Below are 144,179 nucleotides of genomic sequence, written 5' to 3'. Positions count from 1 at the left end.
GTATATGAGCAGAAAGAAAAAAGAGCTCTAAAAGATGTCTATGTCAAGAGTTAGTGCAAACTGTGAGGTGCTAAACACACCTTAAGGTATGAAAACCACAGCTGAGGCTGACGATGCTCACAGGACTTGAGAGAGAGGGCTCAGCAGACACAGGAAGGGTCTTCGAAACCCTTATGCTTCTTGTCATCAAAGAAATAATTCTGCTTGGCTTCACTGGGTGCTGAATTGCTGGTTTGCACTTTGACATGATTTTCTCCAGGAAAATAAAATTCATTTTTTGCCAGTAAGACACATATTGTGACAGTGAGATAAGGCATAGGAGGATGCCTCTGTGCAGGTGATTCAGCACACATTGAACACACCTCTTAGCAACTAAGATGATGTTGTTTAGCTGTATCATACCCTTCTACATCTTCACAGATTGATTAGCATCGGGTATATTTAAAATATGTCTAAAGTCAGTTAACTTTCAGGCAGCAAGGCATCCTCACCTGCTCATTTCACAGGGAAAAAAAAAGCAACACCAAATTATGGAAATCTCCATGTGAGTGTTGACATCCTGCTTGTGAACCAATATTGTCACAAGCAATAGGCTTAGAGAGAACAGGCCAATCAATGAATATGAACTGACACAAAGCTGAAATTAGATCCAATATCCTGATTGGAGTTACTACAATTAACTAAACAAACACACCTTCTCAGTTAATTATTTCTGTAATACCGTTGTGCCTAGAGGCCACATCTGAGACTGAGAGACATCTATACTAAGCACTGCAAATACATCCACCAAGATACAACCCTGATGCTGAACAGCTTGCTGTTCCTATAGACAAAAGAAACAAAGGGCTGGGGACAGAAATCATTCTTTATTGCCTCCATGTCAGAGAAGCTGGCCCAGAAAAACTGAATTGTTTTGCCCAACACTGTATAAGAATTATTTGGCAGGACTGAGAAGCAAATGGGGAACATCAGTATCCACTTCACAAATCTGCCCATCCTTTCTCTAGCACAAACTCCTTTTTTTTTTTTTTTTTTACCAGAAGACTTCTCAGTCACAGGACAGCTCTGGACTCTTGTTTTATTACATCACATTCCTTCTTTTTCAAACACAGCATGGAACACACCAGGGAGAGCTTTTGGTTTCTCATGTCTTTGATGAGCCTGTGTCCTGTCCATCTCACCAGTGTGACACACACCACTACTCTGTACTAACAAATTATGTTTCACCAGAAAAATTTGAGGCCTCAAATGCACAGATCCACGAGCATCCACATTTCTGTTGGCTGTTCTCACTTCCTATAAGAGCTCCTACACATTCTTCCTCAAGTCTGGAGTCAAGCTTTGCCTCCTTTGTGTACATTTGGAAATCAGCTACTACATAGAGAAAAGTTTACAATTCTCATTGCAAAGGGAGCAAACGTGTCTTGTAAATCTAGAAATAACCCATTCTTCTAGGTCAAAGTAACTGGCAGTAATGAGCCTCAAAAACAAAGTTACATAACAAATACTTCGGCTAAATACTTTTGCCACCGTTAGCCTTTCCTGATTAGTTTCTTCTTCGTTATGAACCTGCACCTATAGAAACATAAAGTCACTGAAGCAGAAATTGTGCTGCTTGCTGACTTCTTTTGTCTCCTGGGAAAAAAAAAATAAAATACAGAGTATTCACTGTGTGTTGACTCTGTTTTTGAGAGAGACCCTGTAGTGGCAACTCCAAGAGTTATAGACCCAAACTCAAGACGCTTGCTTTGACCTTTCTCTGCTGTCTGTCAACCTTGGTTCTCTCAAAATCAGTGATAAAGTGGTGCTGGCTTCACCTTCATCTAGAATTTCATCTTCCCCTCCAGACAAGCAGTGCAGTGATGTAACTAGTGCACGGTTCTCAAAGTTCCTTTCCCCCTTTTTCTGCAGGAAATGAACCTCAGAAGAAAGCTCAAAATTGTGAGGTTTCAAAAGTGCTATCCCTGTGTCTTTGCCAAACGACCTCAAATTCGTGTTCCAGGCTTTGATAGATTCATTTTGCAGTCAATCAGCTGTCGTTTGGGTTTGAGGGGGCTTGAAAAGCTGGCTCAAAATAAATAGTCTGCTCTTCTTGTAATCTTAAGTAGGGAGTTACTTGTAATGATTCGGTAATGAAGATTTCTTCTTCCAGCAGTTTAGCTGGAAGATATGACTTTATGTGAATCATTGAGTCCATCTGGAACTCCAACTGTGTCTGTGCCATCTTCCCAGCCATAAAATTATTTTCTGCTTCTTTGCCAGACTGAAAGTTCTAGGAAAGGCCTAATTGACAAATTACAAAACAGTGCATCAAACAATAATTTGTTTCCCAGATAGCCATATGTCTTAATTTTTCTTTTAAATAGCATGGATATATAATTCGAATACATGCTTATTTTCTTGTTCTGGAATATTTATTTACCTGAAATCCTGCAGCTTTAAGAACCATATTGTGAACTGAAGGAAAAGACTAGCAGTGTAATAGATGGCCTAGACATCTCCCTTTTTGATGTCTCCTGGCTGAGAAAGTAAAAAAAAAAAAAAAAAAATATAGTCCTCTGTGTTTGCTGAATGTAAGAACCAGGTTTCCAACCACGGAAAAAAGCCTTTAGGAACACAAGTGAGGTTTTTGATCCCTGGTCCCAGTGTCATCCATCTCGGAGAGCTTTCTGTTTTTATTATTTTAAACAGGTCAGCAAGAGCGAGATGGGAAGCTGTAGTTTCAAAACAGGCACCACTACAGTGTTTCAGCAAAATATTGCATGATTTCAAATGGAAGTCTAAGCCTGGTCCTGGATCCCTTGCAAATTGCCCAGCCTTTTGCCAGTGGGAGCCCCGGGTCTCTGAGCAGCAGCACCTCCTGATTTCCAGTGGTGAGAGCACCAAGCAGGGAGGAGACCAGAGCTCTGGCTCCCAGGGGATCTTTCTGGCTCTCAGGCCTTGGAATTAGGGGCATTCACTTGGCTGCTCCCCTCCCGTGTTCCCCGAGCTCCTGCTCGAAGGCGGCTTCAGGTCCCAACACCTCTGCCCGTCCCAGCTCCCCTCTGGATGTTTGGTGCTCAGCCCTGGAGCACACAGCTGCCTCATGGGCTGCACATGGCCATGGAGACCCTAAATCCAGATGGCCACCATGAAGAGAAGTCCTGAGCAACGAATGAAAAATATTTTCCATTTTCAGCTCCGTGTCACCTTAGTGGAAATCACGCGGCTTGCTCAGGCTGACACGGCCAGGACTGGGCATTTGCTGGTGAGAAAACAGGAACACGGTGGCTGTTTTCTGTTTCCTGCATTTTGAACACGGTGCAAACGCGACCCGGGCCTTCTGTGGTGCTGTTTGCTGAGACACCCTTTCTTTAGGAAAGTAATTCGGGAAGAACAACAAAGGATTCTCCGGCGAACTTCCTCGCAGAGGAGGGCTGTGGTTGTCTTGCCAGCTCTCAAAATTAAAACTATGCTCCAGTCAAAAGTGCCTATTCAGGCTGACATCAAAGGGGAAAATGGGAGCAGGTCAAGGAGTTTAATTTCCATGGCACTTGCATTTGTGATTCACATGTCGGGAGCAGCAATGACTTACATGCCCATTGGCAATAATGGAATAGAGGGCCAGTGTGGATACAAAGGGAAAGGATCCCGAGGTAACAGCGACCGGGCCAAATCCTGTGTTAAAGTGGGATGAGTGGAGCTCATTGAAGCGGGGTGGTGTCACATGGAGCATGATCTGGTGGTCTTTCCCAGTTTTTTTTTTTTTTTTTAAATTTTTTTTTTTATTTTCATGAATACGAACCTTGTGGAGCCCCCTCACAGTTGAGGCTGAGGCTTTCAGAAACGAGCAGTGGAGCTGCTGCTTGGGGATATCAATCCAAGGTGCTCACGTGGGGGGCCTGGTGCCAGAGGGCTCCTTTTCACTCTCTAGAGACCAGGCCCTTTCAAATGTACCTCAGGCTGAACATGGGAGGGGACTCCCGAAAAATCTGGGTCTCAGGGCATGTTTCCCGAATCCTTTGAGGTGTGTTTTCATGCTAACTTTTAAACTTCTCAAAATCTCTGGTTAAGGTGAAGGGCTATATCTTGAGATGTGAAAGCAGGAGGTATGTAAACCTTCTAGCAGTGTCTGTATATTCTCCTACTGCTCCTTATTTGCTTTTCTCATGGGACGATCCAAGTAGGCATTACAGGCTGTTGATAAATAGATTTTCAGCCCATTTCATTTAACCATTACTGCATTTCCATATCAAAGATTTTACACTTGGCATGCCCGAGCCTATTTCATTTGTAATCTTTTCTCAAAAGAGAAGTTTGGAATGTCTCTTCATTATGTGTTTCATCTGCAATGTACTGCCTTCATGTTATTCCTTAAGATGAGATCTTATACTCTACCTCAAGTCATTCTGCAGCTCACTGGCTCTTATTTATTCTGGCCTCCTAATCTAACACAATTTCTGTGTTCAAACTTGTTGCTATTTTTTTTTCCAAGGATACACCATATGATGTTAAGCATGTGCTGTATATCAAAGTGCAAATATAAACTAGTTGATAGTCTCTAGTCACACCCTGGATAGGTGTGGCATTTGGGAATTTTTTTGCTTGCTGGCTGGAGATCAGAATGTGCTTAACATAAGCTCCACGTACAGGATCTCGGTTGGGAGACAACTGGTTGGGGTTTTTTTGGGTTTTGGTTTTTGTTTTTGTTTTTAGGGTTGGATTTTTTTTTTCATATATGTTGTTTGAAGGGTTGGGAGCTAAATAGTTGTACTGTTTCCAGAAACAGATTTTTACTTGTTTGGCTATATTTAGAGCTGCAACTGGGAGATTTGAGGGTATGATAATCCAGTGCCTTACTGTCTTTCCTTTTCTCTTTCTCTCTCTATCACTTTGTGGATAAAAGGATGGACGAGCTTAACTCTAGTGTCAGCCTAAGGCATGGTTCAGAGCTGCACTACTCCAAGAGAAACTCCAAGGAGGAAGTATGACTCACAGAGCTGCAATTCCTTCCACAGTTCCTCCTTGTTCCAGCCAGGGATGTAAGTTACTTTGGTATTTGTGCTGCTAGACTAAGGCTTACTTCTCCCCTCGTGCTTGCAAGCCTCATCTTGCAGGACAGAAAGAAGAGGGATAAGTGTCTGTGCCAGAACCAGGGTGTCACTAACCTGGGAAAGGGCACTTTGCCCAAGTGAGACAGGGAGAACTCGAGCCCCAGGTGGGTTCCACTGTGAGCAGTCACCTCCCAGCCACTGACACTGGGTCTCCAGTCACTTTGCAGAGATGTCTGTCACTCAGGAATCCTTTGTGTTAATACCAAGAGAAATGCACAAAGTATTGGACAATTTTATGATTTGTTTTCTGTTATATCGTGCTGATTTTCTTCCTTTGTCTTCATAGTCTTTCATTCAATGGGATGTAGTCACTACCAAGCTCGTGCACAGCTCACTAGACAATTCTGAATTGCCTCTCAGTTTCCCTCTGACTTTTATTTTATACTTAGAGCCTGGCAAAGGATTTGCAGGCAATACTTTTCTTACCCAAACAGAAACACTAATTAGAGTATTCATAGTGAAATGTTCAAAATCACTATTCCTTCACTGGAAGGCCTGAGAACGTCAAGTGACGTATGATCTGTTTGCAAATGATGCACATGACCATTCACCTGCCTGACATTCTGCTCTGCACCAACATGCTTTGGGGAAAAAAAAAATTCACGGCCTTCTTTTGAATGTGCAAAGCAGAAGTACTGTGCTATGGAGGGATTTTCAACTGAGCACTATTTTAAAAGACTTTATAATATGACAGTAAAATACTGTGTTAACTGAGACAATGCCAAATGAGAGCACATACTAAGTACTTATGTGATGCACAAGTCTGAAAGACAAAAGGAGTCAGGAAAACAAGAGAGGAATTTATGCATATGCACATCAGCCGGATGATCCAGGTAGGAACAAGGCCTCAGTACTTGTTCCTAAACCCTTCACAACTACCAGGGAGAAGTTTTCAGGAAGTATTTTGCAGTTAAAAAAAAACAAAACAAAACAACCAACCAAAAAACAACAACAAAACAAAACCAAGAATGAGAATTGACTTCAGAAAACAGATCTGACCCTCATGTGGTGCTCAGCAGCACAGATACACACACACAGATACACACACTCTCACACTTCCTGCCTGAGTTATATCAGTCTCAAAAATAGCCTGTGAAAGGAGATTCAGGCTATTGGACCAACTTCTGCTTTCAGCAAAGTGAACTGAACACAGAGCTGGATTTGTACGTCTGTGTTTGTGATTTATACTGAGGTGTATAAAGCTCATCCTTACACTGTGAGCTTTGAATGGCATCAGAGCTAATTCACCTGGGTACCTGGCAGAGATCTACAGAGAGAGAGAGAGAGAGAGAGAGAGAGGAACACTTTTCATTTGAGCTGGTCTTTATTCCTACAGTGGGACTAAATGATGGAAAGGAAGGCTGCAGTTCAAACGTGCAAAAATTGCTTTTATTTTGCGTCAGTTTATTCAGGTATTTCAAACAGGCTTAGTTAAAATAATCGCCTGAGCCTTTTTGACAACTCTGTAAGAAAACCTTATGTGGCTAATTCTTAAATATCATCAGACAGCAGGCTAATTGTGTCCAAGTGCACATTGTTGCCCCAGATAGGAGATAACTTCCTGGGCTGAAACAATGATTTGAGAGTGATATACTTGTGGACAAGGAAATATCATCTTCCAGTCCTGCTGCATCTTAAAGTAGTGCATGAGAACTCCTTTTAGCTGCCTGCCCGTGCTTAGCCAAGTTATTAGACACATTCAGGATGTATTCAACTCATACACCTCCTAAATTACTCGATGGTTTTGAGTTCACATAGCTGCTGATTTAGTCAGATCTCCAGTGCTAACAAAAACTGAATATACTGACCTGCCAGGAATGTTGCTTGTATAGGTATGTAATAAATGTGCTTAGCTGTGTTTAATTGTACAGATATGCAATGGGCACCTTTAAGACCTTCTCAGTGTTTAGTGATATGGAACACAGCTTTTGAAATGGGATAATACTTTGGAAGAGCAAACATTCACATTTCATGTTTCAGCAGTTCTGGACACATCATCGGAAAAAAACGACAAAAGAACCTTTAGCGGATCAAATTATGTACCCCTTTGAATAGAAGTAGAGTCAAAATAATTCCATGAAGTCAAGCCAGAGAACTTATTCTCCCCGCTAAATAATATAAAAAAATTGGATGGATGTTTCACTGCGAACACGTCAGTGAAAATATTATCTGTGTTTTGTACAGCCTTCCTTTTTCTTTTCTCCATATTCCTCTTTTTCTTCCTCATCCTCTTTTTAAGCTTTGCTGCCTTCTGATGCTGTGCACGGAAGAGCTGAGAACCTAACTGGAAGCACACCTGAGAAACAGATGATAGAGTGAGTGGTTTGGAGTGGGTAAGAATATTGCTGGAAGTGCAGAAGATGGTAAAATACCAATAATCCCTACTGATATCTGACATGACTGACAAAGGAAGGGTTCATTCCTTGTATTGTTTCAGTTCCTGTGAGTGCCCCTTGCCTCCTACATTGTGTAATACAGCCTGGATAAAACACGGCTGCAAAAGGGAAAAGGTGACACTGATCCTACTGTCTAAATAGGATTTAATACTGTGCTCATCACTGCAGTGTCTGAAAGCAAGATATACTATTGCTGCTGCAGGACAAAGTTCATGGAATATCAAGTGTTGATAGTCTGTGCTCAGAGCCTGTAAATGTATGTACAAATGGATCAGATCCACAGCTGGCATCTGTCTGGCTCCAGATCTGGTCCAGTAAGTTTCTAAAGAGTAGTTCACGACAGACTATTGAAAACTTCCAAAGAAATTCCCAGGGCACATGACAGAAATGGCCAAGTGGGACAGCACAGTAGAAGAAAGAAATCCTGTGGGTTCATTTCTTTAAAGCATAGAAGTCATTAATCATTTCTATTCCTTTCCATTTGAAACAGCTGCCTGCCTGCATTTGCTAAGTAACTGCTTTCCTAACCACACAGCAACTAAGCTGTGGGCCCCAGAATGCTCATGCTTCCAGATATTAATAAACAATTTCCCTCTTTCACTGTGTCAATGAAAGCACGTTAACGTTCTTAGCATCTGGTTTTGGTAGGGAAATAAAACGCTGTGGGTTCCACACTTTATGAATTCCCTCCAAAAAAAATCTTTCTGGCTTCTCGAGCGGGGCTTCAAAAGTTCAAAAAGCTTGAAGTGGAAAAAAAAAAAATCTCGGTGGCCTTCTACCTGTCACCTGCGGTGTAGGACGTTGCTCTTCATCAAATCAGAAAATAACCTCTCCGGTCTTGCTTATTTGCTCATCTTCTTGTGAAGCTGTGCTACTGTTTCCCACGTAAGCTCGCGACTTCCCAAAAAAACCCCTCTGCCACCTCCGCGGGCGGCTGCAATTAGTGAAATGCCAGCCAGCAGGTGGAGACGCATGAAAGCAATCCCAATCCATGCTTTGACATCGCATTCCCAGAGCCCTGGCCAAGCGCTCCAGCGGGGGCCGGAGCCAGAAAAACGCAGCTATCGGTTTCGTGGAAAAGTTCAGGATTAAAAGTCTCGGATGGCCGGCGAACGCGGGACGGAGCGGCTCCTCCTGTCCCGCGCTGAGGAGCCGTCCGGGCAGCACCTTTCGTGTTCCCGGGAGCCGGGGAGGGACGGAGGGAGGGAAGGAGGGAGGGAGGGACGCTGCTGACTCTGCCCTGACCTTGATTCATTCAGTTTGTTCAACAGTTTAGAGCTGCCTGTCAGCGTCAGCTGTGCCGAGTGATGCAAGGAGCCACACACGCTCCGGGCTGCGCTCATTCCCTCCCGGCCCCGCGCTGGGATGGGGCTCGGATGGCTCACAGCGGCAGCGAACCTCACCCCAAGATGCGTTTCCACCTATTCGCTGTAAAAGTGCGGCTTGGGGCGGTGTGAAAACAGCTTTGCTTCCTCTCCGTTCCTTTCATAGCTCCTCCCACCCAGCGTTTCCTCTTTCGGAGTGGAAACACCATTGTAAGAGCTATTTCTGAAATATCCCCGCCAAGATCAGGAAGCGCGGAGGAATGCACAAGGATGGGGAGGGGGAAAGGTAGTTTGGGAGTTATTTTGGGAGTGGGGAAGTTGTTTACATGACTCTGGGAGAAAAGCTGAGGGTAATTCTGTGTTGTCTTCAAACCAGTTCAAGTTTCTAGCTCTAATCTCTCTAGAAATGATAAGACACTGCAGCACTGTGTCTGCAGAACACCTAATGTGTTTAATAATAATAATAATAAGCAGGCAACGAGAGCCAAGCCTAAATGCCATGCCACAGTATGCAGGCAAACTCCTCCCTTACACCCAAAATGATTGCTGAGACCGTGAAAGGCAAATTTTGACTGACAACGGTGACAGGATGTGTCAGCAGGCACGTGGAGACACGGGAAGAGGGAAGGAGACGGTGCAAGATTAGTGGAGCTTTGAAAATTACAAAAATCACCTGCAAATATTTTGAGAGATTTCAGTGTTTGAACACCTGATGCACTGGAAAATTATGTGCGTTGTGGAGATGCTGGGAAACACGGTGTCTTGTTTTACAACTCCAGACACCCTCAACACTTAATAATTTGTGATGAGTTTGGATGAATTACCCGAGTTTGTTAGTATCCCTTTAAATGAGAAAGGCTCTTAAAGTCTTGAAAATTCGGTGTCCCCAAAGAAATGCGTTTTGCAGCTTTTTCACCGTTTTGGATTCTTGTCCTCCCCCTCCACTACCTTGCCTCCTGCGCTCTTTGGAGAGCAGAGTTTAACGTGCCATTGAGGAGACAGCCTGCAGGCAAAGTCCCTCGAACATAAACACACTTAGAGAACAGATTGATCGCAGCGTGCTTCCAAACGTGGAAACCGCATTCCATCTGCACCCTTATCCGGTGGGGTCCTTAGCTTAGATGTCGGATGGACATTCCTCAAAGTGGAAATTACGAAAAGGCACACACTGCTCCGCAGAGATTCCTCGGCTTCCAAACTCTCCCTGCCCCAGAGAGCTCCGAGTGACTCCGGCTGGGGGCTTGGAGAATGCAGGAATTTGCTACACTGAGCTGCAAAACTGCCTGCAGGTGACTTCTCGGGGGGTTAAGAAGCCCCGTGTTCCACTCAGGTGCTTTTCCTGCATTTATAAGTTTGTTATATCTTAACTTGTAGGTTATGCACAACGACGAGAGGATTTTTGTTTTAAACCCTGCCCCTGATTTTCCGCTGGGGTTTGCAGCGCTGTAACATCAGTGATTTCTGTGCTGTCACCCCATCAGAAGGATCAGAGCCCACGTGAGGGTGCTTGTCAGTAGTTTACACCCCACGACGGTCTCACACACACAGTGCTTGATGATAAGGCAAGTTATCACCATTATTCTTTGACCTATTTTTTAGCTCGTAAATGACTGGGTCTAAATTCCCAGACAGAAACTGAAGATATTGTTTATGGATCTATTGTATAGGATTGCCTTGAAAGAGTTAGCATTTGTCTTAGGTGACTCACAGATTGCTCTGATGATGGATGTGTCCTTTAGTTTGCTCTGTGTGTCTCTCTCACTCTGTGTGTGTTTCTGTGTGCATATATCTATATATATAGACAGATATATAAGAAATGGTTTGCTTTCATGACGTGCCCTTTAGAGTCCTGATTTCTTTTGAGGGTTGTTTTGCAAAGAATCACTAAGCAAAAGTTACTGAGGCAGACAGAAAAAAAAGCTGGATTAGATAGGGAGCTACCAAAGATATTTGAAATAAAGGATAGTTTATCATTTAGGGCAATGGAATAAGGGTGCAGGAGAGTTGAATTCAAATGCTGAATTATGTGGACATGTACTTGGTAAATTGCTAAATCTATGTGGTGACTCAGTTACTCATTTATGACGTGAGGACAACGCTTAAAACCTTGTAAATAAAAAAAAAAATCTATGAATCTGTAGGAATGAATATGGACTGTGGACATGATGGTGATGTCAACTTAGAACTTATACAGATGATCCCTCTCAGCCAGACCTTGCTGTTGATATAATTCTGGATCCTGCCTTAAACAATAATCTGTTGCAGATCTCTTAAAATGCTGGTCTCTGTGGCACCTGTTCAGACTGAAATTAGGTCCTCATTGGATCGTGAGAGAAGACAGTGACATGAAACTATGGACATCAGCCCAAATGTACAATTTTTGGGGCAAAACACCAAAAGAGTTGCCCCAGGACAAAATAGGTCTCTAACAGAGATGTATTTGCACAAATCAAACGTATTAATGAAGTAATAAAATTTTTTTAAGTGTCAATTTGGAAGATATTTTAGAAGCATCTAAGCTGGCTGTACAAGTCCTGTTCAACTGCAGGCTGTGAATCTTTGGGATCTACTTCCACAGAGTATCAGGTAGGCGACACTGAATGCGAAATAAGGGTTTTCTTTCAGCCTGAAGTTCAACTGCCTGTATTTTCAGATCCCTCTATCCCATCACCAGTTTTATGAGCCACGTGGATGCTTCTTGTACCTGTGTGTCAGTGACACACATTTGGTCTGTGTTAGAAAACTTCCCTTCCCACAAGTACGTGGCGGCGGCGGCGTGTGGAAAACGCACATTCCCATTATCATTTCATATGTTTTCAGTCTTAAAAAATAAAGTTTATATAATGAAAATACAATGTAATTATACGCATGGGAGCTCTGGTTTGGAAGGGCTTCAGCAGAATTCTTTGATAAAACAAGCCCCCGACCACAAAAGCTGCGTACAGTGATTTGACAGTGGAACATGTATAATCACTTAGGCTTAAATTAAAGGCAGTGTCACCACGTTGAAAGCAGCACTCTGAAATCCCCTCTGTCACTTTTGGCCAGCAAGTGGCAAATGCTGCAAAGTCAACCAAATGCATCCTTGAATAACCTTTTGAGCAACTTTTTAAAAAGGTGCTTGGGGTGGTGAGTTGTAGAAGGAAGTGGGAGTGCAAAGGATATGTTTATATAGGGTTATTTCGTGATACTAATTGAGCTCTCATCAGCCTGGTCCTTTTATTTTTTATTTTTTTTTCAGTTTCTAGTAGCCAGAAATGGACAATATGAGGGTTGTCAGAGAAAAAAAAAATCCAAAACTATTTAATTAGGCAGAACAGAGATGTTAATATCTGTGAAGTTAAACACCTTATTGTTTAGGTGAGGTTTTCCATTTGCTGTTCCTGCTTGCATCTCTTCCCAAAACATGTGAAGCCTTTTTCACTCCACCAAAGCTGCCTCTTTGTGCAGAAAGTTCATGGGCAAGATCCTCCATGGATAGGAAATTTTGTGGCTCCACTGAGAGCAGCAGGATGATGCTGATTTACACCAGATACGGATCTGGTGCACAGCATGTTTCAGTCTGAATTCACAAAGCATGGAGTAATGTGAAACAAGGAAGTGACTTTTGTGAAAAGCATTTTGGAAAGGAAAACCAAAAATGATGGATGTACCACTGGGGCAGAGGGAGTGGAGCCCGCCTCAAAGAAGACCTTGTAGAGCTGCCAACCTTCCCACAAAATGTGCTGCTGCTCTCAGAGAGGAGGGGGAGGTTTCCCCAGGACAAATGCAGCCACACCAAGCACCCTAATAACTACTTTGTAGATATTTTTATGTACCATCACATCAAAACCAGACAGAACTTCCAAAACATTTGAATTCGACCCATCACTGATTAATGGAAGGAGGAGAAGGAGAATGGGTGGGAAGAATAGTCATTGTGAACTGCCATAACACTGGGCAGCAAGCCATGCTATTCAACAAATGAGACAATACATTAAAAAATAAAACTTTGTTTTCAGGGGCCTTCTATATATATCAAGAGCTTGATTCACAGACCACTAAAGTTAATGGGAATCTTTCCTTTGACTTTAACCAGCTACTGGCCCTGCTGTTACAAAAGAGGAGTTAACACAACTTTGCACTTACTCAGTGTCTCAGGAATTGAAAATTGCAAGGTTGAATACAACATCAACAGTTAGTTACTAACTGCAGCTAGTTAGTCAGAACACACACTCATTTTGCCCACCTGTATGTGCTGCATTTTACTATTCATCTGCGTGGACCAATAGTGGAGAAAAGATTTAATAAAAGACAGAAAATACACATGCTTACAAGAAAGAGCAGTTAATTTATGTTCCACCTGACATTTAAAGCTCTGCAAACAGTATTAGTTGTGGGGTGTGTGTGGAAATCTGATTTTCAAATATTGAATACCTTTTTATAGCTCCTTTCTGTTTCTTTCCCTCTGGAAACATTTAGCTCAATCATGTTATAAGTCTTACATCTTCAGCCATGCAACTGCCCATATTGCCATTCCAGTTAAATATGCAGCAGAATCACCAGTCCTTTTGTGAGGAAAGGGATTGTTCGTTTCAATAGGAGTTTGGGGTGGGGAACAGTAAATCATCCTCTTCCTCATCCAGATGTGCAGATGGGAGAGGTGACCCTCCTCCTTTCACCACGACACTGCTGGAGGTCCTGCCTCCACCCATCTGCCCACAGAGAGAAGGCAAGTAGGAGACTTGCCAAATTACACGGGACAAATTAGCCATGCTAAGTTAAATTCTCGATCTAATTAAGGCAATTAGTTTCTCCCGAGGCCCGCAATAAATTCTGCCGAGGTTAGCTCGTCAGGAAAGGCTGAGCTGTGAGGATGCCTGGGACAACCTGCTGCTTTCACAGGTGAGGAAGTGTGGCAGCTCCCTCCGAAACTCATGGGCAGCCAGGAATATGAGAGTTCTCAAAAAATGCGGGGAATGTGACACATTTGGGACCTTTAGAAGATGTAGTCATAATTTACCTGGGGGCTGCCGCTTAATGCAGCTGGGGTTAAAATTATCTGGTTTTGCCAAAAGCACAGAGGAAACCTTCACAGGTCAGCTGAAGGAGTAGCACGGGAGATGGGTGACAAAGAGGGGTCCAGAATAAAACCTCAATAACCTTAAATGTTAGTCACCAGGGAAATGGGAAACAATTCCTTGTTTGCTCTTGAAGGTATTTCCTCTGGGGTGTTTTTGACTAAAAATCACATAAGGCAGTGGTGAGATCCTTAGGCTTATTCAGCAAAGCTCTCTTTATCAGGCTTTAAGTGTACATAAAACTCGACAGTTTTCCAAATAATCTTAAGCATTATGCAAAGGGCTTCCCTGGCGTGGCTGAAACACATCCCACAGAACTTGCTCTCTGGGAATTTGAAGCTGCAGCTGTACTGATTCCACCGGGTCAGCGATATACCTGTGTTTTTATTCACTGGTCATTCTTTTCCCTCTTATGTTTGGGACTTCCTGAATAGAAGATTGATACTTAGTGTCATTAGGATCAGGACTAAAGACATTTGTGGAGCAGAACTTTTTGTGGAGCCAGTCACAGTTGAACTGCAACAATATTCAAGTGTTTCTACAGTACAGGAAGTGCTTGTATCACTTTTTCCCTTCCTCTTATATGTAAATGCAAGCATATTTAATATCCTGGACATTCCTATTTGGTGATGTTGGCAGAAAGTGATACTGCTGACCTGAAGTGATCGTTTGACACTGGAAAGTCAAATAGCAGCAGCAAATTAAGGTGACACAAAAGTTACTGAAGATATTTTCATTCTTTCAGTGGCAATAGGTGCCAGTAAAGAAAAAACTAATTCTCCTCATCATACTTAATGCAAATATCAGTAGGACTATGTCTGTTTTTCATCCAAGATTCAGCATTTTCACTGTAGAAAGAAGGAACCGTTCGCATCTCATTCAATTCTACACTTATCTTTACCTGAAATACCAGAGATGTAGATCTTGTCCCTTTTTACTCTTCATGGCCTAAAAGACTTTTCTTTTGTTCAGATTCACAGGTTTTCTTAAAAGACTTTCCCCCCCTCATTTTCTTATTGGAGAAGAAATGTTTAATCTGAAAGTTTGACCTGGTTTGGAGTCAGCAGTAGCTCCTCATCCAAAAACTAGTGCATGGGTGCTCACTGTATCCAACTGATCCATTTTCTTTGGCTCAGGCAAAGATCTCAGCATGCACTGAAGTTTAAATACAAACTTCAGCCTGAATTGGGGAAGCAATTCAGAAGCAAAATCCTAAATTATTCCTGTTAAACATTAAAAAAAAAAAGTAAGGACAGGCTGAGATAATACCTAGGAAAAGTAGATCACTGGAGAAAGGCAAACAACCTGGCTCCCTGTTGACTTTGCCTGGGTCAGAGGGAAAAGTTGAGTCACTGGCTTCTGCTTACATTTTTTCTTTCATCTTATTGATAGCAGGAATATGAATCCAGCTCTCCAAGACTTTCTGCCCAAGTCCCTCCCTTTGCTTGCCTGCCTGCCTTCCCAAGACCAGTCCCTTTCCTCTCTTTCATCTTACACTGCAATTTTCAGCTTGGCATTTTGAAAAGGCTTGAGTTGACTCTGTGCAGAGGTAATGGGTGGTTGAAGGAAGAGTGAAATGCTAATTTAAAAAGGCATTTTGGCATACCAGTAGGTAAAAGGGTTCCAAGCAGATTGCAGGAAAACAGGCTTTTTCATTCTTCCTGCTTTTCCATAAGTCCTTGAACTAAATGCTTTGAAATTCATGCACCTTGAGAGGTACCTCCATCTCTATTCCAAGAAATTGCCTGAATGGGAATGGGTGCTGCTGGTGAACTTCTCTGGAAGTATGGACAGCTGGAGTTTCATGATTGTCTTATATAAGGTCTTAAAATTGCTGGTAATGGTCAGGATTTCCACACAGGAAGGAACCTTCAGGAGCTGTGGTTGAACACCTGGTGACAAAGTCAGGGCCTCCAAAGCCAGCACAGCTCCACTGTGGTGTTCCAGCAGGACCTCGGTAACATTCCAGGGGCCTGGGAAACACGTGGGGCTGTTGGATCACTTTGTAAAGGTGAGACAGGCTGCTAATTCTGAGTAACCACACTCATGTTCACTGCATACCCAGCCAAACTGAGCTTCCAGTCTTCAGCCTTCTCCATCTGCTCTGCCCGTTTCTTTTGACTTATCTTTTTTTTTAAGGGCGATGATTATGCGCAAATCAAATGAGTCCATTTCTTTAGGTCCATTAATTATTACATTCCATTTACATTTTCTGTTTACTTTTTCCCTTCTCTATGGAAGCTATTGAAGGTCTGATGATTCAGAATGCTCTGGGAACACTATGTGGCTTTCCTTCTTGTTTGCCCATTGTAACGGAGCTCATTTTTCAGTGGAGGTTTCCCATTATTTCCAGGAAAAATGTGGTCAAACCCATGTACTCCCAAACCTTTTGATCTCCTGAATCCTCTTCATATACCAGATAAAAAAGTCAGTGATTAAGACAGAGTTCCTAAAAGGACACATAGTCAGGTTTCCCTTTGACCAAAATGGTTTCCCAGTGAATCAAACCTTTCTCAGCTCAGGGGGGGCTCGACAATAGGCCCTGAAAAGATGGATAGAGCAATTGTCCTGCTTAGTGATCCACGAAAGGAAAGGGGTCCTCGGTGAAGGGAGACCTACACTAAGTCTGACCTGACACTGCAGGAGTAAGACAATAAAAGGTCAAGGAGACTAACGAGAGGAAAAATGCAGACAATGGGTGCCACAGCCAGCACACAGCTCCTGCCACGCAGACTATGGGGCAGCAACGTTAACTGCCTCAGACATGTGAAGGGCAAGTGAAGCGGAAAGAACTTGAAGTTTCCTTCTTAAGAATTGTGGCCCAGCATCTTCAGGATTTACCCAGGCCTCACAGAGAGGTCAAAGTGATGCAGCTAGACCTGAGGCGAATGAAAAATAAAGATTATTTGACTGGGGGGGGGGGGGGGGGGGGGGGAGAAAAATATAGTTGTATTTTAGACCAAACAAAAAAAAAGAAAGGGCAGCTGCTTGACAGTTGGGATCTGCAGCGAGTTCCTGAGGTATTTTGTGGGAGGAACCAGAGAAAACTTTGGCCTAATTATTAAAAAAAAAACCTCCAACAACTTGATATTGATATATGTGGGACTCCCAACCATCATATTATTCTTCTGTATGCACAAAAGATTTGTAGTTTCCACCATCTGGGACTCAGCTGAACTTCCTTCAAGCACCCAGCAGTGGTTTCTCTCTGTGTATGAAAGAATCCCGGTCCTTGTGATCTGTCTGGAGACAAAAGGAGGAGTCTCTCTGGATTCTGCAGGCATCCCTTGTCCTCAATGGTATCCCCTTCATCACTTTGCAGCTGGGCCTTGCCCTCCTCAAACAACCCCTTCCTACTCAGGCCAGACAAATACTCTGAGTACTACCTTTGCAAATGTGCAACAACAGGCCACTCTCTAGTTAACAAATAATATTTAAAAAGCATCAGCAGAGGACTGAGGAAGAAAATCTCCCTTTGGTTGCGTTTGTCATTAAATAGCTGAACATTTTTTTCCATTCTAAACCACATTTTTCCTCTTTTCAGACGTGAGGTTTATCAGAGTATCATTTCTGTGATGGGAAGTGATGGCAGGTGGAATAGGTGTTTTCCTATCCATAGAAGCAAAATAATGAAGCATCTTAAAATTCGACAGGTTCAGGTAGGAACTTGCCTTTCTTTGGGACCTTGCACAAAAATAACACTTTCCCAACACTGCTAGAAATCAGATATAGCTGTAGAGAGAAGGAACTGGGATTGTAAGGTATTGGTTAGAGGATGGCATATGGAAATTAAACAGTACACCTGGATTTTATTCCCAGGTCAATTGCTGGCTTGTTTTGTGATCCCAGGCAAAGCCCTAAAGCTCCCTCTGCCTCCTCTTCCCTGTCTGGAAATTAAATCCAGTTTTTTAAGGAACAATTTGGGTCTTGGGTTAGAGGTACAGCAGATTATTATTTTCATCCACATATTCTATTATTTGTATATCAAAGGAAGTGAAAATTTGAGAAGCATATGTTGGTTGAGGAATGGTGTGAATTTCAACTGGCATTAGGCAACTAATGAAAATTACAATTTAAGTGTAAAATACTTCTCCTTATTCAGAAATGATGGCTGAATCAAAACCAAATCCTTTGAAAAGCCGCCTCAATTGGAAACTATTAGGTAATTTCTTTGGAAAGTGGAGAATGGGGTAGACAATATTCCTCCTACAATTACTGAGTCTTCTATAAATGAAATGATCTCTTTGCATTCCAGTGATGACCCCAGACACTGATGAAAGCTGTGTTTCTCATCCAATTTCTTGTTTTTTAAGTTTCCACCTGTGTAACTCTGCATTGCTGCCATTAACTCTGTAGAGCCTGTAGGTGAGCATAGCACAGAGAGAGAAAGATGGAGATTTCCCTTAAGGAACTTGCAGTTTAAGGAATGTCATTCCCAGAGTTAACCCCATTAGTGCCGGGAGAATTTCCCCTCAAGATCAAATCATAAAGTGGCAGCTGCTTATAAAACCTGTGGAGTTACAAAAAAAAAAAAGAAACTGGGAGGGAAATGGGAGGGAAATAAGTTATTATGCTGTGCTGAAGGGGAAAGAGAGGCGACTTTGCTGGACTTATGGGTCAGCCAAGCCAATCTGGTCTGCAGGTTCCCCAGGGATTCAGGCTGGAGAGAAACACCAGCTGAAGGCTTGATTTGAAGGCAGTACCTAACCCATGGAGCCAGGCAGATCCTTCACTAGCAGGCACTGGGTGCTGGATTATCTCCCCAGGAGCTCCACCCTGTGTCCTGAGGATCATTTCCCACCAGGTAGAACTGTTCCATCTGCCCCTTTTCCAGCTTGCTCAGAGCCAGGGCCACGGCCCAAATTTTCTTAACTGCCACACATAACTACGAATGTGATTCATGTCTCTAAACACAGGGTAGGTGTATAACTAAGATCAAATGAATCACCTTGCAGAAGTGCCTGTTTTTTTCCATTGCCTTCAGCTCAGAGAGAGTAGTGGAGACCAGCTAAAGCGTGGTGGAACTATCCCACAGCACACACCAGTTATCTCCATTTCTTCAGATTGTGTTTAAACACCTCACAAGATCTGGAACAGTCAGTAACTCTTCTAATCATTCTGCTGGCCAGGTTTTTACAGTGTGTGTTTTTGTATTGCGTTCAGGGACTAACAAAACAGAAAAAGAGACGTCACACACAACTGCAATTTGCCTGTAAAAAACTAAATCTGGGCTCCTTCTCTGTAGCTGATAAGGACCCCTGTGAAGCTCCTTTCTGATCATCATAGATTTTTAATTGAGCTTAATTAGCCATTGAAATAATTTCCCAAAGTTCATAGTGTGTTTTCCCTCACTGGAACATTTTAAATCAAGATGATATCTTTTTCCAAAAGATATGCTCCAATTCAAACAGGAATTAATTCCAGGGGACTCAGGAGGCTGATGCACTGCAGGACCTCACAGAGGCTCATCACAACCGTCTCTTGCAGCCTCCTCATTTCCATGTAGGTAATGGGAATCACTGTGGTTTTTTTTCCATGCAGGAAATGGCTTGAAGGAAAAGAGCAACACTGAAGATGAGTGCAATGAAAGGGGAGGCTCCACTGCCCCCAGACTGGCAGGATGACAATGTTCTTTACAGCCATGTCTCAAGGAATACTGTCAAACATTTGCCTGAAGCTCAGGAAACCTTAAACATAATGTACCAGAATTTTCTTTGTTTTTAATCCTGATTTCCAAATCCTCCCAAGGCAGATCATGGGCGAAACAAAGACCCATCAAATTGCTGTGCAGAGGTAGAGACATACAACCTTTAATACATTTTCAAAAACCTTGTTTCATTTCTCAGGAGGGAAGATTTTTTTTGTTGATCAACATGGATATTTGCTACACAGACCCCAAGTTGTAACATTTTATCCCAGTTGGATCTGAGGATAGTGAACATTTTGCTGTATGAAGTCATAAATTTGGGCCAGATACTGCAATCAGTCTGCTCTAGACTCCTAAATGATGTCAGTGTGAGTGCCATATCTAGGTCAGCTACAAAATTAGGTAATTTTTAAAAGGAGATATATTCTCTCAGAATATGTTATGATTTATAGGGCTCCCAGAAGGCTGTACCCCAAGCATTTAGTGAAGTGATGTGCGAGTCTGACTGGGTTTTATGCAAGAAAGAGAAAGCAATGGCAGCAACAGAATTGACTTCACGGTTCTGTTCTGGTGTACAAGGAAACAAAGAGGGCATGTTTCCCTATAACTGAACACAGCTGTATTAATTGCTTCAATAACACAATGTTCTCCACCAGCTTTTGGCCAATACCTGGCATTAATATCCCTGTCAGGATCACCCTGATTAATGAAGAATAATTCATGGTGCTCAGACAGACTGTGGGGTGGTCAGTGCCATATTAACCAGCTCAGTTCTTCTCAAATATCCCCTGACACTGTGGCCCTTTGTAAAGGGACAAGACCAAGCAGGACAGTAAAAATTGCAGGATAAAGGTTAATTACTCACATGCCTGCTCATTCTCACTGTTACCATTTGGTTCTCTTTCATCTCCCTGCCTGAATTTGCTGTTTTCTTTGCTCAGTTCTCAGTGGCCACGTTTGCCCCTTTACTTACTGTTTTACAACTGAGTACAGATCATTTATCATGTTTGTCACCGTGACTATATATAATGCCATTATTGATAACTTATACTCCTCCAGCACCTTCCACTTACTTGCTTCCATGTTTTTTCATGTGTCCTAACAAATGAAACGTCTCAATAACCCCACCAAGTAAGGATGGCTCTGTCTGCTTTGCATGTAGGTCAGCTACACTGAGCTGGGTTACAGTTCATGACTTGCCCAAGGTTACACAGGAAATGTGTGGCAGAACTCAGAATGGAAACCAGATTTCGCGCTCTCCTGCCTTAACAACAAGGTTATCCTTTCTCTTTGTGACGCTTTTGGGCAAGTTCATATGGACCTACACATATGTTTCAAATGAGCTAAATTTCCATGAACTTGGTGTTTCGAACAGGAGTGGATGTATGAATGACAAAGGGCTAAATTATGGAGAAAATGACAAAGGCTGCTCGGAGATTTGCATACCTGGTCACAGTAGTTGTACACATAAATAACTAATTGATTACATGCATAATCGTAGGGACTGGGCGTGCAATTTTCTGAAAATTTAGACCCAAATTCACAGAAGGGTAACTGGAGAAAAGAAATTAAAAGTTTAATGTGACACACATGGGCTTAAACCATAAAGGATGCTGTAACTGGGCTTGAGGTCTGGTGTGTGCAATTCACAGATCTTGCTGAGCACACACTCACCCTGATAAACCACCTTAAAGAATGTGTTACAGCTTAACTTTTCCTTCACTGACTGAATAGTGATTTGCCTCTCACTCCACTTAAGAAAACAGGTAGGTGTGTTGATCACTCTCTTTTGTGTAATTTATTCATCTTCTCTTTTTAAAACAAACACTGTTAGGAAGTCATGGGGTTTTTAAGACTATTTTCCATCTTCCAATGGCTTGTAATTGAATCTGATGATGGTTAGAACTCCATTAAATAGAGGTGCTAAGAGATGGGACGCTGAGCACCGTGGCACAAGGAGGCACAAAGAGACATCCTCAATGCAAATGTCCCCACTGAAGAATTACATACAGACCTCAATATGCTGCCTGCCAAACAGAAAAGGTGTGGAAAACTTGCATTTAGAAATAGTCATAGAAAACTCCATTGACTCCTCTTTGAGGGGCAGTTTCACAGGCAGCTGTGCCCTCACCTAGAGAGCAGGCAGAGTAAGTGCCAAATACTCAGCTGGTGTAAATCAGGACATCTTCCTTGTGTCCCAAAACAGAGCTGTGGTGCTTTACACCCGGGCAGGATCTGGACTTGAGCTTTCAAGGTGGCAAAAGATCATTTGCAGCGTGTCTGCAACAGATAGAAAGGTCTTTAAGCCTGAAGGTCCTCAGTGCCGGGTTTGTGTCTTTTGCTTCATTAAGCCCATTCCTCGCTGATTTGATAATGAGAGAAAAGTGTGCTGTTAGTGCCTTCAGAGCAACGTGCTGCAGATTTAGGAACACGGAAAATCTTTAACAAGAATTGAAAGGAAATCATTGATTTGTGGCAGGAGCTCCAGCTAACCGTGGAATAATTAAAAAACGATACGACGACGAGCACGGGGCGAGAAATGAGCAAAGATTGAATTTCGCCAGGAGCGGGACTGTGACTGGGCTCAGGCACGTGGGTGGAGTGATAACAACACCTGGCCATCTGCATGCAGGGCAAAAAAAAAATCCTGTTGGCAAATGCTGAAATGGTGCAAGTAAAATGCAGCTGGCAAAGTGCCAGCAGCTGCTCTGGAGATGCTGCTCAGAACGAAGCAGAGGCGCCTCGTTCTCTTACATCATCTCCCTAGGTGTGTTTTTGTCCTATTTATAGAGCTAAGGTAATCAGGCAATGCTGCACAGCCAACATATTTTAGGAGTTATAACAGATATCTCCTGGCACGTGGAAGTAAACACAGAGGCAGGGATCTGTCTTCAGCTGCAGCGATGGGAGTGACAAGGAACGGGCAGCTGATGGCAATCCTTGGGCACCCAAACCACTGCTGATTGGCAGGGCATGACAATCAGGGACAGCCTGGGTAGAAAAAAAGGAGAGCTGACAACAGAAAGGTGGTGGAAGGCTTGGAAGAGTGGAAGGGAGAAGGAATGTCCTCTCTCCTGCTCCCTTTCCCCTCTGTTCTGCTAGGACAGTACTTTATGTGCAGCCTGCCCAGCCACAGGGCTGTGTGAGTGCTCCTCAAACTCCACGGGGGTACAAATACTCACACACAGCCTCCTGCAAAAATGGGGAGTGGGAGCAGCACGTGCCATGATCTTTATCACATCCCCCCGTTATTTAAACTGCATTCCTGCTCTTTCCCTCCTTTCCCGAGGCAGCAGGAGGTGCTGCAGTGAGGAACTGTTGGGAACAGCCATTGCCATCGTAGCCTCCCTCTGTAACAACCTCTGTCCTAGTCCTGCAGCAAGACCTGCATGTCCATGTGCCACGAATTTGTTTGTTTTCCAGCCGGCTCCTGCTGTTAATCTGTAATTTTCTCTTTGTTGTTAGCAGTGAAGGGCCTTGCAGACAGGTAAGGAGACCAAGTCCCAGCCCTGGAGATTTCCTAATTGAGGTCTAACATTGTTGGCAGAGCATCTGGGGCTGTTAAGGAGAGCCAAGATGCTGCCCAGCTCCTACATTCCCAATGCACACAGCTTCAAAGTGGATAGAGAGCAAGGAGGTATGGATCATGCATTTCCATTCCAGGGAACGGGAATGCTCCCATTTTTTTAAAATGTGGGTTCATCCTCATGCTATAGTGGTGGTGGTTTCACTCTGTGGACTAAACATAGGCTTTCTTAATTATCCAATTCATTTAATTTGTAGAGGGGAGGATTTTGTGAAGTCAGAGGTTGTGGCCATGTTGGTGAGGCAGTAATAATTCAGAGCCACAGTTATGAAGTGCTATTTAGTAGTGGTGGGTTTAGACTCTTGGTTATTGTGTGCATTTATTATTCTTTATGGTTTTGTAATTATTTATATTGGTAGCAGTGAGTTTATGAACACAAGCTCAATCGTTGTGCTCATATTAAGGAACAATATCCTTTGCAGAACAATTATTTTGAGATATTTTTCTGTGCAAACTACTTTATCTTTCAAACATAAACACGCAGGCTGGTTGCAGTGGGAAAACAGGGAAATACATTTATTAACTAAGGACAAGAGACCTTATTTTACAGAGGAGAAAGAGAGTGTGTTCCAACTGTTCACCCAGATGTTCGAGCACTGCAACAGTGAATCTCCCAGGCAGCTCATATTAGGGCAAAGAAGAATTAACATAGGAGCCCAAAGGTACAATTTTATTTTGGGCAAGTGGTGGCAGAGCTGTTGGAAGGTCTGCTTTTGCTTCATTTCAACTCAGTCCTGTTGTGCTCATCACTCTGGTACCTAAAGTACCCCATCTGTCACTGCCTGAGCATACAGGGACTTGAGTTTTCCATCTGGAACTTCCAGTGGCAAGTCCTCTTGCTCCAGAGTCATGAATCCCTTTGGCCTTTTCTAATAAATAGTTCAGCTTGTGTTTTCTCACAGATTCACAGAAAGGAGGAGGCTGGAAGGGACCTCTCTGGAGGTCACTTTGTCCAACCTCTCTGCTCAAGCAGGGTCATCTAGAGCAGGTTGCCCAGACAACTTGTGAGTAACTCCAAGGACGAAGACTCCACAACCTCTCTGGGCACCCTGTGCCAATGCTCTGTCATCCTCCCTCCTTGAGTAGAAACATGTAATCCTAAATCCCTCTGCAAGTCCAGCAAAAAATTAATGTTTGTATTTTCAGCTCTTTGCACCCTATCAATTTTATCCCCCTGCCAATTCCCAGGAGTTCCTGGTAGCTGCTGGAGTGGCACAAACTTTACAGGGAAATGCCAGAATAAACAACTAGAGGCAAGAGATTAAAATCTTCTCCAAAGTGTAGAAGCTCAAGTCCTGGTGAAAATTACCATGATTCAAAACACCATTCATTAACTGCCATGGAGATATGCAACACTGGATCCCAAAACCCAGAACATTTTTATCCGCTGCTGGGTGGAAACAGTCCTGCTCTTTTGGCTCCACGGGTCCAATGAAAGTAAATTAATTTCCAGATATCTCAGGCTTCCTTGTGCCATGTGCATTGTCCTTGGTGTCCTTAAAAATATCTTATTTTAGTCACAAGTAATGAGTCTTCTGGAATGCTAAGGAATTGCAATAACACTTAAAACAACATCAAACTTCAGTGCTCTTCCTCTCCCACACACAGTGTATTGTAAAGAACTGGGATTAGGGTTCCCAGAGAACATTTTGGGGAGAATCATGATGGTGGGAATTGAGGAAAAAAAAAGAAAGGGGAAATTTGTTTGAAAAAAATTACTCACTGAACTCTACTTGAAAATTTTTTTCTTGAGTGGAGGATCCCAGCGGTGGAAAAAAAGGCACTTTTGGAAATGGTGGAGGGAAGTTTACACAGATGGTATGAGAGAGCTGGCATCGTGCTTGGAGATGTGGTGGGGCAGAGAAAAAGCTGCCCTAAATAGAAGGCACAGGATGCTGGGTTTAATTTAGAAATGCTATTGGCATTTTTGTTACTGGAATGAAGGGAGCCACGAGTCTGCAAATGAAACAACCCAAACCCTTCACCACAATCGTGGAGTGTAGCAATGGCTTGGCATTTCCAGGCTTTGGGTTTTTTTGTTTTTCTTTTTTTTTTTCCTTTGTCTTGCCAGCTTCTGGAGTGCTCTGTCACCTATTTAGTTGCTCAAAGATAGCTTTTAAAGTACAAAATGTCAGCCTGAGCCGAAGCTGTAAAGATTTTTCAAAAATTCCTGCCATTCCTTTGGTTTAGCAACCGTAAAGCTCTTGCAACTGTTATCATTTGTGGTGGTCACAAGGAAGTGACACTGTCCAATAAAAAACCCCACCACAAGTCAAGCCACTTAGCAAGGACATAATTTAGATGTTGGTTTGACAGCTTTTTTTTTTTTTCTACTCGATGTGAATTGACCAAGTTCAGTTGTTTGCAGGATGCATTTGGAGCTGTTTGGTTTTTTTTTTTTTAACAGTACGAGGGAAAGTGGTCCCCAATATACCATCCTTCTCCTTGCTTATGAAAATAAATTCTCATAAAACTACTGGAAAGACAGAGATATATGGTTAGTGACTCCTTGATAAAACTGGATTAAGATTTTGCTTTATTTATGTTAGCAATAATCGTTGTGGTTTAGTGGCATTTGAAACAGCTGGAACCTTCTGTTTTGGCTGGTGTTTTGATATGTCATTTTTTGCTTGGACTTTGGTCCTGATTTTCTGGTCTATGTGAAACAGGCAAAGCAATTATGTATCTCAGAGGAGTGCTTTTAATTTAGGAATTTAGAGAATTATCAAAGGTGGTTATTTTAATCTCTGCCACTCATTCTTAGTCACTAAGGGCTAGGTTAGAAAACAGATTTGAGGGACATAAATTGGTGCAGAAGTCAAATTGAAGTATTATTCCTGTAAAGTAAAACTAAAATCTGAAAACCTTTACTCAACTACTGCCTACCTCCAGAGGGACTAAAACGTCACATGACCTTTCCCCCCCTCCCCAGCTTTGAAGTATCCAAGTTTTTAAGCCCTGCATATGCCCAAAGGCACCTGAGGTTTGACAAAGCTCAGTGTTGAGATGCCACGTGTATGACCCAATCCCTGCCAGAGCTGTACCAGGAGCTCCCTTGCTGGAGGAATCCAGCTGGGAAAGGAATCCTCCATGCCACTGTCACCTGAGTTTGAGGGCTTGAGTGAACGTCTTCATGTGCAAAATTGAAAAAAAACAACCATGTAGATGGAGCATCTTTAGCTACAGGAAATTGGGGCTGTCGTAGAATACCAGGGAAAAGTGTTGGGAGGGATGCAGGGACTGGAGTGGTTGATTAGTTTAACTCTACTGGGTGTGTTACAAACCCAAGTGGTTGATTAGATGTCAAGTTTATTGTACAGTGGGATAAATTCCCAAACTTTTCGCGCTGCTCCTTATCTCCTGAAAGCACCTGCCCCGCTGGGCAGGGCTCTTCCAGGGTAATTTGAATGTGAAAGGAAAACAGCAGAAGCCGTGGCAAGAACCGGCAACTGCTCCTGAGCCAGACACAGCACTTAACTAATCCTCAGTCTTTGCTTCCAGCTTGCAGAGCCTGGAAAACTGCAGATTTTATAACAGAGGGTAAAATTGTCGAGGTTAAAACCTCCGGAGGGCTGCAGGGCAAAATGTCCCCTGAATATCCAGAGGACCTGAGAAACTCTGAAAAGAGAATTAGGAGAAAAGCATGTACTACCTTACCTGATGCTGTGTAACAAAACACTGGTCATAGTCTGTGATTCCAGGGTTAAATTATCAGGAAAATGGGCTCAAGGGGTGCAAGCACTAGTTGGAGATGTTATTCATGTTATATCACCATAAATTTTGAGTTAAATATCCATCATATTTTGTTTTCATTTTGTTCTGCATCTCTGTTATATGCACTTCCCCACACTTTTCAGTGTAAGGCCAGAATCTGTACTGTCAATAAAAACAAGAGGCTGAAATCTCATCTCTGTTGGTTTTGAAGGATGTGGGACCCTTAATCTTAGTCCTACAAGGAAGCTGGTCTGGATTAAAAAATATGAAGAGGTTTCCATTGAGAAATGTGGGTTGAAACATGGGTATGGGGTGAGACTACCTCTATTCCACACCAAAAAACCCACCCAGCTAGAATCCAAGAAAGCTCTAGAAAAACTAGAAATAAATAAATCTTTGCTTGCTTGATGTTCTCTGATTATTACATAGGATTTACATGAAATATTGATGGCATATTTTCCACCTGTGCTTGGTTTGAATGCCACTGCTGGGAAGTGCCTCTGCTCCCTTCTTTTAGAGAGATCCTAGGATGAAATGGTGAACATCTCTGTTCTGAGTCTGTCAGACCCCCTGCTTGGGAATATTTGGGAGAATAGAGAGGTGATATCCCAGGAATCACCCTGCCCCTGCCTTCGGGGGTTGGAATTTGAGTGGCCTTTTGGAAAGGCCAGGCCTGACCAGGCAGAGGTAACTGTTGGCATTCCAGGCAAGCAATCCAAAGGAAGTGCAGATAATATCTATCACCACTGATGCCTGTGTCTGTGTAAAAAGTTAATAGATAAGGTTTCTGGAGATAAGTTCTCTAAACCCAATAAAATTCTTGGGTTTTTTTTTGTGCCCTGCAAACGGTTTCCTTTGTTCAGTTCCTTACACCAGCCCTTGACAGCATCAGTCCTCTGCAGGATTTTGGGAGTCTTGGGTCCAATGGTAATTTATGCCTCTCCAGCCCCAAATGTAATGGCCAGTCTTCTCGAGCGAAGATTTGGGAAAGGTCATTAACCCTTCCAGCCTGCGCAGTGGATTTTTAGGTGAGACACAGCGTGCGCTGAACTGAGCCCACCCTTTAGTCCTGAGGTTCATCTGCCCCAAATGTAGATAATGAACATTTGCTGTGTGAATGCAGAGCTGTTAAAGAACAGCAGGCTGTAATAAAACTCTAGGAAAAGCCATATCCTGCTGTCATTTCATAATGGACATGAGGTTTGACCATACTACAATGTGTGGCAACTTTTGTCCAGGACTAGCTTGGAGGGACTTTTTGGATAATGCATTGAACATCTTCAGAAAGTGAAGCTAATGAAAAAAATGCTCTAACCAAAGCCCCGTGAGATCCAGATTTTTCCTTCTCAGGGAATGTCTTATGGTTGAGTTTTATTTCCACTCCTAATGAAAGCAATAAAGCAATCCAGAAAGCTATTACAAAGCATGATTATGAATACAATAATTGTTGGTCAATCAAGTGATTTGTTTGAATAAAAGCAAAATGCTTAATTTAGATGTCAACTTGAAATAGTATGGAAAAGAGGGGAAAAATATTTTGCAACGCAAAATTGAAAATGTCGTTTTTTAAAATGCAGTAATGTTTCATTTTCAGCAGGATGATTCTTTTGCTTTTCCTCTTCAATAGGGACATCAGTCAAGCTCATCACTGCCAGGCAGATGTTTTGTTTTCGTGAATTGGCAGTTTCTGAGAGTCTAAATGTAAGTAAGTGTAAAATTCCAAACGATATGTTAAATGGTGATATAATCTCAAGGAGTTTAAAGTTGTTGCTGAGAACCAACAGGATCGAAAAAAACCCCCGAAACAGCCCTGCAGATACGGGTTTGGATATTTTTTTTCCCTTGGTGAGCCAGAATTATAATAGGGATCAAAAAAAAAAGGATTAAGCAAGTTTTGTTCTCTTGATCTAGAACTTCTTTTCATCAGATGACATTTTTTTTACCGAAGGGGAACATGCTGCTCTGTAACTTTCAACATCCTGCTGGAGCTCACTTTTATTTTCACGTGCTAAGTGCAAGAAAACCTCTAAAACATTTCCTGGCCAGCTGAAATGGTATCCTAGAAGAGCATGGCTTTGTTGATGAGGTAAATATCGCTTTCTGGTCAACCCCAGCTGCAGCTGTTGGGATTTTTAGCCATTGATTTGCATCCCACTCTGGTGTAGCACTGCTCCCTACTGCTTGGCAGTCGGAGGGAAATCAGCCCCAATGACACCTGTGGGAAGCTGCTTTTCTTATGGCAGCAATTAAGCTTTTGGGAATCGATGGGAATTAAATGCAGATAACAGGCATTAATTGGACGTCTATTGGAAATAATTTAAATTATGTGTAGCGGCGACTTAGTTAATGGAAATTAATGACTGGGTGTTGTTTGGGTCTGGGCAGAACTGCTGGAATGCGACGAAAGTCAATACAGGCAGTTCCAAATGGCAGAGATAAGGAAGTGCTTATTGATATTAGTGATCTTCAATATTTTCCATTGGAACTATGATCTAATTCAGACCACACTGCTTGTTGGACTTCATCTAGAGCACGGGGAAAACGAATTGTTAATAATATTATAAATGCAAAGTGTCACTAATCTGGTAACTCACTGCGCTGGGTATTGGAATAATTAATGCAGTAGATCATTCTTAATTACAGTCTTTATTTACAGACAAACTGAAACTGAGGCTGTTATTGATTAAAAGAGGTGCCATATTGCAGACTTTTCTAACCCTGTAACTATATTGTTCTTGAATTTCATACGCTGTAGCTTAGATTTTTTACATCTGATTTGAATTACTTGAATGTCTTAAAGATCTGTGTTCCAACCAGATGTGAGAAATGGCTCTGGTTTGGAAAGTTTCAAAGAAGGACCACCAAATAATGAGGGGAAAAAAACAACTCTCTATTATTTTCCCCTACACCTACAGTGGAAAGTAAAAAAAAAAAGAAAAAAAAAAGTATCCCAATTTATTAATATAACTTGGGATCCTGTCAGGAAAATGTTCTCTACCTGCAAAGTTTCTTTATCATTTTTCCAGCACAAGATTATAAACTGGGCTTGATAAACCTCTGTAATTGAAAGAATTAAACATTTCTGCACATAGCATTACTATTTACCGTGCTTTATGCATGTTCTGTCACGGAGCCAACACTTTAACTGTGCACAATTTCTGCTAGTTAAGCACTGCTGGCTTAACTACAATAATTGGCTGTACTGATAGAACACATATAGTCCAGTTCACTGTACTAAAGCCACAACTTTCTTTTTTTTTTTTTTTTCTTTTTCTTTTTCTTGTCATTAAACTTTTGGATATTTTTAAAACTCTGTTGTTTAAAAAAAAGATAACAGTTCAAGTATTCAATTTATTATGAGGACATTACCTCTTTAAGAGGAAGGTTTGCATGTAATTTCTTGTGAGGAGTTAGATCATGTGCTACTTCTGTACCACATTTTGTTTTGTTGTCTCTATTTGATGGAAGTACTTTGTATCTCAGGATCAATTTTCTGTTGCAAAGTTATGTGGTAAAGATTAAAGATGCTCTGGTTTTTGAAATTTTCTGGGACATGTAGAGAAAACCCTCCATTCCTGTAAAATTCCCATCAGTGAACTGGGAATGACTGCTAGGAACCGACCACAAAAAGAGCACGAGAAAAGCAAAGTGAAATTATCTATAAAGGGTAAATAAAGGTTGGAAATTTCTCTGGAAATACTTCTAAAGCTCTGTGGAACATATCACTGAAAAACTGAAAGAATTACCTCGTTTGTTATGCCATATACAGTGTTTAATACTGGTATGTATTTCAAGCTAGTGGTAAAAACAAAGGGACTGTAATAAGCGGGTTACTATGAGCTCACAAAGATACCATCTGTACTTACCTGTGAGAAGTCCAAGGGGCGCAGAGACCACGTTTCAAGTACTAAAAAAACAACTGGAAAATATAGTTGGCATTATTCCTTTTCATTATGTCTGGTGATTTGTTCCAGGATTTACAGTCCTGACCTTGATATGCTATAAACAGAGCCTTCATTTAGAAGGGATTAAGGCTGGCCATGTGTGATAACCCACCTTCACAACAAACGCTGTCTTTAAGAAGATGCCAAGCTGTGGAACACCCTCCTGCCCATTCCACTGCCAGTGGCCACTGCATGGCTTTGGAGAACTCCTCCTGCTGCCAGGTGAAAACTGAGCATCCTATGGATGAGTCCTCTCAGGGCACAGAACACTGCCTTGTGGAAACCATCCGCACTAGAGTTATTTGGGATTGACGGGTGTGACAGGCACAAGCTCCATAAGCAGTGCTTTGTGGATTGCCGAGGGTTTTGTGGCAAAGCACCCCCCGGGGGTGATTCAACCATCCTGAATCCCACAGTCTCAGGAAGGCAGAGGTTTGCTAACACAGGTTGGCTTGTGAGTTGGACGAGGTCCAGCCTAGAGCACTCATTCACTGACCAAACTTCTGCCACACGTGGCCTCCCTGGCTCCCAAACTGGTGCTCAAATCAGGCCAGCTCAGAGCTGAAAAGCCTGTACATGTCTAGTCCACTGATGTCTAAGGGCATCAGCACCTCTGCTCCCAACAGAAACAGAAAAAAAATGCTGAGAATTAAACATTTTTCCTACACGTGGCTCTCAAAGGAACTGAGCTGCCTGAGCCCTGGTCCTGGTCGTTGCTCCTCTCCAGCTGGAAATTTGGGGAAAGATGACCATTTATCTGCAAATTCCTTTCCACATACCACACACACACACACACACACACACAAACACAAACTCACGGGGTTGTGAAATGGTTACACCTTTGCTGAGGATTTTGTTCTAGGCTGGGTTAAGCCTTGTTGAAAATGGAAGGCTTAACCACCGCCCTTCTCTTCGGAGCTGGAGGAGACAGTTCAGCACATGTTTCTGCCCAAAACAAAGGCATATGTAAGGTTGCCCAGGAATTTAAAAGATCTGGGTGGGGAGCCTTGTGGAGTTTGTTTTGGGCAGGGATGCATGTGGAAAAGAGACAAGAGCAGATTGAGAAGCAGAGACGGAGCTGGAAAAGCAGACTGGGAGGAAGGTGGGCAGTCTGCAGGGTCTGTGGTGCACAGCTCCGGGAGAGGCCTGGAGAGAGGGGTTTCAGTCCCAAGGTTTGCTGGAAAGACCCGGGGAACACGAGCAAGGAATCCTTCTCCCATTACAGGAGGCAGGAAATGTGATTTAGTGGTGGTTCGAAAGTGGGCAACTGTGTATTCAGTCCCATTTGAAGCTGTACACAACTGTAATCATCTCAAGTAACAAAAACTGGGATAAACAGACAAGAGAGAAAGTGGAATCAAGAAATTTGCTTGCCTGTATTCTTGAAAAGCGTGACCAGAATACCTTGCCACCACCTTTAACCATTAGGGAATTCTGAAAGGCTGGTTATTTTTTTAGGCCAAAACTGAGTCAACTTAAGGAAGCCCTCACAAGTCTATTTTTATATTAATTGAAAGCCACAGTCTGAACAAAACTATTTGAAAATTCCCAGATAATTCACTCTCTGCTGGCAGACTGTGAACAGAAAATTTTGTAGCTTCTGTATACAGCTGAAGCAAAGAGTCTGAGACCTCCTTTAGTTAGCAAATGCAAGTGAAATATTTGAACAATCCAATAACAAACACTGAAACAGGCCCCAGACTTCTTATTTAAGTCACAGTGGTAACGAGAGCCTGGGAAGATTTACCTGTGGTAGGACTGCAGGTGTGGTAGTTCAGAGATTTTTTTTGGTAGGATTTTTAAGCTCATATAACTGTACTTTATTTCTTTATATTTCAACTGGGGCCAGAGTCCTTATCATTGCAGAAACAGGGATTTATGGCCCTTTATTCCCTTTAGCATTCACCTAGAAGGCCATGGAGCCCTCGCTCCTAGGCTTGCTGATATAAAGATAATCTTTGAAGTGAACTTCCTAGGAACCAAGTCCTCCTCCAGCTGGAGGCAATGGAAATGCTGCTGCTGACTTCAGGGGTTGTAAATCTCAGTTCTAACATTTTTTATGACACCTCTTTTCGGAGCAGATGCATTCACTGGTGTATTTGTTACTAATTGCCTGAATTTTTTTGTTCATATTATCAAATATGGCCTGTAATGTATTTCTCATTTTTTAGCAAAAAAAAAAAAATCTTATGGAAAGGAAAAGTTATGTTAGAGCAAATCTTTTAAGTATTGAACTCATTTATCTTATTTGTCTTCCTTTTTACTATCCATCCATTTAAAAAGAAGGTGTTTATGGTGCGAGGTTTGGCAAATAGTTCATAAAATGTAAATTTGATTTTATTTTGTTGTGATGAAGAGAGAGTGGAGAGAGAAATCTCATAATTTCAGCAATTTATTTTTTTTTTCCCCCACCAAGTTACAAGTCAGCGTGAGTTGAAACGACAGATGCCAATCCCAAGAATTAAGATTATACAGTGGAAATGCCAACAGGCTCCTCAGCATACCCACTGTTAGTGGCACTGCTCTTTACTGTTACTGGAATGAATTCAGAGGGGCTGGGTTTTTGCTCTCAGATCAGGCATTATGTTACCACTTTTCCAGTCTCACATCATTCATTTTAAAGCAGTTGTTTCCTCGATTCACAGCCATCCAAACCTGTGTGATATGAGGCATCACGTGCCATGTTTTATCTCCCCCTGGGTGCGAGTCTCCAAGGTGTTGATGTCGATTCGAGATGAGGATGCTCAGCACTTCTCAAAACCAGGCCCGGAGAGAAAGGCAAGCGCGAGTAACAAATGGGCACGGTGAAGGTGGTGATTAAGGGCTGTTACTAAGACACTTTGGGGTTCTGATGTTGCAATTCATGTGTTGTTTTTGTGACTCAAACCGCTGATAATCTTGTCATCTGCTGTTAATGTTTCCATGGCGAATTTTACAATCTGTTTTTATTTAATAATTCTTGACCGAGGGAAGAGTTCTGCCTTCAGCAGAACAGGAAAAAGCACTGACCTCTGCAGTGCTGAACGTTTGTCCTTGTCTCTCTCTTTCATCCACCAAATTTTGCCTTGTGCAGGACACTCAGCAAGCACCGAGAACTCACCTAAGGTGGAGGTGGATACACTTTGAGCCACACATCAGCCGGTCACTCACATTCCCCGTGCAGATAATGGGAAGAAAGCAGATACCTGCAGGCTGTGGTTTATCTCACCTCTCAGACATCTGAGAGAATTTACACCCAGCAGTGCCTTGTACCATGGGGACAAGAGTTCAGACACTGCTGCTGACACTGCTCTGCTGAGCTGAATCTCCTGCCTCTTAATATTACTTTAAGTCCAATTTCAAACCTTTTCCCTGCTTGTTCTTGAAGGCATTTTGACAAATGGGTGCATCACAGGACTTTAAAAAATAACTGAAGTCACCTGATGAAAAGGCAACATTCACCACACACTTACAAAATATCCCTCTGGCCCCCAGTTACATTAATATTTTGGTATCAACAGGAAGGAGTGTTCCACAGTCAGGATCTGGTGAGGGGTTTGCAATCTTCTGCATGGACTCACTCATGATAGAAAAGGATTGTTTTGCAGATAAAAAGTTGTAACTCTACGAACAGAAATGAGGGAAGTTCTTTTGTAACATTTGAAGATGTTAAGTGACATATTTAGTACTTCTGCCTTAAATGGTCTGTGTGCCTTTAAAAATTAAAATGTGAAATTAGTTTTTATTTTTTATTTATTTACTGTCTGACCAGGAAGCCACAGAGCCTCTTATATTGAATCCTGTCCTTTGAATTGCTTCTTTAAAAAACCTTCTTTATCTATAATTTTGGTCAGTGATTTTAAAGCAAATTGCCCCACAGTTCTGAAAACTGACTGAGCAAGATGTCACTCAGCAGGGTTGGCATAATCTAGTCTCCCTTTAGCTATACACTGCTTAATTTTGCTGACTGGGCTGCCCAAAATCCTGGTGAGGATCCAAAATTCAAACTTTTATCAAATTGCAAATTCAAACTTTTATCACCAACCAAAAAAAATCCTCCATTTTGACTACAGAAAATCTGGCTTTCAGTCTGAATTTTGGAGTCTAGGTTTCCCTCTATTTCCTGCCTGAGAGCATCATTACAGCAACTCCTTGCACAAGTTCCTATCTAATTGAAACACATGCCTTCGTGCTAAACGAAGGAATGCCATAAAAAATTTATGAGTTAGCTACACTTTGAAGCAATAAAGTGTTAAAGATTTAAAAAAGAGCTTTTTTTTTTTAATTTATTATTATTTTATTTTTTTTTCTTTTTCCCCCCCCCCCCCCCGTCCTTCAGACCAGGGAATGTTTGCAATGCACGGAGCACATTTGGGGGCTGATCACTACTGTTATACCCTTTTGCAGTGTTCTGCACACGGATATTTTTTGATTTCCATAAATACGACGGAGATCTGTGCAGTGAAGTGTGAGGAAGCCATGTGAAACTCTCTCAGTGATTTTCAAAATATGCAGCCCATAAATCATTCACCTTAACCTGGGCCCAAATTTGCATGAAACTGGGGGTCGATTGTCTCAAAAACCAATCCACCAGAAGTCCAGCTAATCCCCCGCTGCGTGTGGAACACACAACGAAGTTCTGAAGGTAGGTTTTGGATGGCTCCAGGGTTTGTAATGGATGCTTTGCACAGCTGTAATGATGAGTGGGTGAGGAGAGTTGAGAATGAATCAAGTGTGGGTGGTGGAAATATTTGCCGGGCATGTCACAGCCAGGGGAGGAAGCACAGGGGCCTCCCAGCCCTCCCGTGGTGGGAAAGACGTCGAGGCTCCCTGGACATGGGCCCTGGTTATTTATTTATTTCAGCTCTGACATATTCCCATTAGGAAAGCAAAAAAAATGTGAAAGTGATACCGTGTCTTTTGAAAGCAGGGAGCTGATTGTGGCTGAGCAGCAGAGCTGCCTTGTAATCTGCATCCAAACGTGTGGGTGCCTCTTGGGTTTCCTCAGCTATTTTATGGCCCGTTTTCAAAGATTTCTGTCAAATCAGGCCAACAATGTCTGCATCCCCTACCACATCAGTGAGAAATTGGACTGTGTTTCAGAGCCACGTAAATTCCTTGTGTAAGAAACATTTACGTTTTACAAAGTGTAAATTTAGCAGACCACAGGGTGAATTCCTCCCCGGTTCACTCCACACTCGCCACAGGGATGGGTTGACTATTAGTTTACCATTAGTGAGCAGAAAAATGAGCGGCACGTGTAGCTGAACATTACAAAGGTTTCTCCCAGGATTGCCGTGACTTGTTCAGGCAGCTGATAAGACAGTTAATTCTCACTGATCCTGTATTTTCACGAGAACTTACCTATGAGCAAACAAAACCCCAAGCCTAGCTTGTGTTTCTTTATTGTTTTATTATATGGCACTGTAAGTGCAATAAAGCAGTCTCCTGACTTCTTGGCTTTTCATGGTCGTTGTTCCTAGACAGGTTTTCTTGCACACATGAAATAATATCCAACAACTTTCATGTCTAAGGTCCTGGTAGTTTAAACACAGTCCAATTCTTTATTGGCAACATATTTTTACAGTTAGGACTTGATTGGGCTGGGAAATATTAGAAATGTGTTGACTAACACATTGTTAAAAATACAAGACGTGTAATGTTTGAGTAATGCTGGATATTCGTGGTTCAGGTTGAATGGTTGTTCATGATCCAGAGTTGCAACAACAGCTGATAAAGCAGTTCTAAAACTGCTGCTCTCCAAAGATACCCCTGTTGCCCAATAACTAAGTTGCTCAAAATGGTGGCTGAAATGGTGGCTCCACTGAAGTCTGTGCCAAACTTCATCAGTTTTGTAGGAGTTGAGCATTTCTTTTCGCACAGAACAATGTACTCATTCAACGAGTAGGTTTTCCAGAGTGTTGGGGTTTGGGTTTTTTTTTTATTTTTTGGTTTTTTTTTTGGTGTTTTTTTTTTTTTTTTTTTTTTTTTTTTTGGCTTAATACAAGTGTCTTAAAGGACAAAAAAAAAAAATGTCTTTAAACCCGGGGCAAGAATTAGTGACATTGATAACTGTCATGTCTGAGGTTTTCAGGAAAACAGTGAAATCTCAAAGCCCACCAGTATTTCATTCCCTTACACTAAAAGACTCACCCAGCAAGAATCTGTAAGTGACACTCAACCAAGAAAGCCCTTTCTGAACAGCTGATGTGAGACTTGAAAAGAGGCAACGTAACAAATGTAATGCTGGGGGAAGTGCTTTCATTCCAGCTCAGGAACATCTGGTTTATTGCAACAATAACTACTGTAATTATATCACTGCTGGAAAAGCTGCTCTAGGTTAGGTTAAGTTTGTGGTTTCTATAATAAACACTGCTTTGGAGGAATGGGGGTTTCAGTATTTCAACCATGTCAGATCACGCTGAACCGAACTGTGATTTGAGGCAAAAATAACAAAATATAGAAAACATAAAAGCATTATTTCTAACCATATATTTCTTGACATAGACTTCCTTATTATAGCAAGTGGAGGGTATGCCAGAGAAGTAAATTGTTGGATGACTGACCATATTTCACTGATAAAAACTAAAGAAGTAATTTTTTTGTCAGTTGGAAGCAGGCTTGTTAATACTTATTGTAATATATAGTGCTGTAATAAATAAGCAAACATCCCACAGAGGACAATATTCTCACTTTACTTACAGGGAAAACTAAGGAACCTGCCTTAGGTTGGACAGCAGCTTAATGTTGGAGAGTCTCCTAGTAAGAATATAGTGGGTTTTTCCAGAGGAGTGCCTGTGTGATAGGATTTGCTACCCAGCCACTACGTTACTTCACTAATCATTAAAATTAAGTGTTTTAACAACAGTGCTTTAACTTCACTAATCATTAAAATTAAGTGTTTTAACAACAGTGCTTTTCTATCTGAGGGAAAGTCAGAATCTACATGAAGCTTAAAAGAGCAGAACCAACTGGGTTCTCTCAGTTGCCAAGTGTATTTCCTGAACATTATACAGCAGCAAAAAACAATTGTCTCTTTCCTTGGCAACAGAGTACATTTACTGCCCAGAGCATCAGTAGCATATTCACAGAGGGAGGTTGGATGCACTTGGATCTGCACTGGGCTACGTGTTGCACATGAAGTTTTCCTCAAAAACTGCAAAATATAAATAAGCCAGTTTGTATTCCACTCTTAGGGCATACTCAGTCTAGATTCTATGGTAAATATTCTCTATGCCCATACAATTTTACTGTGTTGCCAACATATGGAGCAGAATGGGTAAACATCTTGTGGATAAGGGGAGACAGGAATGTCATTCCATGTGGATGAATTCCCATTGAAATGCTTTGTTACTCTAGAAAGGTGTGCAATAGATCCAGGACTGCCTCAGACGTTTGAGAAGTTCAGAATGATGGACAAGGAGATATTTTATTGTGTAGTTTGCTTCTTTACCCCCTCCTCGTGATTTGGAGAGTTTGTTGCTGTGTGTTCAGATTGTACACAACAGATCAAATAGAATTTGCCACTTCTGTGCATGCAGCATTTTTTCAACTGCCCCAGAGCTCATGAATGTTCCCACTGGCAAAATGTGACCTGAGCAAGACTCAACATGCAAATGTGGGTTTGTGTGTGCAGAGGACTTCTGTTCAATAAATGCAGATTTAACACTATCTGTAGTTTTACCTCCTGCAGCTGAAATAATTCCTAGCAGCTCAGTGTTTGGAATTGAAATTATTCCTTTCCTTCAATACAGATAGAATGAAATAATGCCAGAACATCACACTCTCTTTTTCTGGATGTTATTCTTCCAGAAAAGTTCAAATTAATAGGGCCTAAATCACATCACATAAATGACCACTGAACCTTTTCGAAGGCAGACCAGTGAAAACATGCTGTAATTTTCAAAGGAATATAGAGAAAATAACAGAGTAATTTTAAAGTGCCAAGAAAAAGTAGATTTATTGTTATTTAGGATGAGCTCTGTCTGAATTCCCCCAGATATTGTGGGGTTTAGTGCTCATGGTCATTAGGCTTATCAGTCACACATGAAGTTTTTCTTCCACAATGTTCTTTCTTACATCTTTCATATTATTATGAAATAATAATAGTGAAATAGTGAAATAATAATAATGATATCTTATTATATCTTTCACATGTATAAATGAATATATATATATAAAATGATATCTTATTATATCTTTCATATATATATATATACACAACTCCTATATAAGTATGTACATCTATAAATAGACCTCTTTTTGGGGTGTGAATCAAGAGCAACCCAATTTTCTCTATTTTCACAGAAATCTTTTTAAAAATAAAATCACATGAAGTATAAGAAGGAAGTTACATCTGGCTTGAAAGTTTCTTATTTTCTCACCTGTCTGTCATCTCCTCACCAGTTTTAGAACCCTGACAAGTGGGCTGCTGAAATTTTTAATATATATATATATGTGATCATATCATGGATACTTTTATAAATGCTCCTGTTTTTACTTCATAGTCTTTGACTACAGTCATTGCCACAAACTGAACTGGTCCTTCAGACAGGACAAGTCAAAAGAAAAAGGGTTGCAAGCTGCTGGCAGCAGTGCTGGGCATGCCTTAACCACACCAGCTTTAAAATACCACCTAGAACTGAGATGAACCCTTCACCTTTCTTTTTTTTTTTGGATGCTAAAAATTCTACAACTCTGCTCCTGCCTGCCGAGGCACTGAATCTTGGAAGATTATCTGAATATTATCTGGCTGATGTTAAGTGTCCTCAGATGCCTTTGTTGTCAGTGGTACCTTCCAGCACCAGGCACCCATTCAAAAAAAAAAAAAAAAAAAAAAAGAAGAAATTAAGTTATTGCAGAGTTTTCTTTAGTTTATGTGTTGTCAGGAAGTCTGGTGGTACTCAGGGTTCAGTCCTGTAAAATGCTGACCTTTTTCTCCTTTTACTCCAATCTGGGCAATTCCATATCATCCATACCTTGCATGATTCCATATCATCCATACCTCGCATGATTCCATATACAGAAAATAAAAAAAAAGAAAATGTTTTGTTTATTTTTTTTATATAATAAAAGCAAACAAAAAAAGAATAATATCGAAGGGCGGACTGCAACATGATTAAAAAAAACAACCCTGAAGATAGAATTTCCAGTTCTCTGGCTCTTCCTCTGTTTTTGCAGCGTGTGATTAGTCCATCTAGGCAGCAGAAAAATTTGCTTGTGGTGGGCTGACTTCCTCCCGCGGTGCTCGTAGGTCACCGTCACCCATCAGCTCAAGTGCCTTTCATCCCTGCTAAGCTCCTGCCGGAATTCCTCGAGCCAGGGATGGCGCAAGCTCATTCCCAGGGCTGGATCCCACGCGCAGCGTGGCAGGATTTACTGGCACCGAGCTTGCAGCAGATCCAGGCACTGGAAGGAAGGAGAGGGGCAGCAACGGGAACCGTGAGGGGTTTCACTGCAGGTGGTGCTGGAGATGCTGCCCCTGAGCTCCAAGGGGCTTGTTCAGCTCGGCACTTCTCCCTTTTGGAATGTTAATATCGAACGGAAAGCTCTCTTCTCCGAGAACAAACAACCCGAAAAAAGGAGGTTTTCAAGCGAGGTAATGAGGCCCAGCAGGCAGAGCAGAGATCTGGGCTGTTTGCAGATGATATTATGAAGCTCAGCAGTTTAAGAGTTTTCCACCGCCCATGAGAGAAATGGGAACGAGAACTATGATGCACACACTCAGAAAGTAAAAAAGAAAGATGACTTTATTTACACTTCTACAAAGTTCTCACATGCTGTCTTAGACCCCTCGTTTATTTTTCTGAATTGCCTGGTTGTGACTGCAAGAGCTGGTCGTGCTTTGGAGGCTGTGTCATTTACAGAGGTGCTGAGGATATTTCTGCATGGATACAGGACATTTTCATACTAAGTTAATGAAACCTATGGTTTGTGGACATATTCAGGGATACATATTCTGGTATTCAGACTTGATTCACTGGTAGTGCTGCAGAAATTCTGCTGGAAACCAGGGAGACAAAGAGACTTTTAACACAATCATGAGAAATATTACAGCAAGAAATTCTGTAGGTATTGCATGTGCTCATGAGGTGTGTTTTTTTTTTTTCTATTTTGTTATGCAACTTCAAAATGAAACATCTTCATGAAGGAGTTCTTGAGAGTACAATGTGCTTTGCATTCAGCACCACTTTGACACAATGGTCTGGTGTCCTTACTATGGGCTAGAAATTGGACATAAATTCAAATCATAAAATTCAGACCACAAAATGTGAAATGATGCAAAAGTCTAAGAGCTGAATAATGAAAAACATCATGAGGATGTGCAAAGCATTGATACAGAGGCAGGGGCTGATGTGCACTTCAGGTCTGTGGAAGGAAAGCCGTCTGTGAGGGAAACAGCTGAAGTTTAGACTGTTCCAATTCCTGTCTGTTAAAAATGGGAAATATTGGGGACTGCTAAATATTTAATTTTAATAGATGGTCAGCAGAGGGTTACTGAGAACAGCTGTTCCTGTAATTGTAATAGAGGGGGAAATTCTCAGTTGTCAATGTGATGGCAAGCTAGACCCTGGTATCTGGAATTGCCTGGGTAGCCTATGGTACAGACACTTCAGAGCCTGGCAGAATGTTACTGTCATGGGCAGGCATTTTAATATTTTTCTGTTGTAAATGGGGTTACCAGAGAGACAAAACCAACGTTACAAAAGCCAAATATCACTTCCTGACCCCGTTTTCAGATCACTGAATATGCTCTAGGTGCAAGACCTATCCAAAGCTAGGAAGGGATCCTGCCTCTCATCCATAAGCAGAAATGAGGAACCCTTTGCTGATGTCTGCTCAGATCATTAGATGAGATCCCATGCTTCTTTGCAGCAGAAATCCATGATGCCAGTAGTCTAGCCGCTCCTCCCTGCTCCCCACAACCTCCCTCCATGTTCATTCTATTTTCTCATTCCCAGGTAAGTGAGAGAGCAGACCACTGCTCTCCCTGGAAATGACACTGGCAGTTGAGTGCTCCATGTTCATCCCCAGAGCAGTGTCCCATCAGGCTCCCAGCAGGACTGTCCAGGAATGAGATCCCTGGGACAGGGTATGGGCTGAGGCCATCTCTTCAGCAGCACCTTAGACTGACATCACACTTCAGTGACAGTTTAGCTACACCCTTGTTCATTAGGAGTTTGTCTCACTGTGTTGGACACCCTAAATTTTGCTGCCCAAGATCACTTGATGCTGAAGTGTATCTTTCCTGGTGTTGCCCAGCATCTTCTATTCCATAGTACTACCTGCCATCAGTATGCTAATGCACTAATTTAAAGTTACATCCTTCTGGTTGGCTGGTTTTTTTTTTTTCCATCTCTTATTCTTATTCTCCCACTCCTCCCATTCGGAAATCTCACTCTTGTGGCCTCCAGAGGAAACCCCACAGGGGAGAGCTCGTTTGCCCTTCATCAGGAAGCTGAAATGTCCTTCCAGTGCTCTCCCCTGGTGCATCGGCCTTTACTCCCTGGCCTGAGCTCTTGAAAGGCTGCAGTTCTCCCGGGAAGAGCTTTCCCACATGCCGTATTGTCAGGGGAATGCCTGACCGTGCTCGGCGGTCTCCCTGTGCGGACACGTGGGCGGGAAGGGGCAGAGGGGCCGCAGGACAACGGCAGGAGGGAGGCCTGGACCAGGACTGGGATCTGTGGGTGAGGAGCTGCTGACCTGCCAGGATATGGGGTCTGTGCAGACAAGTATCAATAAAGGCACGACAAACAGAGAAAGGAGCGGCTTCTCAAATTGCAGCCCTTGGTTTGCAAGAGGTTGGGGGTTTTTTTCTATCCCAGAGTCAGGCGTGCAAGGTCTGTCATCTGGCCACATCTGCTGCATTTTGCTGGGGGAGTACAGAGATGGGATACCTGACCTGGGAAATGATTCCTGCAGAAGCCTCAGGCTGTTTCTCACCTGCACCATGTTAGCAGCACTGTGGTTGTTTGAGACCCCTCTGCCTTGTTTCTCACAGATGAATCAGGGCTGCAGAGACGTTACAGAAAATAATGAGCAACCCCAAACCTGAAATTCGGATCTAGCTTTTTGTCACAAGTGAGGTGAGTGAGTCTATAGGTGGGATCCACCTTTTCCTGAGCGACTGTGGAATTCTGTGTTCCTGCTGCTGCCAGTCTGCCTCCCCCAGCAGTGGCACAGGGGACAAAACCCAGTCCCATCAGAAGCACAGCATCACCACAGGCTGCCAGAGTCAGATTTCCACGATCCTCAGATTTCCACAATCCTTAACTAATCAAAAAATAAAGCAGGCTTGCAGCTTGGGATTTTTTTGTTGTTGTTTCATTCTCTGTGTGTGTTTGTGTTTGTGCCAGCTGTATCTGAAGGATGGCTGGCAATACTTCCTGATTTTGTAACTGAGATGTATAAATACAGCAAGACTGAGATAATATCTAGTAATGTAATACCTCTCCATCCCTAGGCATTGACAGGAGCTGGTTCCTAACTACCCTGCAAGCTCAGACCTAAACAAGAACCCCTGGAGTGCAGCCACTCTGTACCTACAGCACGAGGTGCTCTGACTTTTAAGTCGCCGAAGAGAAACCTTTAGTGCTCCTCTCCCACCAGGGACGGGAACACTGGGTGTCATTTAGAGGTAAAAAGTATCTCAGAAGATCCAGTTCCCTGGCTGATTCAGGTTCAAATCAAGGCTATTGATATTGTCTTTAAGTCAATACCTTAGACCATCGGTCACAAGAGGTTAGATAAGATTAAAGAACTGAGTTTTTTTAATCTATTGAATATGAAAAATGGCCGCTTCTGGCTCTTCATTCACACCATCTGTTGCTAGCAGGTTGTATTGGCAATTTCAGGGCAGATTAATAATTGTTCCTGATTTTGGCACACCAAGAGGTTAAAAATAAATCTTTAACCATGAAGAAGAGTCCCCAGCAATTGATTTCTCAAAGATATTTTGGCAACTTGAAAAGAAAATATATGCTTTGAGCCTTCCTAGAATTATTTCTCCCAGCCACATGTGATATAAATAAAACAAACCTCAAGAATCTGGCTTAGAATATGGAATAACATTTTGCTACAGTCATTTCTGCTGTGTTTACCACAGCAAATGTTGAATTACAGGCATCACCATACATGATATTTAAATATTTCAATCATACCCAGAGCTCTCAACACTCTTGTTTCTTTCTCATGTTCACAACAATTTGCCAGCAACATTTTAGAGGAGAGCAGTCATTTTATAGCTGCCTCTTTGTGTCAAGAGTTGTGCACACACTACACAGCTGTATTGAGATGTAGCACAAGTCCTGGTTGGAGCATCCTCTCTGTGTTCTGGGGTCCCAAAGGATTAGAATAGTCCTGAGATGTGTGTCCAAAGGTTTCCACGACCCAGGGGGTTTAAAGTCAGTGCTGTCAGGTCCTGTGAGGATGAATCCTGTCTCAATTCCCAGCAGCCTCAACTGTTATTTGGATTGTTCCTCCTGGTGAGCCTCGGACCAGCCCTGCCCAAGCAATTACAGACTGGAGGAAGCAGTAGTTTAACGTGTGTTGAGCTAATAAAACTCTGCTAAATTCCCACTTTGAGGATAACCTGCACAGAAGACAGTCCAACCCAAGAAGAGAGTGAAAACTGAGGGAGAATCAAGAAGGGAGCCCACAGGAACTTTCAGTAATCTGGAGCATAAGAATGAAGAGAACCACAAAGCTGCTTGATAAAAACAGTGCAAGCATCAAAGATGGTCTCTTCAAATGCAGATACCACATTTCAATGGAAAAATAGCAAAAAAGAAACAGAGGAAAATGAATAATAATAGCTGTGGAAAGTTGATATGGATGTTAAAGAAGTTCCATTAAGCATCAGTGACTTTTTCAGAGGATTTTACAGGACACATGGAAATCGGACCTTTGGACAGGATAATGATTTTATGAACAAGTTCTTTCTACACTTTCATGAAGTTTTTGGCTATCTGGCTTTCTTGTAATGAAACTTTTCAAGGGATGCATTTGGCAAATAAATGCTGAACACATCTGAAAATCTGGTCATTGTGAGGGTGCCCAGCTGAGAGTTGAGCTGTTCTGGCCAGTGAGTTCCTTACAAAGTGCAATCCCCCATGGGACACTGGATAACAATTCTGTATTTGAGAGCATCCATGGGAGGGGGTTGTAGCAAGGAGGAGGGAGAGAACTTAACCAGAGGACACCGAGACCAATTTATGAGTGAGGAGACTCTGAGCCAGCCTTCCCCTTCCAGCTTCCTGAACCCAGGGTGTTCCTGGTCTTGCTGGAGCCTCCTGCCAGTTCTACCCTTTCTCCAGAGTGGAAAAGTAACTGGGGGAGCTGGACCATAGAGCAGCTGAGGCCAGCAGAGGAAAGGACTGGGAGCAGTGCTGGCAGTGCAGTTGGGAGTATTACATTTCCAGTCAGAGCCGACTGGAAATACATGATGTTGAGCTTAATGAAGAGTGAGGGAGGAAAAAGGCATGAGGGTGGGTGCTAGCAGGGATTAGGCTACATGAAAGGTCATTGTTTGATGGGAGGGAGGGAGCCAGAATGGGAAGGCTGAATAACTTCCAAGCAAAAAGAGGATTTTCGTGTAGTGCCTCCTCAGTCTTTATTTCCTGAGGCATTTCCACGATGCTTTTGAATCTATGGGTTGGTGGGCCCAGATTACTACAGAAGATCAATCCTGCATCTGCTTTGAGCTGTTATTTTTATTCTCTGGGGCTTCATTTGATGGTCAAAGAGCCTCCAAAACACCAAAACAAATGGCTTCACAATATTTTGGAGGTGTGGGTATTATCACATAAATTTTAATTGATGAAAACCTATCTTGTCACAGCCTGACTCAGCATCAGGGCAGGGAAAGAACCCAGGAATCCCAGCTCCCCATCACGTGCCCTGCCCACCAGCAGGACACCCTGCTGCCACATGACCTTGTGGACGTTTTCCCTCCCTGGATGGATGTTTTCTCTCCCTGGAAGCCAGTCAGTAGCAATGTCCATCGACAGCATGGATCACCAGATCCCTCTGTGGTCACAGTAGGAAGCATTATTCATCCTTCTTTTGGGACTGCAGCAAATTCCTGCACGGAAAACAGTCAGCTAGAAAAAAAAAATGCATGGCTCGTGTAAAGCTAAATGGTTTAATTAAACATTAGATTAACTCTCCCCAAAGCCACCAGCAAAAACACCACAAGCATGTGCAGAAGACAGATGCCTGTGGATGGACCTACACAACTTTTTTCACAGCCTTTTATATAACATTAGTACAGGCTTAGACAAAAAGTAGTCTTGTTCTTTTCAAGCCAGCATGAAGTCCAGCCAGGAAGTGTTAGTCATCAGAGATTTTTGGTAGTTGTAGTTTGGAACCCCAACTGGAGTGTTTGTTTTGTACAGTGCTAAAAAATCTAAACCAAGAATTGGCCACTATCTCGGTCAAATCACATTTCTTTTCAAAATAGCTTTTGACTAAATTATCGCTATTAGAAGAAATTTTCCTTTTTACGCCCTCACAACACAAGACAAATGCAAAAGAAACAACCCTTCCCTCCTCCCCAAGGGATTGTAACAACATTTCTTTTCAGTTAAATTTGCAGGATTTCATATTAAAATGCATTCTGAATTGTGTTTTAAAGGGGGGGGGAAAAAGCGAAATTGTTATTTTTGTAACCAAAATAGAACAGATGTAAAATCTTTCTCGGGAGGTTTTTACCCTCTAGAACGAAACTGAATATTTTTCATGGGTTAGTCTGAAAACTATATTTTACAATTTTATGAAACAATACATGGCTTTCTCCAGCTACTGGCCATTCACAGTGATACACCCATCCTGTAGGTGTCTGTGTTCTGGCAAACTTTGGCAATTGCCAGTTTCAGCCAAATAAAAAGTATTTTTGCACATAAGCAAGATTTGCTTCTGCAATCAAGATGATTTTCTGCAATGCATTTAAGCAGTAAGCACAAAGGGTTATGTGTACTTTGAATTCCTGAAATGAATCATGGAAAACTCCAACATAATAAGGTGCTGTTATTAAGTGCTATACAGCTACAGTTGTTATAAAAGCAAAGAAGAAATCTGAGGTGGCAAAATAAATCTTCAGCTGGTACGAATCAGCACAGCCCTGTTGAACTGATGAGAACTACACTGATTTTTTTTACATGGCATATAGTTTATTCACTATACTGAATAAACTGGTGAAATAAAATGGTTTGTCCCCAAATCCACATTGTTAAGGCTCTCTTCAAGAAGGCCTTCTCAAGCATGAGATACAGGGTGGGGAACAGCGTAGAAGATGTGGTGGTCAAAGGGTGCAATAGAGGAGACTGATGTGAATCAACTCTGAGCCCCCATGTGTGGGAGCAGGTCTGGAGGCTCTCAGGTGAGTGCTGACCTCAGATGGAGCTGAAGCGCAGTCTGTCCTGCTCTCTCCTGGCTCCTCACTGCTCGTTGTCTCCTCCTGTCCTGCCTGTGCTACCTTCTCTCTCATTGATGTAGCTGTTTGTGCAGCCAGATGGTCATCTGCCCCCCCAAAAAACGAACTTGGTAGAAAATGTGGTTATAATGTGGGTCAGCTTCCTGATTCAGTTCACACCTCTGCTGGAAAATGGTTGAGGGTGGTGTGGTGGCACCTGGGACACCTTCTCTTGCTGGGAACACCAGTAACACTGACTTAAAGAGTTACTAAACATCACACCTGAAGAAGAGGAAATCATAAGTCCTCTGGTCAAATTCTCTTGCTTGTCAATGCCCAGGATGCTGTGGAATGGGGTATGCCAGGAGCCTAAGGAAGTGTGAGAAGTATTCATTATTAGCTTTCCCACTCTGCTCCCTGCTCCCTAGATCACTCACCGTGTCAGCAAGAAGTGTCTGTGAGACCAGGCCGTCCCAGCTGGGCCTTGGTACGCAGGAATAATAATGTGGTCAATTCCCAGCAATGCTGTGATTAAAGGTAACTTTTCTGGGAAAGTTCTCCCTGATTTTGGTGGTGTGCTGCTCAGGATCACCTACCTCCTATGTACTAAAACAGCAGCTCTCACTTCTGAGAGTAAATTTGCTCCTCGTGGCCCTAAATGACTGCACTGAAAGAGATGCCTCATGATCACTACACAGTGCATGGTGTAGGCTCACAAAATTCTGGCCCAGCCTCTCCCAGTGAGGAGCATTTTATCAGGGTGTGATCTCCTCCCATTCCTGGCAAGCAGAGCAGTGATGTGTTACCTCAAAGGTGGATCTGCCTTAAGCACCACAGAGTAACATCAACCCATGAGAAGTGAGACTTCAGAGGAGGTCGATTTAGCTCAGGTCACAACAGGTATGTTATTCCCAGCTCTGCAAGCTTCTGCTCCAAGCATTAATTTGCTTAAAGAGTAAAATTATTTTAATCACACATGCACCCTTTTCAGGCACGTTGTCTCTATTTTGTTCAGGATTTTGAGGAATTTCATAACAGTGCTCTTACATCATTGCACCCAGACACAATGTGAACCATTGTCAGATAAAGTATGTTTTTTACATTTGCATAAGCATGTAGCTTCCCTTTCTATTACCCAATGTTTCCCTTTTCCAATTATGAATGTTTCAAATCACGCACATTCCTCCGGGGGATGATAAAGACATTCTTAATTTAGGAAAAACAACGCTCCCTCATCAAAGCAGGGTGGTTGTAAGTTACCTGTTCCTAAATGATGATCAAGGCCATGTCAGAGTGTGGTGCAAAGCAGGGCACACAGGAGAGGTAGGATGCTTCCAAATCCTTCATGGTAGGTGAGCTCCCCAGCATGAAGGACCCGGACAGCTTTGATTAGACACCAGCATGTTCCCAGACATTGATAACTCTCCTTATGGACTCGAGGGGAAGAAGTGTGATAGCAACGATCAAGATAAAGAAATGAGATAGTAGCTGCTGGTCTGATTGACACTGTGCTTGAGCGTTCTCACACAAAGCCCTCTCTCTGTGCCTGACATGCAGGCGCTGCATTCCCAACGCATTCTTGCAGCCTACACCACATCCCCGAACAATAGCCAGCCTTCTTTCACTCTCCTGCCTCCTTTCTGTGAACAGCACTCTGTTGACAACCGAGTCTGTTCTCACTCCCGAAGAATTCAAAAAATTGGACGATATAAGGACAGACTGTGACTTCCAGGAGGCATCTTAAAGCATCCTATTTTTAAAGTTGTGGTTTGGTGCTTCTCTTTCTGTTTTGTTTTCTGTTTCAAAGGAAACCTCCAAAAATGCAGTTACCCCGCAAATCCGTCCTCAGACCAGGGAGCTGCTCTGAATGCAGCACCACTAATAGCTCTAAAATGCAAATACATGGATGACTTTCTCTGTTTGACCATTCCAGAACAGCCTTTCCCCTCTAAACTTTAATGTTAATGTTGAGTGCCAAACTGGCAACCCCTGTGCAGTCGAAATGTTTGCACAAGAAAAACAGATGCGGTGACACTGGTTTGCTTTCCTTGCCAACCATACCCAGGCCTAAAATGGACAGGAGACATGTAAGGTTAAGAAAGTCCAGCCTTCCTAACACTTATGTCAACTTTTGTTCCCAAAGGATAATGAGTTTTGGTCAGATGGGAAGGATAAATATGAGCAATGTGCATCTTTCTCTCCTTCATCACACACGAGCAAACCATGCTCCCCAGGACAGCCCAGTGGCTGACAGTGAACCAAAACCAACAGAAGAGATGAGAAATCTCTGTGCTGGACTTGCTGGCATGTTATCTCTGTCTTTGGCTGGTGATACACACCTACACCTGGGCAGTACATCCCATAAATCATGAGCACTTAAAAACCAGAAGAGGAGAAGAGAGGAGCGGAGAGGAGGGGAGAGAAGAAGAGAGAAGAAGAGAAAAGAAGAGAGATGAACTTGCTGCATTGCTACACTGTTCCACTTTTCATGGCACTACCAGTCTAACAGAGACTCGAAAATGAGCAAAATCTCTAGTTTGGAAAAAAAAAAGAAAAAAGGACACATTTCAGTGTGTTTTCACAGTAACATTTCTGTTGCTGATATCCTCGATTTTGAGCAAGTGTGCACATGCACATATACTATTTCCCCCTATTCAAGAAGCCCGATGAACTTGGAGAAGCCTGTCTAAACACTGCTTACACAAAACTGCAGCACTGTCTGCATCACACTTCAGGACCTTGATGTATAAGGATGCCTCAAGGAAAGCCTCTCTTTTAGAGGCCCTGTTTGTTCTTGGCTTCAGACTTCGCTGGGTGGATCTGGCACAATCAAGGCCAAAATGGAACATCAATGAACAAGGGTGCTGGCGTCACTGAAAAATGAAAACAATTGGAAAATCACAATCAAAGGAAGGTGAAAGATCTAGTCCCAGGGCTTCCTGCTTCAGCTGAGAGTTTATTCAGATGGCCACCAGATAATCTAAGCCAGATAGAGGGCACATTGACTTATGATGATGTTTATTCTCTTGGCTTTGTTAGCTGTCAAATGCAAGAGCAGTTTGTCCTGGATGCATTTTATGCCCTCCCGTTTCCACATGTCTTCAGATTTAGGCTTTTATTTGTGGTGCTGCCACTGAAGCAACATGGAATTGTCAAAGGGGCAAGATAATAAGACATATAAATGAATGAGAAAAAGCAAGAAATTTCTATCCTCTAGCCTCTTTCACGATGCAATTCTGTAGGGCATCATTTCTATAGCAATGAAATATGCTTAGTATCAGTATTTCCCACACAGTAGTGAAAAGGGACCATAGCATGCAGAAAATCAGCCCCAAATCATGCTAAGTCTTCCTGGAATTAGTTTATTCAGGTACCAGCTACTCTGAATTAGATAATTTACCTGTCAAAACAATACTTAATACAGGGACAAACTAGTGTATATGGGAATCAGAAGCCAAAGTCAAGTCATTTAACCAAGTTAAATCCTGGTTAGTTTACCTTCACTGTTCATGAGTTGATAGACTGTGGTATCTTCACAATGAGAGTTAAACTCACTGGAGGAATCTTCACTGGGGATACACAGGCTCCAGCACTGGAAATCAAGGTGGGATCAAGAAGACAGATAGCAGCCTAGGCAAAGAGAACAAAAAGAAAAAAGACACGACTTATGGCAGTAGCAGCATTGGTGAACAGAATATGCACATTGGAGAGCTGGTAGAATGTTTAGCCCGGCTTATTCCACACTGGAGAAAGCTGTGTTCGTGGTTTTCCTGGCAGAAATCATTTGCATTTATTATCCCTGCTGTAACCTCGCTGAAACCTGGGACTTGCCCTAAGAGTTTGGGATTTCTAGCTCTAAAACCAAGTTTCTGAAGCAACAGAAAGGAAACATTTCGTTAAGTGCAGCGCTGGTGGGACTGCTGAAGCAAATGCATCTCCTTTGCAGTTTTAAAGATGTTCATGAATTTGGTAAATGCTAAAATTTGAACCAGTCAGACCTACTAGTATGTCCTTGAAGTCTGTTTCTGTCCCATCCACAGCCATGTCCAGGATGACCATATTTTCAAAATATACTCATTACAACATAATTCTGAAATGTATCTTTTCTGCTCACTGCTGTTGCACTGGTGTTTTCTCCCAGGTTTTACATTTGGTGCTTCTAAACCTGGGATTTGTCTCACGTATTAGGGCAATCACATTACTCAGGTGCTACAGCCACTCCCCTTCTTCTATGATACAATTTATATTCTGGAAGCTCTTCAGTCACAGAACCCCAAAATTCACCTTGCATAATAAACACTCACTACAGGTCACTAAAGTTTCCTGAAGGCTGGCTACCAGTAACAATTTTAATAATGTTTGCTAAAGTATTTAACTTTAAATGGATGCTTAAGATCTGCAGCTGAACTGTCCATTTGACTGAGCTGAGAGCAAGAGCGATGGACCAGTGCAATCAGGGACCGAACAGCTTCAGAGCTGTCACAGACTCCCAAATTGTTGTCTACAGCAATGGTAACACAGACATTGCTGAGCTTCCTGTGTGGCTGTGCACGAAGAATGAGAATGAACAGAAGCACTAAGCTCTGCTGTTGGCTGACTTCAACCTCGGGTCTACTGTCTGTCTGAAATCACAAAACAAAATAGCAAAGGAAAGGTTTTAATGACCTACAAGCCACAGAATGTACCTGCTATACCATGATGGAGTCAAAGAATGGAATCATAGAATCACTTAGCTCGGAAAAGCCCTCCAAGATCACTGGGTCCAACCACTGCCAAAGCCACCACTAAACCATGTCCCCCGGTGCCACATCTACATGGCTTTTAAATCCCTGCAGGGAGGGGGAGTCCACCACTCTTCCAACGCCTGGCAACCCTTTCCATGAAGAAATTTTCACTGACATCAAATCTAAACCTACCCTGATGCAACTCAAAGCCACTTGCTCTTGTTCTATCGCTCGTTACCTGGGAGAAGAGACCAACCCCCACCTGGCTACAAACTCTTTTCAGGGGGTTGTAGAGAGTGAGAAGGTCCCCCCTGAGCCTCCTTTTCTCCAGACTGAGCCCCCCCAGCTCCCTCAGCCACCCCTCATCACACTTGTGCCCCTCTCCTGACTGGAGCACCCGCTGGTAAACGCGGTGAGGGGCTCTGGCCCATCCATGTTCTCCACACCCTCAGTGCCAGGGCTGGTGAGGGAGAAGCATTTGAGCAAGATTAATCTGCAATAATTATGTATTACAAATGTACTTATTCTGTTTAGGGAGAAACTCCTCCGAGGCTCCAGATGAGACATTTCTCACACATATTATTTAGCTTTTCCCGAGGCCTTAATGAATTGCTTTGAATTACAGACTTAGGTATTGATTAGCCTCATTCAGTTGAAATCTAGGCTTAGCAATCTATACTTGCCTATAGTTTATTTGTAATATTATTCCTAATAAAGAGCTGCAATTAATCCACATCAAGGAAAATCAATTAATACAGATTTGTATCACAAAGAAAGAAATCCTCCTCATATCTGCCCACTAATCCTGAAGCTTAGGTCTTTCTTTGCTACCAAGGAGGACAGATAAAAAATATTGATTTCACCCTATTTTTACAACTTACAGTGATACAACAATAGCACACAGAACAGACGGGGCTTATCAATTAAAACTATTTTTATATATGATGATACATGAGGACACACAATGCCTTTGTTCTCTGCATTATTAATAATTATTAATATGATGGGCTGATAGTTCTGTAATAAGAATAATCACTCCATGCACAGCTCTACAAGAGTTCTGACTTCACTTTGGGAATGGTTGTGAATTTTGCAGCCTATTAATTACAATACAGTAATGGTTCTAGAAGTAAAATTGCAGTTATCTGAGCTGCATGGGAAAGGAGGACTATTCTGTGTAATTTTAGACTAATGATACAACATGAAGAATGTTATCCAAGCTAACATCTTTCTAATTTTAACCAATTCTACCTCCCATTTTAACCAAGCTAATATCTAACCTGATTTATTAGAAATAATAATAATAAAAAAAATCTTATCAGAGTCTTCTTGCAGGAAGCATCACATAAACACCACAAATTAGATTTTGCAATTTTAGAAGCCAAACTTTACCCTTGCTACGCAAAGAAGACAACAATGTGTCATTGTCCTTTCACAATTCCTACTGTAAACAGTTTATGTGATTTATTCCTTTGCACACTAGATAATTACATATTTTATACCAGTGTATCATCAGTATGTTGTTATTCTGACTGCCCCATAATAGAAATTGTGTATTTTCCCACTGCAGTGAATGCTATTCTTAACATACATTGGCCTCAAACAGCTAAAAATATCAGAGTTCTGTTGCCTGTGGGAAAGTTCTGCTGAAGTTATTTCTATTAGAAGTTTCATATTGGTCTCTTCCATTTCTCATACTGTATGTGCCATTCACATTTAATGCTCCCTCCTCTCCTATGCAATTACTTACAATCACTTAAGTGTCACATATGAGGCAAATAATGCCCTAATTCACCCTAATTCTGACATTAATATGAATGATTGGGAATGAGATTAGGACTGAAGAATACCATTTTAAAATAAACTCTGATGACATAGCGACAGCTATACAAGGGATTAAAGAGTATGGATTATGGCAGGTTATGGTTCAGGATATCAAATGACACAGCTCTGTGTTTGTTCTTGCCAAGGACACCAGGCAATTAGAGGCTTGAACAGCCAACTGTAATTCTTACACTGAATCTTTGGGTTACTTGTGGGGTTTTTTTCAAGTCCCGTGAGTTTTGTGACAGACAGTAGGTTCTGAAAAAAAAAAAAATTCAGGGTCGCCTTGCTGTGAGCTGTCTGCACCCACAGAAAGTTTTTTTGGGAGGTGTTTAATTTATCTGGAAACCTAGAGCCAGTCTCACAGTGCAGGTACAAAGGAAAAGCTCTAATTTTATGAACGTTCTCTTTTCAACCCAAGTTCATATAATCAGTGAAGATGCCACTGAATTAATGACAGTATTTATTTTCTCTGCTGTTGCACATTTAGATTTATCTCCTAGTAATAGTATTTTTGCCTTTTTTTCTCCTTTCTTCAAAAGAAAACAGAAGCCTATTTAGAAACCTAAATTCATGCACCTCAAGCAATAATGTGTTATACAGCTCTTTACCTACACAGTCTGATCCCCATTTTCCTGATGTCTCCATATAAAATTTTATATTTCAAGCTGCTTAAAAATCAATGTGGTTTCATTCAAGGAAGTGAGGAAGGAGATGAGAAACATGAATTATTCCCTGCTTCAATTATCAGATTTTGGGAAGGACCATAGAAGACACCATCAGCTTTTGACTCACTCATTTCTCTTTTAACATAGAGGAGAAAAATATTTTAGCTCCTGAAGGTCTGATCAAGTATTCACTGAAGTTTGCAAGTGAAGGAATATCAGTGATCTACATATCATGATGGTTAGCAAGAATGAATGATGGTGCAGTTGAGAAACAACCAAAAAGCAATGAAATGGTTTTCACTTGCGCTGTAACAAAAGCTCCTCTCACTGTGCTGTTCCCAGAATGACAACTATTTAAAAGTTGGAAGGTACTGAGGTAATAAAGTAATATGGTGTAATAAAGTAATATGGTGTATGCATGTGAAAAATACTGTTGGCTAATTAGTTCTCCACGGGCCATTAGCAAGTGCTTTATAGACAGCTTAGTTTTTATGGTACACGATTTTTAAATAAAATAATAGATGCACTAGTTGTGCATCAAAACTGGGAACAAAAGAGATGAGCACCAGCATCTATTCCATCATTGTACAGGTGGAAACCACTGGTTTCTCGTTATTGAGCTTGTGTTGGTTTAGATCAAAGATTATATGTTTAATTTTATGGATCTGGGAGACTGCACTCGGCTCATCCAAGACCAAATTTCCAAAGGAGGATTCAGCTCAAGTCACGGTCTCAGAGTTTGGCTTTGCATAAGGAAATACATGTTTAATGTACATATTTAAAAATACATGTCAGGACATACGAAGTTCAATATATCGAGTATGAAGCCACTTTACACAGTTGGATTCTGAGAAAAGAAAGTTAGACATAAGTGTGAGGACATTCATCCCACAGTTCTATTTCCAGGACAATGTATTCCATGGGGTCTCCTAAATGGACTCATACCAGGGCATGTATTTCAGAGCATCTGCTCTTTGAATTCAAAATTTTCAGCAATGCAGCAATAGATTATCCACCTTAATCTCCACTCTCTTATTCTATGGAAAAGCAGAAGTACCCTGCCTTTAACATCCCTATTTGACAGCTTCCTTTTCATATAATCATGGATGCTGTTTGTCATTTAGTTTTTTTGGAAGCTCGTACCCACTTGGTATCTCCTGCATGCACTGGCACTCCAGAAAACCACTGTGCTCCTTTAAAATTCCTGGGTACAGATTTGGGATTATTTTGATCTTAACTCTGATTTCAGTAGTTTATGTTTAATAGAAACTCCTGTTAGAACTTATTACTGTTGGAAAGGAAAACTTTGAATGGTCCCTATATTTAATATAATATATGGTGTTTTTTCTGAAATAAAGACAATTTTATCCCTTTTATCTTATCATTCTACTATCTTAAGCTACTGAAACATATTAGTATTTGTCAGGTTTTCTTCCTAATGTATTAAAAAATGAGGCTGGTGGGTCCAGGTCTGCCTGATCTCCTTATGGTTCTGCTATTTTTCTGCAATTTTAAGCTTCTCACTCATGGTTTTGATACAAGCTTGCTCTTCTTCACATATAGAATTAAATATATACAAATGTAATAGCTATTTTCCCCTCTCCACTAACATAAAACGTATTGATCTTTTTAACTACAGTAAATGTCTTTATTAATTGTGGCTTTTCTGAATACTCAGTACAACAGCTTCACTAGGATTACTTAAATGTTTAAAGTTAAGCACATGTTCGAACATCTCTTTGAATTGGGGTGTATCTGTTTCCAATGAAAGAGCAAAAAAAAGAAATAATAAAATTGATTGGTCTTAATCTGGAAATCTGAATAATTAATATGGAATAGAGCCAGTTTTTTAGCATAACTTCCTCTTAGTTTGTTCCCTTTCTTCTCTTCTGTTTCTGTTTGATCTCTGGATTTATTTCCACCTCTCGCTCTGTTATTTTAAATCCATCATGCATGTATGTCATCCATGTCCCTGGGAGGGCCCTCTCCCAGATAATGTGCTGGGTGGAGTTTAATTTACATGTGCACAGACACAGAAACACATAAACACACACATACATGCTTGTTTCTTCACTTCTGCCTAATAATATTTTTCCAGCTGTTTCTGTGAGCTCAAAGTGCTTAAATGCAATGAATATCCTACTCATTAAACAACAATCATAACTGAACATGAGCACATTAATACATGTGCATTAAAAAAATGTTTTCCTTTAAAGGTGAACTGCAAAGGGAATTGAGGCAGGGGAAAAAAATCCTCTCCCCCCCCTTCCCCCTTTTTATTTAACATTTGTAAGTATTGCCTGTAAAGTTCCACTCTCCACTTCCCTCGTCTCTGTCTTCTTGACATTTTGAAAGCCAGTTTGAGTATTTCTTAGGACAGAAGGTAGAGCTGTTGAGAATGACTGCATTGACAAAAGCAGATGCTGATGAGGGTTTGGGTTTCTGTAGATATAGGATTGAACATCAACATATCAAGGTCCATCTAAACTAATTTAACTGTGCTGGCAAGAATTCTGTGTACACAAAAAGCTTGAGATACAGAACAACAACAATGAGTACATTAAAAAAAAAAATCAAGCTGTGAACTCTTTTAAGCTTTCACTGTAAATCATCAGCAAGCGATGAAAAGCATAAATGCAATAAAAATAATCATTTCCAGGTCACTGTTAAATGATGTGACAAATGCAGACAGGGATATTGTAACGCTGAGAACCAGAGAAGACCCAAATTCTGCCTCATCAGTCATTTCCTTTCTCCTTTCATTTCCTGCAGTTCCCATGCACTGTACCTCTTTTACACTTTTTCTCCTTCCTATTCACTTTTCCATCTTGTCTGCTTCCCTCACCTCTCAGCCCTCTGCAGCTGCTGATTTTACATCTTGCCAGGCCCCCTCGAGGAGCAAAAGCACAACAATCTTTCCCTAATAAGATTCTGGCACTTCCTCTTGAAGCTTCTTCCGGAACCTGGATGGGAACAAGCGTGTGAAAACGAGGAATAATGGGAATAAAACGCAGCTCATGTCTTTGGAACTTCAGAGGGGCCTTGAACTGAGTGCTGAGGGCAAAACATGGTGCTTGCCAGATCTGATCCCAGCACAGGCAGAGTAAATTCAACGTCAGGACTCTGAAATCCAGCAGAGCAGGAGTTTCTGAAGGCTGCCACCGAGTGCTTGGGGCCCTGCAGAACTGAGCACCAGGGCAGTCTGTAATAACACTGTTTCAGCCATATTCTGTTGCTGATACACAATTCATCACACTGATGAATCCAGTGAGAATCAAAAGGTATCAGTCAGGCCACCAAAATTTAGTTAAATCACTTGTCTGCTTTGGAGTTCTTACACCTCACTTTCTCTTTACCTCCTCTCTAGAGCGTTTGCATCAAAGTGGGAGCCATTGGAAGGTGGCTTAACCCAATCTCATCCCTCTTTTGGTTTGGTTCTGTAAGCACTTCTGTGAGGTGAATAAATCATCAGTAATGACATATCATTGGGAAACTGCAAAACACCTTATGGAATGTTCTACAAACACACTGACACTTCATATGTGTTTCAAGAAAACATACATGCATGCCACACAATCTGGAATATACACACATATATGTATGTGTATTTACACACATGCACATGTACATAAATCTCTGCATGTGTACATATCTGGTTCCTCACAGGAAGTTTACCAAAATGAAAGTAGAACACAATATTAATAAATTTTAAATTCATGATGCTGGTTTTTTAATAGCTGGATATGATCCTTCACTTATTTAAAAAATGTCTTTTGTTTCCAAAATTTCTATGGTAGTCCAGAAGGACGGTCATAGATCCTGCAAGTCTGTGCATCCTACCTGCTGGTAAAAGGTGTATCCATGAAAATTAACTCAGAACAAACCCAAGTCTAAGGGGTTGATCTGCATTTTGGTGAGTTAATGAGAGTTCCACTGGTGTGAATGACTGCTGGGAAAGGATGTCCTTCTGCACATACCAAAAGGGCTGCAAGAAGATGGGGTCATGGAGCAGAAACTTTCTATCCCAAATCTGGAAATCCTGCCAGCCCAATGTGGCAAACCAGCTATGACAGAGGCTGTGCAACTGTGTTCCTGGTGGGGTCAGGGGGACATGGGCCACATGTTTGAGGGCAGAAAACTGTAATTCAGCAATGGAAATCACATATTGCAGTCTGATGGATGTAAATGGAATCTGTTCCTGAAAGAACTTGGCTCGACAGCCTGGAAAAGGGCTCAGATTTTTGTCTTTGCTTATTTTCTAATTGCTGATCCACTCTGGTTCTGTCATACACATTTCCTACAGTGAGGATCAGTCATTCTGCCTTCACTGTGTCTTCCCCACAGCCTCAGGACATGCCTGTTGCTCCTGCTTTCTTCTCTCATGGTCTTTGCCCTTTTCATGTCACACTTCCCACAACCCTGGCCCAAAATGGGGACTGCCTGATGTGGGGAACACCATGTCCCTCTGTTTCCTGACTGCACACCTGTCCTGGATGGTGTAGGCATGAGATCCACCCCGTCTACTTCCACTGCCACAAGAAGTGCTGTCATTAATTACATTATCACCTGCACTTTTGCAAAAACGATGGAAAAATGGCCACAGCAACAGAAGAATTTAACAGCAAGACTGTTACTGGAGTAGGCACCTACGGTGTCCACTGTGGGCAGAGTAGTTAAACTCCCTGTAGTGAGTTTAAGCCTTATTCAGAAGAAAATATGCCACTTACTCCCCACCAGTGCCTCCCATACACACTCTGAAAGCCTCCCATTGAAGGACTGAGTTAGCACATGACATCTGATGAGATCACAGCGTGGGGCAGGCTTGGCTGTAGGCATTACAAAGGCTTCAGCATCTCTCTGTCAACAGTTTGGCTTGTGTTTTTTTGGTGAAAGCTTGTGATGTCACTCCTGTCTGGTGTTGCTGGCTGGCCCTGCTCGAGGCCTGCCAGGAAAACCACCACAGTGCGTGGCCATTCCTGTCCAAGACCTGCTGTCCTGGTCCTGGAATTCGGTCATCCAGGAGGAAAAATGTCCTTCTTATCACAGGGATTGTGATGAATGGCAGATTTTGGTTGCAAAAAGGCCAATCAGTATCAGCCTCCTGTCACCTGCCTCTGCCAAACGGATGGTAGGAGGCAGGAGGTTTGTTTTCTTCTCTACCTGATTTCTGTGCCTAATTCCTAGGATTTAGTGCCAGAGTGGAAGATTTTGCATGTGCCACTTAGGGGCAAACTTGCAAATGAACATTTTCAAGGTGTAAAACATGGAGCTGGAGGCAGAGGGGGTTTTGCACACTTACCTGGAGTCATTTAGGCAATTTATTGCATCACACCTAAGTGACATTGGGTGATATCACACTGGTTACATGCATGTCTGTGTACACTAGTATTTGTGACTTAGCTGGTATGGGGCTCTTGAGTAATTCATGGTGGATAATCTACTCACAGGAATTCAGTTTTGTTTGCTGCTCTCCTGCATTGCACACACCCTTTGACAACACACAAACAAATGGGCAAAGGACATTTTACCATTCCAATTTTCAGATAAACTGATACAACGAACAGCCCTCTTTCCCGTAAACATATTCCTAAAATAGCCCTATTCTCCTATTCCTGTAACACACTCGCTTTTTCATATTTTGCTTCAGCTTCAATACTTACAGAATATTACTTTTTGACACTCAGGGAATAGGCTTAACCCAGGTAATAGGAGCAAGAGGTTCTTGGCACAGATCAGAAGCTACTGTACTTGGCACTGATTAGATTAACACCAGGAACCACTTTAGAGAGGGCAGTGTAATCTTTATGGCCATCACTTACTTGCTGAGAAAGTTCACATCTTCCAGTTAACAGCACCTCTGCCGGTGATTTCTTTGGTAGATGATGATATGCACTTAAAGGAACAGATTAAACAGCCTTTTGCCTTTCTTTAAGACATCTAGTCCCTACTGGCAGTGGGCAGCAGTTTTGAAAGAGCCTAAAGCCTATTTTCCAGAAGGATTTAGTCACAGACTTTCACATAAGCTTATTCATCCTGGTCCCGGGGTTGTGGTTACACACACATTTCTCCAGGACATGGAGTCAGCAGGCGATGTCCACTCTGGCTCACCACTGCCTGATCCCATGCTCCTGCCACCCCTCCATGTCCATGCAGAACAAAGAGGGCAGTGTAGGGCCTACCACAAACAGCCCTGGATGGTGGCAGCATGACTTGGCTGGAGCCAAAAGTGCCACAGAGAAAAATGTTTGCGGAACCACAGCTTCGAGGGCTTCTGAGCTGGGTAAATTAACGATGTTCACCGTGCTCCATCCTGCCAAAGCTAGACTGCTACCAATTCCTGAGCTCTGCAGATAACCCAGGTAGATTCCCACGTCACTCTGACAGGTGTCCAGGTGCTTTAGATGCTTCTGATGTATTTTACACTACTGCTGCTGGTTTGGGTCATCCAATGGCAGACACGGTGCTGTTCACGCTCCAAGAAGCTAAGTCCCATCAATTACCGTGTTTCAATGAAGCAAGCAAGCATGAAAGCACCTGGAGATGGACAGCCCTGGGCTAACAAATCCTGATCCCTCAAGCTCTAGTGCTTTGCCTACTGCAAACACACTATCTGACAAGCATAAATCACAAACTTATTATGTAATGGCCGTGCCGTTTCACGGACAAAGATGCATTTCACAGAGAGTATGGTTTTAATAAACAGGCAGCCTTTCAGTGGCTAGACTGGAATAAGCCAGTGATCTCAGTCCAGTTCCTGTTGGAAAGGTGGTCACAGCACAAAAAGCACCGGTACAGATGGGTGGATGTTAAGGGGCTGCAAGAGAAGCTGAATAGAACCTTCCTGGCCCAGGCAGGTCATGGCAGCAGTGCCATTGCCCTCAGCAGCCTGGGGTGAGCCAGGGGTGCCTGGCCCATGGCTGTGCCAAGGGGTTGGATCCCTTGGGTGCCTTACTGGACTTCTCATGCCAAGTGTGTGCACAGCCCTTTAATTAATTCACCTCGACGTTACCGTGCAGTAAACGGGGGGATACACAGGGCTGACTGAGTTATGACCCAAACCCACATGTGCAGAGCATGCACTTCTGAAATGCAATGGGAAATATTCATTATTCTTGGATAGAGCTCCCTTTGAGTTCAGCAGTTACAGCAGCTGTCGTCATTTACTGCATTAGCAAGCACTATTTCTGTGAATTTATATCAGTGTGTCCTGGGGTTCTTTGCCAGCAATATGCTTAACCCACTGCTGCAAAATAATCCCATATATATTGGCCACATATTTGGGATGTTATGATTAGACTTTTTTAGTGGGTGTTAGGAATTATTTTTATAAATGTAGCATGTGTGTATGCACAAGGGTTTTTACAATCAACTTTAAAAAGGCAAGAAATATATTTTCATTCTCTAACTTCTATTTTGACGTGGTTCTCACTGGTTTCTGACAGGCATCAAGCTAATAAAGCCATGCTGGTCCTGTGAAATATTTAGGAAATAACCAAATTTAAAAAAAAATGTAATTTGGGGTATTTTTTTCCAAATTATGGTTTTTACATATTTCCCACAGACTATCAAATCTGTCATTATAATGGAACAGGTGTTGATATCTGAGGATGTCTGATATCAGTCAGAACACTGACAGGTCTATGCCTTTAAAAAATAGAGATATTACTCTTTACTGCAATGTGAAGTTCCAAGCCATGCAAAAACCTTGTCTTTCTTATAACATCACCCTTAACATATATTAAAATATATGTTGATGGTATCTCAGGCAGAAACATCTTCAAATTTTAGTTGTTATAATGATACCAAAAGGTTAACTTTTGGGTTTCTTTTTTTTTGTTCAGCTTTTAGACCCCAAAAGCTTAAGTCTGCAGAGAAAGTGTATATTCCAGCAGCAACACATCTGCAGATTATTTCACAGACAAATCTGTTCTGGAAAATTAATTCTAAAAATTGGTTATATAGAGGAGTATCAATCTTACTAATAATAATCCCAAACCAGTAGAATCTAGTGCAGTTGAATCAAGTGGTATGTGTGACTGCAGTTTGAATGGGGAAATACAGATTTGGGAACAGCATGTTTCTAAACCTTTTCGGTATCTTTTGCTGATATACAATTCAGGTACAGGACACATTAGACATTTCCTTGTGGGTCTCACCCACTTAGGATATAAATCTGCCACCACAGACCAGCTCCAGAGTTTCTCCCTTAAGTCAAGCTTTAGGGGCTGCTGTAGAATTTGAGTTGCCAGACAAAATGTCACGAGAGGATTGACATGTTCCTTACAAAGCTCTTGTCATATTTGCAGACACTGTGGAGGACATTTGACCACATTTAATGGTTGGGACTCAGTGATCTTAGAGGTCTTTTCTAGCCTTAATGATTCTATGATGCTATGATCTTTTGCCACAGAGGGTCTGAAAACTTACATTTCCTCTGCCACTGAAATCCAAAGGCCTCTGGGATGGGGATACTACAGCTCCTTGCTCCAGAGTTTGAAGCTGAAGATGCAGGTAGGTGTTTTCCCCAGTGAACATTTTCTTCCATTTTTTAAAATATTTCTGCTATGGGACACTATTCTGTCTTATTTCTTTCTGCTCCTTCCCTCCCTCACACCTTTTTAATGAGCCATTTATATCTCAAGTTAAAAGGACAGTCCCATTAAGCTGAAGGACAGACACATCTGCTCTGATTTCCCTGTGCCCCGACACTGATTCAACACAAATACAATTTCCCAAAGGGCTGCTAGAGTTTTACCCTAGCAAGGGAAATCCTGGGGCTGTAGGAATTCCTATTTCTGATCAGTCTGCCTTGTCTTTTTCCAGATCTGTATAGCTGAACCTAGATAAAGGTGGGAATGTTCTCCAGCAAGCCAGAACTCACAGTCCCTACTCAAATCAGCAATTCAAGTCTGTCATGGTGTCTCAGCAGACTTGAGTTGACTTGTTGATCCTCCTGTGCTCAGAAAATTGCTGTCTGGCACCTTCAGTGAGACTGAATTTTCTGACTAGAATAACGAGCAGAACTTTTCCATGCATCAGTGAGCCAGGGAAACAGGGATACTCCTTGAAACAGTTGCTCCCTCAGGGCAGAGGAAACGAGGAACAGGGAAACAGAGCAAATTACAGAAACCTTGCACTACTGAGTTGGAGCGTGGGCTGGTATCATCATCCTTCAGAGCCTTGCTCTAGAAGAATTATAGATCCTAAAACAGTTTGAGTTGGAAAGAACTTTAAAGATCATCCAGTTCCAACCTCCCACCATGGGCAGGGACACTCTCCACTATCCCAGGTTGCTCCAAGCCCTGTCCAACCTGGCCTTGGACACCTCCAGGGATGGCACAGCCACAGCTTCTCTGGGCAACCTGTACCAGGGCCTCACCACTCTCACAAGGAAGAATTTCTTCCTAATGCCTTTTTCTGTAGACTTGTAGCCAAGTTTCTTGCAGCTCAGTGGCAGGACCACAAAGGATGTAACACTGCACAGAGTAGGAACAAGTGGAGTAAAACTAACTGAGGGGTCTGACTCTGTGAAGACATCCTGTACCTACATTGACTTCCTCACAGGACACTTTGTTCCCTGTCAGACTGGATCTGCCATCCAGAGAAAATCATTGTAATAAATTCTAGGCAGTGATACGACCGTCAGATCCTGTGGGATGTGGAATTCAGGGAAAGTTGTGGGTGCTGAGATTAGACTTTCAGATAAACAAATCCCAAGGGGTGTTGTGCTGGGCACTTAACATTTTTTAGAGAGCTACAGCATTGAGTCTTTTGGAAAAGAGTCCTCATTCATTCTTATTTGGAATGGCAAGAGCCTCTGTCTACAAACTGCCTTGATGTTTTTGCATTATCTGCTATTAAAATCAAAGTAGTGTGTTGCCTCACACTTCAGCACTACCTGCAAGGGATAATCTGTCACTAGTGCCAGAAGATAATAACCACTAAATGAGTGAGTTGGGGTTATAGGTACTCTCCAGTCCCTTTATTACTTAGGTAGAAAAAGGTGTTTTGAAAATAAAACAGGGTTTGAGCAAAGAATCATGGCAATACCATGAGCTACATCTCAGCAGCATCTCTCTGGCTGCCTTGGAACTGAATATGCTTTATTGCATATTCCTCTTCCCAGAGATATTTTTGCTTATTTAAAGGCATTCATATGCCTTTTACTTGCCCTGCGTTAGTAAGCACAGAGGAGCATAAACTGCTTTCAGCCTGGCCTCAAAGTATTGTGTTTGCTTACCTAAAAGCACCATCAATTTTATGTAAAAGCCACACCTTCAGCACCATGAGTCTACCCACCATCCATACATTCTATCCCAAATTGAAAGTTATGCACGTTCTTGCTAACCTAGTTTTGTGTGTGCATGTGTATTATTTTTTTTTTAACAATAGGCCTAAATCCATATTAATGATCCAAAAAGTGACCAGGCCTCAGCACCTTTTGTCCTCTATACATTAACTATCCAATAATCAACAGTAGCTGTCCTGTACTCTGGTGTCTTTAGCCTAATTCAGAGGGACAGATATTTATCATCACCCTTGAATTGGGTGACCCATTCTGACAGGTCGACATCCTTATTTATGTAACAATGTCATAGACAGTAACTGCTAATGAGTGGAGTGACGCAGAGGTCTGTTAGATGGAAAGGCAGAGGAAAGCCGAAAAGGGCATGAGGGGTTAATGGGACTTTTCTGTTCCAGCCTCCTGGGATGTGTAATTATGCTCTAATAAGAAATGAATGTATTGATTAGATTAGTGTGCAATTGTGTCCGTGTGCACACGTATAGTGCATGCATATAGACAGTCATTGTGTGCCTCTGTTTGCTTCAGTATGTGTTTTAACCTACAGCATCTTTGTGCCTTGGCCAAAAACAAACAGAGCACTCCCACAGTGCTCTTCTTGTCCTCACTGTGGCAAACTCCTTGTGATTTCGACTGGAGTTTATCTGAGTAAAGGCTGAATTTAACCTCAGTAACCACCAAATAAGGGCTTCAGGATTAGGCCCTCACAAACAAATGACTTCCTATTTGCATTGTTTGGTATAAACACCCACCATCACTTAAGGGAACAGCAAAAGCAGCCAATGCATTGTAAACAGTGTCATCTGCTTAGGAGACCCTTCCACCAGCCAAAGTAGGCCATGCTCATCCCCGATGCACATCCACTTCCAGCAGCCTGCTTACAGTAGGGAGGAATTTGGCCTGGCATTCTTTCTCATCAAGCAAAATATGTTCTCTGGCAGGTCAAGGAAAGCATCCTTCACACGCTCACAAAGGGCCGATGCTCCGCCGCATCTCCTGAGTGTGTGTGATCTGAACTTGGGGGTGAATTCCCTCGATGGGAAAGACACAACAATAGAGAAAAGCAGGGCGGGGGGGTGGGGGGGGAAGGAAAGCATGTCTGAAAACTAGAGCTGCCCATGGCCCAGGAGGTGAAAGAATGCAGCTGATAGTGGTGCTCTCCCTGCAGCCTCTCGCTGACGCTAATACGGGGAGGCAGCAGAATTGTGGCTTTTGATACCTCACACACACTGTACGAATTCCAGCTCAAAGCAGGGCCTTATACGTCCTGTGGGCCTGTGTGTGGCGTCTGAGTTAGTCAGGAACAATCAGGACCAGGCTGGCAGCAGGAATAGGCTTTTTGGGTCACCACCTCAGCCCCTTGTGCCTGGGACAACGAAGGCCGCGGCACCAGCGTGCACAGGCCTGTGACAAATTAGTACCTCCAGTTGCACACTGAAGAAATAAATTACTTTCTAGTGACTCCCTCTGGAAGGAAGCAGCATTATTAGGCTCTAATGGGATTTCCTTCTATCCCACTCTTGACTAGGACCTTTGTGAGTCAACGGGGAGGGGGGGGGAAAGGAGAACTGAGGGATTCTCATGTCTGAGGAGGGCCTGCTTCACCCAACCATAACTTCTGTGAATCGTGGCTTGGGTTCCAGACGTGACACTCAGGAAAGGCTGTAGTGCAGGGATGTGAAAAAGGACTTACCAGGCAAGATTTCCATACACTTCAGAAATGTTTGAACTATGTAATATAAGAATACACTGTAGAATCAGTGTCAAAAAAGAAGAATCTCTTGGAAAGGAATTCTCATTAATATATTTTTTTCCTAAAGAATGAAAGACAGAGAGTATTATAATACAGCACTTGCAACATGGAGATCAATGGAGCCCTAAAGTCTGAGGGATAATGATTAAACACAATTCTCTCCCTTTGCCATTCTACTGCAAATTTTTCCATCAGAGGAGCACTGAGGAGGTAGTTTTTTTTTTAAGTATTTTGATGTATAAAATAATTAAGGGAACATATTCATAAAAGAGAATGTATTTATATTCCCCACAAGAGAGACTTAAAATCCAAGTTAGACCTAACTGTGAAGGTTGACCTTCTAAAAATTTGCCTCAAGGGTCAAAACAGAGAGTAAAAACCTGGAAGTGGTGATGGCTGTAGGGGTGTTACCACTGACTTCAAGAGGGCTGAGATCACACCTGAAATGAAAGCACTGGAGAAGGAACAGCCTGGGAAAATCGTGGTGTTTTCTTCCATATAACGTGTGATGTTTAAGCAAGTTCAGCATCCAGGCTGAATAAGAGAAATACCCTCTGAAGGAAGAAGCATTTCTAGCGCCACAGTTCAAATCCAGGCCTGAAAGGCAGATGCAGGCGAGTTAATTTTTCAGCAACTGCTGGCCCTTTGACTCCCAATAGTTGAGGGTTGGTTCACATTTGAACGTTCACACAAAACTGATTTCCCCATTATATTGATGGGAACTTTGTAATGCAATGAATCATCTTCAGCTGGCTGATTTATTTCACAGGGCGACTTGAGGCAGCAGACATGGAGCAAGGTAGCCCAAACTAAGATGGAATATCCTTCCCTGTCCCATTTATTAGTGTCAGCATCAGCATAAGCTTTTCTCCTTAATGGTCCGATCTTTCATTCAGGCCATAGAGGATCCTGAGAAAGTTTTCCTCGTTTCTTTATATTTTGCCAAACTTCTAAGTGAGCTCCTAAAAACTTATTGAAAGAGCATTACTCAGGCTGACACATTCCATTTATTTCAATATGGTGACAAAGAGGGAAGATCTAGCTAAAAATATTGCAATGGCCTTATGGGATACTTATGGGGTTTTTTAAATGTAATACATCACAATAGAATACTTTGTTTTTGTAGAAGGGCATTCTGTATTCGCCCAAAAAGCTGCTGACTTAATCATTAGTTATGATGAGAAGAGATTTAGTGCTCTCTTTCTTTACACTGTCACTGAGAACAATGTCTATGAAAAAGCCTATGCTTCCCATTATAAATCACTATAAGCTCCATGAAAATTTCTCCTCTACCCTGGGGTTTAAGTGAGCAGATACTTGGGGATGCAGACTCCCAATAGTAGCACTTTATGCCTGGCTCTACAAGTTTATGGAATGCTATGGTTCACCCTAAGTCCAGGCACTACCAGTGCACGCAGTTCCCATTGTTCAGCAATTTATGAATGGCTAGTCTTTGACATAAAATTAAATACCTACCAGTTTCCCCCTCTTCCTTTTCAGCCTGTATATATTTTTAAAATGTCTTAAAAATGTAGCCTGTTATCACTTTTAGCATTAAAAATATGTATTACTGTTTATCATCAGGCTGCCTTTCAGAAACACGATGTACCCTCTGCTCCTTCATCCTCTAAAGTTCACAAGAAACAATTTCAGATCTTATTTAGGGCAAGCAAGGATTTGGAATTAAAGCTAAGCAAAAAAGAAATGGTTTATAGGTGCTCTCTTCACTGACTGAAGAACCCTGTGTCACATCACCCTAAAAGGACAATTCGACCTCAAGCGATTTCTGGGGGGAGTTTTGAGATGTATAAGCATGTCTCAAAATAATTTGTATAAGAAATAGAGATTTAGAGACCCAGAATTGACTCTCCAGGTTTGAAAGTCTTTAACCTTCTTCCCTGCCTTCCTTCCTCCCCCTTATCCTAGTAACATACACTGGCTGGATTTTATTGTATAATTTTGTAAAGGAAAAAAAAAAAGGCAAGCGTTGCACACATCTGCCAGCATTTTTTTTATTTGTTGGCCCAAGCTGACAGTTCTTTTTTGTGTTTCCTAGTTTATCAGAAGCCTATCAAAATGTTTTGAAGAAAAGGAGCCAGGACATTTTCCCTAGATTTTAGTGTCCTCTAATATTAAAATTCATTCTTCAGAGTTTGTTTCTTATTTACTGCTTTCCCCATGTCTTGAAGATAATATTCTCATTCCAAGAAGCAGAGTTCACCACAAACTGTCTCAAATTTGTCCTTTACTGGGTTCGAGTCTGTGAGCCCTGTTCAAAATTCGTATCACTGGGTTCAGTTTGAAAGGCAGGACTTTGATTCAAAGTTCTCAGCCACCCACACTGGACCTGAAAGGCCACTAGAAATAACCCTTGTCTGCTTTGTTTCTCAGGAACCAGAATAGACACATTCCCTCTGGTCTGCCCTGAGATATGGATTTGGCTCAATAAGCACATGTCAGCTGCAGAAGCAGCTGGCTGCAGAGCAGTTTTCATGGAAACTGGGAGCCTGTGTCCTCTGAAAAGATTCCATATTATTTCATTCATTTATTGTTAGAATTTTTTATTTATTCTGAATGGCCTTTGAGAAGGTTAAGAATAGAATGACAGCCTAAAATCAATTTCCTACTTGTCTTTGATTTCCGTTTGATTATTGATATTATTACTTTGAATAAAATCAATCATAAATCTGTAATGAGACATGCCATCTCTGTATGGTCGGTATCTGCAAGACCTTTGTGCTAAAAAGCAACAGGATAAAAGGACATGTATTAGAGGTCCTTGGCTGTAACCACAGCTCCCAAAGCCACATGCTGACATCAGGACTCTAATTTTCACATAAAAGCAAGACATGCCTTAACTCTCACAGGTAAATAGTGCCTGAAGATGTTGCCTTCCTTAATTGTTTTATGGGTGTCTGAGTTTTCAAGCTGAGCCAATCCTGTTAATGGGCTGAAACCCTGCCTGGGAACAGAGGCAGCCCAGTGGTTCCCAATGGTAACATCCCAGGAGGAATCCCACTGGAGTCACCAACGTGGCTTCCCTGTCGCTGCCTGGGGCTGAGCTCTTGGAGGCACACCTCAGCCTGCCCAAAGATAAAGAGTGTTTGATTGAAACACAGTGTTTTCCAAAGAGAATCCAGAACAGACAGCTCTCGTGTGGAGAACTTCACCGTTTACGCACAAAGCAGAGATGCTGTTCGAGTGCAAATCCATCATGGATTGCCAAAGCCTCAAGACTGTCTGAACCCATCCAGAGCCTGAAGAGCTTGGAAAGAATCAAAACTCTTTAAACTCCTTGACAGTACCAAATCCTCCACTAATCACAGTAATCAGCATCTGCAATCTCCATCCTCTCCAATCCTGCAGTGCCTACAGCCCAGTTACTCAACCATTCATCTACTTCCAAGGCCTTTGTAGATCTGTGTTCCCAAATCCCTGTGTTCCTGAATCCACCTTCCTTTGCTACATGAAATTTCTGCTTTCTAATATTCTACCGAGACTAAAAAACCTGTGGCAAAGTCAAAGCTAAAATCACATGAAAACGCAACAATTGTTGCAGTCACCTCCTCGACTGCCCTCTCTGGAGGGACCTGTTTCCCGTGGGGAAGTGGTGCTTTCTGACATCCAATCTTCACACTAATCCAGCCCTCTCCAAAAACACCTGGGGCTTTGGCTTTCAATCCCACAGCTCCCTGGGACAATATGAAGCCAGTCCATCCTTCCTTCCATTCAGTTGCTGTCCAGGGGTCTACCCAAACTGACCACCCTGGGTTTGCTAACCTTTCCTGGGGGAGGCAGAGCCCCAGGAACAGATGGCTCCCTCAAAGGATCCTTGTCCTTTCTTGCAGGTTTTCCAGCTCTAAACTGGAGAGGAAAAAAGCGAAGCAAATGTGACCCTTGCAATTGAGATCCTTTGCTCATACAAGCAGCCCTATTAAAGCTGAATGGGAACATACATCATAATAATTAAAGTGGGCACGAGTTGGCTTTGAATTGCAGGAACTCTGGGCGACCACATTTCACTTTTCCCTGTCATTGACTAAGATAGAATTTCCTCCTTCTCATCAAATGGCAACTCTTTTATTTATGGATTACGTCTCTGCCTTGGAAGGAGGTAGAGTTACTGATAAAGTTTTCCTGAAAAAAAAAAATAACCAAACCTGCTGCATTTTCTTTCAGCTCACAGATGACTGCAGTTGATCACACCTGTTTTCCAGCAGACATCAGTGTATCCAATCAGAAAGACCACAGAATATTTTAGAGGTCTTGGGATTGTTTGGTCAGCCAAAAGATTTGGGCTTAGAAAAAGAGCAAGGAGACAAATATGGTATGTCCTAGTTTTCATGGCAACCATGGTAAATATTCTCTTAAAACTACTTACACAGATGTAATCCTTAGCATTAAATATATATATATGTAAAAATCAAGAGTCTGGGTTTTTTTACCATTATGTTAAGAACTGCAATGACTCAATGGGTTGCAGTCCTGGCTATATCCATTGAACTGACAGGGAAGGTTGGGGTGCTCATGGTCACAAAATGCTTCCAATACAGAGTATAATTAAACTCTTCCTTTCCTCGAAAGAATGGATGAAGCCTTCAGTAAACAACTACTTAAAAGGATGGGAACGTTATCAAAATGTAGCTCCTAGTTTTGATAAATCTTTTTAATTGCCACCTTCAGCTCTGATATGACAAATGCAATGCATAAAAGAACCTTCAGACTAAAAATTGGTTTTCTGGTCTTTGTGTTTCCAAAACAAAAATCTATTTTCTAGACCTGAAATGAGACAAATAAGGTATTTAACTGTGATTGGAATATATATTAGATTCACACACCTATTAAAACAGTTATATTTGCTGGTTATTTGATTCTGCTTAACACTGTTGGTATTCTCCTTTTTCCTGTTTAAATTAATAAATAGATCATTTATTCAGGCTTTCATTTTAGAGTGTTCATGACAGCAAGGAAAACATAGAAATATAGAGGATATTGTATCAAAGAAGTTATCAGTTCTTACTTCCAAAGTCTGAAAATGTCTTTGAACTGTCTCTTGCAATTAATTTCTTGGTTTTGCACTAATGCTTATGCTCATGATGTCCTTCTGGTGCCTGTAAATAACTTCCCAGTTGAAATCGTGGGGGCTCCAATACATACCTGCAGACTGATAGTCGAGTAGATTTGGTTGTTATTGAGTTTTTGTGTGTTTGGAAAAAAAAAAAGGCAAGAGAAAACAATTAGGAATTAAGGACATAAAAACCACAGAGACAGAAGAAAAAAAAAAAAAGATCCTGAGAAAAGCTTCATGGATGGGCTTTAGAGCAAAGAGGAACTTGTGAAAAGGCCTTTGAATACAAACCAAAATATTTTCCCTTGTTGTTTGATGCCTTCAACCAAACAAAACTCTGCATATTTAAGTAAACAAGCAGTATTATATGAGAAATTGTATTTTCTTCATTGAAAAAAAATAGTAAAACCTGTAATTCTGTGGCTAATAAATCAATTTTAAAACCAGACAGCCAATCTTCAGTTTTACTGTGTGTCTTTCAGACAAGCCTTGAACACTGAGAAATTCTTCCTTCTTGGTGTCCCACTGACAACATTAGAGATGTTCAACACTGCAGAGTCCACACAAATGTTTCTGCAAAGCTGGAATCCTCTCCTGGGCTTAAAAACTCCCTGGACTTAAAAACTCCCCTTGTGGTTAAGAATCCTCCCCCAGTAAGAATTGCAGCTAAATGAGAGAGGTGCTTTGAACTGACCACTTCACTAACCATCACCTAACAGAACAGTTCCTGCTGTAAAGTGCTGGAATTCTTGGATAGATGATGACTGGAGTGGATCTCTGATATATTTTGATGTGATGGAGTATCCTTCTTTTGGGATTTGAACCCAGTGGCCTAAAAAATACCATGTTACACCAGCAGAGTGCTGAGCTGGAGCTTTCCTTCCAAAGGGCTTCACTCTGGTGGTGTTGGGATGGAGCTGTTAAACCCCTGAGGACAAAAGGAGCTCTGCAAGACCTCGTTACATGTTAAATATAAATAGGTATATTGTAGCCTTGCATGCAGTCTATTTTACTTGAGCAAGTATGTTTTTTGTTAGACACATAAAACACAGAGTGGGTTTTAATGGCTGATCAGATCCCGTTAAAATTGCATGTTTAAATACAAAGGATGAAAGGATCTCTATTATTCTACAAATTTCTAGCAGCGTTGCACCTTAAAAGGAATTTTATAGCAAATTTGTAGCTTTGCAACCAGCTCATGAACCAGGGGGCATAAAAAGGACATGTGTTCCAAGAGCAAATGCATTCCATATTTCAGAAGTAATAAGTTCTTGCTTGAACCCAGATCTCATCAGTGCAGAGAAAGGATTTTGCACTCCATGGGAGGAAGGACCTTTCTGTCTTCAGCAGGACAGTATTTCATTAAGGGTGCTAACCTGGTCTATGCTAGAGCCAACCAAGCCATGCCTGAAGAGCCCCTGCTCTACACCAGAAAGCCCCAATGCTTTCCTTGACTTAATTGCAATCCACAAAAACATCCAGGAATAAAGATCTACACAAGTGGAAACACTGACCCAGAAGATCAGGCTCATCAGAGGCAAAAAGATTAAAATTCTCTAGCAGCAATAAGGCTTGTGCAAGTGAATCTTCACATACCCAGGAAGAGAATTTCCATGTAGTCTTAGAACTAGTCAAGGCTGTAGGATTAAAAGGTGCACAATACACATATATCTCATAGCCTTCATCTACAGTAATACTTGAGCCTCTGTACTCTGTATTTATATGGGTACCTGTAAACCTGTGAAAGTGCTGTTGTGTGTTTTGTGTTGTTTAAGGCAGTGGAATATTAGGCCCACTGCAGCCTACAGGGATTAGGAATGCAGCTGCCAGTTAACCAGAAATAAAAGAAGGTGAATACTGAAAAAAAGGTGCAAAATTACAGAAACTGAAGGCTCTGGCAGATGAGTCCTGCTGGAGTTAACACTCCAGAGAGTTCAAGGTATTATCCCTGCCAGCTCTCCGCTCTGCCTCTGTGCCAGAGGGTATCCTCATGATTTCTTTGTCATGCCTTCTTCACTTCCATTGATTTTGTCTGAAAACACTGTGTTATAAACTACAGTAGCAGAGGAGATATATTTGATCCTTGTGCTTTTCTAGAGGCACAGGTAACCTTTTTTCCTGCCCCAGTGAGATTCAGGTGAGGTTGTCAGCTGGACCCCTTAAAGTATCACTAGAGCAAGGGCTGTGAAAGTGAGAATATGTGATGATTTGTTCTCTTTGAGAAGCTAAGTGAAATCTTTAGCTTTTTAAGTGCAGAATGAAAATCCCCCCTTTCTCTGCTTCTACAGGAACGTTTTGTTATTTGTAGTCATGGTTCTTGATTTCCACCCATAGGTTCCTTCCATGGTAACAGCTTTCTTTCACACCCTGGAATTTCCTGGTCCCCGAAGAGGAGATTCACAGTGATAATAAGGAGAGAGAAAATTAAAGAAAGAATGAAAATAAATCAGAAATATGGGGAAAAGCAGAGTTAAAGGTGTAAAAAAAAAAATCACTTTCTTCCACCAGAAAAGTCACACAGGTTTGAAGCTGCTGAAAGCTGTCAGTTCTTCACCAATATCTGAGCCACAAACAGTGGGCCACAGAACATCCTCTGCAGGGCAGTGAGTGTAGCAGAGCACTAAAATGAGTTGTCTGCAACAAATCTCGAAGTCTTCAAGTGACTCCTCTTTGTTCTCGTGTATGTAAACCTTTACATGCACTCAACCCTGAAGCATTTGAGCTCTTTCAGTGATGCACCAAGGCCTCCTACGTCTCTTCCTCTGCAGAAAATAGAATGTAAGAGGGTGGACCTTGACAGTGGAGCAGAGGGTGGGGAACTCTGTGATGGCCTGCACTCCCCAGAGAGTTCTGTGTATGAATCATGCCCTCAAAAATGTCTCTTTGCATAGTTTATCTACTTAGGAAAACCCTGTTGTGCCAGAAAAGTAAAGCTATTGAGGTTTCTTGTGACAGGGTGCTGGCCTGGCTTTGCTAAGTGCAAAAGGAAATGGCATGAAAGTTTATTTTTCTTCATCCACAGGCAGCAGCCCATAAAGCTTTACATTCACATACAGATGATACATTCTGAATGTCATAGAAAAATCAAATTGTGGAAGAAAAACCTTCCAAAATACGTCATGATCCCACATAACTTGCATAAAATAAGCCAAAAATTTCACCACAAACTTTATACTAAATAAAGATGAATACTGCACGATTAGCCCAAAGTTACAGAAAACCTTCTAGTTTGTTCTTTCCCACTTTTCCACTGCATCCAAGTTTCAGCTAGTGTAAAAAGAAGGAAATTTCTATTTGCAAGCTAGGGAGATTTCCTGGGCTCAAAACTAGAGTATGTCTCTGACACAAAAAATTCATGCCTCCAAAAATCCATCACAAATGACAACCTGCATTATTCCTTTATTTTCCCTATCCAGGATGTGTAGATAAAGTCTGGGTGGATTTTCTTACATTGTATCCCAGTGCTTCTGTCATGGAAAAGTCCAGGTTTTCAGTGGTGCAAAACCCTATTGTGAGAGGAGAGCTGTCTCACATTTGGAAGTCAGGAGGCTGCTGCTTTTTCTATTCCTTCCTGCCATCTGCAAGATCTCATATGGAGTAAAAACGGGAAATTACTTGAGCAAATCTTCAGCTTTTCCTCAGTTTTCTTTAAATAACGTCCTCAGCCTTCTGCCTCATGATTTACATAATAAGGAGACTGTGTTGTGTTATTACATCAGCTTCATTTCTTCGGGGAAAAAGGCTCCAGATGTATTTGACTAAGTCATTAGTGCAAACATCCCATATTTGTAACAGCATTCCCTAGATCAACTGTAAAGACACACTGTTGATTTTGGCTACAGGCTCAGGAGTGGACAGACACTGCCACTTGATCTAAGCAGCTGCCTCCTCATTACTCCCTCCAAGTTCATTGTCATGAAGTACAAACCCCTAATGGATCCGCAACATGAGAGTCCATAAAACCTGGCAGATGACTCATCTGATAAAAATCACCATTGTAAAGCTATTCAAGTAGGAGGGAGGGGAAAAAAAAAAGATTTAGCCTTCCTCAGAGCAATTACTTCCTTTTGTCAAGGTGTTTTTCTTCACTCATATGGGAATGAAATTATAAATAAATACAGAGTGCAGGTCCTGACACCTCAGCTCTGGTGGGATGGTGCTGCCGGTGGCTCTCTTAGAAGCCCTGGTGATGCTTGTAGGGTAAGCATCACTGCTCAAGGTGAGGAAGGTTACAAAAAATGAACAATATGTGATCCTGCATAGTTTTAGAAGTCAAAAAAACTATTAAATTTTCCCACGTCATTTGCTGTTTGATTCAACTCGTACGGAAACTTGACTACACCGAATTCTTACTCACTACCACGTCCAGCAGGAGGAAGCTTTTTTAATTGCAGGTGAAACATCGTTCTCCATTTACCTTTGTACCCTCATATCGACAATCGGAAATGGAAAAAGTCAGTTAAAAAATATAGAGATTTAAATCGTTAGCAAATTTTTCCAAATGGCACAACAATGCCAATAATGACAAAAATGTGCAAAATGAGTCCTTTGAAACACTGTTGCAAGGCAGAAGAAAACACGTGGCTAAGCAGATGAACACCTTCTAAAAGGAAATAACCTAAATAACTAATTTCTGAAGAGAAATCTTAAGAATAGGTAAATAATTCTTGTAGATGCTGACACATTTGTATTACATTTGTGCCACAGCCTTTATCTGTTCTCTGGATGCAATCAAAAGACTGTGATTTTTCTGTAAATGGTTGGGGTTATAAATTGATATGGACTGTCATGTCTCCATCAATAAACACTGTATTTTTTCATTTAGAAACTAGGTAAAAACATCTGGTGTGATACAGAGATGTGCAAGGATTACAATGTGCACGTAAGAATACGGGCAATCAAAATATATGTTATTTAAATATTTGACACATTTGACTCTCCTACAGGATTAGACCCCAATGAAAGGTAGAAAATTGCACTTACTGCTGTCTCCCAGCTTTGTCATAACTGCTCAGATCCCTGTTGCTGTGCAGGAGATGTGGTATTTGCACTTAATTGCATCACTTGAAAGCCTTAGAAGAGGGTATTCTAATGATTAAATCAATGTAAACCAGGTTTCAGAGCCAAAATAATCAAAAGTCTGACCAAGGCAAATGTTCTCAATAAAGTGAGCTTGCCAAACACAAGTGCTAATTAACACCTGATTCTAATTTGGTGATTGTGAAAGTGTGGCAATGGAGCCCTATGATTTTGTAAGTGGAAATAACATTGCCTTTCTCCACTGGTAGGTTGCATGAACTGCCCTCGTGGCCAAAATTCCTCCTTTTGATCCGTTCTGGGTACAATCCATCAATGTGGAGGCAGCTCTACCCAGGCTGAACAACACCCCTCTGTCTGAGGATATTTCCCATTCCTTGGTGTTTTCCCAACTGTAATGATTCTGAATGAAACTTTATCTCCCTTGATGCTGGCTTTAATTGAAAATTTTCAAAATAAGTGAGTTTAAAGTATCACACTGGCTACAAATGGCAAACCCAAGTGGTCGTGTCCTTCCATATTTCCTGTTATGACTTTTTTTCAGGTTTTTGAGGGAGGGAGAAAGCTCTTTCAGCCAGGTTTTACACAAGAGCCTGAGAGCTCAGGATCTGCTACATCCCATATCAAGTCTTTCATTCAGCAAGGCACTCAAAAGAAAAGCAGATGTATTGGCATGTGACTAATTCTTGAAGTCACTGGGCATTTGATCAGTCACCTGAACAACTAGGGGGGTTTGCCTTCTATTCCTTACCCTCTTCATAGTGAGGACACACAACAGGCCCAGCCAAAAACTGGTACTAGATGCTGTATTTGTTGACACCCCAAAATCCAACCAGACGGACTAGAAGGACTATTCTCTCTCCTGAAGTAAGTAATGAGTCTTTCCAGTACAAAAAGTGAATCTCTCCTGTGGACAGCTGGAACACTTCAGGCCTTGGGACCACTCATCTAGTGTCATCTTCCAAAATATACTTTTTTAAGTGCACGTTCAACGATGCCCTCCCATTTCTTTGCACAAAGGAACGACTCAGTGTCACCTTTCCACCCTGAAACAAAAGTGGCACCACACAAAATGAACTCACTGCTGCCCTAGACCTAAAGGTTGTAACACTTCTCACTTAGGATCTGCCTAAAATAACATGCAGTTGAACTTCATGTGCAACACACATAAGTAATTACCAAGGCACACAATATATGGAGCATCTTCAAAAACAAAGCTACATAAATTTAACTTCCAGCTGACTGTCGATGAATTCAGTTATAAAATCAACACCTCATGTATTTGATCTGCACAACAGCTACATTATACAATCTACTGATCTTTTTAATGGTTTACTCAGTCTCTCATTAAAAAAAAAAAATAGAAATATGAAAACCAAATTTGTAAGAGCAGGGTCTACAGAAATATTTGCAAAGACTCGTAAGCGTTTTATTACCTCTGCAGTACAAATGGATTTGACTGTGTGTTTAAAGCAACTGCAGCTTGTTCTTAACAAGGGTGAATTTGCACTATAAATGGCATCCCCTCTTTAGAAACAATACTTCCTTTATCTGCTGGTGTTCAAAAGCCCTACCAGGGAAACCCTAACTTATCTGTTTCATCTTAAATTGGAGCTGCCTGTCAAGCTTTGACAATCTTCAGATTCTTTTGGAAATAGGAAGCAACCCATTGTGTTCAAATTTGCTCTTAGTGACAGCTGATCCCACAGGAGCATCTAGTTAGAAAATAATTGATAGCACTTGAAACAGAAAGGACTGCAAATCAGGTATGACAAGTTTGCATTCAATAGCAGCCCTAAAACTAATTGTCCGGTTAAGAAATCAGCTTCAAAAGAGGAAAAAAAAAAAAAACTTAAGGGGAAGGAAATGAGGAGTTTGTTTATTGCACATACACTTTCATTCTGACAATATTTTCCTTTTAAAAGGCAGGTCTGGAATAAGCAGTACATTAAAGGGATGGGCCCAAAGCAAAACCTCTAAGCTGAGTTACTCCGAACTTTATGACTCGAGCCCATCTGCAGTTTGTTATAAACAAGTCATAAGGCATAAATGAAAAAATCTGGATGCGGACGGATAGAGAGGCTCGATCCTGCTACTACTGAAGTGAACAGAAAAATCTCTTGCTGACTACAGAGGACTTTGGATCAGGCATTAAAATTCCAAAGTGATACTGGCAAAGCTTCAATCGTGTGAGTGCGCGCGCGCTCGTGCGTATTTATACACACAGACACACAACCCAATATCAGGAATTTTTAACCCTGACTCTTGTATCAGACTGTAACACCGGATGTCAAAAATGAAGATAACATGGGAGGAAGTTTATTCTGATGAGGAAATCCCTAAATGCTGTTGAAAATATGCTTGGAATGGTTAATTAGTATGTAGAGGCTTTGGAGGAAACGATATCTTGCAGCTTGACCATCATCTTTTTGCCAGGTTTCCCTTCGATTTATCTCTTATCTGCAGGAAACTGTCTCACAGCTTCTGAATCTGCTTTTGGCTAAAAAGAGAAAAAGGACAATGACTCATTGTTGGGCAACGGGACAAGTTCTATTTGGATTCTAAATTTCCACATGAACGCTATTTAATGTCGTATCTACTGTACTTCAGCCCATCCAGGGGATATCCAGGGTGGGCTCTGGAACCAACCAAAAGTGAAAGTTCCTTCACAAAAACAACGAGCAGCAACTGAAAAGAAGATATCATACCCAAGGGATGAGAACACTGCATCAGGAAAAAAGTATCTGCTGGATTTTCTATGACTAAGGCATCAAAAAAGGCCTTATTAATAACTGAAAGTACTGCAAATGGGTAAGTAACTGGTGACAGGATGCAGCAGCTGATACCCACCAAAGTTATTGCTGCTCAGAGAATATTGAGCACATTGAGAGCCGTGACTTACATTCCAAGGGGTATTTTCATGCACGACCAAGCAAAGCAGGATTCCTTCCTCTGCAGCGTTTACTGAGGGCTGGCAATGAAGATCTGGTTAAGCTGCACGTGGTGAGAGGGGTTGGAGCATCCAGCAACCACAAGCAGGGTCCGGGAAGCACACAGGAAAAACACTTGGAGCATCCCGGCCCCTGAGCTGGAAGTTTAGAACGTCTGGAAATGCCGAGGGAGCTAAGGAAGTGCTGGGGGAGGGATGAGATGCATCAGATGATCCCTGTGCCGACACTAATGAGCACATCAATGAAGGGATTAAGAAAAGACCAGGACATGTTTCTCCCATTCCCTCCCCTGCAATGATTGCTCCAGTGCTCAGAGGTGTGGCTTCACTTGGGTAAGAACTGAAAAGTCAGCGGCTTCTCCAAATATTACATAAAAGGAAAGAATGACACAAAAACACGATCTAACCCTGTAAATATTTTTTCCAGTTTCACGGACCAAATCCCGAGCATGTCATGTGTCTTGCATTTCTTATTCCCCCAGCTCCCTTTCCCCAGTGTTGAGCTGACATCTGAAGTAAGAGTACACAATCAGTATGTTAATAATCAAGGAGTCTGCTCGCTGCATTAGACAGACATCAGAGGAATTTCTTCCACTGTCTGATGAATATTATAAACAGGCCCGTTTGTATTAACAGAGCCTTATGTAGCAAATCCAAAAGTGACAAACCAAACAGTTTTAAGTGGTTACATTCCATCCCCAAATGTCCTGAGTATCAAGCATTGCTAGAGACCTGCATCCTGGCTGCATGTGAGGGAAACAAAGAGGCCCACAGTCAGTTGGACTAGATGCTTAGTGCTGAAGCAGATGACTATGACAAGGTTGTTTTTTAACTGCCAAAGTGACACTGCAAATGCAATCTGGTCTTGCAGCTGGAGGGCCAGAAATGTTGTATCAGTTACCAGAGAGGGAAGGCATTTGTTCTGGAGAGCGACACTTCAGGAAGGGTTTACATCTGAGTCATCATCTCTGCTGGCGTGTGTGTCCACCAGAGAGCTGAGCTGCAGAGCTTCTGCAAAATGCTGCAGGGAAGTTTTAAGACCTGCAGGCCTCTGTGGACCTCATTTGCTGCCCTGTCAAAGGAAAGGTCCCCTTCCTGCGGGCTGAGGACCGACCCCTAGATGGCAGTTCTTGGGCTTGGAAGTGGTATTAATCATTCCAAGCATGTGGCCAAACCGCTTGAGTTATCACCTGAAACTTAACATTTCAGGCAGAATAGGCACAGCTCCTTCCCCATCCTGCATAACACACACAAAGCAATGAGGGGTGAGTGGAAGAGCAGGAAAGGAAAGGTGAGAATCACCTGAATGCTTCTGAGACTCATGGGGTTTTCTTGTGTATGTTGAGATGGTTCCTGTGGGCTGTTCCTTCACCAGCTGGATGTGAGTCTGTCAGTGTTCCCCCTTTTTTTTTCCCCGAGGTCTTTTCTCTCTCCACCTTCTTAGTCCCTTGGGAGACTGGGAATCCTCCTGGAGGACATCCACGCAGGCTGAAGTGAGAGGAGAACACCTTCCTTGCTGCAAATCATCATCAGCAGACACGTGTGGAGGATGAAGCAGCAATCCTGAGGCACAGTGGGCTCTCAAGACTGGTGCATTTTAGAAGAGAGAGAGCTTCATGTCTGCAGGCCTCTTCTTTCACCTCAGATAATTGGGTAGAAATAAAGGTTCAGACTATTTTGATCCAACCACAGTCTTCTCTGTGACTACCATTGCACACTGGGAGCAGAGGAGTAGAGGTGACTGGACCAGAAATGCTGGGAGAAGGAGTTTTATTCCCCAAAGCTGGAGGATAATTATTTACTGTTTATTTTGACCAAGTCACTTGGGTTTCCAAAGTGGGCCTGGAAACTGTGAAGGATCAGCCTTTCTCATGAGATTTCCTGTTGGTGCTGCATCCAGTAGCACCGGAAATATCACAAGAATAACTTTTCTTGTGGTATTTTATTACTTCTGCTTCTGCTCCTGGCCGGAATTGGGAAGCACAGGGGTGCATGGAAATGAAATATAGTGGTCAGGGGAGAGTCTGCCAAACATTTGGAAACGAGAACAGCAAGGAAGGTCATTCACTTAAGTCTCAGGAACTGCTTCTGATCTGCTCTTATTTTATTCAGCCACATTTACGTGATGCTGCTTTCGAAAGTCATTCAGCCAAGGCTGGTATCAGTACCCACTCAAACACTGACTGTGGTTTAGCTGGGAGTCCTGCTGCTAAGTTCCTATAGAGAAGTGGCTTCTGTTTCCTAAAATGTTTAACTGACACAATCCCTCATCAGAATAGGTCCAAAGAAACAACAACAAAAAAAAAGTAAAAAAAGTCCCATCCTGCTACATCTCATAGTTGCACTGCCTTTATTTAATATTGTGGCAGCACAATTAGACAACATAAAATCTGGGCATATGCTCTCCTCGGGCAAAAGAGCATCTATTTATCTGTATTTATTTCCTGCTCGAAGTTGTTTGACAAGTGCTTTGTGCAGACAAAATCTGTCTAGCAATTGTTTGTAAATACACGCTGCAAATATTTTTCGGCTCTCTCAGACAGTGGTTCTTGGTGGCAGCGATGACTAAGCAGTGCAAGCAGCTGCTAGCAATTCTCCTCCAGCCACGTTTGCCCCTAAGGCACTGGAAGGCAGCTCGGCAGCTTGATCCAGATGGAAGGGGGATGGCTCCGGCAGGAGCGGACACCTAGGAGCAGTCGGGAGGAAGGGGAGAGCAGACAACAGCTCAGCCAGCAAAAGCTGTTCGGCAATTCACACCCTTGGCACTGCAATCAAACTACCTAAACCACACGGGGCTGTTTCCATTTCCTGTTTGGTGGGTGTAATCTTTAAAAGTTTCTTCCTGAAGTGAATTCTCCTTCACTGCAAAACTAATTTCGTTTCATTATTAAATAAGTGTTGGCTGCTAAATCAACACTTTGCCTTCCTGAACAAGCTCCATCTGCAAACAAACCAAATTAAAAGGGGAATGAATGTGGACAGAGAGAAATTCAATCTAAAATCTAGAAAAAGATTCCCTGACTTCATTTCCCTTATTATCTGACTGTCATCCTAAGAGCACTTCGCTCAGTTTAGATTAGAAAAGTGAAGTTTTGCTGCAGAAATGCCAATGTCATAAGGAATAATCATGGGTACTTTCAATTCCTTTTTTTTTACAAGAGATGTAGGACACTTGTCTCACTTGTGACTAATTGCACTGAAGCTGGGGAGACTATTCCATGAGTATAAAGATAAGACAGATTTGGCCCAAGAAGGCAGTTTTTCTTCTGGTGTTTTGGAGAGCTAGAGGCACATACTGATAGAAGAAAAACAACCCCTGTAATAGTTGGTTTCATTGTCTCTATAATAAAATGGGACCAAATTCTGCATCAACAACCAATTTCTGCACAACAGAAAAAACTTCTTTTGTAGTTACAAAATCTGTTTCGTTCCTCACTCCCTCACAACTGCACTGGCATTCTGAAGCATGGGGCACAGTTCAAAGCAATTATTGTTGTAAAATACCTTGGTTATCATCAAGGCCTTTGCTGTTGCACTCTTCAGAGTGTTGATCTCAGCCAGGGAGACACGTCCTATCTAATCAACTCCTGCTACAGGGAAAGGGGGAAAATAAGAGACAAATTCAGGTAGATCCTAGTGTCAAAAGAAGAAAACAAAAAGCAGCTTTTGTCACTCCCTCATGGAGAGGTCGAATGTCTTTTGTTTCACATCCTGTACTGTTTTGAGTTGACACCACTGGGTGATATTTGGGCCATGTCTGGTGGCTACATGTGCATTTATTGTAGTTATACTTTTCACTGTACCACTAAAAGCTGAGACACTAATCTATAAATCTGTGGTAAAAGAGAATTGCACTGTATGTTCTGGTGGTGTAGAGTTGTATAATATATACATACTTTCAAAAATCAGGGGTAACTAAGAAGTGAACTGAAAGCCATTCTTAAATATCAGCAGATGGAATGTGAGGAAGGGCTATTACAGACTGACACAAACAAGACTTCCTTATTTCAAGGTTCTTTCACACATTTTAGAACCAGATATTGATATAAAATATTTTAAAGATGCACATCGAAACCTTCAAGAACGTGCAGCAGCAACCTCCACCTAGGGCACAAGAATTACCCCCCACCATCACCCCAGAACTGCAAAGCAACTTGATGGCTTTTGTGCCTCTTTTTCAGTCAAGTAAAACTGTAAGAGTCCAAAAGGAGAATTTTAAAGTCAGTGAGAATTTTGACTGAAATAAGAAACAAAATCTCCTTTAACTCGAATTTGCCACAACGGAGTGAAAGTTTGAAAATACAGAGCTGGGCTACATGCAACCACAGAATTAAAATACTGGATAGGAAGGGGTGGTCCAGATGAATATAGCCATCCCTTTCCATGATATCCCTGAAAAATCCTGAAACAACAACTGTATTTCATGTTGCTTCACAACCTGAGGTGATGATAGTACAGTTAGAACTTTTTCAATGTGCCTTAGTAACTATTGTGTCTGGATAATAAAAGTTTTGACCAGCTGCAGATTCCATGTCCAATCTCTTATGTTTTTGACGAACTTCTTGGGCTTGAATAATAAATGCAGAAAAGCATAAGCAAAGGCACTGAATATCATTACCAACATTATCACACGAGCAGATTGCAAACCCCTCAGCATCCTAAAATGTGTTATTAGACTTAGACATTTTCCTGCCATTTTTTTCCTGTTTTCTAGGAGCACCAGCATTCCTGAGGTAGATACAGGTCTGAAAACTGTGGTTCTACTTGTATAAGTTACACAAACCAGCTCTAAACTCACCTGCTACTGGTACTGAAATAAAGCTTTGCTGAGAGTCCGTTGTTGACTTTGCTGAATTTAGAAATCAAAGGATGATTTCTTCTGAGTGACAGTGCTAGAAATTATAACATACCTGAATTAAAAATTAAATTATGCAAGATGCAAAGCTCAGATTTGCCATCAGAATTAAAGCTTTAATGAAACTAAAGACACTGACTGAAGGATTCAAACACAGCCAGAATTTTGGGGGGAGGCTGATCTGGCTAAGTCAGAGAAAGAGATAAGTCATAATGTGTGGGTCTGGATTCACTTCCATATTTCTCTGGTATTTGGGAATGTTTGGGTCTGAGGCTTTGTGCTGAAATGTCAGCCACTTATTATTATGATTTTAGTATCTATGTTTTAATTCTTTTCTAACACTTCAGTGGAACACAGATTTTTTATTAACTCAGCGCTGTCTAGTTGACTTTTCAAAGTAGCAACTGCAAATTAGATGATGAAGAACTGGAAACAATGTGAGGGTCAGCCCATGAGGAAAGTCCTGCAGTCAATTAGAGCTGGTTGAGGTCCTGGCCACCACAGCCAAAGCATGGGACTGAATTTGCATTTGATTCCAGATAACATCAGAAAATTTTTTCTATATCACCTGTTTTTTATGTAAATGAAGGGCTACAAATAACACCCTTATTTCCCAGGACTATTTAAAAGATAAATCAATGAATGCTTACAAATCATTTGGATTTTAGAGTGGATGGGAAGTGGGAGAGAAAAGGAAACAAGAACTCAGATGGACCAAGAGAAACAGCAAATTCTCTTCATTCTGTTTTCAGCAAACAACATAAGCCTGTGCTTAGCTCTGAGAATGTGCTTAAATCTACCCCAGTAAATGAGAGCTGAAGCCCACAGAGTTAATTATGTGCTTTTGTGATTTTCTGAACTGGACAAACTAACAGGTACAACTAAAAAATGCAGAGTATACATATAAACTTAGCTGAGCATGGCAAACAGTCTGAACCCTCAGCGCTCCTTCGTCAGTGTCCAAGCCTGGCATTGCCCTGTCTTTCCTGCCCTGAGTCACTGCAAATACTGGGTATGCCCAGATGAGGATCACAGGCAGCAACATTCAGGTACCTGAAAGCAGAATTTGTCTCACTGTACTTGAAAAGCGAGTTTTAAAAGTTCTCAAGGGTAGATGAAGAGCAGTGGAACAAACCACACCATTAGGGAGCCTGAATCACAACCTTGGATGCAGGACTTGGGAGCAGTGGGGATTTGGACTCTAGTTGAACTTTGCTACTCCTGCTGAAACAAAATTGAACTGGAATATGTCCTTTATCAGTAGTTATTTGATCAGCGCAGCAAATGGGCACAGGCTCAGCACTGTCTCAGCTCTGCCCTGCAAGAGCTCTCACAGTTATTTAAGGAGCATTCTTTCAATATACTTGAAAGAAAGTAACTCCTGGCCTGCAACATTGTCAGTCCTGTGCATCTCAGGATCTAACACGTTTTGGAGCTGGTTATCAGCTGTAGTAAAATCAACATTTTATAAGCTTCTATTCTTGTGCCATATTTGTAGAAGTTGCAATGCTATCACCGAACAAATGCCTCTTTCATTGCCTTTCTGGAAACATAAAGTTCCTTTAAAGCCCAGAAAATTAAATTGTGTTCGTCTGGGAGACGGCGTGTAGACAAAATCTCCTTCAAAAGTCAGAAGGCCCCTGAGTCAGAGGAAAGTTCAATTAATTTGTCAGAGAACTGAAAACAGATGATTTCAATCAGCAGCACGGGATGACTTCATGGCCGGCGCGCGCTGGGAAAGGCGGGAGCTCCGCTTCCAGCCGCACAAACAGGCAGCCCCGCAGGATTTGTGCTGCTCTGCAGCCCTGGTCCTGCTGTGCTGTGCTGAGCTGAGCTGAGCCGAGCTAAGCCAGGCCAAGAGGAGCTAAGCCAAGCCATGCTGAGCTGAGCTGAGCTGAGCCGAGCCGATCTGAGTTGAGCTAAAGTGAGCCGAGCTGAGCTAAAACGAGCTGAGTTGAACGGAGCTAAGCTGAGTTGAGCTGAGCTAAGCTGTGCAGAGCTGAGCTAAACTAAGCCGAGCTGAGCTAAGCTAAGGCAAATTGAGCTAAACCGAGCCGAGCTGAGCTAAGCCGAGCCGAGCTGAGCTAAACCGAGTTGAGCTGAGCCGAGCCGAGCTAAGCCGAGCGGAGCTGAGCGCGGCTCCGGGCCGGTGGCGATGTGCGCGGGGCGCGCGGGATGATGAATGGCCGGGATGCAGCGCCACCTCATTGGCTGCGCCGCCGGCGGGACTGGCCAATCAGCGGCGCGGCCGCTCCCGGGGCGGTGCCGCCCTGCGGTCCCCGCTGTCCCGTCCTGTCCCGTCCTGGTCCTGCCCTGTCCCGTCCTCTCCTGGTCCTGTCCCGTCCTGTGCCGTCCTGGTCCTGTCCTGTCCTGTCCTTTCCTGTCCCGTCCTGGTCCTGTCCTTTCCCGTCCTGTCCTGTCCCGTTCTGTCCTGGTCCTGTCCCGTCCTGGTCCTGTCCTGTCCTTTCCTGTCCCGTCCTGGTCCTGTCCTTTCCCGTCCTGTCCTGTCCCGTTCTGTCCTGGTCCTGTCCCGTCCTGGTCCTGTCCTGTCCTTTCCTGTCCCGTCCTGGTCCTGTCCTGTCCCGTCCTGTCCTGGTCCTGTCCCGTCCTGTCCTGGTCCTGTCCCGTCCTGTCCTGGTCCTGTCCCATCCTGTCCTGGTCCTGTCCTGTCCTGTCCTGGTCCTGTGCCGTCCTGTCCTGGTCCTGTGCCGTCCTGGTCCTGTCTTGCCCTGTCGTTTCGCGTCCCGTCCTGGTCCTGTTCTGGTTCCGTCATGGTCCAGTCTCGTCCTGTCCTGGTCCTGTTCTGTCCTCGTCCTGCCCCGTCCTCGTCCTGCCCCGTCCTAGTCCTGTCCTGTCTCTGTTCAGTTCTATCCCTGTCCCATCCCACTGCTCTCCCGTCCCGTCGCTCTCCCGTCCCGTCTCATCCTTGTCCCGTCCCGTCTTATCCTGTCCTGTCCCTGTCCCGTCCTTGTCCTGTCCCGTCTTGTATTACCCGTCACTGTCCCGTCCCGCCGCTGTCCCGTCCTATCCTTGTCCCGTCCCGTCTCGCCCGCCCTTCCCTGCAGCCCGTCTCTTGCCGCTTCCCGGCTCCCGGCGGTGCGAGCGCGGCTCTGCCATGCGGGCTCGGGGAGCGACTGCCCTGATGCCGGGGTCGGGACACCGGGATAGGGACGCCGGGGTCGGGGAGCCGTTCGGCGGCACACGCCGGGGGAAAGCCCGGTTGTCGGGAAATAAACCCCATGGCCGCCGGCAACCCCTTGTCTTATGCATCCCACGACCAGGAATGTTCCCCGCGGCCGCGAGCTCCGGCCGCGCTCGCTGTTGACCGCGGAGCTGCAGCCATCGCCCCCTCCCTCCCTCCTGTTGGCGGGGAGGCCGCGGCCACGATGCTGAAATCCACGTTGCACGATAGAAAACACCGGGTCAAACCCTCCCACTTCACCTGTGTCTGTCCTTTGGGTAAGAAATGAGCCAAACCCTTACCCACGGTCTTCAGAGACCTTACCGATGCTCTGCTATTAGGTGGGATGTAGCTACTGTTATTCTAGAGAAATTCGAACTCAACTGATCTGATTTGCTCCCCTGCATTTGCTGGGTATCCTGATTTTCCACCTGCCTTGTGTTGTCAGGGGATTTGCAGCATGTCAATATTTAGCAAGCTCACCTGTTTCCTAGAGCACTGCACTGCAACTGCAGGGAAAGTAATGCTTCAAACTCATCCTTCCTTTTCACTGGGGACCTGTATTTACAAGACAAAAAGAGATCATCCTAAATAAGGAATAACCATTTATTACTGTGGCAGCTGTTTTCCTATTTTATCCCCATCCTTAATTTTAAAATTATTTATAACCCTAAATTAATTGTGTTTATTATTGCCACTTGGTCGTCCAAAACCGTGGCAGAATAGAAGTCACCAAGAAATGAGCATTTTAGGTACGATATATAATATGGGTTTACAACCCCTCACAACACCACATTTTAAAAAAAGGAAGAAACAGGTATTTAAGTCTCTTTCCCTCCCCCCCCCCCCTCAAACTGGATTAGCTTTCTGGCACTTCTCCACCAGCTATTAATGCTTCTCCAGTTTTGACATTGCAGAATCAGACTGACCATGTGGCAGATTTGGACTGTAAGAATGTCTGAATACATAATGATTCCTTGTCTTTTCCCCTAAGGAGACAACTTTTATGAACAGAAAGAAGGAACAATCACATGAAAAACAGGGAAAAGCCCTTTAAAGGATTCCAGGGAAACACCTGCTCCCATATAATATGCTTTTTCCTACAAATATATGTTGTTACTTCCCTCAAACACAGGATTAAATGAAAATGAACTAAAAATTACTGTAGTTTGAAATAACTGTAGTACACCATTGTTTCTAAATCAATTCACAAAGCTTTTCCCAAGTTCTACTGAAATTCCAAGATTTAGAAACTCAACCTGAACAGAATCAATATTTAGCAGGTTTCTGCAACCTATCCAAGTCTGTTTAGAGAAGGAAATTATTATTTCTCTGCCTTACTTGTTACTTGAACGGACATAACACTCCCTACAAATTTAGCTCACAAAAAAGAGTTGAGCTTTTTGCCAGGTTCAGCTTTCCAATGTTGACTACAATTTCCTGAAAAGCAAACTTTTTTTCTACCCTGGAGAAAAGAGCGTGGTTCAGATTAAGCAACTCTTGGTGCAGTTACACTGAGCAAAATAAGCAAACGGTGGCAGGCAGAACAATTTACAGCTCTGCATAACAAACTCTTGGAAACAGTTTGCTATTTTCAGAATTAAAGGTATAATTAGCAAGAGAAAAATCTGCCATTCCACCTTATTCCTTGAGTGTTTTCTCTGTGGCAAGAGGGGCTGATGCACTGCTTTTTCTTTTAAAGGTATGTGGCTCAGGAAAGGGTTTTATGTCATAAATTTAGGTGTCAAAATAATAGGTGGGTAATATTAGGGGGCTTTACTATTTCATTACTGCTCGAAGTACTTTCTGTACTTTTACAAGAGTATTGTTTTTACACTTTACCCAAGAGTTGTTTCTTTCCAGGATATCTTTGTGGGCTCTTTTAATCTGACAACAATGGAGAAACTTTCTCTGCACTGAATATAATACACTGTATGACAAGCATTGTTGGCTTTACTGGTCCCTGTTGGATATCCAGTGCTCACTGGACCTTGCCAATACCATGCTGATAATCAAACACAGTTAAACAAGGAGTAGCTCACACAAAATCCACTGGGGTCAGTGAAGCATCACTAGCTTCTTGCTGGTGATAAGTGGTGGAAGACAAAGCATCCAGTTGAAAGGCTGAAAATAGGGTATGAAAATACTTCAGCTCTCAGGTAAGATAGAACCAAGAGGAGAAAGCACATGTAGAGTTCTTACATAGACACATATCCAGTGAGAAACAAACCTGCACTGAGGATAAGCTGCCTGGGGCAATGTCTTCTGCTCAGGTAGAGGCAGCCACTGCCAGCAGCATTTGCCCTGCAGGATCAGAACCCAGCTGGTTTCTCATACCAGCTCCACCTGTTATCCAGTGTCTCCACTAAAATTCAGTTTGCCTTTGATACCCAGGAGCCTTGAACCAGCTTAGAAACGGGTGACATCAATTCCAGCCCTTCCCACCCCAGTCTCCTGACATCTGGACTGGTGGTCTAATCACCAAGTCACTGAAAACACAGAGTCTCTCTTAGATGGCAAGTTTTGTCCTTGCCTATTTGACTTCAATTTAGCACTAACTAAGCGCTGACAGAAGGCAGATAAAATGGTTGTTATAAACTGCCAGAAAAAAACTTCCATCCAGCTCCCACCAAAGGGAACAGAAAAGTGACTGATGACTTCAGAGGATAATCAACAAGTGGTAAGGATGGAAGCTGGTCAAGTGTGCTGCAGATACCTCAGTCTAACACAAAATAAAATGTATGTCCACAATGGACAGGCTACTCCCCATCTACCCACCGTCCTTCTCCACAGGTTGATATCTTGGAATCAGTGCCTGGCCAGTGAATGGCTGGACTGTTGCTCAGATCCCCTTTGGTGTCTAAAATGGGCTGGTACTCCACAGCCTCAGAAAGCACTGGGATTTCCAGGATTCCTCAAAGGCAGTGAAAGATCTGCTGCTCCCTCTGCTCTGATTGTCTCCCCTTTATTCCTTCAGGAAGGTCTGGCAACTCTCGCATCTTCTGGCTCCTTGGGCACCCTGTCCCCTTCTGATCAGCACATGCTTATATATGATCTGACGTAAAATTAATTTCTCTGGTTTCTCAGTACCTGAAAAGACCTAACCTGATATGACTTCTTACAAAGCAGTAAACACAAAAATTAGTACGAAATAATTTCTCAAGAAATAAAGAAAAATACAACAAAAACAGAAAGAAAGTACTTTTAAAAGTGTATAAAAGAGGGTACTGTCAGTCTTTCTACAAAGTCAGGGACAACATTATTACTGGTTCCAGGGGAAGCAGTAATGCTCTTGAAAAATTTTGTTTGCTGCTGGCATATGTGAGCCTGCACATGGTTGTGTTGTAAAAGCAAGAATAGATTTACAGTCATAATCTTTCCAAAGTTCAAGCTCTAAAGTTAAAACTCTACAAGTGTCTGAATCCAAGCAGATAATCCCAGTCTTCAAGTCTCAGCCATTGCTATAAAATTATATTTGTACTATTTATGGAATGTGCAGATACAGGGGAAATGTATTTATGGCTGTTTTGACTAGTTCTGCTGTATGCTTGGAGAAGAAACCGTGGAATTTGGGCTTTGGCATTTTGGGCACTGGGCAAATTAGAGGGCCCCTAACTCTCTGGATTGCCATTTGCTGCTGTGTGGTTATCAGGTCAGCCAGGCATCTCTGGTTGGAAGCAGAATATGATTCTCAGCAACAGCCACGTCCTCTTCCTCTAATTATCTGTGCTAATGATCTGTAAAGTGTGTGCCCAGCTTCTCTCCCTTGACTTCAGGAAATACTGACACACGTTGGAAAAGCTACCTGTCATCTTTGAATTGGAATTAGATTCAATACTTTGTATTGAATTTACTGTTTCTGTTGAAGTCAAATCTTTCCCCTACACTTGGAATGAAGTAACTTTTGTCATGGAGAAGTAAGGTAGCTAAATCCTTTCACTATGCCAATAAATTAGACTTCTGCTTTTCTATCGCCTTGGAAATCAGCTTCTTGGAGCATTTTGGTATTAAGCAATGATGTCAGACATAGATTCTTCAGTTTCTTTGTATTATATTCAGTAAGATAAAAAGTACTGAGTATTTGTTAAAGCTCAAAGAATACTGCATAGCCTGTTGGTTTGGTGAAGATGGTTCACAAGTGTGGAGTCCTGGGTCCTCCAGTGAGCATGAGGAAGCTGTTTGCTACTTCAACCACTCTTTCCCTGTGAGAAGGACACAGGTCCTGCAGGGAGCAGGGGCTTTGGGACCTGTACAATGCACTCAGGCTGTGGCTTTACAGGGTTAGAGGGGCTAGTACCAGATTAAAAATGCCACAGCTGTGTGACACAAAATGTAGATCATTCACATGGTCTCAGTTGTCCTGCAGTCTGTTGAGAGGCTCATTTTTCACTGGCAGGATTCTCACTGGAGCAGGTACTGTCTGTTTGCACTGTTCAACTTAGTCCTCCATCAAGTGCTTCCTGTCCCTTCAAAACTGGCACAATGGTGGCATAAACTGCATTTCATGGGCTCTGGCAAAGGCAACAGGAATGTGACTCAGTGCTCAGGCCTGATACAAATCCGGTGGATACAGCTGGGTGATTGGACAGCTCACACATTCACTGTTCATGAAAATATGATCATGTCTTATGACTAACTAAGAGATCGTATGATTAGTTAGTACAGCACTGTATCTGCTGTTACACACCCTGAACTGATTTATTACACTGTTCATCTCTGGGTGTTCTTGAGAACACCGAGAGCAGGTTATCCCCCCCACCCCTGCATGGATGGACCTGCATGCCCCTCTCACTGACACTACTGCTCATCTGATTCCTTTGTGAGCTAATTCAGCTCAGGGAAAAAAAAAAGGGGGGGGGAGAAGATATTTAGGTATCTGCTGGCATAGGGACCTGAATTAGCTTCCTAAGGGGTTGCATGAGCTCTAGCCCTGGCCTAAAAATTCAGTGTCCTGCTCAGGAAAGGGAGAGTATGGATTTGCCTCTTTCACTGGCAGCAAGCTGTTCACTCACTTCAGCCACCCACGTGACTCAATCCAACCATTTTTGCCCACTGGTCCAAAAAAAGGGTCATTTTTAATATAAAAATATAGTTCCACTCATTTTCAGAACATATCCTTCCCAACACTGGCAACACTGTTGCAGTATTATGGCTTTATTGGAGGGAATGCAGAACATTTTCTGCAGTAATTCAGAATGCTTCCTTTCTGAGCAGGAAGAAAAAGAATAATCATAAACCAGCATTGTAGTGAGTAATTAACCACACTTATTTTACCATCATTATTTATTTGTATATGCTGGTAGCACTTAAGAGAATCCAATCAAGAATCAGGCCTCCATTGTGCAACACACTAAACAAACACATAATAAACAACCAGCCCATGCCATCAGTGACTCTATATACTTGAGGTTTTTTTAAAACCTTCAAATTGGAATATTTTGGATGAATCTAGACATTCCAAAATGAAGCTTCTAAAGTAATAAGTAAAGGAGATTGTATTGGAAAATGTCATGATTGCATTTAAATAAATTGGCCTAGTTAGATTAAATGAACAGCTTTTAAAGAAGTAATTCTTCCTTCATTCTGAGCAGAGGTTCTGTCACAGACCACCAGTGCTCAAAGCAAAGAGCCTGTGAGAAACAGCTGGATTGAGTGAAAAATCAAGAAACAGCCTGATAGGCAGTCAAGCCCATTTAATTATGCTTGCTAATTATATTTCCCATGATAATTATATACAGTATTTAAATGCAGCATGCTATTTCCTGTTCGGCGTGATTAAAAACACCCCCGTGATTGGTGCAGAGACCTCGGTGGAGCACACGACGTTTCAGATGCTGCCGATAAGCCCCCCCTGCTCCCTTTCACAGGCAGGAAAAGCGCCTCAGCCGGGATCTGAGAGGGGGCCGTGGGCAGAGCAACCGCACGGGCACCTCCAGGGCACGGGAGAGCTGCTCCTCACCTGAGAAAAGGCTCCCAGATAACCCCCCCCCCCCCGAGTATCTGCTGTATCTGCGCTGGTGGGTCAGAATATTTAAATCCGGGTCCTTCGAGTTCAGCATCTCGCTCCTTATTAGCACATCTGAAGGAGGCTTGTAGAACACCCAAGACTCCGAGGGAGCAGGAGCCAGAAATCCCTCCTCTCCTTTGCCCTTTCATTACTGGTGATTATTATTTAGAGCGATGACAGTGCCCAGGTCCTCACAGGTGTTGTGCTCCATACCTACTCCATACCTACATCAGAGAATAAGGAAGCTGGAGGGGAAAAGGAAAAGCAGGCAGCAGAGAAATATGATCTGGGGGAAATCGTGCTGCTTTGGGAGTAGGATTGTGTCCTGCAACAGCAACGTGCAGAGACATGAGGCCTCTGCAAGCTGCTTTCATGGAATCATGGAATGGTTTGTGTTGGAAGGGATCTTAAAGCTCACCTAGTTCCAACCCCCTGCCATGGGCAGGGACACTTTTTGCTATCCCAGGTTGCTCCAAATCCCACTCAATCCGGCTTTGAAGATTTCCAGGCATGGGGCAGCCACAGCTTCTGTGGGCAACCCATTGCTCTCCCTCCAAGTCTTATTTCTTAGGTGTATCCAGGAGTCTGTAGGATTAAGACACCTGGCCTCAGGGAGAGAATAGGAAGGGAATAGCTCATTTCATCACGTGGATGTTGCTTAGAGGAGAGATTTGGACTTCCCAAGTCCGAGCCCTCTCCCAGGACGGGAAGTGCAGCAAAAATCCTCTGAATCAATTTTTCGCTTTAGAGTTGCTGAATTCACACACTCTGGGTTTTTTTTACCAGACATGAGATATTTGTCCTTGTTAGGAAACCATGGCATTTAGTTTATAAGCATGTTCTCCTGGACAATCCCAAAAGGGAGGTATTGCTTCTTGAACTGCTGCAAAGGAAAATGCTTCCAGGAGTTGGCCTTTGAACTGAGTTTCTGCTTCATTTAACTGCTGAATTTGACAGCAGTAGAGCTCCCATTTTCTTTATGGAATTAAATGCTTTCACTTCTGATCAACACAGGCCAAATGTATTTGCAAGACTGCAGGATACTCCATGGAAGAGTTATTAATATTACATTAGATCTAAATAAGCTGAATATTATATGTATTTCTGGGGACAACTACAGATCATGTTCCAATTAGGCAGAATACAATGGGAATATAGAACAAGTTTTTTACTGTGGATGCAGCTACAACCTCAACATTTAAGACAGAAATATCAACCCCTCAAATCTTGAGAATGTTTCTTATTGGAATCAGCAAGTAAAATTGGAAAGGAAAACCTCAAGTGAGACTCTGAGCCATCCCATTGGATAGAGCTTTTTTAACAGGGAAAATCAGACAGAAGTAGCATTTCAACTACTCATCTCATTACAGGTAGAGAAGGGACATGAACACTTATTAATGTCCTCATTTTGTCAATAAAAGAAAACACAGTCTGTGAGATAAGAGAGCACAAGCAGATGGAAACTTCTGCTTGTCAAAGGAACACAGTAATTCATCCATCTACTGCTAAAGGTTCCAGGCAAGATATTTAGCAAACATTGACTGAAAATGAATGCGGAGTAATTTTTAACAATTTCTCTGTTTTCATCATTCTTGCAATTTCAAGTACTCTTGATAAGCCAGCACAATAAGAGACAGCTGATCTGTTATGCCAGTGTAATTCCTATATGGAGGAAGTGTTTATTAATCCTGAATAATTCCAGATTTACACCACTCTGATTGAGAGGAGTATCTGGCCCTGAAACATTATACAAGGCAAGTATTTACATCTGGGAGCACATAAGTACCAGAAACACCAGAACCTTTGATTTTTTAAAAACCCCTATCATTCAAACTGATTAAGACATGTGTCTCAATTTACTGGTTTGAGGTTTTCCAGTTACATTCCCTAACCCTCTCTCTCCTCTATGTTACTCCTTCCTGCCTCCCTCACTCCTTCTGAGAGAGAAAATGTGCCTTTTAGGCCTTTCAAAACAGTTTAAAGTCAGACCTAAAGCTCCATTCCCATCTCAATCCCATGAACCAAGCTGCTTGCACTGTTTCAGCAGTTAATTAACAATGAATGCCTGCCTTTGGAGACTGAGTGAAGCAGGGTGGGGATAAAAGATGAAGAAGGCTGAGGACAGACATAACAAGAATAGGGAGGGAGCAAAGTGGGTGGCTTATCAAATTCCACAAATACCAGACGTGGAGAGGTGTTGATTTGTTGCTGGGAAAACCCTGTTTGTTTATGGAGTTTAATCACCTGTTTTATGTTTGTTGTTTGAAACATATGGGAGACAATGGGGATGTTTGCCCACAGTGTACTGAAATACAGTACAGTAAGAGCCGTACACACAGGAATTTTAAGTCACTGCTATGTGTAAATTAGAAGAGCTCAGATCATTAACAGCCTGCTCAGGCTGTGTGAAGGAGGCACCCAAGAATGTGCCCAAGGTTGACAGTCAAAAAAAAAAAAAGCCTCGTTTGTGATCCATAAAACAAATATAATTCTTTGAGGTGAGGTGAAGAAATCTGAAAACAATGCATCCCACACTGCCCTAATATCTGTCAGCAAGGCACTGCCTATCACATAGTTTGGGCTTCTTTTCCTTGCACTACATCTCTGGGTTTTTTTCTTTTTTTTTTTTTTTTTTTTTTTTTTTTTTTTTTTTTTTTTTTTTTTTTGTTTGTTTTTTGTTTTTTGTTTTTTTTTTGTTTTAAAGAGGCAGCCAGAGCGAGTGGGCAAGAGCAGAGCTCTGCATCACCAGAAAAGAAACACCAGTTCACTTCCTGTTTCTGAACAGCTCCACTGCTTGTGCTGCTTGTAGCAGAAGACATTTTTGCATCCTTTGTGCCCTCCCCAGAGAGCACCATTCACGTGCCCCATGTATGAACTGTGCCACTGGCCTGCAAAAGGACTCTCCTACTTTAATATTTTCCCACTTTGGTCCAATCCTCCTGTTTGTCCTTTTGCTTCACCTCTTCCTTGTCTGATTTTAACCTGCTATCTGATTTTCTCTTCTAGCACTGGAATTCACACCTCCACTGTCCCTTCTGGTTTCTGTACTGCTTTTTTTTCTCCTTAGAATTCTCTGTTCTCTTTGCTTAAGGACTCATATCCAAAAACATTTCATTCCTTTTCCTCATCAATATGCCAACTCAGCAGCATCTTCAGCCACCTCTCAAAACTCATGAGACCTTATCATGGAATCAGAGAAATCAAGGCTTTCCTGGTAAAAGCCCAGCACTCATTCCAGCCAAACCTCACCCTCCATCTCTGAGCTCTGTTAAAATTTCAGCTTCTTCCCCTAATTTTTCAGGGATGCCAGCATCCCTCTCCAATAAGGCAAACACACAAAGAAGCACTTTTGTCTTTATGTTTTCACCACAAATATCTGTAAAGTCGCTCACTTGCCTTTCTTCAACCCTTTCTCAGATAAAATGATCCCCGAACAACCCCGTGAAAAAAGAAACTGTAGCTTTACCTGACACTGATCACTTGAAACAGCTTTTTTCTTTGTGTGTAAACATTTTTCAGCTAGAGCTAAACCTGGAACCTCTTGGGGACAGGGACCATCTATGTGTGCAGCTGCTAACACAGATAATTCCTGTTCCACGTGTAAGTGGAAACATGTCAATATAAAAAACCCACAACAACAAATATCTAACAAGTTGTTCTAAGAATCTCAGCTTTCATTTGCCATCAGAAGGAAACTATTTACCCTCAGTGTTGCCATAAAAAAACGTTGCCATGAAGGTCTATATTCACTGAGAGGCTCTGAAATAAGAGAAAACTCAACATCCTTTTTTTTTTTTTTTTAAATATTGATCTTGTAAGTCTTATTCTAGACAGTCTGATTCAAGAGTTTTGCATGTTTGGGGCTGGCTGTACTGGATCAATCCAAATGAAAAGAGAGCACATCCCCTCCACGGGACAAGGTCTTACGAAGTTCATGCCATTCATAGTTTGTTTCCAATTCCTAGGGCAAGTAAGTGTTTATTATTTTGTTAAAAGAGGAGGAAAACATCATCAGCATCACTTAAGTGATGTGGCTCGTATTGTTGACATGTTTTGGTAACAGCAATAGTGTTTGCAATGTCGGAGTGATTAATGGTGGAGGCTCCAGGCTGACACCGAGCTCTGTGTGTGTGTGTCTATGTGGGCAGGGTCAGAAGCATCACCCTTTATTGAGGGAGGGTTTTGTGAACCTGGATTTTAAACTCAAGCCCTGGGTTTAGGCGTAGTAAACTTGTGAACTGTTTTTCAGAAACCGGAATCCTGATCGGGTTTCAAATTTTGCAATATTTTGATTTTTTTTTTTTTTTTTTAATGGAGAGCATTAAAACACAAGCCTTGAACATCTACACTTGCAGAGATCACAGACTTCGGGATAAAGCCGGTGTGAGGGGTTTCTGACCGAGGCACATGGCAGAAATAGGGTTCTTCCACAGACAAAAGGTTCCACGTGAAATGGAAACTGTGCTCTTGCACAGCCTCTGAACAAGGCAGCAGGGCAAAGTTACTCCACTCCTTGGAGATGGTTGTTTATCTTCATTCTGGCTCCATGTGGGTGATGAAGTTGGTGCTTAGATTTCATATAACTTCTTCTCAATTTAAAACCAGTGTGATGTTCAGAGTCTTGGACTTCTCAACTCTGGTCTATAAATGGCTCCTGTTAAATGATCAAAGGCATATAAATGATGTAGGAATCCAGATTCTGTTTTCCAAAGGGATTTGTCCATATATTAGGAATGTATGAACTTAGCACACTTAGGCAATAAATCTAATTAATTTCAGGAAGGTTCCTAGGTAGCTCTGAGATTTTGAGAAAGCAGCTCTTTGTCTAATGGGCTGAACCTTTTCTTGTTTCCCTCATCATTACAATTAAGTGAATCTTGACTGTCTGCCATCATCTTAAACGTGCTAGAATTCAACCAGCAAAAATAGAACAGTGACAGTCACAGTGGACATCTAACTTGCTTTTTCCTCCCACCGAAATGATGTTTTTGTATTTTTTCCCGTGAGTACAAAAGGAGCTGAGTTCACCTAGAGAATTCGTTTGTCCGTGGGGCAGGAATGGTTCAAATTGAGCTGGGACCATGTAACATTTGCTTTTATGTGTCACATCATCTCAGACAGCAACACCTAAAACTCTGCAAGAGAAGACCCTGCTCTAGGCTCTTCAGCTCCGCTGTTTTCGTGGAGTCCCTCCATGAAGCTCGGCCAGTTTGCTGTAACAATGTCTCGAAGTTATTTATACAACTTCTTGGCAATTCAGACCAACCCCTTTTTTGTTTGGCTGAAACTGTTCAGACCAGCAGCAGCTGGTTCTGGCTGTGAAGTGGCTTCCCTGCATCAAAGTTTCTCTTTATGTACACCAACATAAAGTTATTGAAGTCAGTGGTAAGTGACACAAGAGCATGACTGTCCTCCAAGGGGACAATGTCCTCCTGAGATCAATCAGCTTCTGCTTCAGCGTGTTCTCCGTCAGACCGGGCTGGGTTTGCCACGAGCACCCAGAGTGAAAAATTCCATTGGGATTCCAAGGCCTGTGTTTTCAAACCTTTGGAAAAGGTGGCCCCTTTCTGACACACTTGTTTCCATGCAGCCCCCCGAGTCAGCAGCCGTTTGTGTCCCACAAGGAGAGCAAGACAATTTTGGCTTTGGGGGTAAATCTCGCTCCCCTTCTCTGGAGGGACGGAGATGCTGCCAACAATTAAGGCACTGAAAAAGCAATTCCCTGTTCTCTAGAGAGCACAACCTCTTGCCACCAGTAATTAAGTCTCCCGTGTGGCTGTGGTTTTGCCAGCACAGCCCTCCAGCGGTGCGTTCCCACTCCTCGTCCCTTGCCCCGGGGTTGCAACACATCACTCCCCCTGCTACACCAGTACAGCCATGGATGCATCTGTGCAACCAACTGGGGCGGGGAGTAAGTCCAGCTTAAAAATAGCCTGGCAGGGAAACACTTAGTTTTTTGTGTGTCTTCCTCCAAATTGGATCAAGTTCCCGATCCCTCTCACAGCAGAGCCACAAAGCAACACTCCGGGAGGACCGAGGGGCCGGTGCACTGCAGGAGGGAGGATGAAACAGGCGGTAGGAAAAGGCTGGAAAGGGAATACCAGAAGCCAGAATTGGTGTTGAAGACTTAATCTTGTGAAACCACAGCCTCACTCTTCCAGCCAGGAAAAAGTCAGCAGCTGCTGACCAGCACTGTTTTTTCTAACACTTCAGAGCCCCCTTTGAACTCCTTCGTGGCCCTGGGGGGATTGTAGCCCACAGCCAGGGAAACTCTGCCCTAGGCTGGCCATTCGCTCTTAGTGCACTGGGACCAATTTTCCAAGGAATAGGAATTTCCCTGACTGCTGGCACGCAAAATCTCTCTGCTGGGGAACGTGCCTCTTTCCACCCAGCATGGTGAGAAATCCCGAGAATTCTGGTGGGGAAAAATGTAAGAGGTCAAATATAGCTCTGGCGAGAAAATTGTCTTCCCCCACAACATGTCTTGACAAGAAGAGCTCAGGAAAATATTTTCCTTGAAAGATTTATAGCAAAAATTGGATTTCGAACACATTGTAATGGCAAAATATTACACTGTTAACAATAAATCATTTCTTAAGAAAACTTTGAATTTTAAAAGTGTTGGCCAGCCATATTTAAAACACCACTGAAAAAGAAAGGTCTTGTTTTGAATTGTTTGCCAGTAATGTACAAAAACTTCCTGAGATTCATAAGGAAACGGAATGATCTGTGACTCATAAGGAAAACATGAATTACTTCTTTTTATTTTAGAGTATAAATGCAAAGATCTGTGTATGAACAAGGAGCTAAACAAATGTTTGGGTTGTTAGTAGCAGATATTTCATCCACTTTGAAACCTGACCACCAGTTCTCTGAAACAAAACAGACTTCTGCAGGACAGAGTCTCAGATTATCGATCGGAATATTCATACACATCTAGTTGCTGGGGCAAAGAGGAAGGGAAAAATGAATGCCAGATTCTTGGAAAGACTTGCATATTTTACAGAAGAAATTAAAGCCATGCTGTTTAAAGAACATTGTTTAATAATATTCTTTCTTTCTGCCACCCAATGTTCTTTCAGTTCTTTTGTTATTCAGCGTTCGTATTCGGGACAGATATTTAAGTGTGTGCATAATACTAAGCAAATGTTTCAGTGCTATCAACTTTAAAGTTCTCAAGTTAAGATCATATTTTAGTGGTTTCCTGGAAAGGATTTACTTTTTTTTTTTTTTCTTCCTTGAGCCATGACCTTTAGCTTGGAGCTTTTTGAGACTTTATGTTATGATAGAGCTAATCTTGATTTAGACCTGTGCTCTATAAAACATATGGTAGGTTCACCTTAGTCAAATGTTGTCCCCTCCAGGACATGCCATTCCTCAGTACAAGTAACTAATAAAAAAAAAAAAGTCAATTTTTCTAAATTAATTTCACATATTTTCTAAAGTAACACCATTAGCTATTTGGTCTCATAGTTTTTCTGTTTCTCTAGGCATTCTCTTTCTTAAAATGAGGGTTTTATTTAATTTCTTCCCATTAACACGGAAGAATACATTTAAACCCAAACTGGGTGGCATTGGAACCCAATTTAAGGTGGGCAGAATTCATCTGGACCGTACCCAGTGTTAAAATCACAAGGCTTCTATCCCAAAAGAGTAACTCAGGTTTGGTCAGTTGTGCCATACTTTATTTTAGGGAATGCCCAAAACATTATAGTTTATAAGGTAAACCTCTGGCATCTCTCCAAGGACTCCAGCAAGCGCTCTGTAGTCTTCCAGTGGTCCATGAACCACAGCTTGGAAAACAGAGCCAAGAGACAGGAGAGTGGGGTGGTTTATCTGACTCCATGATCTACTCCAACCCAGGGGGAAAATGGGCCACTAGTTAGATTAGATTAATGCAGCTCTTATAGTTAATTTACTGAGCAAATTTCCCTTTACCTCCTCTTTATTTTCCCTTTTGTCATTTCTTTTTTTTCCTTTCCTTTTCCTTTCAAGGTCTCTTTCTGCAAGAAAGGATGAGATCTCCAGCCAGGAGAAGAGGGAACCCGTTAAATACCTCATTATCTCCGAGGTCTCTGTTGATTTAGACTTCTAGCAAGAGAAATGGAGTTCAGTTCATCTCTGACTGAACTGACACTGCAGATAACCCCAGCACATCCATCTCAAATTGTCAGCTCAAGACAAATTACCTTCTCTCCAGGATACTCTCTTTCACTGATTACCTACTACTCAAATTAAATGCCATCTGACTTCTGAGAGTCTTTTGTTTGTCAGATTCCACTGGATTATGCAAAAACGTTGGGGGGAGAATCTGGCATGTTTGAAGTCTTGAGAACAGAGTGCACAGGCCCTGCTTCCTCATCCAGCTTTGGAGGAAGAGCTCAGGCTTTTCCTAATCTGTTTGCCACCCTGCAGTATAGTAAACTCTACTGTCAATAAGAAAGATAAAACCTAAAAGCCTTCTGAATAATGCCTTAAAGCAACCAGATACTGTGAAATCCTAACCTTTGGTGGCAAATATTTCACACAACCGAGTTTTTAAAAGCCCAGGTTTCAGTTCATTTAAATATTTCGCTCCATTCCTTTATTTTAAGGTGTGAAAGGAAAAAAAAAAAAAGTCAGGAAGTACTTCTAAAGTGGAACTAGTAGGTGCAATCATGTTTACTTAAAATTTTCTCTCCAAGAGTTTTGGACTTTTTCCTTCATTAAACAAATTGTCCAGCCCAATATTTTCCATGGATTCACCTCAGGCTGTTTTATGTGTTTTTTTTTTTTTTGATGAAACTTTCCCATTTTCCAAAATGAGATAAGAGGGCGGGGAAAAACGGATTTAAATTACACAGATCAGGGGCTGCCTTTTGCTTTGCTGTTGGGATTTTGCTCAGCATTGGTGAACTTACAAACTGTTGGGGCTCAATCTTTGCTGTGCAGAGCAATAGTTGGTGATTTTACATGTAAAACTGCATTACCAAGCTAATCACATGGAAGAGCAGAACCTCTCCAATGAGGAACACACTGTCAGCAGGGATTTTGGAAGTAATTAAGTCTCCTGGTGAAGTAGCACCCCAAGAACAAGTGCAATCCTCAGTGTACTCATTTCCATCTGTGGAAGGCAAAACCAGTACTGAAAGGCGTGATGGTTTTTGTTACAAAGACCTGGAGACACAGAGACCTTTGGAGAAATACTGTGCCTAAATGATACAGAGAATCACAGAATATCCACAGACTATCAATATTCAGATTCCATGAAATATTATTTCCTGACAGTATTTTACAGTTAGCCCAATGATACCAATATCCAACCAGGCGATTCCAGTGAGAATTTTACCAAATTGAGGAGTGAAATTTAAGCCCTGTGATATAAATTCTTTTTCTATGTCGTTTCTGTATGAAGCAGCTCATCATAAGACAATCTCCAAGTTAGCAGATACTATCTCCTTGTAGAAATAATTTAGAGTTCGTAGCACCAGTTGAGTGAAGGTGACAATTAACATTTTTCATTCTGAAATTGTTACAGAAAAGCAGAGACACACTAACCTGTGCTAATAAGCTGCCTAGAGAAGCATCACATTCATGCAGTTAACTCCCCCCCCCCTTTTTTTTCCTGGTATGCTTAAATGTTTTCCTTAAACGTAGCTTTGAAGATTCCCACTTTGTTAGAGAATGAAAACTCCTGGTGGTAACATCTCTGGAGATGGGACAGTGATTAATAGTCACACCTTGTCCATGCCAAACTGATAGAGCTTCAGACAACTGGGGAGAAGAAGAATGGCCCTGCAGAGGGCATAGGGGATTTTATTTCCCATAAATACAGCAGCAACACTGACAAGCACTCACTCCCATCACCCTGCTCCAACTCCAGTGTGCTTCTCCCATCATCCCAACACACTTGTGTCCCTCCTCTGGTTTCATGAATTCCTTTCTGCTTAGTGGCACAGCTTGGACAGGATGGACTGGGAGCATCCTCACCCAAAACAGCACATTGCTCATTGGCCAGGGAGCTCTCCTGGGAGGTGGGACAAGAGCCTCGAGTCCCCTGAGGCAGAGGCAGAAGCTGAACCCTGACCTCCCCTATACAGAGATCAGTGGCCACGGGCCCCCCGCTTGTCCCATGTCATGGATTTCCCAGGGCTGCTGTGGCTTTGGTTGTCCAGCCTCCTGCTAAGCCAGCCCTCCCTGTCCCTTTGCATTCAGTCTCACACTCCCAGTTCCCTTCTGACATTCCTGGTGTCCCTTCTGAGTTTCTGCATGCATTAATGAGCCTCCTTGGTGTCCTGCTTGTGTACTCCCACTGGCAGGAAAAGGAGGGAGTGAAACAGTCATTCTCCTTAAAACTTGCTTGGTTTAAGTGCAGACCTCTTTGTCCTTCCACAGACCCAGTCACCTCCTTCCCATCCTGGTCATCTTTGCTACTGGAGATGTCCTTTCCATGGCAAAGAGAGAATCACCTTCATGGAATGTTAATATTAAGTTAACACCCTGATAATATTATTGATGACAGTATGAGTGTTTAAGGGTTCTCTGGCTGCATATAAACCTGGTCACAGGCCAGGACACCCACTGGAACACAGCTATCCCTCCTGTTAAACTGGCAGCACACTTTTGGCCTAAACCAGCTAATGCTGCCCTGGACAACCCTCCAGAGCACTTTGAGGAATGGAATGAGACCACCCTGGTTTCCATCAGGTAGCACGGATTAAACCACCCTCTTTGGAGAGAACACTTGTCCTTATGAACATGCAGTCATACCCTGCCTCCTGAACTTGGAAAAGGGGTTCTTCCCCCTTTTATTTATGGATGGAGACATCCTGTGCCTTGCTCTGATCCATGAGGACAGCAATCTAACAGAGGGCCCTCAGCACCTTGCAGAATTACAAGTGTGAGGCTCCAGGAGATGCAAGCTCTGCCTTTCACAGGAAGGGCTCTGCATTCCAAGCAAGACTTTTCCAGGCTCAGAGGGTGAATTCAGGAAACACTTGCCCAGATGTGTTGGGTCAGTCGGGAGGCAGAGTCTGTAGGTGCTCAGGGAAGGCATGGCCATGGTAAAGGAAGTGGTAAGAGGGAGCAGAAAAAGCAGAGAGGGCTTTTTAAGCCAGATGCAGTCGGAAAGAATTTCCTAAGAATCCAGCTATGATTCTTAGAATTCTCAGAATGGAGAAGAATTTGCAAAGAATAACCACCCAAAGACATTCCATCCCATGGACCTTTCACAACTAGATAGTGATCAAGCATTCTGCAGAGAACAATCCTGCAGTGGCATGAATATGCCTGCCAGGACCTCAGAAGTCTTTTGCTTCTTTAATAGCAATGGCTCCTTACAATGAAAAAAACAACAATGTTGTGCATGATAAGAGGGGCATTTGCAACTAAAAAGAGTATTTCCACATTGAGAAACCAGTTGGTTATCCAACCACAACAAATATTTAAAATTGCACCACTGTGAGAAAGAGCAAAGGAGATAGTGATAAAAAAATAGAAAGAGAAAGAGGTTTCAAAGGCAAAATTCTCCACTGTGTGTGAGCTCCCTACTATGAAAAGACAGGGATAGACTCATCAGGTCTATTAACATTACCAGGCACTAATGAACTGTTTTGCAGACGTGGTACTGAAATTCATGCCTAGTCATCAGAATGAAAGAAAATGCTTGAAATTATTTTAATTGCCTTTTAAATCCAGTGGCTATTAATTCAGTGAATCTCTGATAGGCTCTATTTACTAACACTGTTTAGAGGATTGGGCCTGAGCTCTAAATACAAGCCAGATATTTCCATTTGTAGCAGGGAAAAAAAAATTTTTATTACTGAGCAGCTCTCAATTGAACAGTGAAAGCCTTTTTTTTCTCCCAGGGAAAAAAAAAAAAAACAAAAACCAAAACCAAAACCCAAACAATTGTATTTACGTAGAATAAAAAATTATGAATCTAAGTGCAAGCAAGATGTATGTGAAGCACTTGGGCAACAACTCCCAGCAGTGCAGGAAATGCAGATTAATACCACACCCTACTGTACTGAGCCCACTGATCTCCATTCCATCATCCAGTGAATGTTGCAGAGGAAGTTTCCATGCAGATTTTCCTCAAATGGCTTCGGGAGTTGTTCACTTCCCTACTGTACACTGTGTTATTGTGGCTGCAAAATCAAATGCAGTTCAAGAGACAGGACTGTGCAAACCCAAGGAAACTCTTCTGTTTGCCCTAAATCCAACCACTGCATTTAGCATCTAATTTCAAAAGCTGTGGAGATACTCTGTGGACTTTTCTGAAATGCCGCAGAAAAGGTTTTTTTTCTTCTTTCTAAAAACTCTGCTTTTGCTCTGTGCATGTGTTTGGTCATTTCTTTGACATATGAAGACCAGGTCTATGAACTCAAGCAGCTTAAGCAGCTGTTTAAAGTTAAGCATAAGGCTATGAATATTTATGCTGAAGTCCTATTTCACAGCATAATGAAATCAAAGTCCCCCAAATTCAATAGCAGGCAACTCCTTGTATTCCAGTTCTGCCAAAAATATTAGCATTTTGTGATTTGGGAGAAAACAAAATTATGAAAAAAGCACATTTTCTTTCAGCTGTCTTTGTCAGATGAAATGTTTTTCCAGCCGTGTCTCATCTGTTAGATAAATTCCTAAGCTCAGGATTTCTTTAGCTCCAAATAATATAATTGCAGTATAGTGAGGGAAACCCACAGCTTTGCCTTTGCCAGAGTTTGTTCCTGCCCTGAGTGAAGATACAGCCAGTAAGGATGAACACTGCCTAGTCACACACTTTCATAACATTCCTTGGTTCTTTTCAGTTTGCTTACCACTTTGTAGAAGAACCATAATCCACATCCCAGTCTTTCCTTCCTCTGCACTCATGAGCTTTACATTTTTCCTGGGTTTCCTCACCTTTCTTTTTTTTTTTTTTTTTTTTAAATTTTATATTTTTCTGTTTATACTTCTCTAATTGTGCAGAAATGATCCAGCAATGTTTTCACCTCTGCCTGAAGACTGCTCAGCTGCTGCCCAGCAAAAGGCACTGTTTTGGCTGTTTGTGCAATATTCCACTTTTCCCTGATTCAGTTTCCTACAAAGGGCCAACAAGGGGAATCCAGCAAACAATTCTTAAGTGAAAATTGTCCAACCCACTCTCTGCCAGCTGAAGTAGGTACCTGATAAACTGTGTTATCACATTCCAATAAGATACTACATTTCTACGCAACAGCAGTTAGAAAATTATTAAATAATGCCTTATATTAGCAGGGAACAGGACAAATCCCAATTTCCTGTTTGTAATCAATGAATGCAATACATTTAAGTAATAAAGGTGTGATTTTTTGCTCATGGATGCCACACAAGTAGAGAATAGACCTTCCCCTAGATATTTATCTGAAAGTGATTCTGCAAACAGAGATGTGCCTTTGCCTAAGATTATGCACAAGGTGTAAGAAAAGTAATGAAGCAGCAGAAGCCTCTGCTCCTGCACTCCTTGGTTTTCTGTTGTTCTCACTGAAATCCATTGGAAAGACCTGCTGATCTGACAAAGGTCAGAAAGGTGATCATTTTTCCAGTATTTGGGTGAGAGTTTGTTTGTTTGTGTTCGAAACCATAACTGCTTGAGGAATGTCCTCTCTTGCAAATGTTCTGGTTTCTGGCTTGTTCCTGTCCTTGAAAACATGGCCCCAAACATTCTGTTTCAGTGAGAAATGTGGGTTTCGCAGGTGGTTTGTAATCCAAAATTTAGAAAGAAATGAATCGTGGTTCCGTCAGGCAAGAAGACAATAATGGCAAAGGTATGTTCAAAAATCTGGGGTATCTGACTACTCCAGGGGAAATCCATTCTGCAAATAAGCTCAGTAAGCTCTTCCCCAATGGTCAGCAGATGAAATAAAGGGGCTGCTTCAAGCTGAAATTAAAATCGAGATGTCCACTAGCAGAACAATGTGGTGGCTGTCACTTGACAGCAACAGAAGATCATCTCTGATAGCCTCACTTAATTTGAAACAAGTCACTTTCAAGGTAGAAAAAAAAAAAACCTCAAAGGAAATGTAAGAGAGAACAATTTCCTTTAGGTCAGGCTGACATTGTTGTCCCACTTGTGAGAAAACATTCCCAGCGAGGAACGGACTTTCTAGTGATGTGAGGATTCATAGTCAAAACAAACAGAGAAGAAACTGTGGATAATGGACAAGAGTGAGTGCTCTGTCTGTTCTACAGAAAGTGTTTTGTTTTTATCCAGTTGTTTTGTTCACAAAAAGATGTATAAAAAGACTATTGGCATTACCTTTGCTAATGTACCCAGGATCTTTCATGGAATACAAACAGAAATTTAGAAGGCTGTATCATTAGCTGTCTTCAAAGGTTAGCATTATCCTTAGCCTGCCCTGAAAGGTTTGAGGAGGTAGTTCCCAAGACCACGGGATGATTTATCACAGCAAGAGGTAAAAAATAGAGTTAACATCATATTTTGAAGCGTCGCTTTGCTTTTATCGAGACTCACATACTGTAAAATGTAAAAGGTACAGTCAGGGGCTAAAACGACTTAAAAGCAGGTGCTGGCCTCTGCTAACAAAGTAAGTGGAAATTAGGCTGGGGGAGTCCACGTGGAAGGGACAAACACTCCATCCCTTAATACTGCAGCCTGGCAGAAAAGGAGTCATTGACATTCCAAGGAGGCCGAGTTAATCAGTAACACACCTGATTAGCGTCTCACCACTTCGCTCCACAACAAAGATCCTTTCTCCCAGTCTTCACATCCCTTAGAGGATGCGGTGAGACACAGAGGTGCTTTCCTCTTGGCCCTCAGCATCCCTTCCTAGCACAGGGGACAAGCGGCGCGAAACGGGACGGCAGAAATGTAAGTTCTGACACGGGGATTTAAAACGGAAATTGCCGGTTGTGGTGTCCACACGGGTACATCCCATTATCCGAGATAAAGGGTCATTGAGATCACCTTTTTTTTTTTTTTAATGCAAATTAAATGTTGCCTCAGACTCCTTTGCAAATTGTGGGCATGTTCTCCTCCTCTCCATTTGGTAAAAGCTCAAATAGTTGCTGGGCTGTGTGACCTGAGTGCAGGGCATTTCCAAACACTTCAGCCCCAGTGAGTCATACAAGGCAGGAGGCAGAAGACTTTCCTGAGAGCCAAAAAAAGGGCGATTTACACTTCTCCCTGGAAAAGGTTCTAATCGCTGTTTCTCCCCCTCTACCACCTCCCAAGCTCTCGCTGAAGAAAAAGTGTGAACAAAACGATCGAAATCCATTGTGACTTCGGATTGCTCAGCAGGAACAACCCGCAGATCTGAGAGGAATTTCCTCTTTCCTGAGGGCTCCTGGAGCTCATGTGGGCCCGTGAGAAGGGGAATGAAAACCTTCCTCTCCCACGTCCCGAGTGATGATGGTTTGCGCGCCGAGGGGCTGCCTCAAAGCCACAAATGCACGAAGCAGTTCTGATGTCCCCTCGTAATACCGAGTCTCCCTGAAAAGAGGTGAAAACACGACTACAAATCCAGTGCTTACTCCGAGCTTGCGAAATGGAAGAACAGACCAGATATCTGCAATCGTTGCAAAGTGCTTGCAGATCCAGGGATGACAGACCTTCAGTTTTAGCTATTTTTGGCCGCCTCTGTAACCTTTTTGCCTTTTCTCAGGTACTTCCCAGCACCTTGTAGCTATTAGGCCAGCAAAGCAAAAAAAAAAAAAAAAAAGGAGTTTAAAGGACAACAATTTAATCCTTTCCAGCGCATGTATCTGTCTCATTAAAGCATTCTCCTGGAGCGGTGTAATGATACATCAAATGGAATCCATTCCAAGGTAAAATGAGTGCTGCTGATGGCTAACACACTGCTCCCCAGGCCTGGCTTAGACCCCAGTCCTAGTGCAGCCTAGCACTGAAGTAGATTAAATATCAACTCGGGTCACGTTCTCATGGCCCAGGCACAAGTGCCAACATTCTTCCAATTATTCAAGGCCAAAGAAAGAGCAACCTGCCTGACAGAGCTGTGACACAGCTTGATTAGATTTAGCTTAGAAGCCTGCCGAAAAGGATACTGTGGTATTTAACTCAGATGGAGAAAGGAATGGCCTCTCTGTTTAAAAGAACTAGGGGGGAAGGAAAGGGGAAAAAAAAAAAAAAGGGAAAGGGGGAAAAAAAAAGCGCGGAATATATTTCTGTAATGAGGCAGAGCATGTTTTAAATTTAAAATAGTGGTTTCTCCGTAACACAGCCAGCATGTTGCACGTGTATAAACAGGTTCAATTGTGGAAGGTGGCTTTGTACACCCTTTTATTTAAATAATAGCATTTTGCAGCCTGCACAGAACCTTTTGGACCAAATAATTTTATCTTCCAGTTAAAGTCACCTTGGGTAAAAAGGGCACAAGCTGGCAAAGAGGACAGAAACTTAGTAAACACTGACGTTTCAAACAGAAATTGTAAGAGGAGTTTGGGTAGGAGAACACACAGCTCCAAAGATCAAATTATCCCAGTGATTTGGCTGTGACTTTAAAGTCCCGGGAAAAAGGCCTGTTCTGTGATTCAGCCCCAAGTTTCACATCTAAGCTGACTGACAGGAATTCCAAGGACTGGGATGCTGATTTCTCAGGGAGCAGCAGCCAGAAGAATGCTGCTGCTCCATCTCCTGACATTCCTCAGAGGTCTGCTGTCCGAGCATTAGGCAGAGCTCAAAGGACCCTTTATTAGGGCAAATTGACACTTTTTTCCCCCTCTTGAAAATTAATCTAATTTTTAAAAAAGAGAAGGAGGAAGATGAACATAAAAATCACACAAGCTAATATTTTTTGGATGAAAAAAATACCTTTATCTCCACTGAAACATTACATTTACCCATCAGGCTCCTCTGTGTCTCTTGGGGGGAATTTAGGAAACATTTTTCACCCTGGTTGTTTTGTGAGGTATTATTGTATTCCAGTATAGGACTAGGGTGCTCATTCTGGAGATCTGTGCAGTGCATGATTATTTTGGGGTTGGAGAAGAAGCAGAGTGTGGACAATTCAATAAAAATATCAAGGCACTGCTCATAATCACTCACATATATTCTTTGCCACACCTAATTTGCACTATTAGCTATACTGGTATAGTTGCCTTATCCTGTTCAGAAAGGGAATAGATAAAATGTGTTCTATAAGATTGCAATTTAATAGCACATAAATAGTAATACCATTACTCTGGTTAGAGAAAAAAAGAAAAAAAAAAAAAGAAAAAAATCCTAATGTTATTGGGATCCAAAATTACTGGACCAAGGTACAAACTACATGAAGATCAGATTGAAGAGGAAATATAATAATATATATACAGACCTAAACCCCAGTCTCTATAAATTCTGACACCTACATTCCAGAATGCTCAATTAAATACTGGCATGAGAAAAGTATCTGTGCAAAAAGAAATTAATGCAATTTTCACTGCAATGGAAAATTTAAATTATTTATCTCACAGTGTTTCAAGACAGAACACTTTGCATTTTCATTTTGTATGAAAGTTTCATTTGGATCTTCAGTTACATTTTACTTAAAATAAAAGAGATAAGACAAATAGAATCTTCCAAATGAGATGTCTCATTCAAACTGAAATGCATTTCTTCTCCCATTTCTTACTTGTAAGCTGGTTTCCCTCCCCCCCCCCCCCATAATTCCTTCCTCTCCCTCTTTTCCCACTTTTTCATTCTTACAGAAAATGTATTTGCACAGCTGTACTCATAAACCTCATATATTTAGATTTTATTAGCATTTATCCTGGCACAAAAATTCTATTAAAAGTAACTTTTTAGTTTTGGGTTGTTCTAAACAGGTACTTAACCATCAGCAAAGGGGCACGAATCATGCCAGGCCCCTGTGTAATAAATGTCCATGTACTCTCTTCCTCAGCTCCTTAATGGTTTGATCTACTTGGGCACAGAGTTTATCACCCTCTCTCAACCCTACCCCACATCAGCTTATGGAAGGGGCTGTTTGATGATGGATTGTACTATATCTTTCTGTGCCTAAAGGCTCCAAGTGCTTTTTGAAAATATTCTGATTGTTTTTTTGGCTTATTGCTCTCTCTTTTTGACATCACACTCTTCCCCTGCCCCCCCCCAGGTTTTACCTGGCTCAGTTGACTTTCTTAATTTGCTTCATTTTATGCTGAAATTTAATAAAGGTTTTCGTTTTGACATAAGATGATCCAGGTAGTTGAAAATAGATGACCTTAGACCTGGAATCAGAACCATTGCTTTTAAAACCAGAGCCTGGAAGAACCTATTCCTTTTTTTTTTTTTTTTTCCGGTCTGGAAGTAGGGAAAGAAAGTTCATTCTCAGCATTCTGTATCAGTCTCTTCATTTTGAGAGGGTTGCTGTGACCCACATAGTATTTAATCTCCTCTTTGCCTTTTCAGGCTTTTAAGGAGAAGCTAATTTTGGCCTTCTGACTACAGGAATTTTTTTTTTTTTAACGTGAGAGTCATGTGGAATGTGACACTAACTGAGAGTCCACTTGGGAGAAGTAAACACCTTGCACCTCAAGTGGAGCTCTTTGCACAGAGAGCAGATGGGCACCATCTCTGAAGCAGAGGTTTGTTCCCCGTGCCTGTGAAGGGAGCAGCCTCACTCATACAATCCATTTTCTCAACTTCATTCAAGCAGAAGAGCCCAGAAGTCTTGACATTGTGGCCTTGGCAAATATAAAATCCCCTCCCTGCCTTTGCCTTGTCCCAGGGACACTGGACTAATTTTTAACAAAAGAAACATTCTTAAAATGAATGAACCACAGAAAGAGCATCCTATTCTTCCACCTCCTAGTACTGCTGGCACATGGCACTCTGAAGGAAATAAATCCAAATAAAATTGTCATGTCATGTTATAAAGTTGCAATAACTATCAATTGCCTTAAAAATATCAGCCCATCTCCACAAGTGGTGTTTCATCTGTTCATGCAAAAAATGAATTAATGTAGAAATGAAAAGCAAGTCCTACAATTCCTACAAACACAAATGATCCATTTTGACCAAATGGGATCATTCATCTGAAAATGGGTTGCATAATCGAGGCCTTCATTTTCCATGTGGTATCACAACATATATTTCAAGTTGTCAAACAAACTGGGAAAACCACAATGAAAAACCCTGGGCATCCTGGGTGCAGTATCAGGTCTACAATCAATCAGATACTGTGGGTAGTCCTGAAATAAAAGTGCTGTTATTTCATGTCCACTCCTGCTCCTGGCAGTATCAGTAGTATAAACAATTATTTCAGATAGATTTATTTCTATTTATTGTTGCAGCACAGGGTGGGCTGTAGCTGTAGGTAATAATTCTGCCCTTAGATACAGAAGTTCCATAATGTTTTCCTTGTCCAATGATCACACAGATCATGAAGTCCATTAGAGGTCATTACATACACCAGGCAGTGTCCAGTTCTGAGTACTAATTAGATCAAACATAAATGTGCTTTTTTTAAAGTGCCTGTGTCATTTAGACAGTTTCCCTCCTGGTCTCTGAAGCTCTACCCAACTGCATCAGGAAGACAAGGTGCTCTAGTGGGAATTGGTTAGGATGGATTAAACCCATATCTGATTGATGTACAGGCTTCAGAAAATCTATTCATATTCTTCTGAAGTTCAGATTTGGGTGCAATTTTAGCAGAAATCTGAATTTCTGCTTTTAAACCCAAACTTTCCCAACCAGTCATGATTACAGACTGTTATTGGTTTGGACCCTTTCCCCGTTCTAATGATTTATTGAGGCACCCAGGGAAACAAGAATCAGCAAAAGGGAAGATTAGACAAGGCAATTGTTACACCCACTGGCAGGTGGTTGAAACACTTGTAAAATTGTAATAGAAATGTTGGGAATCAAACCCACAAAAAGCAGAACCTCAGCTGATAGAGACTAACTGGAAAAAAAACTCTGGGGGACTAAATCCAGCACAAGGAAGGACACAGAGCTGTTGGAACTCCAAGGATGGAAACTTACCCCCAGGAATGCAGGGTAGCAGCAGTCCTAGGAGGGATGCTGTGGCATGGTTTGTCTCTGGGAAGGGGCAGTGGTCACCAGGGCAGCTGATGACAGTCCTTTGAATTCTGACATTTGCCATGATGCAGGAGAAAAAAGAGTGGAATATTTACAACAGAGAAAAAACTTAGGAAAAACCTCCAGCCGAGGAGTTGCCTGGTTTGAGAGCTTTGCTGCAGATATGCAGGCAAATGACTTGAAGAGTTTATGTGCTCCACTGCTGTGTTTCTCCTGGTGACAATTTTTGGGAGCTGTCCCAGTGATCAGGGGCTGGATTTTAGGATTTTAACTTTAGAAAATCCTGGCATAAAATTCAATAGGAAGATGATTGTAAGAGCTTATGTTAGACTGTTTGCTTCCGAGTCACACCACTGCTCCAAAATCAAAGACATTCAGTTTTTAAAATGAAACATATGAATGAATGGTCCTGAATTGGGTGAATTTAAATTGCCATGATTTAAGTAAGATTTTTGCAGTAAAAGTCCTTTCTTCAGCCCTACACCTTATCTAATTATATACAGAATTCAAGTAATGCCATAAATTAGTCTTTGAAAGAGCAAATTATCTTTACAATGACAGGAAGGCAATATATAAATAAGGTCTAGATCATAAGGATCTTACATTTCTGAGGAAAATTCATAAGCAGATCTATAAAGTCAATGCAACTACACCTGCTCATAGGAAGTTTCCAAGAAAAAAGGAGTTTGTAGTCTGGCCTGAAACTATCTTAGGGACAGAAGTAGTGCTACATAATCATAAACCACACTACCATACCCTTACTTATCTTTTGTGTTGCTTCACTTGTGAGGATCCTAATAACTTCAGTGCTGTGGAATAAAGCACCACTGAATGAAAATAAGGGGATCCAAAGCAGGTCTGGGTGAAACATGTTGCTTTGCCTCTTCTCTTCCAGGTTGTTTTTACTGTTGATCAAATCCTGCTGAAGTATCAAGAAACACTTCAGGCCAATGCATTGTCACCTGAAAGAAGCCCTTCTGTCCTTCCCTACCTGCTTCCCTTCCCTGTTCCTACTCCTGAGCATTTCTTCATCCTGGCACGAGCCAGTGCAGGACATCAAGGCAAAACAGATTAGGAAACTAATCTGGCTGAAAAAAACACTTGGCAGGAAGAAAAAAGTCAAAGTTTGTCCATTTTCAGCCAAATTGGTTCTCCAAATTGTTTCCCTGTGTAGCCAATGGACAAGTCATGCTCTGCCAGCTTGAGAGATGAAGTGCTACTGGGTGGGAACAGCAGAGGTGGCCCAGGGGACAGGAAAGGATGACTGTCCCAGCTCACATCCCACTGAGCTACAGCCTCAGTGATCCAGCCTACAATGTGTCCCCAAAAACACTTGTCCTGGCCCAGCTGAGGAGAGGTGAGGGGGCTTTGGAGTCAGGGCCAGGAGCTTCTTTAGGTGGCTCCACAGTCAAGACTAAGCCCTGTGAAACAGCCTTCAAAATGGTCCCACCTTTCTCCAGAGAAACAACAAACCTCTGGTGAGACAAAAATCAAAACACAGGTTGTTTGGTTGTAGCACCTTCCTCCTTCTGCAGCGTTACTAACTACACCCCCAGGGCATGGCCTGTGTTCCAAGGACTGAGATTCCCCAGTACATGATACAAGTAATCTCCACTGATGATGATGATGATGATGATGATGGAAGAGGAGAGTACAAATCAGATAAGGAAACTCTGCCAACCTAAACTTTGTGGTTTTCAGATGCAACCTTCTTTGGCATAAACTGTGTTTAGCCACACTTCTTTAGAAACAACTGCTGCCTTCTCCAGAGTTCCCTTCATTTCTCTGTGGTTGGGGTAGTGTCACAGTTCCCTTCCAACCTTTACAGTTCAACCTCCCTCCCTTTGCAATCTCTCACCAACCATTTCTTGTACCTGTGCTCCAACATTTCGGTGTATTCACCACCTGGGTCTCTTACACTCATTTCAGAGCTGCTAAACAGCAGTGGAATTCCCTAGAAGGGAGCTGGGCTGGAGGAACGCCAAGAGTCATAGCAATAAAATAAAAATAACAACAAAAACAACAGGGTATTATAGATGTTCAACACTATTCAAGAATCACATTCTTAGTGCATGAACTGCGGCGAGTTTTGCAGCCGCCTGCACAGTCTAAAGCAACCCAACAAAAACTGTGTGTAATGCAATAAAATGGTTATTCTTATTAGCTGATGTAACAGCTTAGGGATCCCTGCCAAGGACCATGGACCTTACATGTGGTCCTTTGATAAATATCTTTGTATGTCTTGGTATTAACAAAAGCATTACCATCTGTTTACCTTGCACTAATACACATCACATTTTTGCACAAATCCTGGCTTGTGTTGCATAAGCCTCAGCTAGGCACTGTATCCATCAGAATGGGTGACAAAGGTTTAAATCAAGCAGGCCGTGTTTCAGCACGTTATTCATAAAACTAGGTCATGGGATAAATGTACTGTTGGAACACAGCTTTATACTAATTTTCCCAGTAAGATGCACCATAAATATTAACTGTCCCGAACACATACACACAGGCTCACGGCCTTGGCTCCAGGCCCTTCACATGGAAGCTGGGGAATGAGCGCTGACTTAAGGTGGTGAGAATGTGAGGAACTCCAAATGATCATCAATAATGGATTCTTTGCTGCCTCGAGCTGTTCCAGCCCAGCAGTAACACGGTGCTGCACACCCGGAGCTCAGCACCACGCTCCTGCAACACCTCTCTGGTAGGAACACAAGGCTGTGTGAGCCTTTTTGCCTTAATGTGCTGCCCCTTGAGCAACCAGGATCTTTTCAAGCAAGCTTTTAAGCTCACACAAGCCGCTGCCTCTCATTTGCAGTGCTGATGATGCGGGCTCAGGAAGGCACAGCCTCCCCTCCTCCCCCAGACGCTCCCTCACACCCACCCACCCACCATTGTGAGCTATTATCTCCCACCACAGTTTTCAGCTGGCCTGTGATATCTGAAGCAGGTACTCCTGCACTCAGCAGGGCTGCAACGCTGCGGGAACTTCCAGAAACAATAGTGTGGCAATATCTAATTATTTACAGCGGCGGCGCAAAGAAGGAGATTAAGATTATTTGCGATCATGGGTACGCATCCTTCTTTCCATTCTCATGGTATTTCCTGCCCCAGTGAAAGGAGGAAGAACCAGAAATCCACTGAGAATGTCTGTCTCTAAATTTTTTCAGTCTCAAGAAGTATAGCCAATAATAACAGTATTCAGAGTGCTTTTCCCTGATAATTTTCTATGTGCCTCACAAAGAGGGATAAGAATAATGATCCTTATTTTATAGACTATAACACGACCAACAAAAGAGCCAAGAATGGAACCCAGATAGCTTGCCCTTTCCTCTGGGCTTTGCTATTGTTTAAGGATTAGGACCCACATTCAGGATAACACCTCAACCACATGCCTGACTTCAAGCATTTGCTTAAGTCGCATTGATTTAAGCACATGCTTAAAATTAGGCATATTCTTAAATATGTTCCGTAACCGAGGCTTAAATAACCATCCAGCCTTCTGGGTGCATATTCAGATAAGACCAGATTTTATTTAAGCTCAGGAAGAGGAGGAAGAACAGACTGGGTGCAGCTGTTTTGCCCTAAAGTCATCCCAGTAGAGGTTCCCATATCGCAATTAAAAACTATATAACCTTCTTAGTTATTGCCAAGAAAGTAAGCAGAGCTAGTGGAATCTCACCAGAAGGAAAAAGCCATGATGCCAAATGTCACCCAAACTGACTGAACTTTCAAAATCACCGGCGTTTCCCAATGTTGCTTTCCCAGATTTCCCTGTGGGAGTTACGAAACCTCTCAGCAGCAGCAAAAGAAATCTCAGCACAGGGCCAACTCCCACCTGCTGGTGCCTCTGTGAAGCAGAGAAGCCTCCTGCTCACTCCAACAGTTTATTGCTATTATCCCACACGACAATGTTTAACCTACTCTTAAGTATAGTAACAAATTCTTTATGTTTACCCACACTTAATAATTCACCTCTTCTTTTGCCTAATTTTGCTCTAAATATATCTTACTTTCTGTTGATCTAACAGCCAGATATTTCTACGTCTGTCCTGATGAAGTACTTACAGAGGAGTTTTTATTGAGGCTGGGTGAAACTCAAATAATTTAATGTCTGAATTTGAAACTTTCAAACTGTTTCACAATGAAAAACTTCTCTCCCCGTTTACAGTCCTGGAATTTTTAGTCTGGGACACTCCAGTTTAAGAAGGCAATGAGTCCAATCAAGCCACTGCCCAAATGGAAGGAAAAGAATGTTTTGAAATAAACACCTTTCATATGTGCACCCAAACCTTTGTTGAGGGACATATCCCAAATTCCCATTGAGATTACAGATTGAAATTTGGGGGAAGGTAGTTTGTTGTCTCACTCACTTTCTTACTGTCAGCCACCTTATTCTGTTTATGTGTTTCCAGTCTGCCATGGAAAAAGAAAGGGATTGGAGGATTTCTCAGCTGAGTAGCCCAAATCTACTGGAGTCACAATTTAATACACCCAAAATGAGGCAAGGACGGGGCCAAATTAATGAAATATGCTCCTGTGAGTAAGCTGACAATATTTGATGACACAGAGCAGACATTGCATGTATGTTTATACATGATATGATGTATAACTGTTAATGTCTAGTCGGAGATAATAATAAACAAACCTAAGGAAACAGTCAAACCTAAATTAGACAAAGACTCCATCACGCTGGCACCATACAAGCAAAGGGACCCTCCATCCCCAGGAAGATTCTCACTGTCCACCACCAATTCCATTACATTTTCTGGCTTATGTGGAAGGTTTTTCTGGTCTTTCAGACAGCACTTTCTCTGGGCTCTTCATATCCCATATACTGTGCTCTCTAAAGGTCACCACTGAGGTTCAGACACTCTGGCAGCGTGTTACTGGAGAAGAAAAAAAATGTGCAACTCTGAGACCAAGCCAAGCTTATGTTGAAAAGTTCACTTGGCTCTTAACTGACCACAGAAGTAATCAAGAGTTAAATCTTCTGTCTCATTTGGAAGACCTACAAATGGTGTAAAGAGAGAGACATTTAAGTTATCAGCTGTAGAATAAGTAGTAAGTTAGGGTGCTGCATTAAAGACCATTGAAGTATTTCAAATGCTTGATGAAAACATGCCTTTGAGCCAATATGTATGACTTGAATAGCAGGGCAGGTTTTACAAATATTGCCTGTGTGAATACAGAATCTCAAAAACATCTCTCTTTCAGTAATGTAATCACCAAGGTGGAGGTAATGTGATCATTTCATAATAATACCTGTGATGTGTTGGCTACACGATGCAGTTCCTTTTTTTTCCACTCTTCTTTGCCTATAGATGTGAAGTGAGATATAATGAAAGACCACCTAAATGAGCACCAAGTCTATTAGACGAGACAAATTCTAGTTATCAAGACCTTTTTTTTGTAGAGACTTGGGATCAGCTGGTACATATGGCTGTGCCCCTTTTTAAACTCTGGAACAGTGCAGCTAAAACCATGGGAAACATTTATGATTTGAAAGTTAGATGCAGGTTTTAAGACTTTTGCTGCCTTTACAAAGAAAAATCAATAGTAAACTCAAAACAGAATAGTCCAGGTGAGTAAGTGGGCAGGAATATATTAATCCATGGTAAGGAATGGCAGAAAGTTTTTAACCATATCCACAGCTTGAGAAATTCCGATACCTGTAATAGAGCCGTGCTGATTTCCACCAATTAAAGAACTGGCCCTTTATTTTCTTTTTGATATGTTTTCCCCTAACACATATACAATACTTTCCCAAAGGTAAAAGCAGCTTCAAAGCATTTTTAGGGGAACATTAAAGAAAAGGAAGTTGTAACACTGACTGCCATTATTTTATCTAGGACTTTACCGCAATTAAAGAGAATATAAAATGCTGCTGCTGCCCTGGACACATACTTTGAGATTTTTCAGCCTTGGAAAAACACAGGCTCTGACTCCTTGTGTCAGAGCAAGGGCCTCGGCACATTGTCCCTGCATTACGCTTTTTGATCCTGTTAAAAAATGTTACCCTGTGCAGCTCCAGGCATCAAAGGAACGCTTGTACACACTGGGATCTGTTTCAGCCCTCGGGCAATGAGACCAAAAGACCCTTCTCATAAATTCTAATTCAAAAGTTTTTAGTTATCAAGAGGAAGTTTCCAATTGCTCTCTCACATGTGGGAAAATATGTAAGCTACTGAGAGGACCTTTTGTCTGCGACTTTAATGGGGGCAATTTGCAAGGGGGAGTGCAAAGGTTCTAATATGCAGTGTGCACAGACAGTAAGCAGGCACATACTTGGTATTTAATGAAGTTCCATGAATCATTAGCCATACGATAACCAGTGGGTTCTATAAATCACCTGCAAAGGGGTTTTTTTAGGCCAATAAGTTGAGCAGCACAGTGGCAGAGTGGAGCACCTCAAGGAGACCAGGAAGCAGGAGGAGGAAGGAAAAGCAAAAGATAAAAGGGGGGGGCACACGATGTATTATCTCTTAGCTGGCCTGCCAACCCAAAATTAAATCCTGTTGTTTTAACTTGTTGACTTCACAGGAAAACAAGGCAATAAAATGAAACTTGTCCTTATAAAAACCACAAGGATTTGCAAGAGGAAAATGTAGCTGGAAGATGACATATATTTTAGACATTTGAACTGGAAAATATGTTTGAGGGAACGTTCAATTTTCTTTCCTTCCTTTTTTTTTTTTTTTTAATTTTGTCTTTTTCTTTATTAATTCACTCTATTGATGTGAATTCCCTTCTGGAATTTCTTTCCTTTAAAAACTTAAATCAATATCTGCACAGCTATATAAGAGCTTGGTTCTTTCCAATTAGCAAAAAGGTAAATATTATTTGCCAGACAGACTCTCACAAGCGGAGGAGTTTGATGCTGTAGTATGTTCTAGTAACATATAGCTCTGTACTTAAACAGAAAAAACTGAGTTTTTGATGTAATTATGCAGGACACAAACTCCTCACTGTGTGATTAAAAAGCACAGTGGCCACGACCCTCTGCTGAAACCAAGATGCATTTGGGCTGGTCAGGAGATTCTCTCCGTTGCTAAAACACACCAAAGCAGAGCAGTGACACCTCACTCCTCCCATACTCACAAATATCCTGAGGTGCCACACAGTAAAAAGTCCCTCAGGTTAATTTCTTGTTCTTTCTTTCCTGTTTTTAGTCTCAGGAAGACACAGAGAAATATCACATTAGCGCTGGCAATGCCATGTATTAAGACAAGCAAAAAAATAAAAAAATCATATTCGGGGTTGGTACCGTGTCTTGTTCACTTCAGAAATATTTAAAATTGGGAGCCAAAACTATCCAATTCCCACCCAGTGGAAGGGCACTGGGAATAACCTTTTAACATGTTTTCATTTGCCCTTCAGTGAAAGCCAGAGCCTAAGCCAGTCAGCCTAACCCAACACAGCCCCCCCTCAGCTAATAGGATAAATTAAAATTAGGGACAACTCTGCAGCCAGAGCTGAACTCCCACATTTTGTCTGCGTTTTCCCTCTTGCTCCTGTTTGGAGATTGGTTATAAAATGCAAATGGCAGCAATCAGAGGTGTCATCCTGCCTGCCTTGCCTGCAGTATGCTGCTGGGTGAGATAAAAGGAGGTGGCAGCAGCGCTGTTAATGCCTTTACCTTTAAATACCACCAGCGCAAAGGAGTATATCCAATAGTTTCCAGCCAGTCCCTCATGATCATTTGTCCACATCACCATAAAACCACCACACAGCACACTGGCCTGGCTGTGCCCGAGAGAGGCCCCAGCACTAAAACAGCAGGGAGGTTGCAGGTAAAGAATCCAAATAAATTAGCGGAGTAGTTTGTCCAGAGAGCTCGGCTGCCTGTGCTGGGCCACGATCTAGACCCTGTTTGAGCCTCCCAATCCACCTTGGCAGGTACCAGAGCAGGGATAAAGAAGGGGAAAGATGGGAACTGGAAGAGGAACCCGGGTGTAGGAAAGCTAAAAGATAGATGATGCCATAACCATCACAAGACATACTACAAGACATAAAAGAGCCTTTTATTGTGACTGTTCTCCATCCTGAAAGTGATATGGCCAGCAGTAAAACAACAAACCCACCAGTGTGATTCCTAAGCTGAGAGCAATGTAAAAAGCCTGGTTTGAAAGAATAACTACCCCATTTTAATTCACACAAGATATTTCAAGTTAAAATGTAAAAATAGCATAACAACCCCCCAAAATTTTTATGATACTGTTTCAAAGAGCTGATTCCTATGAAACTCGAATTTTTTTAGGCATTTGATACAATTTTAAATAGCTATAGTTCATCAACACAGTTGCTACTTTTCAATTTTTAAGTTTATTGGCTGAAAATTATGCCCACTGAGTAAAGAAAGCTCTCTTCTTGGGCAGCTTTTAAAGTTGATATTCAAAGCTGAACTTTAACCTGAGGGAAATAACTATTTCATTGACTCTGGGACAGTAGGGAGGGAAGGAAGGTCTGAAAGGAGGGAAAATATTTGAGAGCAATAACACCACACAAATTGAAACTTCACAGTATTTTCACGTGTATTTCGATGGAAAACATTCAGCAGTTTTACCCAGTCCTAGTTCTGTCCACAATTCAATCAGTCTTGTCCTGTGACAATCCCTTCTCCTTTCACTGAAACAAGAGGCACTTAATCACTTAGTGCAGATAGATCGCTGGGAGGTTTAATTAAAACAACTTATTTTAAGTGATCTTAAACAAGAGGTAAATGTATTTATTGTTCTAACATTTGGAGTGGGATAGGGGAGAGCGGAGGAATAACAGCCTCTTGGTCCTTGGTGTCAGATTGCTCCTTTTATGAGCCATAAGGTAGTGATTAGGAAGCTTAGTACCTAAAAGTTTGTGTACAGCTCTGAAGGGCACTGTTAGGTTTTTTTTTCCCTGTGTTTCTAAGATTCTACTCCCCAACATCAATGCAGAGGACAGCAGTAGGTTGCATGTGAAAATGTTTATGAGCAAAGGCATTAGTAGCACCGTGTCACTTCTTTGCAGGCAGTTGGGCTCTCAGATACCTTTCTAGACTGATGATGACCTGAGATAAGATCCCCACATCCAAACACTTCCTGCTGCCAAGGGAGTTCTGATCCACCTCCAAATGTTGCAACTGCTCTGAATTTGAATTTCAGTAACCAGCAGTGTGAAGTGCCTGGATCAGAACCCCTTCTCTGTTCCATGTTTGCTAACATTTGCATTCAGACCTGGACCTGAACTTGCTAACCCTGCCCAATCCTGATTTCAGTCTTTGGTATTTCTTGCATTAAATTATTCAAACATATGCACAGAAGTAACCTAGCTTTCCAGTCATTATTCACAGAGTTCATTCACAAGCAGGTAAAGAACAGATCAGGCCATTTTTCTGTTAAAACACAGAAAAGCAGAACTCACAAGTCCAACTGACAGCAATGTCAGGACATACTAAGAAATAGGAAATATCTAATTATCCTATTATACTCAGAGACACTTAAATACAAGAATATTTTTTTTTCCAGGTGAGGTTTTCAGGCTAAGAAATCATGCTTTCTTAACTTAAGTCCATTTATTGCAAATATTTCAGTACCATACCTTGGATGCTTAAGGCATGTATTTGTGTAGGGGAATGAAAGAAGGAACATATACAGCTTCCTCCTCGGGAGAACTTCAGCTGAGATGATTGGATGAAGTATAGACCTCAAAACAACCACTTAAAAGATTTCCTACTGATTTAACTGGGAATAGGATTTCACCTTGTTAACTCATCTGGATGCTTCAGTTATTGCCAACTCTACTGTGATAATCCTCGCGGACGAGGGGAGGAACTCCGGTTTGTAGCATTTAATAACACAGCAACACAGTGGCTGGAGCTAGATTCGGTGTCTGAGTCAGTTAAAGCTTAATTTAAACACTTAAAACACTGTGTATTTTGAGTGTGGGCCAAGCCTTGTTCATGCTGAAATTATATGACACGAGCCGTGCTGAGATGTCAGCTCGAACTAAGCGCCGGAGAGCAGCGGAGCGTGAAGAAAGCCTGGACTTGTGTTAGTCCTTAGCCCAGGCTCAGCCCTGTGCCTGCCCGGGGACATCAGCCCTTGTGGCAGTGTCCTGTGGTGGGCACTGGGCAAACCAGCCAGCAGTGGGGCAGTGATGCCAGGTGGGGCAGGGTCAGTGGGGCGCGTGAGGCCGCGCTGATCCCACTGCCAGCACGGCTGCGGGTGCTCCAGCAAGGAGCCTGCATCGGGCTGTGCTGTGCTCCACCAGCACATCTGCATCCAGGTCTTTCCCTGGCTAACTCCCTTCCCTCGTGGTGCTGCATCACAGCTACGTGTGGGATCTGCAGGCTGGCAGCGTGGGGGCAAACACGGCCCACGCTCCGTCACGGCACCGGCAGCCAAGGGCACAAACCGCTGCCCAGGTGGGATCCGGTGCCATCCCGGGGAGACACCAGCTTTAAACAGTCTCCCAGTTATTGCCATTTTTGTGTTATTCCGAGACAAAAGGGGCGCTTCAGACCTGGGAGAAGTTAAAAGGTTTGCGTTAAAAATTGACTGTCTGCCTTGAAAATTATGGGGCTTGACAGATGGAGGATGAAAAGCTGCAACAGAAGAAAAACATAGGCCACCACCCTTGACACCGCTGACCACCCCGTTGCTGACAGCTTCTTCCCACAGCCTCGCTCTCTAAAGCACTTCCCACTTTAAGGAAATGTATCAGAACACAGGAGTTTATCTGCCCTGACCTCTACCCCCAAACTGAACCCTCTTTCATGTTAATTCTCTTCACAAAACCCACCGCATGTAAGGTCCCTGCGGTGCTTTGGCTTGTTTGGGCTCTCATTATTTGTTGTTGTTGGTGGTGGTTTGTTGCTGTTATCCTGTGGCAGTTAAGCTCTGATGGAGAAATCCTCGAAGCACAATAAATATGATCACTGCTTTCCACAGGTTTAAAGCACCAGCCAGGTGCCGTTATCAGAGAAGCTTTTAAGAAATAAGAACAGATGAGAATTCGAAAAGTTTCGAATCAAGGCAAAAAAATCCAGCTTCCATGATATGAAGACTGACAGGGTTCCTCTGCTGTAGAAGCATATATTTGGGCTGCCCATTTATGTGGCACCCTTCCCCAGTTACAGCTTAATAGCTCAGAAAGTATTTCAGGGCCTGATCATCTGGCACAAATATTACAAATCAGAATCTGTCTATTTTTAATTCAGCTCAGGCACCCCAAAACAAGGCAGGCATCAGGGAAATTGGCTAAAATGAGGGAAATATTACATTCATGCAGATAGTAATAGCTGGGATCACTTTTTCCAGCAGGCCACAAAGGCTCTGATGAACTATTTTAGCTCATTTCCATTCTTTTGTTGAACAAAATAATGTTCCAAACAACACCCCACACCTTTAAAAGGGAACTTAAGAAAGGCACTGTAGTGTAATTTTAAATTCATCCAACAGCTCTCCTGACGGTACCAGTGAGGTCACAGCACAGCTGAAGGAAATCCATTCTTAAATATGAATGAATGAATGCTTCTAAGGCTTTTTTTTTTTCCTTTTTCCCCAGAGCTGAATTTCTGTAGATGATTTTCCTCCTTTGCTGACACTTAGAAGATGCACACAAATCTGGGAGGAGGGGGGAGGGACCCTCACACTGAACAGGAAGAACTGAAGTAATAATTAAGATAGCAGATTGTGACACAGGAAAGGAGACTGTCATCCCTGGCTTTGCCCTAGTTTTCTGTATGACCTAGAGCTACTCCTCAAAGGGACTGGGAGCAGTAGCTGGCACCGTGGGAAGAAGCCACAAGCAGGGAGACCTGCACAGTGCCTGGGATGAATTAAACATCTCAGTGTTCTTGAAATAGCCTGCAGGCCGCTGGAAATTGTGATGTGCTGGACACGGAAGCATTTTAAACCCAAACTTTTGCTAGGGAGGGGTCTAGAAATCCCTATCCAAGTTGCACTGAACAGATGTCAGATCAGGATGTTTGCCCCAAACCCTCTCCCAAATATATACAGCTACATTTCTTCCTACCAAAAACCAAAACAAACAAAGCATAAAGCAAGCAATAACAGAAAACAGAGCAGAGTTTACTCTCACAGTCCAGGGAGATGATATGGCTGAGCTAATCTAAAGCATCCCTACTGCCCAAAGGGGACAATTCTTCACCCTTTATTCCTTTCTTACTTCCTTCTTGCTCCAGTCCCTCCTGTCTGTGCTGTGTCAGCTCTAAAGCTCATCTGACTGGGTATTGAGAGGCTCAAATCACCCACCCAGTGAAAAACTGATCCATCAAAATATAGTTTTCCGCAAGATTAGGGGGTTAAATTATCTCAGCATGTGGTCAGATGAAAGCAGGACCTGCATGAGACAGGGGGTAGGATCAGGGCTGGAGAAGGAGGGAGCTGTTGGAGAAGGCAGCCTGTGCCTCTGATACAGGGGATGCCACACAGATTTTATTCCCACCTTTAACTCAGGTTTGTTCAAACCCAGCCATGGATCTACTGGAACAAGGCTCCTAAACTTTTATTTTTATTGTGTTTTCCTCTACACCCCCCGTGCCAACGCATCACTACCCCTCTCCAGCTTCCCTGTCCAAACTAAGGGAGAAGTTGCCACATTGCACATGGGAACATCAGTGGTTGTAAGTGCAGCAGGCAGCAAAAAACAGACACCTGTGGCAGAAGTAGCTGTCCCTGACCCTCAGAGCCTGGTCCCACCTCATGACACAGTGCCATGGTCCATATTTCTCACAGGGCCTGATGGAGAGGCTGGAAAGCTCATCTTTTCCATCGCAGATATGCCCAAGCTGATGATCAAAATCACATCCTGACTCTCTCTCAGTCCCATCTGGAGCAGAGAGAGAACTTCTGCGTGCTATCCAACAATTGTTTCTTTCCCAGTCCTTGATGTAGGGACTAGAACTCCAGTGTCCCCACCTTTCTCCCCCCAATAAATGCCATCACCACAAGGTTACATACAACTGTTATTTGAAATAAATCTGCTTCCCAGATTAAAAACTGGCTCACTGGGCTGTGGGCCGAAGGCAGGAGTTTAGGTATAGAAACATAGGTCTTGAGGGAGTTTAAGTCAGGCTGCAACTAAACAGGGGTTTTGAGAATTTAAATTTTAAGCTCGTGGAGGAAACAGAGCATTTAGACACCTGGGCTGTCCACCCTGCCAATCTACAACTTTGTTATACAACAGAAGAGGAATCTGACTCCTTTTGTTTCTCAAAGCAATTATTGTCACTGTGATTTTACCCCTTAGAAGGACACAGTGCTTAAGGAACGATGTTTACACATGCAAAAGGGATTCTTTTCTTTAAAGAAACAGCATAAAAAAAAAAAAAATCATTGCTGTTCAGCACAACATGTCATTTGGACACGGGACCACCAGGGTGATGGGGCTGTTTTCCCCCTCCATTCATCCATTTTTAAATCCATATCTTGCTATGAAATGACCAGATGCTATTACCACTTCAGTGGATTTGTAAGGAAACCGTGATTCATTCTTAGCAGTAAGTTAACATAAACACATGCAATTGCCTTCAATCTGCTTCCCAAGCCCTAAGAGGGCTCAGAGAATAAAAAAAGATGTTTTTGCAGAGGATTCTTCTGGTTGCATACCCATAACAATGATCTAATTTAAACATGGATGCCAGTTGCTTGTAGCTGAATACCTAATGTGGCTTTTGCCATGGTATTAATAGTGGTATAGATGTGAAATAATTACACCAGGTAGCAATGAAGATAGAACTCCTCATTAACTGAAGCCTGGAGGAGGTAGGTAGTTTTATACCTATATTCAGAGAAATAATTGAAGCATAAGCTTAGCCTAAGTTAGTGAAAGAATGACATAAATGATAAGAAATCTCCTGAATCCTGACCACAAGACAATTTTATCCCCAACACGTTCTAAACTGAAGACAATAGGAAATAAAAAAAAAAAGTAGAAGCTGTTATTCAGAGGAGCACTGGAACAAGCAGACCTTTTCTAAACCATTTTAACTTCTGTAATCATTGCAATGTCTAATTCATGCTCTTTTATGTGCACTTAAAGGACTTAGGTGCCTTTATTTGTGGTCAAAGCCTGGGACATCCTATCCAGTCTGTTTAATCCTGGCACTTGGAAGTTTCCTGCACGGCCTTGGTCAATTCATGTTATCACTCAGTCCCCTACCTCTGCAAATGAGCTTAATAACACCATTTACTCCCTCCATTGCACCTTTTAGATTATTCATGAATTTTTCAGGGTAAGAAAACATCTGCCATATGGCAGCAAGCACCAAAGAGCCCTGTCTTTAACTGCAGGCTCGAGGCTTTTCTATGGCACAGAAAACTGTGACTTAGAATAGCTGTCTTGGGGTGGTGATAATTTTTCTGCCACAGCCACCAGAAGTGGAGACAACTGGTAATCACTGTGTCAGAAGCTGCAGATGAATGAAAAGCCGTTTTACTGGTGGATATATTCAACGAGACACTCTCTGAAGATCTCTTTCTCAGAGCTCTGCTGCGTGCTGGGGCCAAAACCCAAGAGAAAAGGATTCTAAAGTAGGTGGCTGAGACGTTCCTCTGTAACGGTGAAAAACAACAGAGGGAGACTTGATTCTGGATCACCCATCTCCCAGGTAACTGGTCCAACCAGCACCAGATCATTCTTCAGCCTTTTTTTTTTTTTTTTTGCTTTTTTTAATGAAAAAATCCAAAACATCTTGATTTTGTCCTGTTAAAGAACAGAATACTTTTTGAAGCTTTAAAACTTTGGCAGGATGGAAAAAAATCCACCTCGCCTCATCTCTTAATTACAACTAAAACTCCCTAACACAGTCCAAGCCTAAAACCCCTTGTGTTTGTGCCTGGCCACTGGAAATATCACAGGTATGAAAAAATTTCATGCAATTATGTGATTCAGGGCACTTCCCAGACTTTTGCTCTTTTCTCTTAATTGTCAGGTTCTGTTCAAATACATGAAGTCTGTAGCTCTTTCCTTTGTATGAATAGCTTTCTCAATCCCCATACAACTTAATATTCTGTTACCCTATTAAGCTAGCCATGCAGAAAACGGTTTCTGGCCAAATAATAGGAATAGCAAACGTATGAACTCTATACCTCAATGAGGTGTTAACTTCAAAGCCTTGTTATTTGGGAGTTGGGGCCATTTAAATGCTGACATTATTAGGCAAGGAAGTCTAAGAAACAAGCACTCAGTGGGAGTCAAAGATCTTTTTAAAAAGCATTTTCTTTATGCTCATCACACCCCAATTCATTTAGGATGGGCTCCTGTTCTATGCCTACACGTTTCCTAATTAAGACTTCTTTCCTTGCCACAATGTTTAGGTTAGAAGGAATCTGAGGCTCTCCGTGTACCCCCCTCATGATTGGCATATTTTTTTCTTTCCCCTCTCCCATCTCCTTGGTTGTAATTACATTACAGTGGCTTATCTCTCCATCAAAGGATGGGTAAGTGGTGCCTTTATAAACCTGCTCTGAGCAGCTGTTGGCCAGTCAGGGAACACTGAGACCTGACCAGAGCTACACTCTCCCCAAAGGGCTTATCTATATTGTGCCTCATTCAATGCAATGTGAATCGGTGTAGACAAGAACAAATAGCATTCAGCACATGTCAGCTAAGTGCAGTTTTAGCCTGGCCTCATCAGTGTTTAGTCATGATTAGCTGACGTGCACAGTTTATTGTGGTCTTCACCAGCCAACATATTGTGACCAGTATTACGTCAAGTGCTCAGTTGCCCAAAATTACATTCAGACACGATTAAATCCTTCCATTTGTATGGCTGTGCGGGGACTCAGCAACAGGAATTTGGCTCTTTGAGACCTGAGACATCCAGGTTTGAGCTTGATTCTTGTCAAACAATGATGCAAAGTGTCTGGACTATCTGCTCACAGCAAGGCACGGCTGTTACACGTGTAGGTATCTCAGACTGGCTGTAAACCAGGTCTGAGTGCTGAAAGCAATGAGGTCAGAGTACCACAGGCTTCAGCTGTCAAAGAGGCAAATATTTGCTCATGGTTTCACGCAGGGAATACCATTTGTAGATCACCCAAAGCCCGAGGTGTTGCAGCTTTCCTGCTGCAAAAGCCACATCAGCTAAAGCATCACTGCAGTGTCACATCTGACTGCAGCTCAGGGACAGCCCAGGTGCTGACGGGGGCACTGCCATAAACTGTCACAGTCCTTCTGGGAGAAAAAGTGGTATTTATATTCTCAGTATTAAGAAATATTACTCCTTTTTCCCCTTAAGTTCTTGCATCAGAAGCATTTAAATAAGGTCTGCACATATGCCCTGAACGAGCCCTACTTTTGCAGCAGCAGTTCCACACAGACTCCTTCAGAGGTCTCGTTGGAACTGCCCATTCACGTGCATGAGATCAGCTTCGTGTTTTCCCCCATTCAAGCACAGTTCCAGCTTCAGTTCCAAAAGTAATATACTCTTGGTAAAACTCTGCTGATACTAAAGTACTCAGAATCTTTCTGTGTACTCAGCATCTTTCTATAAGGGAACATCCACATCCAACTCATCAAAAATAACCTATTTTTTGTTTTTTTTTTTTTCCTACTTCTTTGAATTCTTTCTAGAAATCCCACGTATGGATGGCACCAGGTGAATGTCAGAAATCATAACACATGTATTTCTCTGTCCCAAGGATTTCACGGAGGCCACCAGAGTAGGCAGTCGACAGCTTTTCAGCTGGGGTCAGGAGCCCACTGTTCCACTTTTGCACCCTATAACAACGTAGCCAATGTATGTATTATCCACTTGAGAAAGGAAAATGTCCTGTGGGTCCTTCTGCATCTGCTGAGCTTGCACGTTATGGGGTCGGTGGAAGATCACCTCTTCTGATGGTGCCCGCTCCTCCTGATGCAGAGACACGTGGTTTGGGAACAAAGGGCATTATTCAGCCCCTGGGAGCAGAACACTGGTATCTATGTTTCAGAGGCTATTTGAAGCTTGAGATTTTTAGGGGTCAGCAGCCTCCCCCACCCCTCTGCTCGTTTTTGCCGGCACCCCTTGGGCAGGACAGCCACAAGGGGAACAGTCTTTTTTGAGGCCTGGGGATCCTCAGGCTCCCAGAACTGGCAGTTACTGTGTGCAGGAAAGTTCTGAGTCGTGTACAGTCGAGGCCACATCTGCTGTGAAACGTATTTACCGTGAGCACCCCGACCACATTGAGGCAATGTTTAAAAGCTACAATATTTTCAGCCAGAACACCATGAATCAGTCATCTGCTCTCTACATTTTTTTTTTCCTTCCTAGCACAGCAGATTGCTGAAATATCCATGCATACATTTTCTTTCATAATCTTCCTCTTCCTCCCGGCCTGCATCTGAGGAGCAGGAAAGCGTAACATGCAAACCCAGAAATATTTGTTATATTTGGATGTCCGACTGCAGCTCCCAGTTGTGGTATGGCTGGATGATTCCAGGCAAAGAGAAACAAGCTGTTCACCAAAGTTCAAATCTGGCACCCATTCTCCTATTGCTTATTTTGGTACAAAGCAGGAATTTCTCCTCTCTAGTCAGTGGGGTTGTACCACGGGGGTAAATTAGAGGAGAGGCAACTCTGCAGTGTGTAATAAACAGCAGTGAGAAAATAGAACCCTGCGGGAGGTGAATATGAATTGGGTAATTTGAGAAAAGTAAAACAGCCTACAGGGATAAACCAAAGATATTTTGTTAAAAACAAATAAGACCAAAACTGCCCTTACTTGGTTTAAGACTATCAGGTTTAAAACCTGATGAATTCCACAAACTTTTGAATTATCAGGTAAGGAGCCTAATGGGCTTTTCCTGCTAATGTGCTGAGCAACTTCACCCTCCTCTGTCATTGCCCAGTGGAGGGCAGGATCCCTGAAACCTGTGCATGGATAAGGTGCCAGTTGTTCCAGTGGTTTGGAAAAGTAGACATTGGGAAAAGAGTCACAAGACGACCCGAAAAATATAAAATCAGGCATCAACCTAACAAGGAGAAGGTCAGGGGAAAATAAATATGGGAAACAGAAAATGCAGTAGGCAGATCATCAGCATAGCTGCCATAGGTGTTCCTGGAATTTGGAGTGAAACAGCATTAGATTAAAAAGACAAGACTGCATTTTAGTTATTAAGTATTAGGCCCTGTCTCCTCCTCACTTCATTATTGAAGGTTGGGATATTTTATTATAAGGAGTCTCAGGCTGCCTCCTTCAGATCAAGGTTATGCTCCTGTTATTATTTGAGGTATCATCAACTTACCAAGTGTTTTAGAAGAAATGTTAAAATCAGTGTGATATATTTTTCCTAAATATCTGCTTTACTTCTGACAGGAGTTAATCCAAGGAAGTTCTGTATTTTGCATTCCAGGGTGGGTAACAAAGGTGATCACGAAGTATCATCACAGGAAGGATTTCAGGGTTTATAAACTCTGGTGTGATTATTCCCATTTTATAGAGGCAAAGGGAAAGCTTTTTTTCCTGCCTATGGCTGTAAACAGAGACTCCAAGAAAGTCATCATTAAGCAGACTGCTCTTTAAACACTGCTAATGCCTTGTCATTAGCTCAGGCTTCCTCCCAGAAGATGTAGGTGTTTAAACAGCCAGTTAGGACTCATTTTAGCTGTGTTTTTAAATGTGCCTGCCTCTGCAGCCCGGGCACACCACCTCTCCAGCACCACAGAGAGCACATTTACACTTGTACACTGCTCATTTACCAGAGAACTTATTGGAAGAAGAGGCATCTTTTCAGTGTCACAATTGTTTCCATACTGTTGCTGAGCTCGCTAGAAGGGTCAAATCAGTGAGGAAAAAAATATAAATTAAGGATAGGCTGGGTTTTTTACAGACTGTCTCATCCTGGTTTGAACTGATTTTTTCCTCTTGCAGAGTCCTGTCCCCAACAGTGCCTCCTGTCGTCAAGGGTTGCACTGAACTGCACTATCAGCAAACCTTCAAGCTTTACAAAATAAAAAAAAAGAGAACATGAATTAGCTGAAATAAAAGACCTTGGCCAGATTGCTTTGTTGGATAAAGCACCTTTGTTGTAAGTATGTGGGAAAGGAGAGTCCGACCACAGCTCATCCAGATTCCTTAGACACACACGCCCAGTGATATGTATTTGTGAATATTTTCCACATTTGTATCTGCTAACCAAAGTAACCAGTTTTTACTTGTTTAATTACTGCTGAAGAAAGAGGAACTGTCAGTGCTTTAAGAGTTATGCCAAAGCACAGGGTGGGTTCTCTCTGATTCATATGCTGCATGGCTACAGAAACCAAGACCCAGCATCAGGAATGCCAGGCAGTTAAAAAAGCAGCAGTTCAGCTCTACAACATATTTTTTAATCTAACTCCCTCATTAAATTAATGTTATTCCTAACTTTCCCAGCAATTTAGCAGTATATCAGCCGTTTTATCAAAACACAAGGAAACAGGAAGACCTTTGGGGGGTAAAAGTATGGGACCTAACAGACTGTGTTATGCTAATGAAGTTTTATTCCTTTTATTTTCCAAACACACTAAATGAATAAAAGCCATCCCAGCACTAACTCTCTCTTTAGCTTCATTGGTACATGACATTACCACAGGAAGTAGATTAAATAAATGCAGATGATATTTTCTTTCAAAATGGAAAAAAATCCTTCGTACTTTGCACACAGAAAGGCAGGAAGATGACCTATAAGACTTTCTGAAAATCACCACCTCTAAAAAAAACCCCTTGAATCCTCACAGTCCAGAAAATTAGTAAGAAACTTGGCAGAATTTGGTCCTTCCATTCCTAATGAAGACATGAGTTGATGGAATAAGGTAAGGATGCCAACTGCCTCCTCTATAGATCCAGAAACCAGTCTTAAATCTCACAGGAAGAGAGGGAGGCGAGATATAATAAGGAAGAAAATTTGGGGTATTATTCCATGGATATTTGAGTGGATCAGTATCAGTGTGGAAAATGTGCTCTAGTAAAGCTCATTACCACCATAATCACATCTGCACCTGGCTTTGTGAGGATCTACACCACGTCATGAGGAGACACACAGGAAAGCAGACACTTCCAGGTGCACATGAAAGCTGTGTTCAGCCTTGACCTGAGTTTGCATGGTGATCCTGAACCCTCCCAGGGGCCTGAAATTCCTGCCCATCCATATTATTCCCATGCTTGTTATCTCTGTCTGTTATGAGATTACAGTGTTGAACCTCTTTGCTCAGTTTTTCCATCTGCAAAACGCAGAGAGTAATATTTACTGCTCTTGCAGAAGAGTTTTAGGATTAGAGAGACGAGAGCGATGCCTCTCACCATGATCAGAGCGGGAAAAACCCTGGACAGATGCATAAAACAAAGCCTAGATTTTGGTGTGGGATGGCCACTGCTTCCTGCACTGCGGAATGAAGGACTGACTGGTGGGCAGGAAAAGACAGACACTTCTCCCGGGACCTGCGAAAGTAGCTGTCTAAACCTGGAGATTTCACATCTAGAACCACACATTTGACACCCCTTTATGAGCCCTCCTGCAATTTACTCGTCACGGTCTCCAAGACAGGCAAATTAACTTAATTACAACCATCACACGCTCGGGAAAACCGGGACACGGCAAAGAAGCAGCTCGTTGTCACCGCCGGCCCTGCGGCTCCGACCTTTCCGACGGGTAAATCGCCCGTCGGAAAACACCACTTGGGGTTTTGAGTTTCCCAACGTGGGATCCAACCCAACAGCCGAGTGCCCCTGAGGTTACTCAGAGGTAACCCGGGCTCGGTTTTATTTGCTTTGAGTGAAATCACGCCGCCGAAACGCCGGTAAAGAGAGAAGGGTTTAGTTCTGCGGACCTTGCACCTTGCAAGTTCAAGTAGGCCGTCTAGACGGGGTGTTTTACGCTGTGCTGACATGTATATAGAGTAACAGCTGAAGCAAGAAGCCTCATATACCCATGATTCGAGGAGGAACAAGAAGGGCACTGTTCAGGTATGTTTGTTGTGCCCTCAGACACATTGGTGGTGCCAGGACGGGTTTCCCGGGGCCAGGTTCTAAATGCAGTTGTGCCCTTGCGAGTTTGAAGTGACTCCCCTGGACTCCCCAGGTCTTCCCGTTACCTGTGCAATTAGGGATGAAATGATGTTGTGTTCACAACTGGTAATCACATTGTGAACAGCACAATGTGATTAATACTATTTCTGCAGTAACTGCAGTTATTGGGGGCTGCATTACTCACTGTTCACAGGACAAGTGATGTTCGCTGCTAAACTCACAGTCAGGGAGCTGGGGAATACCCAGCAACAAGTGAAGCCAATATTAGAGAAGCAAAACAAGTTTTGGAAGCGACTTCTGCTTAGTAACAACTCCTACCCAGTGCGGTAGAAAAACTGCACTGTCAGTGGTGAGGAATGATTAGGGAACTTTCACCAGCAGAGAGGTTGTCCCAGAGAAAACTGCAGAGGAGAATGCAGACGTTTTTCTGCCCTGAGCAGGACAGGTTTTGAAGGTTTTGCGCAAGGCTTGAAACAATTTCCAATGCTAAATGTTGACGAGGCTTTCAGACAGTCCTGTGATGTCGGGATGTGAAGACCAAATGAGATTCCGTTTACACAAGGAAAATGAATATTTAAATAAAAAGCAGCCACCATCAAAAATGTTTTAAAAAAATGCTGTTTTGGTTAATGCAACATACTGTATTTCTGCCAAGAAAGGCAGTTCCTGATCAGGACATGCCGCGTTTTCCTCCGGAGATTTTGCAGGCAGGGTGGTCTTCCATGAGGGACGGGAAAGGGCTTAGTTAACATTACACATCCTTCATATATGCAGGCTGGTAGATGTAAGGCATTACAGCTGTGCAGTTTGTCACCAAAAACTGAGCTGAAAGGAGTCTAAATACAGGGGTCCAACAGGAATATGGCCTAGTCGCTCCCAACGCCTTTTATTCTCGCTCTTCATAATAAAGTAACTTTTCCTGTGTTTGTGCAGCCAGATCTACTTGGTCTTTAGAGAGATCAGATGGTAAAGACAGAAAAAAAAGGGGATAATGCATAAACACCGTAACAAGTGATTTATTATTTTCCCATAGACTACCAAAGAAGCCTGCAGTCCCATTATGCTACACTGTGTTTATTTTGATAGGAAAAAGCTTTGGCACTGGAAGGAATGCGCTTTGTACCACAGAGAACAAAATCCATTTTGGAGGCAGGAGCTGCTCTGAAGGCCTCAGCTTTCCTTTCTTTACAGATGCCTGTTGAAATCACCTATATGTAAAGGAGGGGAATGGCTGGCAAATCAAGTTGACTTCAGCGAGACAACATATTGCTTCTATTTAAGAAAGCATCCTCCATCAGTGCATGTTTAAACCCAGTGAGACCTGAGCACATGCCTGAAGTTAAACATATGCTGAAGTCTTTTCCTGAAACAGATACATGTGAGGAAACACTTATCAGCTGGAATATGGAATTCATTCTCTGGTTCATCCCCTCTTTTCCTCCTAGAATTTCTAGAGTTTGTAACGCAAAGAATCCATCTAAGTTAACAGGGAGATGTTTATGTAATTATACATCTACAGCAGGTACAAAGAACCCATTTTAATTTCATAAACAGGAGAGGTTTGGATGATCACTTTCCAGGTTAAACAATTTACTAAGACCACTTGTTTTTATATTGACTGATCCTTGAAAGATCTGCAAGATGGAAATTTTATGTCTCTCTGAGAAGGAAGCAAAGTAATCAAGCCACAGTGTCTCACAGACACTAATTCCAAGGAAACAGTTATGTCACCTATCATCCATATTATTAATGTTATTAGTAGTAGTGTTTTCCATCCTGTGTAAGGCAAGCATTTGAAACAGGGCATGGATATAAAATCATTATACCATTAGAACCTCTACTTCTTTGACTAAGACAAAGAGAACTTGGGAAATCTGTTTCTCAGATTTCTTAAATTCCAAAGGTTTTAGCTGTAAAAATTCAGCTCACGCAAAAAGGAATCATTTAGGAAAAGATGCCATCATGTTTCTTAACCTCAGCCAAAGCTTATTCTGAAAGAATTTCCACTGAAATAAATGGGATTGTTCATGAAGTTGATTCTCTTCAGCATACATAGAAGTGAAAGAATGTTGCACGAGGCATTTTCCTACTCCCTTATTCCCAAGTTACAATGCAGTCAAAATGGCCACTTCGATTTTCAGGAAGCAGCAGGCTCTCAGTGATGCTCCACAAGCTCCATCTCCATCAGAAAGTGGGATGTGACTGAGCACCTCTAAGAGCCCGGTTGGACTCACTGCCCCAGGCCGTGGCTAACTCCAGTCAGGAGCTTGTGACCCTTCACATTCCTGCAGAGGTTGTGTCCCCCCCCCCCCCCTCCCTTCCACTTCCTCGGATTTGCCACATCTTTTGGCAGAACGTCCTTCCAGCTGGAGGTTTAAGAGGAATGAATGAAGTGGTTGGGACAGACAGGAAGAGAGACCTGAATCAGCAGCAGCTGAGGCAGCACATCTGACCACACACTGAACCTGAGTGGCGGTGCTGAGCCACTGGAAACACGGGCTGGAAAACCTGTGTGGGATCCAGCTCAGGGCACCAGCAAACAAAGCTGCTTTTCCCACACATTACTGTGGTCAGCACCTAAGAGGAGGAGGAGGAGGAATATACGGCCCCATCACAAACTGGGATGAGTCTGTTTGAAGCTGGGGCATCCCTGCACCGTGTGGTCACAAATATATGGAGAGAGTAAGGATTTATAGCTTCTACGCAACAGTAGGATTATAAACCCGAGTGTTCAGCAGTTACACCACGATTTTGCTCAGCTGTGAACCCTAATTCAGTCCCTTCCTGGCAGCCTTTGAGACATAACAAAATCTCATTATTTTCTGGCTCACCCTGTCTCCATGAGGGACGTACCAGGCTCATGCCATAATTACCTCCATAATCCACACTCGGCCCTTTGGCACCTCAGGCCCACTCTTTCAAATCTGTGAGCTCATTACTCTGCCAGGTGTTTATTCTGCACACAGGACAGAAAAGCCCAAAATCTTCTTGTCACTGCACAAGAATAACCTGCTTTTAGAACCGTATAAGGTATATATTTATACCAGATGGCCTACTTGACACCAAAACCCGTGAAAATCTATCATGAATTTCTTTCTAAAATGCCTGAATTGCTGGGGGTTGCACCAAGCAATCAGTCCCAAAATTCTGAAATTAAACAACTAAAAGGTCTGTGTTACAAAAATAACACATGGTGATATCAGAGAAATGAACCACAGCTACAACCTGCTCACCTCGAAAAGTTCTTGGTGAAGTATTCCTATAATGCAAAAACACTCAAAAAGAGCACGTTCATCAAAATTTCCTGGAGGAAAACTCTCAAAATGCTACAGAAAATGCCAATATTTTGGGATAGTCATTCCAAACATAAGACAGAGAATATGAAGGACTATTACAGAGTGGAATTTATGCTACTTAAAAAAATCATTACCTTTTGAGGTATATGCATCTCATTTATATATTTATTTCATTTACCACGTGGTGTTTTGTTGTGCTATTTCAGAAAACTAAATTTGATACATAGTTCCTGCAATACAATTTTCCCCTCTAAATAATATATTTAAAAGAAGTTGCTGAGACTGCTGTCATTATTAAATGAATGAAGTAATTTCATGCTGAAAAACATTCTTATAAGGAAGATATCCAAATATTAGTATTTGGTGGGAATGGTTAATGCTAACTTTCTGCTGCACTAACTGATCTGAAATAGCAGATAAAACCAACCCAAAATGACCTGATTTAGTTTCCCCCCCTTTTTTTTTCCTAAAGGGTGGAAATTTTCGTTTTTGCTTTTTTCCCTGACTCATGAAAGGCACCAGACAGTGATGTGGATGATGTGGTGAAAGCTGTGAAAGAAAAAATTCTGCTTAAGTCAAGGAGTAGGGGAAGTGGTCACTCTGCGAGGTCATTTTCCTGTGAGACTCTGTGACAGCTGGAGGAAATTAACCAAAATATCTGCATTCCAGAGAGGTATAAAAAGAAGAAAGAAAGGGAAAGAAGGGGTCAAATGTCTTGTGGAAACCTGTAGGAACGGCAATGGCATTTTCTATATGGGGTTGCTCAATCTGGTTGCCTGACAAAATTCTACAAAAATAGGAGGAGATTTTTAAAGTCTCCGAGGGTAGTGAGGCAGCCAGCTCCCTTAAAAGTCAGCAGGACGTTCATTAAACTTGAACAGATTAGCTGGATTGGATCTTTTCTCTGATGCTGGCACAGGGACCACACAGAAATCCTATTCCCAACACTTTATTACCATTTAAAGCTTTACAGGTCAGTCACACTTCCAGACTGGAAGAGCTGGGAAGACAGCAGTAATACCCAGGTAATCAGAGGGATTCTTTGATTTCCATGTTTATGTTCCAAGGAAATAGCCAGTGAATGCCAAATTTGCTTCTACACTAGTTCTGAATCCCCAGCACTGTTTTTGCTTTGCAATAAAGTAAAACCAGAATTTTTCGAACATTTTAAAAATTGATTTGTGTTCTTTTAAAAAAAATCCCATGGGCTTTCATGTCAGGTGGCTCTGTTTTTCCCTGGTCAGAAACAAACTTGAACTTTAAAGTCTGAATCCTGTAAAAATGAGTGTATTTTTGTGAAACATTTTGACTCCACTGAAGCTGAATATTAATGGAAACCATACCTTCCTCCTTCAGAACACTTCCATCCCCGTGGATCTTCTGGTCATTTCAGACTCCTCTGCAAAGGAAAAACAGAAAACAAAGTTGCTTTGAGATGAAGCAGCTTGGTGTTGTAATTTCAGGCAGTGACAGGAGAAATCAATTCATGTATGAGGGATTCTGGGGTAACAAAACTCTGCCCAAGTCCATCTGCAGCCCCATGTTCAGGGGCTCCCTCAGTGTGGATACAACAGAAGGACTCAGGCAGGACTCAGGAGATGACATCCACAAGTGGAAGCACATTAAAGGGACTCAAAAGCAGAGTTCAGATATTTTTTAAGACTCCCAGTCATTACATTTGAGGTGTGGACTTCAAAACAACACAGCTCTCATTTGGGCAGCTAAATTTTACAGACCAGTCCATATCCACGACCTCCCACTGCAAGACACAGAGCCAGACTTCCCTCTGAAAATCCATCTACCTCTTGGGCTTTTTTGGGAAGCTGAACCTTTCAAAAGCCATGTGCTAAAATCACAAACCTTTCTAAACTTGCTGAAAAAAAGACAGAGAGACAAAAAACTGCTACAAACAGCTTTAGAGGTCACAATCCCGTGCCAGATTATCTACGAGTGGAGGAGCAACTGCTTCGTATCTGCAGCAAGGCTGTGTCTTGGGATGAGATCTGGACATTCCCTGTCCATAGGAGGTTTCATGTTCCTTACAAGAAGGAGAAAATAGCACAGCTTTAAGTTACCAAAAGCAGCAGCCTCAGAGGATATTGCAGAAGGATTTCACGTGGCCTCCAAAACCTTACTCAGCAACAGTGTTCTTTCCATTGCAAAATACCCACGTGTGTCTTTTCCTCATAACTTGACCATTTGGTTTGAGGTCTCTATCCCCAGTTATCACAATGTCACTGCTCTTCACTTAACCTAATTTTCTCAGGCAGTTTATCTATCTTTTGGAGCAAAAAGAAAATGGTATCTGAGTAAGGAAGGCAGGTTTGTTTATTTTTTGTTTTCTAAAAATTTATTTTAACTTGCCTGTTCTCTCCTTTCCTTCATCCTTCAGACGATAAATAGCCATGAAAGAAGTGAGAGAGCTCCAAGAAGAGAAAAAATGAAAGGATGTGGATATCTGCATTACTAACCCCATTTAATGCTAAACCTCATGCTGTGTTTGGAATCTGATATAGATATTGCCCAGGTAGCTAAAAAAATCTCCCCAAATATTTAGAGAACATACAGTGGTTTAAAACAAGCAAAAGGCGGTCCAAAATCACATCTAAACCCAAACTTAACCATTTCAAAACTCAGTTAATTCTAAAACATGTTGCATTAACTTCCTTTTCAAGAAGGTATTTCATTCTTGTACTTCTTGTTTAATTTTTAAGTGGAGCAGAAGCAGAAGCTCGAAATGTCACATGAAGCTTTGCTTTCGTAAGATTGTTGCTTGAGTTTTACCTCTGTGAGATTCAGAAATCTCCAGATGATCTCTTTGGCTTCTTATCTGAACCAAATTGCTGCCCCTATCTTTACCAGACACCTTTTTTTTTTTTTTTTTTTTTTTTTACCCATTAATGCCTCTAAGCCATCATAAAACCTCTCCCCACAATGGGGATTTTCTTGACCTGGTCATGACTGTGTTTATTCCGGAAGCACCAAGTTTACCAGAGCAGCTTTCCTGGGTACTTTAGCAGCTTATTGCTCTTCATAGGGAAAGAAAAGGGAAATATTTCATGCCAAGCTTACTGGCACCTGCCATATTTCTATCTCAGTATTTTTCTGTGGTTAATTTGATAACTTTTTAAAAGATAAATATTGAAACATGTTTATTGACATCCCGATTATCTGTGGTTGTTTACATATGGAGGACAAATCCTCTCCTCCACTCAAAGCCAAAATAAACAGATCTTGCACAGGCAAGTCCCAAACTGGCTGAGAGTGTTGGATTTATCACCACAGGCTGCAGAGGTGTTTGATGCCCGTTACTGCACTCCAGGTATGTTTTTTTGCAAAGATATTGTGCTTCATATAGAACAGTGGCTTTCAGCCTTGACTGAAGCAGTGTCACCTCAGCAACATTTTACTTTCACATTCTTTATTAAGAAAGAGAAGAAAGACGTGATTTAATGTTTTAAGAAGATATTTGGCCTATTTATCTACCTTTTCTTAGAGACTGTTAATCATGAAAGCACTGTAAAAGGCTGGATAATCTGAATTAACATAATTCAGTGAGTTAATTATAATGAGAGGATGAAGTATGCAAAAGCCCTTCACACCTTTCTAGTAAGGTGTGCAGTATCTTCACATCAGATATTTGCAAGTACAAAAGGATATGAAATTATTTTTTAAAAAAATCGCAGACTAATTCACCAACCAATTCTCCTTATTCTTCACTGAATTCCAAAATTCTTCACTGAATTGAAAATACACTAAGCCTTTCTCAAGCAAAAATAATTTGTAGAGAATTAGCTATCTATCTATCTATCTATATACATATACATATACACCAAAACTGGTAAAAGTGTTCTGAAAAAACCCCCACACTTTCATGATTCCAATGAATATATTTATAACCAAATACACATTTATAACCAAATATATATTTATATCCAAATATAATAGTCTGAGAACATGTATTTGACAGAAGCATGGAGACAAATGTTGAATCTGTATGAATCTGTGAACTGCAGTGTCTGCAGCGGAGTTGAAAACAGAAATAATTGTACAATTAAAAGTTACCAGTGCTAATCACACTGGGTGATGTTCTGGAATTTGGTCTCAGGTAAGGGCATTCCTCCTCATAAACTTATTTCTCCTGCATTATCATTTAAAGAAGAGATAACAAGCCTTTGAATTATCACCTAGGAAGGTGAGCAGGTTGTATCTATTTTTGTTCCACGCATCAATCTCCATTGTTTTGCATAGAGAGTAGACTTAAAATGCTACCATGAGCAATTTACACCCACTTGCTGGCTATAGATGACTTTCAAGGTTCAAGGCAGTGGACTGTAAAACTGCTGACTTCACTGCTGGAGCACTAAAGAAGAGAAGAAACTGGATGAGACAGAGCAAGTCCTAAATGCCTTCCATAATTAACAAACATGGCAAGACAAGTTATGAAAAACAAAGGAAGACCGGACAGATTTATGCTTGAAGTCTGGTACTTTTGAAAGTCTGTCCAACTGCAAAAGTCTCTTTTGATCTACATTAATTGAAAGCACTTAAAATTCAATCACATGTTTATGGCCACGTTTTAAACTGACTCCTAATCTTGCATCTGTAACCCACTGGTCAGACTGGAATGTCTTCCTCTTGCCTCCAGTTTACAGAGGATACAAGTCCAGTGACACTTGTCTCTAGTTCCAGCTGTAGAGTTTCATACTTGTGGCATCAGAATTCCCTAAATGCAATCCTAAGTAGCATCCACGATGATAATCATCCCATCTCTCTGGCAGCTCGTGGCAAGAACCACTTGTGGAAAGGATAAGCCATCTACAGATGAAGACACTTGTCCTGGTTTGGTTTCTTAGGGTGATAAAAGAACATGATTCAACTGGCTGTTTCATGAGCTGATCTGAGATGGAGGGAGCAGCATCTCCATCTTTTTTTAGGAAGCGGGAGAGCAATGGAATGGAGTTCACAGTTGGAAGTGGCAGCAATCAGCAAAATCAAACCACTGTGCATGTGGCTGTGAAGGACCAGGTGAGGGAAAGAAGACTAAGGAAGTCAAGAAACCACATTTATTCCCAAGGTTGCTCTTAGACTAAAACCTGCAATGCAAACCTTACATGCCAGCAGAAAACAGGACTCCATCCCATGTGACAGGAACTACCAGATCAGAGAACTGCTTGCCTGGATCCATGAATCTGCACCAGCAGCAACTTCAGGAGCAACATTTAAGCCCAGCCTTGCATCTTTTCACAGGTCAAGCCACTTGTGTATATTATATTCCAGATTTATGGACCCCTACTCTTTTAGTTTCCCCCTCAAAAAACACTGAAAGGTAAAAAAAAATTTCATTATGTTGTGTATGAGGAAGAGCTCTGCTAAAGGGATTCCATTATTATACTGTCTTGACTAATAGTTTGTGTGACATGCATAAGGAAGACCAGACATTTGCAAATTTAGGGTTTTTTTTTGCCCAAGGACAGCTTGTAAAACCCATTAACATGAATTGTGTCTGAGCTGATGAGGGAAAAAGAAAACGCTGGATCCAGACCTTCAATATTTTATTGGTGTTTCTGAACTTTTATTAGCTGTACTTTCTTCCATAAAATCAATTTAATAAGGGGAGCAGTGTTTTGGTAATGCATCAAAAGCAGTTCTTCTCTTCAAAGGGCATCTTTTTCACTCAATCTCTTCTCTAAAGACAGTGACATTAGTTTTGTAAATTAATAAACAGGCCAGCATCTGAGGACTGCATGAAGCCTCCATCACCCCTTATTGTGCTTTCTCTTCTGACCCCACTTTCCAGTGCAGGGCCCTCATCTCGACAACAATACCCTGAAAGCCTGTGTGGCACTCTGGGATCACACTTGAAAAGGCCTTTGGCTGAGGCTGGCTTTCAAGAAGGGGGGACAATTGGCAAGGGGCCTGTGGCTATTCATGCAGAACAGGCAGTGAAAAATGCCTGAAGTCACTTTCAGGGGTGGGCAATGCCCAAAAAAGAAAGCCCACATAACATGAATGGCTGCTGCTAGGAGACTAAAACCAAAGGCATGCCACTAGCAGGCCTCCATGTGCCGACATCAATGGGTTCATCCTATCCCTATTAGGGGCCTAAAATGATGGAGAAACATGAGAAGGGACTATAAGCAGGAAAGGAAAATAATACCAAAGTACACAACGGTCAATGCTTATATTGTTATCCTAAACACTCGGGAGAGGGAAATAATATTTTCCGTGTTTAGCACCTCTTCTGTTGACAATAGTTGCTGACAAAAATCTAAGGGGAGAAATGATTATGGGCACGTTTTCCCGGGGGAAGGAAAGCGATGCGCTCTGATAATTAGTTATTCCTCATGCACATAATTAAGCGTGATT

The 144,179-nt window shown here is 42.2% G+C and overlaps 1 long non-coding RNA gene across 1 annotated transcript; it reads right to left on the bottom strand.

Annotated features, from left to right (window-relative positions):
• Positions 1-49,701: 49,701 nt before the first annotated feature.
• On the bottom strand, positions 49,702-139,211 carry LOC113993911. The gene is made up of 4 exons (XR_003542821.2): positions 139,154-139,211; positions 88,002-88,076; positions 50,654-50,785; positions 49,702-50,028 (listed from the first exon to the last, which is right to left on the bottom strand). It is a non-coding gene; the product is annotated as an uncharacterized LOC113993911 (long non-coding RNA).
• Positions 139,212-144,179: the final 4,968 nt, after the last annotated feature.

This window comes from Pipra filicauda, unplaced genomic scaffold, assembly GCF_003945595.2.
Source record: "Pipra filicauda isolate LSUMZ 115617 unplaced genomic scaffold, ASM394559v2 scaffold45_size4122338_pilon, whole genome shotgun sequence".
Taxonomy (NCBI): domain Eukaryota; kingdom Metazoa; phylum Chordata; class Aves; order Passeriformes; family Pipridae; genus Pipra; species Pipra filicauda.
Note: the sequence above shows the minus strand (reverse complement) of the source record. Positions and strands in the feature narration are given on the sequence as shown.